Raw genomic sequence first — 144,179 nt, 5'->3', positions numbered from 1 at the left:
GCATGCAGAAAAGCAAGTTAAACAGTAAGAGTAAATAATTATAAAATAGACTCCCAGGGTTATTTTGTCAAAGAAATTGAAGGAAGAGGGCAGTGAAAATTGCCAGATTTGTAGAAGCAGGATATGAGGCTATTATGCAATGTTGTATCCACTTGCATGTCAAAGTTACCTAACAGATTTATAGAACCTGAAGTGTAGATTGTGAAAGAGGGGAAACTCTTTAATGAAAAAAGAAAAATAACCATGCATTAAATAGGTGATAGTAATAAAGATGTAAGCTTTATTCAGGAATCTTCCATAAGCCTGTTATCTGTATCCATCAGAGGGCAGACAGAATGAAAACCACGATCACAGAAAACTAACCAAACTAATCACATGGACACAGACTTGTGTAACTCAATGAAACTATGAGCGATGCCCTATAGGGTCACCCAAGATGGATGGGTCATGGTAGGAGTTTTGACAAAACATAACCCACTGGAGAAGGGACTGGTAAGCCACTTCAGTATTCTTGCCTTGAGAGCCCCGTGAACAGTATGAAAAGGCAAAAAGATAGGACACTGAAAGATGAACTCCCCAGGTTGGTAGGTGCCTAATATGCTACTGGGGATCAGAGGAGAAATAACTCCAGAAAGAATGAAGAAATGAAGATAAAGCAAAAACAACACCCAGTTGTAGGTGTGACTGCAAATGGAAGTAAAGACCAATGCTGTCAAGAACAATATTACATAGGAACCTGGAATGTTAGGTCCATGAACCAAGGCAAATGGGAAGTGGTCAAACGGAGATGGCAAGAGTAAATATCGATATTTTAGGAATCAGTGAACTAAAATGGACTGAAATGGGTGAATTTAACTCAGATGACTATTACATCTACCAGTGTGGACAAGAATCCCTTAGAAGTAGGAGTAACCATCATAGTCAACAAAAGAGTCTGAGTTGCAGTACTTGGATGCAGTCTCAAAAACGACAGAATAATCTCTGTTAGTTTCCAAGGAATACTATTCAATGTCACAGTAATCCAAGTTTATGTCCTGACCAGTAATACTGAAGGACCTGAAGTTTAACAGTTATATGAACACCTACAAGACCTTCTTGAACTAACACCCAAAAAAGATATCCTTTTCCTTTTAGGGGACTGGAATGCAAAAGTAGGAAGTAAAGAGACACCTGGAGTAACAGGCAAATTTGGCTTTGGTATACAAATAGATGCAGGTCAAAGGCTAACAGAGTTTTGCCAAGAGAATGCACTGGTCATAGAAAACACCCTCTTCCAACAATACAACAGAAGACTCTACACATGGACATCATCAAATGGTCAAACCAAAATCAGATTGATTATATACTTTGTGGCCAAAGATGGAGAATCTCTATACAGTCAGCAAAAACAAGACTGGGAGCTGACTGTGGCTCAGATCATGAACTCCCTATTGCCAAATTTAGACTTAAACTGAAGAAAGTAGGGAACACTACTAGACCATTCAGGAAGACCTAAATCAAATCCCTTATGATCATACAGTGGAAGTGACTAGTAGATTAAAGGGATTAGATCTGATAGACATAGTACCTGAAGAACTATGGACGGAGGTTCATGACTTGTACAGGAGGCAGTGATTAAGACCATCCCCAAGAAAAAGAAATGGAAAAAGGCAAAATGGTTGTTTGAGGAGGCCTTAAAAATAGCTGAGAAAAGAAGACAAGCTAAAGGCAAAGAAGAAAAGGAACGTATATCCATTTGACTGCAGAATTCCAAAGAATAGCAAGGAGAGATAAGAAAGTGTTCCGCAGTGATGAATGCAAAGAAATAGAGGAAAACAATAGAATGGGAAAGACTAGAGATCTCTTCAAGGAAATTAGAGCTACCAAGGGAACATTTCATGCAAAGATGGACACAGTAAAGGACAGAAATGGTATCGACCAAACAGAAGCAGAATATATTAAGAAGAGGTGGCAAGAATACACAGAAGAATTATACAAAAATATCTTCATGACTCAGATAACCACAATGGTGTCATCACACACCTAGAGCCAGACATTCTGAAATGTGAAGTCAATTGGGCCTTAGGAAGCATCACTAGAGCAAAGCTAGTGGAGGTGATGGAATTTCAGTTAAGCTATTTCAAATCCTAAAAGATGATGCTCTTAAAAAGCTGCACTCAATACACCAGCAAATTTGGAAAATTCAGCAGTGGCCACAGGACTGGAAAAGGTCAGTTTTAATTCCAATTCCAAAGAAAGGCAATACCAAAGGATGTTCAACCTACTGTGCACTTGCACTCTTCTCACACGCTAGTAATGCTCAAAATTCTTCAAGCCAGGCATCAACAGTACATGACCCATGAACTTCCAGATGTTAAAGCTGGTTTTAGAAAAGGCAAACGAACCAGAGATCAAATTGCCAACATCCACTGGATCATCAAAAATGCAAGAGAGTTCCAGAAAAAACATCTACTTCTGCTTTATTGACTATGCCAAAACCTTTGACTGTGTGGATCACAGCAAACTATGGAAACCTCTTAAAGTGATAGGAATGCCAGACCACCTTATCTGCCTCCTGAGAAATCTGTATGCAGGTCAAAAAGCAAGAGTTATACCTGAACATGGAAGAACAGACTGGTTCCAAATTGGGAAAGGAGTACTTCAAGGCTGTATATTGTCACCCTGCTTATTTAACTTATATGCCATGTACATCATGTGAAAGGCCAGGCTGGATGAATCACAAGCTGGAATCAAGACTGCTGGGAGAATATCAATAACCTCAGAAATGCAGATGATACAATCCTTATGGCAGAAAGCAAAGAGGAACTAAAGGCCTTCTTGAGGATTGTGAAAGAGGAGAGTGAAAAAAGCGGGCTTAAAACTCAACATTCAAAAAACTAAGATCATGGCATCTGGTCCCATCGCTTCATGACTAATAGATGGAGAGTCAATGGAAACAGTGACAGACTTTATTTTCTTGGGCTCCAAAATAACTGCAGATGGTGACTGCAGCCATGAAATTAAAAGACACTTGCTCCTTGCATGAAAAGCTATGATAGACCTGGACAGCATGTTGAAAAGCAGAGACATTACTTTGCCAACAAGGGTCCGTCTAGTCAAAACTATGGTTTTTCCAGTAGTCATGTATGGATGGTTGGGAGAGTTGGGCTGTAAAATAAAGCTGAGCACTGAAGAGTTGATGCTTTTGAACTGTGGTGTTGGAGAAGACTCTTGAGAATCCCTTGGACAGCAGGATTTCCAACCAGCCCATCCTAAGGGAAATCAGTCCTGAATATTCACTGCAAGGACTTATGCTGAAGCTGAAACTCTAACACCAACTTGATGGACATGAGTTTGAGTAAGCTCTGGGATTTGGTGATGGACATGGAAGCCTGGCATGCTGCAGTCCATGAGGTCACAAAGAGTTGGACACAGCTGAGCAACTGAACTGAACTGAATAAAGATGGTTAAAGAAATATTTGGACAAAATTATAAACAGAGAATCAAGGGCAGTGAATACAGGCAAGAAGCTACCACTCCTTGATTGTTTGTTGTGTTTACATTTTTCTTGTCCTCCCCCTTTATTTTTTCTCTCTACTTTGCCACTTCTCCTTTTATCCCCTTTAAAAAAAAAGGATTTGTCTACATGAAATTATTGACAGACTCGTTATAATTTGCTATGAAATATAATCAGCTCTGCCTCAGATAACCCCAATTAACTTACTCAGGCCTAAAATTCTTAATCTCATGACTTTTTAGTGTGACTTCTAAAGATTAAAATGTTTATTAGCCCAATCAGATGTAACTTAAAAAATGCAATTAATATGATATATAGCTATTTAAAGAAAGTAGTTTTATTAATATCCAATTATAATGTAAGATGAGATATTACACACCCAAATACACATATTGATGTTGTTAGTACAAAATATGAAGTCATAATTATAGCTTAAGTTCATAAAGACAGGTAGATTTGTGTGTGTATGTGTTTCACATTTTTATAGGCTTGCATGTAGAAACTTTTTATCATTTGTAAGGCAGAAAGGGAATCTATTATATATACATTAGGGTAACTTAGGCTCTATCTCCAGTAAATAGTGCCTATTGAATAGCAAATAAAGCATGATTCATATTTAAATATCTGTTCTTGCTCTCATGGCTAGGGAATATCCATCTGTTGTTTTTTTTCAAATTGTTCATAATGAAAAGCAACATTTTATTCAATTTAAATAGTATTCATCATGTAGTTTCCAAACATGAAACTTTTAGGAGGTTGGCTTGAGAAAGCAATTACTCTGTTGATGTATAAATTATTTTTATACTCATATTTTGGATGTTCCAACAAAACTTGTTAGTAGCGGTCTGATGATATATTTTCTTGTTTTATTTTCCCTTTTAGAGGTAGATGGAGGTATTAGATAACAAGGTTTCATTGTGCTGAGAAAATTCACAGATTTTTTTTTTTTATTTTTAAGAAAGCAGTAACTTATCCTAAGGAGAAATTCTTATAGATAGATATACTGTGAAAAACACGCTCACCAGCCCAAAACCAAAGGATGGACTCTGAGACACAAAGCACAGTGAAAGTGAAACTTTTAATGACAGTCTTGCAAGATCAGGTGTCTGATGGGCAGGTAAACCCAGGGCAGTTACAACAGCAATTTGTTCCCTAACACTCAGGTCCTTCCCCCTGGTTCCTCATTGCTGAGTACTATGGGGTGTGCAATCTTCCTGGAGGTCACCTAAGTTTCATTATTTTCTTATAGAGTATCCTTTTTTCTCCCTTCCTAACTTGCATCCACATTTTTCAAAAAAGACTTTCTTGCTAATGTATCCCTTCCCCCAACATCTTGTTTGCCTAAGGAACCTCCAGGTCCATGAACTATGTCAGGTCTGCAAGTCCTTAGCAAGTTTAGAACCAGGGAACAGGCAAAGGATGGAGTCCTATCTCTTTAGGATCCAGTCTAATCTCTCTCTCCAATCCTAACTTTATCTAAAGAGTCCAGGCTTCAACTTTGTCTTGAAAACCAGCCACATCAAGTTTCTATTTCTTACATATACAAAATAAATATTATATAAAAAAGATAATTTTGAAATAATTTGAGCTTTTACTTGAGTTTTTCAGTTTTCTTATTAATTTGCTAGCAAGATTATGCTCAAAATCCTTCCAGCTAGGCTTCAGCATTATGTGAACCAAGAAATTCGAGATGTACAAGCTGGATTGAGGAAAGGAAGAGGAAACCAGAGATCAAATTGCCAAAATCTGCTGCATCATAGTGAAAGCATGGGAATTCCAAAAAATATATACTTCTGCTTCACTTGTCACACTAAAGTCTTTGATTGTGTGGATCACAACAAACTGCAGAAAATTCTTACAGAGATGGGATTACCAGACCACCTTACCTGTCTCCTAAGAAACCTGTATGCAGGTCGAATAGCAACAGTTAAAATGACATGGAATAACAGACTGCCTCAAAATTTGTAAAGGAGTACAACAAGGTTTTATATCATCACCCTGCTTATTCAACTCATATGCAGAGTACATCATGTGAAATGCTGGGCTGGATGAATCACAAGCTGGAATCAAATTGTCAGAAGAAATATTAACAACCTCATATATGCATATCATATACCATTATAATGGCATAAAATGGAGAGGAACTAAAGAGCCTCTCAATGAGGGTGAAGGAGAAGAGTATAAAAGCTGGTTTGAAACTCAACATTCAAAAAACTAAGATCATGGCATCCAGTTCCATTACTTCATGGCAAATAGAAGGGAAAAAAAATGCAAACTGACAGATTTCATTTTGTTGGGCTCCAAAATCACTGCAGATGGTGACTGTAGCCATGAAATTCAAAGATGCTTGCTCCTTGAAGGAAAGCTATGACAAACTAGACAGCATATTAAAAATCAGAGACATCACTTTGCTAATGAAGGCCCATATAGTCAAAGCTATGGTTTTTCCAGTGGTCATGTATGGATGTGAGAGTTGGACTATGGAGGCTGAGCACTAAAGAATTGATGGTTTTGAATTGTGGAGAAAATGCTTGAGAATCCTTTGGGCTGCAAGGAAATCAAATCAATCAATCCTTAAATGAAATCAACCCTGAACATTCATTGGAAGGATTGATGCTGAAGCTGAAACTCCCAATTCTTTGGCCACCTGATGTGAAGAGCCTACTCATTAGAAAAGACCCTGATGCTGGGAAAGAATGAAGGCACAAGGAAGAGGGGGTGGCAGAGGATGAGATAGATAGCATTACCAACTCAATGAGCATGAATTTGACCAAACTCTGGGAAAGAGTGAAGGACAATAAAGCCTGGCATGCTGCAGTCCATGGGGTTGCAAAGAGTCAAACACGACTTACCAACTGAACAGCAAAAATTAGTTTGTGTTACACTGAGTGATTTACTACTAATAATTTGTTGTTCAAAGCCAGATTATTAAACTCTGAATTTTATAACTATAGACATAAATTATTCAGTGTCAAACCATGATTTAAATCTTAGCTTCTAAAGAATGGAATTTATAAAAACTGTACCAAAAGTTAGCTTTAGCTACCCTATTTTGTTTAACACATCAGCATGTGACTCTGGGAGTACTGATAGGTAAAATATTTCACTGTGAAACATGTACAAAGAGAATAATTCAAAGTGCTTACAAGTATAATAGCTGAAAACTCAATAAAATTAACAGATAAAACATAGAAACCAAATAACAAAAATAACATAAATTATTATACTTGAATTATATTTTGTCAGATTATTTATAGCATTTTTTTGTTTATTTGACCATCAGTTTATTAAACAGTACTTGTTTAATAAAATCCATCAAGTAAAATGAGAAAATAACAGACTTGGGAATTAGATAAAATCTCACTGAAAATCTGTATACTGGTCTAAAAGATAGGATTAATCCTTACACATTATAACAGTTTCTAGGAGTCAGCACTCTCTGAGTTCCTCTTTTCCTGGCTCCATACCTAGAACCCACGATGACAGTGTGTTCTTCCTCCTTTTGATGGCAAACAGTCTGTATCTCACTGCTTTGGAAAGAAGGTGATTTAGCATATGACATTCAGAGCTCAATAGGAATTGCAGAAATCATTCAGACTACCTCAGTTATTTGAGAAAACCATAAGCCACAGTTTTGAAGGGACTTTTCTCAAAGTCACATAGCACAGACTTGAAAGAAATATAAAAACATATAGTACATATAATTATTGTATCTTCTAAGAAACTTATATCATCATCCCAGTCGGTATTGACCTCTTACTTTTTTTAATTCCTTTTTCACTCTTCTACGTTTCTTGTGAAATATGCAATTTGCCACTTCCTTTTGTAATTTTGTCTACATATAAAGCTTGTTGCTATTTAGTCTAAGCTGTGTCTAACTCTTTTGTGACCCCTTGGACTGTAACCCACCAGGCTCCTCTTTGGATGGGATTTCTCCAGGCAAGAACACTGGAGTGGGTTGCCATTTCCTTCCCCAGGGAATCTTTCTGACCCACGGATCAAATCTGCATCTCCTTCATTGCAGGAGAACTCGTTACCACTGAGCCACTGGGGAAGCCCTCATAGTGTGTAAGATCCTTGAGAAAAGTGAGTGTGGTTAATCTTTATGTACTTACATAGGATGGAACTCATCCCTCCTTACAGAGGTGGAAGTTCTATGAGAATTTAATGGATGAATACACTTCCAAAACATTTATAGTCTGATCTACCTAAGTATGAACTACTGGTACATAAGTCAGCTCTAATTTATACACTGACTTGTCCTGTTTTATAATAATTGCATTTGTATAGAATGCATCCCAGTTACCTGTCTTGTATGTCCCAGTCATGTATCATAACAGCTCTTGGACTAGATGTTCAATTAAATGGAGTATATGTTCATTTTTCAGGAAACCATATTAATAATTTCCAAAAAAGTAATCAGCAGTCAACCTTAGTCAATTTGATTTCTTCCCTTTGTTATCTCCAATAAGAAATCAAATTATTTTACTTCCAAATTTATTTCATGCAAAAAGTAGTTTAAAGGATTTTTACTTTTGTTTTAATTTGACACAATTAGATTTATTAATAATTAAATTTATCTTTATGACTTTTTCTTAATTATATGAATAGAGTAAAGATTTTCCAGTATGAATTCAGGCCTTTCTTTCAGCTAATGTTCAATTTGAACTTCAAATTCAAGAACAGTAACTGACTATTTGATCTTGTACTAAGAAAAAAAACAGAATCATACAGCAAAAAGTTATCTCCATATAATATTCATCCTCTACTGCTTTCCACCATCATGCATTATAATGTATCTATTTCTTTGGATGTGTCTAAATAATGCCAAAATGGAATAGCCCGGAATTAAGTTTAGACAAATTATTCTTTTTTTTTTTTTCTAATTTTATTTTATTTTTAAACTTTACATAACTGTATTAGTTTTGCCAAATATCAAAATGAATCCGCCACAGGTATACATGTGTTCCCCATCCTGAACCCTCCTCCCTCCTCCCTCCCCAATCCATCCCTCTGGGTTGTCCCAGTGCACCAGCCCCAAGCATCCAGTATCGTGCTTCGAACCTGGACTGGCAACTCGTTTCATACATGATATTTTACATGTTTCAATGCCATTCTCCCAAATCTTCCCACCCTCTCCCTCTCTCACAGAGTCCATAAGACTGTTCTATACATCAGTGTCTCTTTTGCTGTCTCGTACACAGGGTTATTGTTACCATCTTTCTAAATTCCATATATATGTGTTAGTATACTGTATTGGTGTTTTTCTTTCTGGCTTACTTCACTCTGTATAATAGGCTCCAGTTTCATCCACCTCATTAGAACTGATTCAAATGTATTCTTTTTAATGGCTGAATAATACTCCATTGTGTATATGTACCACAGCTTTCTTATCCATTCATCTGCTGATGGACATCTAGGTTGCTTCCATGTCCTGGCTATTATAAACAGTGCTGCGATGAACACTGGGGTACACGTGTCTCTTTCCCTTCTGGTTTCCTCAGTGTGTATGCCCAGCAGAGGGATTGCTGGATCATAAGGCAGGTCTATTTCCAGTTTTTTAAGGAATCTCCACACTGTTCTCCATAGTGGCTGTACTAGTTTGCATTCTTATAGTTTGATTGAATGGCTTAAGATTTGTTTATGAATTGTTCTCTAAAATCTCTTTCAAGACATATAATTCTATGTTTTGAGTAGATTTTGCTTTTATTTTTTTAAGTGAATTTGGATAAAGCAGTTGTTATCATAGACACCATACAATAATGTTTTTACTTACAGTAAGAGAAAAATTAATTTTCTATGTCACCTCAGACTTCCTATAAGAAATCATATATTCCATCTTTATTATTCACAAGGGCCCTATACCAGTATGACATTACTTTCCTTAAAGTACAACATAATAGGTGATGCATTAGTACTGAACCAATTTTCCAGTCAAATAAGTATGCTTAAAAGAGAGCTAATAAAAGTCTCAGTAATAATAATAATACAGACAATTCATACTATAGAGGGCCAATTAGTCTGTAGCATTGTAGTTTTGATATATTTAACTACTAACCTTCAAATTAATTTGTGGTTCTGCTTACATTAATGTATTCTAAATTAGGCTAGATTCATTGACGCTAAAACAGTATTATGATATAATACAAAACAATGTAATAATCAACACTGTATTTTCACTTGCATTCATATAGAGTGAGATTAAAATCATAATTAATATTCATGAAATAAACAAGTTCTCATAAAATTATAAATATATGGCATTAGAGTATTTCTGCAAAATATATCAGCTTTCACTGAAAGTTCATAGTCATAAATACTAATGATTTTTTAGAAAATATGCATATATATGTAGGTATATATATATTAAACAAAATGAAGGAAATAATTTTGTTTTTCTATGACTATTCACATCCATTTATCCTTGTTTTCTTTCCCCTCTTGGTGAAACTGAGTTCTTTTATTCAATAGCTTCATTGTATTTTCCCATTTTAAAATATATTTAGCCCAAATTAATTCCATTTCTGTAGTGTGCAAAACAATAGGCTATAGCTTCAAAGAAATATAAATTTATAAGACACAGTACCTGCCACTTCTAATTCTTACATCTAGTAGGGAAGAAGGCATTCATTTCCATAATGCAGCATGGTGAACCACATCTGAGAAGAGGAAGTGAAACTGGAAAGCATCTGTTCTAGTTTGCTAGTCACTGCAGATGGTAACTGCAGCCATGAAATTAAAAGACGCTTACTCCTTGGAAGGAAAGTTATGAGCAACCTAGATAGCATGTTCAAAAGCAGAGACATTACTTTGCCAACAAAGGTTCATCTAGTCAAGGCTATGGTTTTTCCTGTGGTCATGTATGGATGTGAGAGTTGGATTGTGAAGAAGGTTGAGCGCCGAAGAATTGATGCTTTTGAACTGTGGTGTTGGAGAAGACTCTTGAGAGTCCCTTGGACTGCAAGCAGATCCAACCAGTCCATTCTGAAGGAGATCAGCCCTGGGATTTCTTTGGAAGAAGTGATGCTAAAGCTGAAACTCCAGTACTTTGGCCACCTCATGCGAAGAGTTGACTCATTGGAAAAGACTCTGATGCTGGGAGGGATTGGCGGCAGGAGGAGAAGGGGACGACAGAGGATGAGATGGCTGGATGGCATCACTGACTCGATGGATGTGAATCTGAGTGAACTCCGGGAGTTGGTGATGGACAGGGAGGCCTGGCGTGCTGCGATTCATGGGGTCGCAAAGAGTCGGACACGACTGAGTGATTGAATTGAACTGAGGCTGCCATGACCCAGTGGCATAAACTAGATGGCTATGAAAAACAGAAATTTACTGGCTCACAGTTTTGGAGGCTAGACATTCCAGATCACAGTGTTGGTAGGGTGATGAATTCTGAGTGCTGGGAGAGATAATCAGTTTCATGCCTCCCTTCTAACTTCTGATAGCTTGCTGACAATCTTTGGTAGTAGATGCAGCATCACTCTAATCTATCTTGATCTTTACATGGTTTTTTCCTTGTATCTTTTCATATCATCCTCCCTTTGCACATGTCTATCTCTGTACAAATTTTCTCTTTTCATAAAGACACGAGTCATAGTTTAGGACCCACCTTAATGACCTCATTTTAAATTGATTACCTCTAAGAACATCCTATTTCCAAATAGAGTCACATTCTGAAGCCCTGGCAACTTGGATTGCAACATAACTTTTTGGAGAGATACAATGCAACTCATAACATCTACATATCTTTTACTCACTTGACATTGATATGGCTGGGGTTATATCTTTACCACAGTCAATGCTGGAAGTTTGTTTTAATTTTACAATTAGAACCCAGACAAAATGCTTCCTTTGGCTGGCATCCTCTACTCAGTCTTCAAGACTCAAATCAAATGTTGGCTTCTTTATAAAATCACCCCTGCCTCATTTCTGAATTACAGAGTTATGAGCAGCCTGTTTGATATACTTATGGTGCTCTATTTACTGTTTTCATATTTATCTCTCCCAGAAGAATATGATCTTCCTGAAGACCATGACTGAGCAACTGAACTGAACTGAACTAACTGAATAAATGTTTTCTATGTATAATGAGTAAGACTTCGATATGATGAATGAAAATATGAATGAATAAAATTTGTCCAAAATAGCATGAATAATGATAGAATGTAAAAACTGGAATATAGTTACATATATTTTTTTCTTTCCTTTTTTAACTATTAGTAGCTGTAAGATAAATAATAGCATGCATGCATGCTAAGTTGCTTCAATCATGTCCAAGTCTTTGCAACTCTATGGACTGTAGCCCTCCAGGCTCCTCCATTCATGGGACTCTCCAGGAATCTTCCTCCAGGGTATCTTCCTGACCCAGGGGTCAAACCCACATCTCTTATGTATCCTGCATTGGCAGGCGGGTTTTTGACCACTAGCTCCACTTGGGAAGCCCAATTGATAGCACATGGTCTAAATTAAAGCCTTGTGACACTAATATATATTAAATATGCACAGATATATGATTACACATGTGTGTACGTATGTATGTTTGTATTTATAAAGTCTCAAAACCTGTTAGTAATTGTTCAAATGATGTCCACATCATTCAGAATTTATAGCATATCATCATTGTTTAGGTCAGCCATATAGTGTATATAAAGGAATTAAGAAACAACAGATAAATATTTATATCCTTGGGAGCTCAGATGGTAAAGAATCTGCCTGCAATGCAGGAGGCACAGGTTCCATCCATGGTCAGGAAGATCCCCTGGAGAAGGGAATGGCAACCCACTCCAGTATTCTTGCCTGGAGAATTCCACAGACAGAGGAGCCTAGCAGGCTATAGTCCATGAGGTAGCAAAAGGTGGACATGATTGAGCTACTCATACTTTCATTTTCACTTAGATTATTCTATGGGTGTACTATTATGGGATTCTGAATTTGATACATTTTAAAAAGAGGCAATAATAATGTTAATTCACATGAAAACATTAAATATTCTTAAATGACTATTAATGCTCTTATTAGCAGGTATAATGACCTTTCCATTACTAGACAGTGATGCACAAAGTATCATGTGATGCCTCATCTTTTATCCAAGAGGAGGTGAATATTATGTTACCTGTTAACATTTTGCATGTGAAGGGAGGCTATGCCTTTGATTATGTGATGGATACACATCCTAGCATGAGCACTTTGGAATAAGTAGTACTCTCCTTTCAGCCTTACAGATGTGATCATAAATCCAGGAGAGATTTCTTCAAGGCCTGTCATCCCCATGCACTGTTAAACATGAATCCATTTCAGTGACAGAAGGTGTGAATCCCACAGAACCAGTTCGTCATTAACATTTCTAAAATGCTTGGAGCTTCTCTTGAAATAAATGTTATAAAAATTGCTATGATTATCTTTTTTGTTTTTTCTTTGAGAGAGACAGGAAAATTGTTATTCACAGAGTATACCCTTTTTTCCCCCCTCTCCTGGAAAATATTTGTCATGTTGATGCATTCTCAAGCCACTGCCAATGAAGAAAAATGTTTGCATCTCTTTCTCCACACACTGTGGGTGGGGAGAGATTCCAAATTGAATTAAGAACACATCAGTGAGCTCCAAATAAATGATTCAGCCTGAAGGCTGAAGTGTTACCTTTTATTCTGCAGTCTATAATTGACACAAAATATGTGTACAGTAATTCATAAGACACAGATATGCAATAGAAGAATATTTTATTATAATGAAAAATCATTATTTTTATGCTAATAGAGAAGTACAAACACCCTCATCATTAAGCAATATTACATATTCTAAATTGGAGAGTAAGATTATGAGCTGAGAGCTCGTTTTAATAGATTTTGAACACATTATTTACTATTTTCTGAAGTCTAAGAGACTGAAAGTTCCTCATAAAGGAGGCTATATTATTTTTATTCTTTATTAGGCTTATCAGTAAGAAATCCTGGCACCAATCTTTAAGGAAATGATAAGATGTATAGAGTTATAGAGAACAGTAAAAATGATCTAATCCAACAAAAATTTAAATGGTAATAATAGTTTACAAGCTTTCTATTAAGTACAGGACTTAGTTTGCTAAACTCCTAAATATTCTGATGAAATAACTGAATGAGTCTCACAGAATGTATAAGCTTTGCCCAAGGTCAGCAGAAATAGACAGTCCTAAGCCTGCCCTAGAATTCAGGTGAAGCAAGTCTTTGTAAAGGTCTGTACTTCACTACACTGCAACAGTGAAATCAAGCCTGTCAGCCTGCCAGAATAGTATTGTTATAATGATTCAAGATACTTCTCATTATTAGATATTTTAATGCTCTTACCCCCCACCAAAAAAAAAAAAACTTATTTAAGATAGCAATGTCAAAATTCTTAAAGCATGAAAATAGATAGACAGAAGCTAGTAATTGATAGTGAATATAAAGGCAGCTGGCATGATTTTCCTTCTATTGATTCCTTATTGGTTTAGGTTTCATTGGGAAAGTTTCATAGTGGGAGAGAGAATTTAGTTTGGGTACTTTTTGTTGTTTTAATCCTTATGTTAGTAAATAAAATAAATGTGATCAATATTATTAACCTGTATAGGTTTCATTTGCCATAGAGGCAATTAATTACCACTCTAAAGGCACCTATGGAAATTCTGGATAGAGTAAGGGTTATCTTTGTGTTGCCATAAATAAAATTCAGAACACCATAAAAAGAGGGAAAATGCATCTATGATTTTTTTTACTCTATGACTTTTTTACTTCATTACGTTTCTCTTTCTCTTGTAATTTCTTCTACAACTTATATTTTTCACTACCCAAGTTATGATTCTTTGGTTAAAACTCAAATGTATTTATATTGACATTATTTGTCTAATGTTTGAGAATTTGGGTGAGCTATACTTTCAAATTCCTGATTATGCTTTTGTCAAGTATTTGCATCTCTGAGTTCCTTTCAGATCTAAAATTCCATAAGATCCAGTGATATTAGGCCACAGAAAGAGTATTATTGAATTAGGGTTTAATGAACCTAGTTTAAGGAGAAAATCATGACAACAGTATGATAATGATAAGCAGATATTTGCATATATAGTAACAGGGTATGTACTAAGGCTTCAACATATATATTTTGGGGGTAACAAAATTTAGTCCATAAGAGACTTTTAGCAAACAAAATGTAATTCTCCCACTTTAATACAAAATAAAAATTTTTAAGAATTTAAGTCATAATGGCACCCCACTCCAGTACTCTTGCCTGGAAAATCCCATGGACAGAGGGGCCTGGTGGGCTGCAGTCCATGGGGTCACTAAGAGTCGGACATGACTGAGCGACTTCACTTTCACTTTTCACTTTCACTTTTCACTTTCATGCATTGGAGAAGGAAATGGCGACCCACTCCACTGTTATTGCCTGGAGAATCCCAGGGAGGGGGGAGCCTGGTGGGGCTGCTGTCTATGGGATCACACAGAGTCGGACACAACTGAAGTGACTTAGCATAGCATAGCATGGTCAAAACTTAGAAAATATTTTTGTTTTTCCACCAACAGAATTTTGGCTCTGAAAACAGAAAACCACAAAGACATAAAATTGATAATAATAGTGACAATAATTCAAAGAGAATAGAAAAATAAAATAAATATACAATCTCATACATTGTATAGAAGAGAAGAGAGAGGAATGAGATAAAACACTATTTGCACATTGGAGAGTAAATGAATATTTTCTATGGTTGATGAATCAATAAATAAAATATAGTACTTTATATCGGAGAAGGCGATGGCACCCCACTCCAGTACTCTTGCCTGGAAAACCCCATGGACGGAGGAGCCTAGTAGGCTGCAGTCCATGGGGTCACAAAGAGTCAGACACGACTGAGCGACTTCACTTTCACTTTTCACTTTCATGCATTGGAGAAGGAAATGGCAACCCACTCCAGTGTTCTTGCCTGGAGAATCCCAGGGACGGGGGAGCTGTGGGGCTGCCGTCTATGGGGGTCACACAGAGTCGGACACGACTGAAGTGACTTAGCATCATCAGCAGCAGCAGCAGCAGTACTTTATATGTAATTTTGAATTTTTTGAAAAAAAATGTGATAGTCTGGAGTGAGGTTGAGAATAGGAAAATGTGGAATGGGATATCTGTTTACACCAAAAACAGTTCTAAACATTTTGATTCATTACTGTGTAACTGTGATAAATACAGAGAGCAGTACTTACATTGTTAGTACTCCATTATTATGTAACCAGTGGCTAGGGTTTACTATCAGCACATATTTTTATCATCTATCAATTTTGACTTAAAATAGTTTAGGCTCAATAGGCATGAAGTTAGTCCTCCTATAAGTGAGCAAAAGTTTCAAAAAAGGAAAGGAAGCATAAGAAAGCAAACACATAAAATGCTATTCAGTGTGCTTTAGAACACTTGAAAACTTGACTGACAGTAAGTTGATTATAACCTAGAAAAATGTATAGAAAATAGCATGACAAATATTTCACAGCATAATTAAACATACTTTATTATAGTGCTCATAATTTTTGTTAAAAATGTGATTAGATTGTTATCAAAAAAAATCTTTAATTTTTTTTTAATATTTTCTCTTGCTGTATTTAATTTTTACTACTATTTTTTCTCAACCCCCTTAATCATTTACATTTTATTTCTCTTCATTAGCTTAATGTGAAATTCTTAATGGCTAAAAAATTAATAAATTGTCTTGAAGCCCTCTACATATTGATTTTACCTTCTATAAAGTCCCCAACACATTCATAGGTTAGCATATTCTTGTTATATAACATTTGAGGTAAAATCAATTTAATAAATGAAGAATTATAGAATAAAAATAAAAAGCATAAAGCATTTACAGGTGAGATATAATGCATTTGAGATATTCATTGCATTCGATAGTCAGTTATAAATGCTAATTCCTAATTTCTGCACATCAAGTTGTATAAGCTCAGTTTTTTCTACCTACCCAGAGTTACCTCAAAGTGTTCTAGTTTTACTCTGTAGCCATTTTCAGAGTTATGAAACCTCTGTTGAAAATGACTTTTCAGATTCTTTTTTTATTTATTCATGTATTTATATAAACACTACTGAAGACTCTTTAATGGTTCTTGTGTCTCTCTATTATAACAAATATAGAAACTATCAAAACTTAAGCTAAAGAGTAGGTTAATTAGAATACCAATACATTATTGATGGAAGCACTACACCCTTGGTATAAGTGCTGCTCTTTCCTCAACAAAGTAACAGATGCAATCTCTGTTTTAACATACAAATGTATAGAATACTTCAAATCCATGAAGTTCTTAACAATTTAAACCAATATTCATTAGAGATTTTGTCAAACCCCTTGCACCATTTCGATGATTTAATTTCACCTTTGTTCATATCTTTGCCCTGCTTCCTTACCACAAGCATGCCTTTTGCTTTGTTATCCTTTTTCTTTCATTTATATGTCACTGTTACTATTGATTCTTTTTCCTTAGTGAACCTTAAGTCATATCTCTCACCATAGTGTTTCAAAATCACTTACTACAGAAATGAAGATAAACATTAAATAAGTTGAGATTTTAAAAAAGACATAAAGAGAGGAGAAAAAAGAAGAAAAATAAAAAAGGACAAAAACAGAGGAAATTATAAGAGAGAGGCAGAGACTGTAGGAGGCAGAGACATAAAGTCATCAACTGTTGAACAGCAATTTCTTTGCACTTAAACCACTCTATAGATTCACCATTAACAAAACTATCATGGTGAGAAAAGATTGAGTTTTATATGTTATGGTCAAAAACGTAGCCCTAATGATGGCTTTAAAAGGTAACAGTTTCCATAAAACAAGCAGCATCCATTTTTTATTTTATGACCTATTAAATATTAGTAGTGAGTCAAATTTTAAGTAGACTGCTTATTCTGTATTATTTTCAAGTTTAGAAAGAAAACTTCAGATTGCAACATGTAGAAGACTGCAATGGGAGCAATTGAACCCAGGCCAAGTATTAATCAAATGATACTTACAGGGGTATGAAAAAGTCACCTCATAATGTGAAACCATTTGCATTGGGATACATTTGTTCACACCTATTGAATTACTCATCCCATTATATTACTTTTAGTAATTTAGGTTCACTGGAGCAGAGAAAGAATTAGATTGACAATGATAGCCACCCAAAAGAGAAGATTGTTTCTGTTTCTGATTTTCAGGCTTAACTTCTGATAAGGAGAATGAATTATAACAAGAAGTTAACAGTCATGATGGCAATGCCTTAGTGTCTCAATCTCTCATCTAAAATATTCTCTTTTGGTCCAAAAAGGAAAAAAAAAAAAAAGGATACTGAATGACAGGCATTTTTATGTTGACAGTTTGTTTGACTCAATTCTTATTTCTTTCACTTTTAAAAAAACAGATTTTTGTATTTGCCAATGCTTTCACAATTTCTACTATGGATTACAGAAACATTAGGAAGCAAACTGTGTTATCTTAGTTCATCTTGATCTTTAGCATTATAGTACTTTATAGTCCTACAAAATTAAAAAATGAAAACATCTTGACCATTTTTCTTAAAGGACCTTTATGCTTCCATCTACAAATTATATGATAAATATATCTGAAAGGAAATTCTAAGGGAAAGTTTTAGGTCTCAAGACAAAGACTTTATAATTATACATTTTTAGACAAATGCTAATGACAAGGACAGCCCAAGCTGTGTCTCTTTTTATTAATGGTAAAATTGATATTGATATTTGAAATTAGTATATTCATCTTGAGTATAAAAGAAGTAGATAATTTTACTATGGTGATTAGAATCAAGACATTCTTTGAAAGTGAAGCTAAGTAAATTACTTAGTAATTTACTTACTGAAATGTAAAATTAGGAAGTCAAGAAATACATGGAGTAACAGGCAAGTTTGGTGTTGGGGTACAAAATGAAGCAGGGCAAAAGCTACCAGAGTTTTGTCAAGAGAATGCAGTGGTCATAGCAAACACCCTCTTCCAACAACACAAGAGACAACTCTACACATGGACATCACCAGAGTGTCAATAATGAAATCAGATGGATTATGTTTTTGCAACCAAAGATGGAGAAGCTCTATACAGTTAGCAAAAACAAGACTGGGCACTAAGGGATGCTCAGATCACAAATTCTTTATTGCAAATTTCAGACTTAAATTGAAGAAAGTGGGGAAAGCCACTATTTAGATATGACATAAATCAAATCCCTTTGATTATACAGTAAGTGACAAATACATTCAAGGGATTAGATCTGATAGAGCACCTGAAGAACTATGGACAGAGGCTGGTAACATTGTACAGGAGGCAGTGATCAAAACCATCCCCAAGAAAAATAAATCCAAAAAGGCAAAATGGTGATCTGAGGAAGACTTACAAATACCTAAGAAAAGAAGATAATGGAAAAGAAAAGGAGAAAAGGAAAGTAGTACTTATCCAAATGCAGAATTCCAAAGAATAGCAAGGAGAGATAAGAAAGCCTTCCTAACAGAACAATGTCAAGAAATGGAGGAAAACAATAGAATAGGAAAGATTAGAGAGATCTTCAAGAAAATTAGAGATAACAAAAGAATATTTCATGAAAAGATGGGTACAATAAAGGAGAGAAGGGATATGGACCTAACAGAAGCAGAAGATATTAAGAAGTGGCAAGGATACATTAAAGAATTATACAAAAAAGGTATTAATCACTCAGATAACCATAATGATGTAATCACTCACCTAAAGTCAGATATCCTGGAGTGCGAACTCAAGGGGGCCTTAGGAAGCATCACTACGAACAAAGCTAGTGGAGGTGATGGAATTCTAGCTGAGCTATTTCAATACTAAAATGTGATGCTGTTAAAGTGCTGTGCTCAATATGTCAGCAAATTTGGAAAATTCAGCAGTGACCACAGGACCAAAAAAGGTCAGTTTTCATTCCAATAACAAAGAAAGGCAATGACAAGGAATGTTCAAACTACTGCATAAATGCACTTATTTCACATACTAGCAAAGTTATGCTAAAAATCCTCCAGGCTAGGCTTCAACAGTACATGAACCATGAACTTCCAGATGTACAAGCTGGATTTATAAAAGGCAGAGGAACCATACATCAAATTTCTAACATTTGTTGTATCATAGAAAAAGCAAGAGAATTCCAGAAAAATATCCACATCTGCTTCACTGACTACACTAAAGCCTTTGACAGCATGGATCACAGCAAAATATGGAAAATTCTTTAAGAGATGGGAATACCAGTCCGCCTTACCTGCCTCCTGAGAAACCTGTATGCAGGTCAAATAGCAGCAGTTAGAACCAGACATGGAACAGCTGACTGGTTCCAAATTGGGATACGATACCTCGAGGATGTGATTTGTCACCCTGCTTATTTAGCTTCTATGCAGATTACATCATGTGAAATGCTGGGCTGGATGAGGCACAATCTGGAATCAAGACAGTGGTGAAAAATATCAGTTACCTTAGAAACTCAGATGACACCACCCTTATGGCAGAAAGTGAAGAGGAACTGAAGAACCTCTTGATGAGGGTGAAAAGAAGAGAGTGAAAAAGCTGGTTTAACAATGAACATTCAAAAAGCACAGATCATGGCATCCGGTCCCATCACTTCACGACAAATAGATGGGGAAACAATGTAAACAGTGACAGACTATTTTTGGAGGCTCCAGAATCACTGCAGATGGTGACTGCAGCCATGAAATTAAAAGACACTTGCTCTTGAAAGAAAAGCTATGGCAAACCTAGACATTGTATTCTAAAGCAGAGGCATTACTTTGATGATAAAGGTCCATCTAAGTCAAAGCTATGGTTTTTTCAGTAGTCATGTATGGGTGTGAGAGTTGGACCCTAACAAAGCTTGAGCACCAGAGAATTGATGTTTTTGAACTGTGGTGTTAGAGAAGATTCTTGAGAGTCCCTGGGACCACAAGGAGTTCAAACCAGTCAATACTAAAGGAAACCAACCATGAATGTTCATTAGAAGGACCGATGCTGGTTGAAGTTCCATTACTTTGGCCATCTGATGCAAAGAACTGACTCAATGGAAAAGACCCTGATGCTGGAAAAGACAGAAGGCACGAGTAGAAGGGGATGACAGAGGATGAGATTGTAGGATGGTATCACTGACTCAATGGACAGACGTTTGCACAAGTTTCGGGAGATGGTGAAAGACAGGGAGGCCTGGCGTGCTGCCGTCCATGAGGTCACAGAGAGTCAGATACTACTGAGCAACTGAACAAGGACAATGTCAAAGTAAAGTAGTAAAACTGCAATCTTAATTTTCATTTGGAAAGCAGAGTACTAAACTTCCAAATTGTCTCTAAATTTAGTACATGGTATTCTGTACTTATTTTTATTAAAGTATATATGTAGGAGCAAACTCCACCTGATATGGATGACTTGCTTCTCTCCCTGTTCAGAGGCACAGTGGAGCAGTGCCTTGCCCTAGAGGCCATCCCAGAGGCTGCCTACTTGCAGCAATGTAGGCTTCTGGAGCTGAACCTGGGGCCCCAATAAGACATCTGTCAAGGGCATTTTCCTGATTTGTTCACACTTCAAATCAGTCAGTGCAAAAGTATCTTGAACCTCAGTTCTAAGTTGTTTCTGGGGGAAAAAAAAGACATTTGGAGGCTTTCATCGGAAACTGTCAGATAGCTTCATCCACCAGAGGGCAGATAGCAGAAGCATGAAGAAATACAATCCTGCCACCCACAGAACAGAAACCACAGTCACAGAAAGTTAGACAAAATGAAACAGCGGAGAAATGTCTTGCCCCAGAAAAACAACTAAGTGAAGTAAGTCAGAGCAAGAAAGACAATATATAATATCACTTATATGTGGACTCTAAAAAAAATGATACGAATGAAGTTATTTATGAAACAGACTCACAGACTTAGAGAACAAACTTAAGATTACCTCAGAGGAAGGGTGATTAGAAGGGATAAATTGGAGTTTGGAATTGACATGTACATAGTGCTTTATTTAAATAGATAAGCAATAAAGACCTAGTGTAATGCACAAGGAACACTGTTGAGTATTCTGTAATAAGCTGAATGGGGAAAGAATTTGAAAGAGAATCAGTTCAGTTCAGTTGCTTAGTCATGTCCGACTCTTTGCCACCCCATGAACCACAGCATGCCAGGCCTCCCTGTCCATCACCAACTCCCGGAGTTTACTCAAACTCATGTCCATCGAGTTGGTGATGCCATCCAGCCATCTCATCCTCTGTCGTCCCCTTCTCCTCCTGCCCCCAATCCCTCCCAGCATCAGGGTCTTTTCCAATGAGTCAACTCTTCACATGAGGTGGCCTAAGTATTGAAAGAGAATAGATGCATGTATATGTATAACTAAATCACTTTACTGTACAACTGAAACTAACACAACATTGTTCATCAACTATACCCCAGTATAAAATAAAGATTTAAAAATATGTATGTGCATATGTTATATACGTCTATGTGTTAGTTGCTCAGTCGTGTCTGACTCTGTGTGACCCCATGGACTGTGGCCTGCCAGTCTCCTTTGTCCATGGAAGTCTCCAGGCAAGAATACTGGAGTGGGTAGCCATTTTCTGTTCTAGGGGATCTTCCCAACCCAGGGATCGAACCTGGGTCTCCTACATTGCAGGCAGGTTCTTTATTGTCTCAGCCACCAGGGAAGACCTTTATACATCTAACGTCACCATTAATAAAAATACTAAAGAATGTATTTAATAAATAGTTTATTAACTATTTCCCCCTCTCCATATTTCTCTTTCTCCATATTTCTGTGGAAGATTCTCTTTCAGATTTTTCTTTCAAAATCATCACACCCTGATGGTCTTTCCCCTTCATTCTTTTTTTTTTTTTTTTCCATTCTTCATTTCCCAAGAGTCTATGGACTTTCCAACAGAATGCCAGAAGGATGCCCTTTAATTCCTTCCGTTCACTGAGTTGAAGAGGAACTCATTATCTCCCCTGCTGCCCACATACCCTACCTTTCAATGGTACCCATCTTAGATAATGTTTGACTGACAGGATGGTGATGCAGTTAACTTTTATTTTCCCTTGCCCTTAAATTAAATTGGTTTAAAATCCTCTCATTCTTTTTCCATAAAATGTATTGCATTCATATCTTCTCCACTTTCATAGCCACTTGAATCAATCTGTTTCCTTCATTACTGTATCAATGTTTCTTTCTTTTTTTCTTTTTTTAATATCCCAGCTCTCCTCCTGCCACCAGTTATAATTCATTATACCCCTCTGGCTGTTTTACTGTTTTCAAAATACCATTCAACTTTTGTTATTCCATTCTCAAAAAACTAGTATTTAATAATACATCCTAACTCCATTTCTTGGTGTTTCATGAAGCCATAGTATAGCTCTGAATATCCTGGGAGAGGACAGTGTTTATGTCCTGTCATACCACCTTCCTGACAAAACTCTGTTTTTTCTCTAGTGCCTAACTTTTTCCTGTCTTGAGAGCATGGTGCATTTTAGACTAAGCAAATCACTGTGGTAATAGCTCAACAGCATTTACTATCCTTGGAAAGTCAAGAGATGTAAAGTAAATCAAGAGGACTAGAGGGGAAAGGTTTGTATTTCATGGTTAAGTGTGACGTTTTCTACCCTACTTCTTTCAGAGGTAAATAACAAACATATTTAATGTCCCAGTGGATTATAGCCACCACTTTGTAGCCATAAAGGAGTCTCAGCATCTGGAAAAAAAAAAAAAAGAGCTGAAAAACTTGCATAGAAATTTAACTGAAACTTGAAATTGCTCTGGCTGGAGCCTGCTTACCAGTGGACAGTTTAATACGTGAAACAGCAAATCCCCTTATGGTTTAGTCAGCTTGAATATAGTTTTCTGTTACCACAGCTTGAAGCATCCTCATAGATACCTCTTATTCATATATGCAGGTAAACTCTTTGCTGTGATTGGTATTACTACTTTTACTCCCAAGGTCCCTGCCTTCTAAATTGTTCCCTCACTACCTCTGATGTTTCAGTCCTGTTAATTCAAAGCTTGTCAGTTCACTGATTTTCTTGATATTCCCAGGCAGAATCATTTCCCACTCTAGACTATATAACATTTATAGAGTCAAGAGTATTAATTATTATGTGCAACATTTTCTTCCAATACATTATATATTTCTTAAAGCACGATCTGTATCCAATTCATTTTGTTCTTTTCTCAAGAAATTCTGACAAAATGACTAGTTTAGGTAGGTTCTCAAGACCTACTTACTCAATTAATTCTCCTAAATAAATACATACTTCAGCCAGTTATCCATCTTATTTGTGTGTAAGGAAACTTTAGGGTAGAGTTATTTGTCTATCTATCCACCTACCTATTGTAAAACCATTTATCATGTCTGTATTCTATGGTGTTCTCTTGTATTCTATTTCTTTCCTTGTTGCAAAGAGTTTACCCCACTCTTCCTCCCTTTAAAAGATCCTCCATCTACTCTAACATTTTGCAGTGTTCTTCTAAAATACTTGCTGGAGGTTGACAGTCCCCTCTTTTACATTATTGAATAGTATATCAAAGATGATGAAGTTTGAACTTCTCTTCAAATACTGTTGCCTGGACAATATGTAATGATGTTTTGTTTTAAAAAAAATAACATGATGTCTGTTTATCTGCATTGGAAGATCCATTTTTCTCCATTAGACTCAGCAATAAGGGCCTTTCCTTCAAATTAACTTCTTAAAAACAGCTTTTTTCTGCACCACAATGTGCAGAAAACAGTAGTCTAGTGGGGAAAAAAAAGATAGTTATCAAAAAAGACAGAATTGGATTGTGAATGTTCGGTTTAGAACAAGAGATACAGCATCAGAGGGCTACTGTACAAAGAAAACAAAATAGAGAAGCATGTTTGAGAAAAGACTGAAAAGCCTTCCAATGAATTCAGTTATGTATTCTTAAGAGCCATACTCTGATGCAAAAGATGGGACAAATTTCAATATGCAACAAAGAGAGGAAAGAATTTCCTAATGAGGAACTACTATTTTTACCACTTCAGGAAAGGATTTTCACCATTGCTTTGACTAACAATTAGACCCAGTTCATTGTGTAATGAGATAAATATAGATAAATACATTATCATGATAATAGCTGCAAAAATCTCCTCTCCACTAGTCTCCCTCACTGGTCCAAAGAGAACACAGCTACCAGCAATTTACCTGACCAATTCAATCTTTTCTCCCACTTCCACCTTTCGTGTGTGGATGTGTGCAAGCTAAGTTGCTTCAGTCGTGTCTGACTCTTTGCAACCCTATGGATTGTAGCCTGCCAGAAAACTCTGTCCATGGAATTTTCCAGGCAAGAATATTTGAAAAGGTTGCCATTTCTTACTCTGGGTATCTCCTCAACCCAGGGATTGAACCTGGGTCATCTGCATTGGCAGGCAGATTCTTCACCACTGTGCCACCTGGGAAGTCCCTGTCTTGATTGTATATATTAGACAAAAAAAGAATAGAATATGAGATAAAGAACACATGACCTTGTAAAAAGAGTTAATCTATGAAGGCAAGAGTAAAATCTAACAGGCTGGGCAGGGAAGGAGTTTGTTTTGTTTCAAGGGCTGAAATGGTGAACAAGAATTTATGCAGTGTAGGAGGCATGCAAGTTAAAAGAGTATATAGAAAGAAGGATAGAAGAGGTTATTAGGGAGCCAGGAATATTTAACTGTATTTTCTTTAATAAGTGATAAAAGATGGAATCAAACAGTGATTACTTTTTCTTTTTGAATAGGTTTTATTTTTTTGAGTGATTTTAGGTACACAGCAAAACTGAGTGAAAAATACAGAGTTACCTTGTATCCACTGCTCTCATACATGCATAGCTTCCTCCACTATCAAGGTCCCAAACCAAAGTGCATTTGTTAGAACATTGAACCAATGTAGTTTACATTAGGGGTTACTTTGGATGTTGTGAATTCTGTAGGTTTTGAGAAATATATAATGATGGGTATCCACCATATTCTTTATAATGAAATTGTTTCTTCCCACTTCTAACTGGAAATAAAACAGAAGGGGTGCCATCAATTTGAATAAGCAAAATGTACTGTTCTTAACATACTGTAAACAAAAGGAGAGATTTTAGTGTGTCTCTGTGTGTATGAAAGAGTATGTGTGTTTTAAGGTCTGAATAGGGTTTTTTTTTCAAAATGGTCAGTAGAAAATGGGCATCAAGTTTGAACAGATAGAGCCTTATTGTGATTGAAATGCTTGTAGGTTCTGTGCCAGTTTTCCACCTCTGTGTACTTTGTTGCTATTAAAACTATCAACTCTAACAAAAGAATAAATTATTTGTGATTTAATCATCAGAATACTTTCACTGACCTAAAAATCCTCTATCCCTGCCTATTCATCCCTTCCTACCCCCAAATACCTGGCAATCACTAATCATTTTAGTGTCAGAAATGAAATTTTAATTGGTCCATTTTGCATATTTTTATTCATTTTTAAATGTGACATTAAAAAGTTGTACTATATAACCACCTGGTCTATGGCTTTCACAGGGTTAGAGAAATATTTATGTAGCATCTAGTAAGTTGAATATTCCTTTATTATAAAGTGTAAGATTTTCAACACAGCTTTTTACTTTAGGAATAAAATTTTTTGCTAAATACTCTAAAATATCACTACACAAACATTCTGGGATTTGATGTATTCTACTGTGGTAGAAAGAATAATTGCCATCCAGAGACATTCATGTCCTATTCCTCCAGAACCTGTGAGTTATTTTACATGATAAAAGAAGCTTTTGCAGATGCCAATTTGGTTAAGAAATTTGAAATAGGCGTATTATCCTGGAATTTTCATGATGGGCCTAATCTAATTATGTGAGTCCTAACCAGCCTTTCCATTTAGAACTTGTGATGCTACTGTGTTTAATGATAGAGGAAGGTCGCCAAGAACCAAGGAATGTGGGCAGCCTCTAAAATATTTGAAAAGCATAGAAAGAGATTCTTATTTAGAGCCTCCAAAGGAGTGTTGATTTTAGCCCAGTGAGTCCTGGGTTGGATATCTGACCTACAGAACAGTGAGATAGGTTTTCTCTTTGTTTGTTTTAAGTCACTAAATTTGTGATAATTTGTTAGATTGCAAAAGGTTATTCTGTGTATGGACAAGAATACACAAAACCAGGTGTATAGTGGCATTTTATGGAGTTCTCTGTGGGATTAGAACAGGATTAGTTCTTAACTTTTTTTCTGCCCTGGTATTTTATGGTATTATCATATTCTGATTGAGAACAGTTGTGAAGATAATTCAAAATGGCAGTCAGAGATGAACTATTTTGATTGAATTAAATTCCATTGCTTAGGTCCTGATATTGAAAACTGATTTGGATTAAATTTATGTTTTGTATATGAAAATATACAAGCAAATGAAAAAATAAAGACAAAACCAATGGAAGTGTATGGTTATGATCTTGAAAACTATATTGATAAAATTTAAGCTCAGTTTGAAGCAATTTATGGAAGCAGTTTACAGTGACTTCTCCATCAAGAAAGAAATGTACTGGAAATATTTCCACTGACTGATTATTTGTTATTTTTGTTGGTATAGAAAAAGCAAATTCACTTCAGACCTTTTTAAGCCAAATAATTTTTAAAAAATGAGATTAATTTTTATGGGAGATGATAGAAAAGGAGTTATTTTTCAAAATATCATATTCTAGAAGAGATGTAATAAAGAGAACGTTTTATTTGCCCTCTTATGTTCAAGACATATATTCTCACAAGACAGATCATCCATTTTCAATAGATTTACCAGAATTTACAGTCATAGCTGGACTTCCCTGGTGGCTCAGATGGTAAAGTGTCTGTCTACAATGCAAGAGACCTGGGTTCGATCCCTGAGTCAGGAAGATTCCCTGGAGAAGGAAATGGCAACCCACTCCAGTACTCTTGCCTAGAAAATCCCATGGACGGAGGAGCCTGGTGCAGGCTACTGTCTATGGGGTCGCAAAGAGTCAGAAACGACTGAGAGACTTCACTTTCACAGTCATAGTTGAGTAAAAGCACCCAAGAGATGGCTCAGATGGTAAAGAATCTGCCTGCAAAGTGGGAGACCTGGGTTTGATCCCTGGGTTGAGAAGATACCTTGAAGGAGGACATGGCTACCCACTCCAGTATTCTTGTCTGAAGAATCCCCATGGACAGAGGAGCCTGGTGGGCTACAGTCCATGGGGTCTCATAGAGCTGGAAGAGACTGAGCAACTAAACACACAGCACACGCCAGCATTAGTCTTCCATGTTGAGAAGGCCCCCTGTAAAACCTCCATGAGTCTCTATTAAAAGTACTACAAGCTACAGAAAGTCACTTATTTCACTTTGTAATAGCTGAGCTTTGTCCCAGAAAGAACAAAATTTGCAAAGTACAAAAATTTCAGATAAAAATTGGAAGAGGAAGAAAAATGTTATTTTTTAATCAGGTAGCATATATTGACAGTAAGTTAATGATGATTTAAAAGAAGCAGGTCAGAAAGGAACTGACCTGCTAAACGTCTTGGGTCTAAGATATTTCTTAGGCCCAAGATAACTCTCCAAGAAACATCACCTGACCTCTCTGTGTCCGTTCTTTCTTCTTTTTTTCTGTGATCCAACCTGATGCCTACATGAAATCGCCTATATAGCTGTTCTCTTTTGAAATCATTTCTTTACAATTCATTATCCATTTTTATCACTGGCAAAGTCATGCTGTTTATGTTGGTGCACATTTGTGATTTATAATTTTTCCTATCATTCTTCTTTCTGTTTAGGTCATGTTCTTTCCAAAGCATTAAAGTATCTTCACCTTATACATTCAGTTCAGTTCAGTTCAGTCACTCAGTTGTGTCCGACTCTTTGCGAGCCCATGAACTGATGCATGCCAGGCCTCCCTGTCCATCACCAACTCCCATAGTTTACCCAAACTCATGTCCATTGAGTCGGTGATGCCATGCAACCATCTTATCCTCTGTCGTCCACTTCTCCTCCTGCCCTCAATCTTTCCCAGCATCAGAGTCTTTTCGAATGAGTCAGCTCTTCACATCAGATGGCCAAAGTACTGGAGTCTCAGCTTCAACATCAGTCCTTCCACTGAAACACGCAGGACTGATTTCCTTTAGGATGGACTGGTTGGATCTCCTTGCGGTCCAAGGGACTCTCAAGAGTCTTCTCCAATACCACAGTTCTAAAGCATCAATTCTTTGGCCCTCAGCTTTCTTTATAGTCCAACTCTCACATCCATACATGACTACTGGAAAAACTATAGCCTTGACTAGACAGACCTTTGTTGACAAAGTAATATCTCTGCCTTTTAATATGCTGTTTAGGTTGGTCATAATTTTCCTTCCAAGGAGTAAGAGGTTTTTTATTTCATGGCTACATTCACCATCTGCAGTGATTTTGGAGCCCCCCAAAATAATGTCAGCCACGGTTTCCACTGTTTCCACATCTATTTGCCATGAAGTGATGGGACCAGATGCCATGATCTTAGTTTTTTGAATGTTGAGATTTAAGCCAACTTTTTCACTCTCTTCTTTCATCAAGATGCTCTTCAGTTCTTCTTTACTTTCTGCCATAAGGGTGGTGTCATCTGCATATCTGAGGTTATTGATATTTCTCCTGGCAATCTTGATTCCAGCTTGTGTTTCACCCACATATTGCTGAAGCGTCGCTTGGAGAATTTTGATCATCACTTTGCTAGCATATGAGATGAGTGCAATTGTGCAGTAGTTTGAACATTCTTTGGCATTGCCTTTCTTTGGGATTGGAATGAAAACTGACCTTTTCTAGTCCTGTGGCCACTGCTGAGTTTCCAAATTTGCTGCCATATTGAGTGCAGCGCTTTCACAGCATTATCTTTTAGGATTTGAAATAGCTCAACTGCAATTCCATCACCTTCACTAGCTTTGTTCATAGTGATGCTTCCTAAGGCCCACTTGACTTCACATTCTAGGATGTTTGGCTCTAGGTGAATGATCACACCATCATGATTAACTGGGTCGTGAAGATCTTTTTTGTACAGTTCGTCTGTGTATTCTTGCCACCTCTTCTTAATATCATCTGTTTCTGTTTGGTCCATACAATTTGTGTGCTTTATTGAGCCCATCTTTGCATGAAATATTCCCTTGGTATCTCTAATTTTCTTGCAGAGATCTCTAGTCTTTCCCATTCTATTGTTTTCCTCTATTTCTTTGCATTGATCACTGAGGTAGGCTTTCTCATCTCTCCTTGCTATTCTTTGGAACTCTGCATTCATATGCTTATATCTTTCCTTTTCTCCTTTGCTTTTCACTTCTCTTGTTTTCACAGCTATCATATGTTAACTTCATATAACACATTTCTAACAAGAAAAATTTGTAGTGATATTATCACTAATTCTATGATGAAGAATTTGCTCATTGGCAAAGGGAAAACTGGGAGACTGCAAAAACCCCAGTAAATTTTTTATATGAAAGTAGTAGTGTTACCAGTTTGGCATGCATTTTGTCAGGGAACTGAAACTTAGGAGGTCAGTGGCAGACCCTGAGGAGCAATTTAGGCCATTGCAGAATAGCAAGCAAAAAAATTGCAAACTTCAGGCTTATACACAAAGCAACGTTTATTAAAGCATAGATACATTCACAGAGGGAGAGTGGGCTGATTCTGTGAAATGAAACTGACTTTCCCATACAGACTTAAGGGTGTTTTTAAGGAGTTGTTCTGCAAGGAGGCAAAGTAGGATCCTGGATGAGCGACAGGGGGTGGAGGCAGGGTGCCATCACGGGGGAGTGACAAGAGATTGCTATTTGATTGACTGCCCAGAGTTATGTAACAAGTTATTATTACTGTGCATGCCCTCACCCTTGAGTTGCTGAGAAACACCCACCTGGGGGAGGACAAAACCACCTGTAGCTTTTACTATAATGTTGCTATGAGTTTGAGTTTCCTAGAGGTTTCACACCTGTCTAGTCTGGGCATGCACAGCCCAGGCAAGTTCTCTCATGTCCCTGTGTTGCCTCTTTATCAGGATAAATTGCTCAGCACCTGATCTTAGTTTCGCTGGTTCTGGGTAAGGTCAGGGGAGGGTCCTCAGATAGTTGGAGCCTAGCTGGACTGTTCCCTCTTGTTTTTAGCCCACATCACTTCTTTGCTGCTACTGTAAGGGAGAATCCCCAGAAAGTTGGAGCTTAGCTTGATTATTCCTCTCTTGTTGTTGTTGTTTTGCTTCCATCACCTCCTTGTTGTTAATGTCTAACTACCTACTTAAGTAGTATTATATGAGAGTAATAAAAAATGAAAGCAATCCAATAAAAAAAAAAAGACCTTGATATATCTTTCCACAAAAGTTACATATATACTTTTTAAATTGGAAAACTGGGAGAGTTATATGAATTGTCTAAACAGGTTTATCAATGTATTTTAGATTGAATTTGATAGATGTATTAGAATATCATTTCTGTTTCTGGATGTAGAATTGATTTTCAAGTTAAATACTATATTTTGTAGCATTTAAATGAATAAACAATTCTTAATTTGTCTTAGTTCGCTTGATTTTGAAGACAATTAATACCTACATGTATCTTTTTTCACAGTTGTTATTTCTAATATAACTTATTAAAATGTAGTCCATTACAGACTTTACTTTTTATTAAGAGAATCAAAGATAGAAATCAGTCAATGTTGTGAAACATGGCTAGAAGAATGTTCTAAACTGCTTTTAAGAAATAAATTATTCACATTTAATTTTACTTTGCTAAGTAGTCATGCTACCTGTGTAAATGGAATTTCTTCCAAACTATAATTCAAGCCTGACATTTTAAATATTTTGTATGGATTTTTTAAATTCCACTATATATCTTTTTGTGTTACACACAGAGCATACCTTGTAAAACTGCTATGGATGCTAATCACACAGAAGAAAAGAACTATGATTTGCCAAGTTGTAACATTTTCTGTGATTTAGAGATTGAAAATTTTATAACAATACTTAAAATTTTAAGTTATTTTATGATTATTTAAAATAAAACCATAAAGTACTTGCAAATTATGAAGATTCACAGATAATATTATTCAATATTAAAGGTCTTTATATTTGAAAAAACACATAGAAATTGTTTTAGAATCCCATAGAAAATTTTAAAAATAGCACAATGATCTGTGTATAATAGAAATGACTGTTAGAGATAAGCTCAGGTATTTATATTTAAAACTGCCTTGGCATATCACCTTATGCTTAGCATTAGAGGGAAAGTTAAATGATAGGATTTGTGAATTTTAAATGTTATCAGGAGAAGGAAAAGTTCTATCCACAACATGTTCTTTTTATCTTATTCCACTGGCCTATAAGGTGCATTCATTATTGTCCACACTCCTTTCTGCTTTCTAGCACACATATTCTAGTCCTGTACACTGAGCATTTCTTCCCAAATTGACTGCATTTTCCCTTTAAAATGACACTGTGTATTAGGCCTGCCATTTTTTAAAGAATATTCTGCCACAAAAGAACATGCAAATTTCACTAGTGGTGAAAATTATACATTCCTTATTTGTCAGATTTTTTTTAACAGAGGGACTGAAGAGCAGGAAAATGTATAAGAAAATAAGGTTTAGTACCAAATAGTGCTTTTTAAAATGATGATTTGACAGGTTCATGGAAGATTTAAGAAGCATCCATAAATTAGCAATTTTATTTATGAATTAGCATTGATTCAGTATCACTTAATTACATAAATCACCTTTACATTTTAGGTACAGCGCAAGTCACAGAATACACATCTTAATGCCAACTTCTTTAAGTGTCATAAAATGGAAGGTTGTTCTGAGTATCTTAATTTTTCCATGCAGTAATCCCACTGGTATGACTGCTGATGAGAAAAATACAAATTTCATGCCTCCAGAATTTTAAGGAAAGCAGTTGTTTAGTTTAACACTTCATTAGTCACCTCATACATCACAGGTTTATTATCACTTTCTTTCCATATCTAGAAAGATTTCCATAGCAAGTGAAAACGGATATAAAAGAATATCAGGGATCTGTGGCACACATGAAAGGAAAATGCACATAAGAGAGAAAGCAGAAGACATAAACAGGATGGAAGCAACACTTCAGATGACACAGTGATAATGACTATTAACATTGTGAGAAGGTACCAGTCATCCAGCCATCTGCTCCAGACAGGCAGCATAACAAACAAGGTTAGAGGAAATAAAATGCTTAGGAATGAATATTTTGCTTGATTTTCATTAAATGCCTCTTTAATTCGCATAGTCTTCATTCAAAGGAAAAGGGATCTTTAAAAGTTAAATTGATGTGTGAGAGGGGTTCAAGATCCCTCCAAGATCTTCTCTGATAGTCCGACAGGTATCGTTATCCTTGGAAGCACAAATGAGTTATGACAAGGCAGCCTTTCCCTAAATCCATGTAGGGAAGGAGCTGAGATCTGGGGGCTATCCCTTGACTCTTTCAAGTCTGAAGGAATAAGATATTGTCTGTTTGTAGTCAGAGCGTCTTAAAAATAGCAGTCGTGGCTAAACAAGACAGGAGCAAGTGTGAGAACCTTCTTAACTTTTCTCTTCAGGCATTCTTCTAGAGCTTGGTAGCATTTCCCTGAAATAATTTCTGACTTAAAGACTATTCTCTCTTCTCAGGCTCTTATCTTTTTACTCAAATATGATTCTAAAAATGTTTGTCTTTTATGCCCTGTATTTATCTGATGTACAAGTCACTTTCTTGTTCAGACTGGGGCAAAGCACACTCTTTACTAATGAAAAAACCAGGCATTTTTAAGTGTCATTTACCTTTCATCTCTTCATAGACTTTCACGGTCACTGTACCCAGAAGACCAGTTCAGTTGTCCATCTTCCTAACATATATTTTTATTATTTTTATGTTTTTATTTTATGTTTTTCTTGTATTCACAGAAAGTTCCAAAAAATACTGGAGAGGTACTCTTTACCCTTCACCCAGATTCCCCAAATGGTTACCCTTCAGTAATTATAGATTGATATCAGAATATGAAGTTACAGTACTGCAATGAGTTTGCTTATTTCTGCACCACTATATTAAAATGCATGTATAGATTCATGCAGTCACCATTGAAATCAAGACACAGAACTGTTTCAACAACAAAACTATTTTCTTTCACTACAACTTTATGCCACTCCAGCTACCCTGTTAGTTCAGTTCAGTCCAGTTCAGTTGCTCAGTCGTGTCCAAATCTGCGACCCCCTGGACTGTAGAACACCAGGCCTTCCTGTCTTTCACCATCTCCCAGAGCTTACTCAAACTCATGTCCTTTGAGTCGGTGATGCCATTTAACCATTTCAACCTCTGTCATCCCTTTCTCCTCCTGCCTTCAGTCTTACCCAGCATCAGGATCCTTTCCAATGAGTCAGTTCTTCACATCAGGTGGCCAAAGTATTGAAGTTTCAGCTCAGCATCAGTTCTTCCAATGATTATTCAGCATTGATTTCATTTATGAAAGACTGGTTTGATCTCCTTGAACTCCAAAGGACTCTAAAGAGTCTTCTCCAACACCAAAGTTCAAAAGCATCACTCCTTCACACTCAGCCTTTTTTATGATCAACTCTCATGGCATCATAAGATGCCATAATCTTAGTTTTCTGAATGTTGAGTTTTAAGCCAACTTTTTCACTCTCCTCTTTCACTTTCATCAAGAGGCTTTTTAGTTCCTCTTCACTTTCTGCCATAAGGGTGCTGTCATCTGCATATCTGAGGTTATTAATAATTTTCCTGGAAATCTTGATTCTAGCTTGTGCTTCATCCAGCCCAGCATTTCTCATGATGTACGCTTACTCCTTGGAAGAAAAGTTATGACCAACCTAGAAGCATTACTTTGCCAACAAAGGTCCGTCTAGTCAAGGCTATGGTTTTTTCCAGTGGTCATGTATGGATGTGAGAGTTGGACTGTGAAGAAAGCTGAACGCCGAAGAATTGATGCTTTTGAACCGTGGTGCTGGAGAAGACTCTTGAGAGTCCCTTAGGGGGGACTGCAAGAAGATCCAACTACTCCATTCTGAAGATCAGCCCTGGGATTTCTTTGGAAAGAATGATGCTAAAGCTGAAACTCCAGTACTTTGGCCACCTCATGCGAAAAGTTGACTCATTGGAAAAGACAACCAGTCCATTCTGAAGATTAGCCCTGGGATTTCTTTGGAGGGAATGATGCTGAAGCTGAAACTGCAGTACTTTGGCCACCTCATGCGAAGAGTTGACTCATTGGAAAAGACTGATGCTGGGAGGGATTGGGGGCAGGAGGAGAAGGGGACGACAGAAGATGAGATGGCTGGATGGCATCACTGACTCGAGGGACGTGAGTCTGAGTGAACTCCAGGAGTTGGTGATGGACAGGGAAGCCTGGCATGCTGAGATACATGGGGTCACAAAGAGTCGGACACGACTGAGTGACTGAACTGAACTGAACTTAACTGAACTCTTCATATAAGTTAAATAAGCAGGGTGACAATACACAGCCTTGACATACTCCTTTCCTGATTTGTAACCAGTCTGTTGTTCCATGTCCAGTTCTAACTGTTGCTTTTTGACCTGCATACAGATTTATCAGGAGGCAGGTGGTCTGGTTCCAGATGTGCAAGCTGGCTTTAGAAAAGGCAGTGGAACCAGAGATTAAATTGCCAACATCTGCTGGATCATCAAAAAATCAAGAGAGTTCCAGAAAAATATCTACTTCTGCTTTATTGACTATGTCAAAGCCTTTGACTGTGTGGATCACAATAAACTGTGGAAAATTCTCTAAAAAATGGGAATACCAGACCACCTAGTCTGCCTCTTGAGAAATCTGTATGCAGGTCAGGAAGCAACAGTTAGAACTAGACATGGAACAACAGACTGATTTCTAAATAGGAAAAGGAGTACGTCAAGGCTGTATATTGTATTGTGCTTATTTAACTTATACACAGAGTACATCATGAGAAATGCTGGGCTGGATGAAACACAAACTGGAATCAAGATTGCTGGGACAAATATCAATAACCTCAGATATGCAGATGACACCACCATTATGGCAGAAAGTGAAGAGGAACTCAAAAGCCTCTTGATGAAAGTGAAAGAGGAGAGTGAAAAAGTTGGCTTAAAGCTGAGCATTCAGAAAACTAAGATCATGGCATCCGGTCCCATCACTTCATGGCAATTAGATGGGGAAACAGTGGAAAGAGTGTCAGACTTTAATTTTGGGGGCTCCAAAATCACTGCAGGTGGTGACTGCAGCCATGAAATTAAAAGACACTTACTCCTTGGAAAGAAAGTTATGACCAACCTAGACAGCATATTAAAAAGCAGAGACATTACTTTCCCAACAAAGGTCTGGCTACTGAAGGCTATGGTTTTTCCAGTAGTCATGTATGGATGTGAGAGTTGGACTATTAAGAAAGCTGAGTGCAGAAGAATTGATGCTTTTGAACTGTGGTGTTGGAGAAGACTCTTGAGAGTCCCTTGGACTGCAAGGAGATCCAACCAGTCCATCCTAAATGAGATCAGTCCTGAGTATTCATTGGAAAGACTGATGTTGAAGCTGAAACTCCAGTAATTTGGCCACATGATGCAAAGAACTGACACATTGGAAAAGACCCTGATGCTGGGAAAGATCAAAGGCAGGAGGAGAAGAGGACAACAGAAGATGAGATGGTTGGATGACATCACCGACTCAATAGATATGAGTTTGAGTAAGCTCCGGGAGTTGGTGATGCGCAGGGAAACCTGGTGTGCTGCAGTCATGGGGTCACAAAGAGTCAGACATGACTGAGTGGCTGAACTGAACTGATAAATGGTACAGTATTTTAATTTTTTTTCCCCCACATATTCATTACTAATATATAGATACACAATTGGTTTAATTTTTACTTTACATCTGTGATCTTGTTGAACTCAATTAGTTCTGTGACTTTTTTTTTCATAGATTCTTTGGATTTTGTACATACAGCAGCATTTCATTTGCAAATACAGAGAATTTCATTTCTATACTTGCAAATATATAAAGTGTCATTTCTTCATTTTGGAGATGTATACATTTTACTTATTCTTCTTGCTTTACTCTCTGTTTAGAACATCACTACTATATTTAATAAGATTGGTAAATGTTGGCATGCTTGCTTGTTTCCAATCTTATAAGGAAAACATTCAATCTTATACCATTAAGTACAAGTTTAGAAGTAAGTTTTTTCTTTAAAAATGCATTATCAAATTGAAGAAGTTCTCTCTGTTCCTAGAGTTTTTAATAGTTTTTATTATGACTGGTAAAATTTATTCAGTACTTTTTGTGTCAGTTAATATTATCATGTGATTTTTAGCCTGTGTTAATATGATGAGTTGCATGGAGTTTCAAACTGTGAAAAAGTAAGGAAGGGATAAAAGTCCTAGCTCCCTACCTGATCTTCTGTGACTTTACTGTGATGAAGAAGAGGAGTGACTTACAATAGCCAAGACAGTGTGAAAGTCTAGGTTACCCTTCTCCTTTTGTTTATAAATTGAAAGTATGAAGTCCATGATTTTTTCTATGGTGTTTTTTTAGATCTGAATGGTTATTGGTTAGGATGTACTTTTCCTTGTCTTTGGCTTTTGAGAATAGGCAATTCTTAAGAATGTGTTTTGGTCTACATTCACTGCTATTACCAGTTTGCCTGCTTCTCCAGCACCCAATGAAATATAAAGAAAAATATCCAGGACCCAGGGAATTAGCTGTTATGCCTTCTTATCTTTCTTTTTTATAGCCATCTTAAGTTAGTTTTGTATATGATGTCAAGGGTTTTTAGCTGTACTTATTGGCAGGACTAAGGAGCGGTGTGTCTACTCCATTTTGTTTATTACTGGAAGTCAGCACGCACTTAAAAAAAAAAAAAAACAAGTCACACAAACTTTTATGCATTGTTTTTCTAGTAAATCTAGCACATTTTTCTAAGTCATCAGATTTTTTAATCCTTTAAGAAATAACTTGAGAAGCAAGTGTTGGAATCATTTATACAGAAAATAGAGATAAGAACATCACTTTAAAAATTTATCTTAGACAAATATCTCCCCTAGATTTGACAGAAAATCTACTAGTCACTATGGAATATATAAATTACAGAATACGTGATTATTTCCCTTAAAAAAAAAAGGTATTACTCAGCCATTAAAAAAGAATGCATTTAAATCAGTTCTAATGAGGTGGATGAAACTGGAGCCTATTATACAGAGTGAAGTAAGCCAGAAAGAAAAACACCAATATGGTATACTAATGCATATATATGGAATTTAGAAAGATGGTAACGATAACCCTGTATGCGAGACAGCAAAAGAGACACAGATGTATAGAACAGTCTTTTGGACTCTGTGGGAGAGGGAGAGGGTGGGACAATTTGGGGGAATGGCACTGAAACATGTATAATATCATATAAGAAACGAATTGCCAGTCCAGGTTTGATACAGGATGCTTGGGGTTGGTGCACTGGGATGACCCGGAGGGATGCTACGAGGAGGGAGGTGGGGAGGGGTTCCGGATGGGGAACATGTGTACACCCATGGCGGATTCATGTTGATGTGTGGCAGAACCAATACAATATTGTAAAGTAATTAGCCTCCAATTAAAATAAATAAATTTAAATTTTAAAAAAAAATTTAAAAAAGGTACAGGAGGATTGATTAGTAAATTTAGATGAAAGAAACAGCTAGTATAAATGAATTATATTAAATATGATAAGTGAAATAGACACATGAAAATACTAGAGCATAAAGGAGTTAAAATACATAATTTACGTCACTGGTTCCCAAACTGCATCAGGATTATTAATACATAGAGTTTTTGTTGTTGTTTTTTTAACTCCAGCTACTAACCCAGAGTTTCTGCTTCAGTAAACTAAAACACAAAATTTCATTTTTAACAACTTTCCAGGTATTGCAAAGTTGCTGGTCCAGAGACCATACTTTGGGAATTACTATGGTAAGGAGTCTGGAGAGAGTGTTCTTTGGGGAGAACCATTCTTTTATAGTTCTTAGAACCAAATAAGAATTCACTGCAGAACTCAGAGTAAATAAATGCTAAGCTATCAAAGATGTTCTAAGATGGAACAAGTGTAGTAACTAAACGTTTTGCTTAAAGTACTTATTTTCAGTTTTGCAGTGCAGAAACTTTGGTTGAGAGATAAATATTGCTATCCATGTACAAAGAAATAGAACCTTTTAGTTTAGGACTCTTGGGTGGAAGGGACAAAGGTCAGATTTCATCAAATGGCATCAGGGATTCAAAAAAAGAGTAATCGGTTTCCCACATGGCTCAGTGATAAATAATCTGCCTGTCCATCCAGGAGACTCAGGAGATGCTGGTTCAATCCCTGGGTCCCAAAGATCCCGTAGAGAAGGAAATGGCAACCCATTCCAGAATTCTTGCCTGGAGAATCCCATGGACAGAAGAGCATGGCGGGGTTGCAGAGTTGGACACAACTGAAGAGACTCAGCATGCATGCATGCACCACTAAAGCATACATCAAAAAGTGATTTTGTTCTACTTTCATAAATCTCAAGTTCTTATACTATTTTCTAGCTTAGAAATACAATTTGACTCCAATTCTCTAATTTACCTCTTCAATGTGTATTAATAGCTATATACAAAATTATATTTTACTAATTTACATGTTTAATGTTTCTTCAATTGTTTTACTTAAACATTAAAAAAGACAAAGTTATCGTTGTCTTATATTATCATTCTGATTATTGTTTGTATAGGACATTTATTTGTATAGATTATTGGCCAGAAATATAGGCCACTAATGAAACATAAATCAAGCAATAAACAGGTATTTGTAAAGTAAATGACTTAATTATTTTTATCTGGTAATTTCATATGCATTCCCCACTTTTAACGTACCTGAGATAAGTTTACCCAGAAGTCAAGGTCTCCATAAACAAATTAAGGAGAAGGATTATAGTGAAGAAATTAAGAGCGTAGAATGAGGAGTCAGACTTCTTGTTCTGTAATTCAAGTTACTCATCTTAACAGTTTTGTGAAATTGAGCACATTTCTTTATTTTCTGTCTCAAAATACTTAAAATAAGGATGATGATGATAATAGAACTTTTGTCCATAGGTACATTGTGAGATAATATTACATCAATAAATATAAAGCAAATACATAATATCCTTTATAAATGTTCACTAATGCTATTTATTACCATAAGAGCTTTTCCAAACTGTGTCCCATAGTGTGCTGTGCTAACCCACATGGAGAACTTATCTGACATGTGTCATTAGCAACACAAAGAATTTACAAACTAAAAGTAGGTCAGATAGCTTCCTTATCACCCTTCCCTTCTAGCCCTCACCTGAATTTCAGACTAACTTTCTGACTGTGTAAAGGAAGAGTTTGAGGGTGCTTAGAGACACAGACCTTAAAGCCACAGAAGGAGCAGCTAGGAAAAAAAAAAAAAAAAACAACTATAAGTTTTGGAGTCGTGGTGGTGGTTTAGTCGCTAAGTCATGTCTGACTCTTGCGACCCCATGGATTGTAGCCTACCAGGCTCCTCTGTCCAGAGTGGCCCCAGTATTTCCCCCTGGGACTTTCAAGGCATAGAGGATTCTAAATAGGCACCATCTTTTTTGAATCTAGTGTTTCAGCCTTGTTGATAAATCCATTCATCCGAGTAGGTCAACTCACACAGCGAATAAAATCTTTAATCTCAACCCTCAGCACGCTGATAGATCCAACCAGTAGACCCCATCGATGTCCTTAGTTTTACCTGCTCACTAATGTTTTTCTCCTTCTTTGAGTAAAGGGAGAAAAGGGGTTCAAGGTGGGTTGAAAGGAGACAAAATCTGAGTTCCAGATTTTTTCTAAGTTCTGAGTTCTATATTTTTTCTAAGACTACAGTTATGTACTATAGAATTCCCTGATCTTCATATTTTGCTGTTTCTAAAATAGTTTTTTTCCTCAGCTTTAATTCTAATGGAATGTACATACTCTGGCTCCCATGGCATAATGGTAAAAGAACCACTTACAGACTAAAGATTATGTCACCAAAATTAATAGCATTATTCCAGAAGAATAATGTTACACTTCCAGCTGAATAATTCATTCCTCTGTTTATTTATTTAGTCACATAGCAAATATTTACTGCCCACTATTTTTGTGCTAGCGATTCTAGGCAACAGAAATAAATAGACATATAACACAAAGACTTTCTTTCTGTTAAAAATTCTCTCCCAGCAAGAAAAGCCTCTAGGGTACTGAGCCTGGCTGGAAAAATGGGAGGCTGAGTTGGTTTTTAGCAGAGTGGAGTGACCTATGCCTTGGGAACCTAAGAAAAATGGGGCCATCTATACAGCATTCAAAGTGAAGATTGCTTTTAGAACCAAATTTTAACAGAAGCACTAATGCAAAATGTTCAAGGCTGTGGCAGTGGGGGAGGAGTGGTGATCAGGTTTCAGAGAACCTGTTCTCTCCAACCTGGGAGAACACATTTGCAAAGGTGAGTAAGAAGGAACTCCTAAAAGAATTCTTTTCATAAGGAAGAGTGCAAGATGTTCTGTAGAAAATTTGTTATGTTTGTGCTTTCACAGATATAATTTTTGATTATATCAAAATTGGCAGATGCTTTAAAAATTTGTCCCACATCCAACTCCAAGTTTTACTCATTCTCATGGCTAACATCCCCAAACACCAGTCAGCCCCTAAAGAAGGAAACAAGATATTAGACAAACCATGACTGGTAATAGGAATCCATCTGCTCATTCTTTGACCATGCCAATATGAGCATTATTTTTTTTTTTTCATGGTTTCTTCTGGAATTTGAGCAGCATCACAAGCACAGTACACATGTGGACAATTCAGCACATTGAGTTATCTCAAGATTGCTTATTGAGTTCAGAGTATTGTATACTGATTATACTCCCCCAAGTTATTACTGATTGACATAAGCATCCTGTCACTTATCTGTTATTCAGCTATAGACAAGTTTAGGGTGACCTGACCAATATAGCATGATAGTCCACAAGGCAACATCAGCAACCTATAAATGTTTTCCAAAATGGATTTTTTAAAGGAAAGATGGGCGTGAAAAGAGAAATATACAAAGGAGCTGAGTCAGTCATATTTGGACCAATTAAAAACCAAGCAAAAAACTTTGATTGTACTTTTGACACACATCAAAGGAGGGGGTTAAGGCCATTACTTGCTATACTACTCAGAAAAGAGAGACTTGGTATATAGGTCTTTCAGTTCAGTTCAGTTCAGTCGCTCAGTAGTGTCCAACTCTTTGCAACCCCATGAATAGCAGCACACCAGGCCCCCCTGTCTATAAGTTCCCACAAACCCAATCTAAATTTATACACAAGGTTCTAAAACTTAGGTATAGGTGTCTTTTCAGAGAGCAGCCTGTAGGTGGTCATTGACCTGAGAAATAACAATCTGCACACTTTTTGCCCACTACTACTCTACAGATTCCCAAGCTTATTTGCCTTCAATCTTCCATTGTTCCTCCATCCAAATTCTTGATACATCAGCTAAGCTCTTTTAACTGCCCAGAAGTTCAGTTAATTCAGGGCACTTCTCCTTTCATACCAAGTTATGACCCCATAAATTACTCAAAGACAATGCTATCGTTTAGGACCATTTTTTTGTGAGGCTGTGGTACAGCAACAGTCCATTTTCAGTTGTCACCAATATATCAAGCCATCTAAAACATGAAGCAGGTTCAGATTTTTATCCCAAATTCATCAACCTACAGTTTGGTTGTACACTACACTCCATATGCTATAAGGTGTATATTGAACAAGAGGCTCAAACAGTGGTAGGTAGTTTGGAGTTCTGTGGCCATTTCTCTTTTAATTTACCTAAGTCCTCTGAGTCAGCTCAGAGCCAATCCTGAATAAACCACTCTACCATACTATGGTTTACCTTTATCCTCACCTGGCTTTATGACTTGGCAGACCATTTCTGACCACATAATTATTTGATGTCTCATGTCAGGTGTTCAGCATGTGCTTAGGGACTAGGGCCATAAAAGAAGCTGCTTTTCAGATAGTAAATCTTTATCTGGTGAAGGTGTTATAGCATTTTTCCAGAACCTTTAGCCTTTTGTGCTTCAAATACTCCAAATAGGACTTTAAAAATTCAGAGAAAGTCCTCATATACAATAGATATGTATAACACATGTGATCTGTTGGGTCACATGTCCCTAGAATCAGAGTCCACTTGTATTGTAGACCAGCTTTTTACAAAGCCTCATCTTATACTCTGAGCCCCTTTCAAAGCTATGGTCCTTCTAAGATACCTAACAAGTAATTTTTACTGTATTCTTAAGTCTGGTGCATACTATCTCCAAAGTCTAAAGAGGCTTGAAAATGATGTGTCTGTTTCTTAGTGTTCAGAGACTGGCTGCACAACAATGGAATATACTTAACACCACTGCATAATATCCTTAGAACTAGCTAAAATGATGATTTTTTAATATTTTTCCACAATTACAAATAAATTAAAAAATTTAACTCATAAATATACTGAAAGAATACATGGGTGAATTCCTATGGAACCTCAAAACATGGAAGTTTTTTCTATGACTCAGAATTAGAATTCCTAAAATGAAATATTAATAATTGTGACATTAAAGAAAACAAACTTTGATATAAGAAAAAAAGCACAAAGTTCAAAGACAAAAAATTAATGGGGAAAAGTTTTTTCAGTTTATGTCACAGATAAAATTTTCAACCCCTCCCTAAATATGTACATTACTTCTAGAAATTAAGAAAAATAATGACCAAGAATTCCATAGGAAAGGAGACTGAAAGATAAAAACACCTAACTCTCAGAAAGAGATATGAATAACCTTCAAATACATGAACATTTTCAACCTCACTCGTAGTTATAGAAGTGCCCATGGGGTTGCAAAGAGTCAGATGCAACTTAGGCACTGAACAACAAAAATTAAAATTATAATGTGAGTGAAATCAATCAGATTATTTTTTCTAGATTCAACAGAGGGCTTATATTTAGGGGAATCACTGAGAAAATGAATAGTTATTATGACCTCTGTGACTCTGAAATAAACTTTACGTGATTCCTATCTCACTATACCGAAGCCCTATTAAGTGACTAAATAGTGTGAAAGTGTTAATGGCTCAGTCATTTCCGACTCTTTACAACCCCATGGGCTGTAGTCCATGAGGCTCCTCTGTTCATAGAATTTTCCAGGCAAGAATACTGGAGTGGGTTGCCATTCCCTTCTCCAAGCGATCTTTCTGACCCAGGGATCCAACGTGCATCCCCTGTAATGGAGGCAGATCCTTTACTGCTGAAGTGACTACATAGCCTCTAACAATTTGATTTGTGCTTTAATGATAATGACCAATATGACAAGCTGAATATTCCACTAATGATAAAACTTTCAGTAAAAGCCAGGCAAAAATATATTTTGGGAGAAAAATAATTTACTTCAACAAAATATTATCTATAACACATAAATGAATATCTACATATCAGTCCACTAATGTATTCGATCATAATATCATGCATGGGTTTGTATATGAGTGTGTGTTAGATTTTTAGTTAGCACTTCCTTCATTTTTCAAAGCTAGAAAAAAATAAAATACAGTAACACATGCTTGCTACTTTCAGTTACCACAATAACAAACTATATGGTAATAGACTATTTTTAAAAACCTGGTATGAAATGTGTATGTAACTAAAAACTACCAAAAATGAAGCAATTTAAAAAACAGTCTGCTTAAATGCTTTCTAGATCAGGACATGAAACAACAGACGGGTTCCAAATAGGAAAAGGAGTACGTCAAGGCTGTATATCATCACCCTGCTTATTTAACTTATATGCAGAGTACATCATGAGAAATGCTGGGCTGGATGAAACACAATCTGGAATCAAGATTGCTGGGAGAAATATCAATAACCTCAGATATGCAGATGACACCACCCTTATGGCAGAAAGTGAAGAAGAACTAAAGAGCCTCTTGATGAAAGTGAAAGAGGAGAGTGAAAAAATTGATAAAACTCAACATTCAGAAAACTAAGATCATGGCATCTATCCCATCACTTCATGGCAAATAGATGGGGAAACAGTGAAAACAGTGTCAGACTTTATTTTTGTGGGGGCTCCAAACTCACTGCAGATGGTGACTGCAGCCATGAAATTAAAAGACTCTTACTCCTTGTAAGGAAAGTTATGACCAACCTAGATGGCATATTAAAAAGCAGAGACATTACTTTGTCAGCAAAGGTCTGTCTTGTCAAGGCTATGGTTTTTCCAGTAGTCATGTATGGATGTGAGAGTTGGACAATTAAGAAAGCTGAGTGCAGAAGAATTGATGTTTTTGAACTGTGGTGTTAGAGAAGACTCTTGAGAGTCCCCTGGACTGCAAGGAGATCCAACCAGCCCATCCTAAAGGAAATCAATCCTGAATATTCATTGGAAGGACTGATTTTGAGGCTGAAACATCAATACTTTGGCCACCTGATGTGAAGAGCTGTATCATTTGAAAAGACCCTGATGCTGGGAAAAATTGAGGGCAGGAGGAGAAGGGGACAACAGAGGATAAGATGGTTGTATGGCATCACCAACTCAATGGACATGCATTTGGGTAAACTCTGGGTGTTGGTGATGGACAGGGAGGCCTGGCATGCTGCAATTCATGGGGTCGCAAAGAGTCGGACACGAAGGAGCAACTGAACTAAACTGAACTGAACTAGGTCCTAAAATAAACTCAAAATGCAGCATGTTATCTTCAGAAACAGTTATTTCTATGTAATTAAAAATCATTGGTATCAATTTTATATTTTTTTTAGTTTTATCATTTTTTTTTCTTTCAGAGTGTTCAGTGACATGGAATATGATATCAACTTTACCTTCATTTATGAATCAAGATAGTGACTATCTGTAAACCAGAGCCAAAGAAATGCTCCTAAATACATTTTGATACAGTAAAACTTCTTTATGCTGCTGCTAAGTCACTTCAGTCGTGTCCGACTCTGTGCGACCCCAGAGATGGCAGCCCACCAGGCTCCCCCGTCCCTGGGATTCTCCAGGCGAGAACACTGGAGTGGGTTGCCATTTCCTTCTCCAATGCATGAAAGTGAAAAGTGAAAGTGAAGTCGCTCAGTTGTGTCCAACCCTCAGCGACCCCATGGACTGCAGCCTTCCAGGCTCCTCTGTCCATGGGATTTTCCAGGCAAGAATACTGAAGTGGGGTGCCATTAGGATGGGGAACACATGTATACCAATGGCTGATTCATGTCAGTGCATGGTAGAAGCCACTACAATATTGTAAAGTAATTAGCCTCTAGTTAAATAAATTTTTTAAAAAGGGAATATTTGTTAGTAAAGCTTTTTGTAATCCTCTTCTCTCTCCAGCCTATTTTATCTTGCCTAAGTTAAATATATTGTTAAGCGATTAGTCAGATAACTTTGTGAAAGAATACCAGTTATATATGACTCTGGCTTTGACTCCAGAGGTCACAGAATGAAAGGCACTGTAAAAGCAATTATTTCTTTCTCTCTGATCAAGACAACAAGGGCCTCAAAATGCTAAGTTTTTTTCTGTTTTAAGAGGCTGGAATGAGACTAGAAGTTAAGGTGTTGTGTGTGTGTGTGTGTGACGACTTGGAAATTGATCTTAAACTTTCAATATCCCCCAATTTTATCTAATGCTACTTAAGTATTTCTAGCATTGTTCATGATTCTTCTAATTCAGTTTTCTTTTAATGTCACAGTTAGAAGCAGACAGCTGGGTGACAGTCCCAGAAAAATTTCTACTCTAAATATGAGATTATTCTCTTCAATGGTGCATGTTGCTGTGCTTAATACAGCAAATGACATTCATGATGACCTTTTATGCTTGGTAACAAATAGGATTCTAGGAAGGCTTTGAATTATCCAATATAGCAAATAAAATGCCTTCCACATCACAATAAAATAGTTAAAAAAAAAAAAAAAACAGAAAATTAAAACCAATAACAATATTTCCAGGTGTTAGCTTGACAAAATAGATGAATTCTGAGATTGTTTTCACACAGGCATACAAAACTTTTAAATATTTATATATCTAGATAGGGAAAATTATTAAGAGTATATAATTTTCTCTTTTTATTCTACTATTTTACATTGTTTTATATTATTTTTTAATTCAGTCATGCCTAAGTATTATACAAAAGGCCAAAAGTTGATCTTGTCTTATTTTTTAATTGCATAAGCCTATATCTTCCTGTATATCAGGTAATTAATCACTAAATGAAAACTTAAGTCATATTAATATAATTTTAATAATGAGGATTTCCCCTTTTAAGATAAGATTTATAAACCATTATATGCTGAACAAAAAAAATTCATGTTTCAAATATAATAGATCTAATAGTTACTTCTCAGTCTTTATCTTATTTGACCTCTTATCAACATTTGGCATTGGTCAATGTTTTCTCCATAAAACACTCTCCTCTTTTGATTTCTCCAGACCTCTAATAATTGAGTTGCCCCAACTGTTGATCCTTGGACCCTTTCTCTCTATCAAGTTCATGTCTTTAAACACCTCCTACATGATATTAATAATAATCCCCACCTTTACATCATTCCTTATTTCCAGCACCAAGAATCCAACTATTTACTCAACATTTCCCATTTGGATACCCAATACAGATTTCAAAATTTTTATGTACCAAACTGACTTTTTTTTTTTTAATTTATCCCATCTCAGTTAATAATAACTCTATTCTAGTTGTGGGGGCCAACATATTGGTGCCAAATTCAAGTTCTCTTTAAAGCTCTAAATTCACTCTGATCAGTCAGAAATCCTGTCTATTTTAGCTTTAATATATTCAGAATTTTTTCACTTCTAATTAGACCTCTGTCACCAGCTTGGTCAAAACCACTAGCATCCCCCACTTTCTAGTTTCTAGCAGATAATCTTTAGTATAGTAACCAGAATAATCTTTTTCAGATGTAAATCTGACATCACTCTTTTGGTCTAAATCTCCTAATGACTTCTCATATCACTGAAAAAAAAACCAAAATTCTTATTATGACTTAAAAGGCCATACATGATCTGGTGACTAGTAACTCCTCTGACTTTTCTCTCCCATTACATTACTTTTCTTTTTGTTCACCCTGATTAGCTATTTTGCTTTTTGGCTGTTATTATTTTTTTTCCTTTCCTATATATGGAGAAATACCTTCCTAGGCTCTTCTACTGTAATCTCACTTAAGATTCATGTTTGAGAGAATTATCCTTGTATTGCTGTTTGCTTTACTAAATCTTGAAGAATTCTTTAAGTTGAATGACAGAGCTTAATAAAGTACCTCCTCCACCTAGGCAGATGCCACCAATGCTTCCAGTGAGCAACATCAGTGCCAGTAATACAAAGAAGGTGTTAGGAAAACATCTTAAAATTTTGCTTTTTCCCTTAAGGAATGTCAAATAAATTTTTGATATGTCTTTCTTTACTTCTAGGTAAATATTTTGGAGAATACAGTAGAATTAGAAGGATACATAAATTGGAAGAAAATAATACCACTGAAATATGTAGGTGGCAAGGAATTAGAGCTTTTGAGTTTATTTCTTTGATTTTTATTTTAATGTCATTCTTTATGAAACAAACAGAGAAATTCAGACTGCATCTAGAGCACTTATTATCATCCTCATTCTATTTTAATGTTCCTCTTTCTTTCATGAGCTTCTTTATACTAAATCTAAAGATTAGCAATTAAAAGATTACTACACTCTTCATGAAAAGTATGCTAAGAATTAAACATTGAGTTATGAAGCTAGGAAATTCAGCTTGCTGCATTTATGCATCTCTGATAACCAAATAACATACTTTCATTTTCCCCACGAATGGTCAATTCAAAATTTTTAATCCTTGCTACTAAATTCTTAAACAATCATTTAAAAATGAGGTCATGAGAAAAATAGGCCTATAATAAATGAGTTCACAAACTCTTCAAGCTCTAAGTTAATCTAAGAATTTTACAATTTACTGTAAATGTTGCAAAAATCTCTAGTGTAAGTAGAGGATAAACTAGACATCTGTAACAGAATAATAATTATGGAAAATATTTAAAAAGTAATTACATTCCAAAATCTATGTGTTTGATGAATGGCTGCTTTTTCCTGTCCCATTTTAGCATTTGCATCTGCATAAAATCAAAGGTTTGTAGGAGAATATATTTATGGAGAAAAGAAACATTGATAGCAAATGGAAGCCTATTTCTAATGTTCACAGCACTAACAATGATAATGTCCTACCTGGGGTTAACAGTGTTTCTTTTTTAAGCTTTCTCTACTCTTGAACTGTTTATACAAGAACTAGCACTTAGCTTAAAAAAATCTATGCTTAACCTCAGATATTGAGAATAAAACAAATCTTTGGAAGATTACATTGCATTCCATATAAAAATTTTGTGTTAGTATTGTCCCTATTCATATTTCTACAAGCACCCACCATGGCATACTGTGTGTGTGTGTGTATATATATATATATATATATATATATATGATACTCCTTAGTGTGCCAAGGTGGTTAGCTTACAAGTGAATATCTCCATTGCTGCTGCTACTGTTGCTGCTAAGTCACTTCAGTCGTGCCCGACTCTGTGCGACCCCATAGACGGCAGCCCACCAGGCTCCTCTGTCCCTGGGATTCTCCAGGCAAGAACACTGGAGTGGGTTGCCATTTCCTTCTCCAATGCATGAAAGTGAAAAGTGAAAGTGAAGTCGCTCAGTCGTGTCTGACTCTTAGCGAGCCCATGGACTGCAGCCTACCAGGCTTCTCCATCTATGGGATTTTCCAGGCAAGAGTACTGGAGTGGGTTGCCGTTGCCTTCTCCATATCTCCATTACACAACTAAAAAAGTTTAAACTAAGGAATATCAAAGTTCCTCTGCTCTCCCAGGTAGGTATGCATAAGTATGACATTGTTATACACAATCATTGTAAAGGCCCTACTGTCATGTTCTAAGTTTCAAACAACCTGTCTTCAGAAATTCAAAGCAATCACCTATTCACCTTTATTTGACAAACATGTCTCATGTTCCACCTGAGGAAGAGAAGTCATCCATTGCTTGTGTTAATCCAGTCCTTCAAGAAGAAGATCCCAAGATCAGCAGAAGGACTAAAACATGTATTCAGTTCAGTTCAGTTCAGTCATTCAGTCGTGTCCGACTCTTTGTACCCCATGGACCACAGCACGCCAAGCCTCCCTGTCTATCACCAACTCCTGGAATATACCCAAACTCATGTCCATTGAGTCTGTGATACCATCCAATCACCTCAACCTCTGTCGTCCCATTCTCTTTCTGCCCTCAATCTTTCCCAGCATCAGGGCCTTTTCAAATGAGTCAGCTGTTTGCATCAGGTGGCCAAAGTATTGATGTTTCAGCTTCAACATCAGTCTTTCCAATGAACACTCAGGACTGATCTCCTTTAGGATGGACTAGTTGGATCTCCTTGAGGTCCAAGGGACTCTCAAGAGTCTTCTCCAACACTACAGTTCAAAAGCATCAATACTTCGGTGCTCAGCTTTCTTTATAGTCCAACTCTTACATCCATACATGACTACTGGAAAAACCATAGCCTTGATTAGATGGATCTTTGTTAGCAAAGTAATGTCTCTGCTTTTTAATATGCTGTCTAGTTTGGTCATAACTTTGCTTCCAAGGAGAAAGTGTCTTTTAATTTCATGGCTGAGTCACCATCTGCAGTGATTTTGGAGCCCACCAAAATAGTCTGTGACTGTTTCCACTGTTTCCCCATCTATTTGCCATGAAGTGATGGGACCAGATGCCATGATTTTAGTTTTCTGAATGTTGAGCTTTAAGCCAACTTTTTCACTCTCCTCTTTCACTTTCATCAAGAGGCTCTTTTGTTCTTCTTCACTTTCTGCCATAAGGGTGGTGTCATCTGCATAACTGAGGTTAATGATAATTCTCCCAACAATCTTGATTCCAGCTTGTGCTTCATCAAACCCAGCATTTTTCATGATGTACTCTGCATATAAGTTAATAATCATGGTGACAATATACAGCCTTGATGTACTCCTTTCTGGACTTGGAACCAGTCTGTTGTTCCTATGTCCAGTTCTAACTTTGCTTCCTGACCTGTATACAGGTTTCTCAAGAGGAAGGTCAGGTGGTCTGATATTCGCATCACTTTCAGAATTTTCCACAGTTTAAGTGATCCACACAGTCAAATTCTTTGGCATAGTCGATAAAGCATAAATAGATGTTTTTCTGGAACTCTCTTGATTTTTTGATGATCCTGTGGATGTTGGCAATTTGATCTCTGGTTCCTCTGCCTTTTCTAAATCCTGCTTGAACATCTGGAAGTTCACGGTTCACGTATTGCTGAAGCCTGGCTTGGAGAATTTTGAGCATTACTTTACTAGGGTGTGAGTTGAGTGCAATTGTCTGGTAGTTTGAGCATTCTTTGACATTGCCTTTCTTTGGGATTGGAGTGAAAACTGACCTTTTCTAGTCCTGTGGTGACTGCTTAGTTTTCCAAATTTGCTGGCATATTCAGCGCAGCACTTTCACAGCATTGTCTTTTAGAATTTGAAATAGCTCAACTGGAATTCCATCACCTCCACTGGCTTTTTTTGTAGTGATGCTTCCAAAAGCCCACTTGACTTCACATTCCAGGATGTCTGGTCTAGGTGAAAGATTATTGTGATTATCTGGGTCGTGAAGATGTTTTTTGTACAGTTCTTCTGTCTATTCTTGCCACCTCTTAATATCTTCTGCTTGTGTTAGGTCCATATCATTTCTGTCCTTTATTGTGCCCATCTTTGCATGAAATGTTCCCTTGGTATTTCTAATTTTCTTGAAGAGATCTGTAGTCTTTTCCATTCTATTGTTTTCTGCTATTTCTTTGCATTGATCGCTAAGCAAGGCTTTCTTATCTCTCCTTGCTAGTCTTTGGAACACTGCTTTCAAATGTGTATATCTCTCCTTTTCTCTTTTGCTTTCTTACTTCTCTTCTTTTCATAGCTATTTGTAAGGTCTCCCCAGACAGCCATTTTCCTTTTTTGCATTTCTTTTCCATGGGGATGGTCTTGATCCCTGTCTCCTGTACAATGTCACAAACATCCGTCCATAGTTCATCAGGCGCTCTGTCTATCAGATCTAGTCCCTTAAATCTCTTTCTCACTTCCAATGTATAATCATAAGAGATTTGATATAGGTAATACCTGAATAATCTAGTGGTTTTCCCCACTTTCTTCAATTTAAGTTTGAATTTGACAATAAGGATTTCATGATCTGAGCCACAGTCAGCTCCTGGTCTTGTTTTAGCTGACGGTATAGTGCTTCTCCATCTTTGGCTGCAAAGAATATAATCAAATCAATTTGATGAAGCATGTCAGAAAAAAATTGGTGATAGAGCCAGGAGCCATCTGTCTGCCATACAGGTCTGAAAGTGAGAGTGAAAGTCGCTGAGTGGTGTCCGACTCTTTGCGACGCCATGACCTATACAGTCCGTGGAATTCTCCACGCCAAAATACTGGAGTGGGTTGCCTTTCCCTTCTCTAGTGGATCTTCCCAACCTAGGGATCAAACCCTGTTCTCCTGCACTGCAGGCGGATTCTTTACATGTCTGTCCCTCATGAAAAAGAACGTCCTCTTCTTCTCCTGACTTCTTAGACTGCATCTTAGAACTATGCATATTTAGCAAGGCTGACTGAACCTTCTACACTCAAAGTCTGTCATCAAAACTGTCTCTCATTTTTCAGGAATGTGTCCATTCCTTGGCCATGCTCAGTTACTACTTGACAAGGGCCAGTGGGAAGCATGTCCTCAACCTAAACACAATGCTGGATTTTAGGGCACAGTATTTGAGTTAATCAATTAGGCTTCCCACACTCAGAGATATGAGGTCCATTTTTTCCATAGCACATGCCAATACCACAGAGAGAGTTAGCCAATTTTTTTTTCTACTCAGTAAATCTATCTGGATAGACAGATGATAGATTACAGCTATCTATCTGGATAGACAGATGATAGATTACAAAGATAGATGGCAGGTAGGTAGGTAGGTAGATGGATTTAATGTGTTATTCTTGCCAGAATCCCCCATCAATAGCAAAATGGAGAGAACCCATTTGTCACTAACAGAGCTGACAACAGCCTATTAGAACTAATTCATGTGGGTAATCTCTTTTTCAATAACCCAGGACAGGACACCCCTAACCTTTTAAATTACAAGTTGAGGTAGTTTACATTTTCCTGAACAATGTTCTTGTATAAGAGAAATCACAAGACCCTAAGCTAATCCACGGAGAAGGCATTGGCGACCACTTTCATGCATTGGAGAAGGAAATGGCAACCCACTCCAGTGTTCTTGCCTGGAGAATCCCAGGGATGGAGGAGCCTGGTGGGCTGCCGTCTATGGGGTCGCACAGAGTCTGAAACGGCTGACGTGACTTAGCAGCAGCAGCAAGCTAATCCAAGTAACTCAAAATTCCCCTCCCTGCTCAGTCTCCTCCAGGCTTTTCCTGTCAGCCAATATTTTAAGTTATAGTGCTGTGCCAGTTTAGTTTTCAAGAGAATCCATTTTACAGCTTATAAAATAATAATGCTTATTATTTTTGTATGTTTAGTGGAAATATTTTAAAAAATATTTCACAAAAGATATCTGTCATTGATTTAGTGATTATGTACAATTGTTTAGATGTGTATTTTGACTATTATTTGTTAGTAATATTACTAATATCAAATGTTTTACAAAGTCTGTTTGTTTTGTTACAAGGCATATTTTCTATAATTATTAATAGTTAAGTATCAAACTCACAGATAGAAAATGCCAGTTACTTTATTATCCTAGGCTAAAAAGTAGTTGCAGTCAATGCCTATCATTTCTTAGGTGGCACATCCTGAATTCCATACCTATTCTCTACAGTCTACCATTGTAAATTCTCTATCCATTGTAACCCCATGAACTGTAGCCTGCCAGACTCCTGGAAGAATAATCAAGTAGGTTGTCATTTCCTCCTTTAGGTGATCTTCCCAACCCAGGGATCAAATCTTCATCTTGTGTCTCCTGCCTTGACAGGTGGGTTGTTTACCACTGAGTCACCTGGGTCTACCATTCAGTTCAGTTCAGTTGCTCAGTCGTGTCTGACTCTGCAACGCCATGGACTGCAGCACGTCAGGCCTCTCTGTACATCACCAACCCCCAGAGTTTACTCAAACCCATGTCCATTGAGTCGGTGATGCCATCCAACCATTTCATCCTCTGTCATCCCCTTCTTCTCCCACCTTCAATCTTTCTCAGCATCAGGGTCTTTTCAATTGAGTCAGTTCTTTGCATCAGGTGGCCAAAATACTGGAGTTTCAGCTTCAGCATCAGTCCTTCCAGTGGATATTCAGGACTGATTTCCTTTAGGATGTACTGGTTGGATCTCCTTGCAGTCCCAGGGACTCTCAAGAATCTCCTCCAACACCACAGTTTAAAAGTATCAATTCTTTGGCACTCAGCTTTCTTTATTGTCCAACTCTCACATCCATGCATGACTACTGGAAAAACCATAGCTTTGACTAGATGGACCTTTGCTGGCAAAGTAATGTCTCTCTGCTTTTTAATATGCTATCTAGGTTGGTCATAACATTAGGTTAATGTATAACTTCTGCTTATTACTTTAAAAAATATATTGAAATATACTTTTTTTACAGTGTTGTGTAAGTTTCTGTTGTACAGCAAAATGAATCAGCTATATGTATACACATATCCTCTCTTTTGACTTTCCTTCCCATTTAGGCCATGACAGAGTATTGAGTAGAATTCCCTGTGTTATAATATAATAGGTACTCATTAGTTATCTATTTTATACAAAGTATTGATAGTATATTATGTCAAACTCAATCTCTCAATTCATCCCATCTCCTTTCCCCCTTCCTTGCTGTCCATATGTTTGTTTTCATATTTGTGTCTCTATTCCTGTTTTGCAAATATATTCATCTGTGTCTCTATTTCTGTTTTGCAAATACATTCATATGTACCATTTTTTCTAGATTCTACATATATGCATTTATATATGATATATATTTTTTTCTCTTCCTGACTTATTTCACTTCGTATGACAGATTTTAGGTCCATCCACATCTCTGCAAAATGGCACATTTTTGTTCCTTTTTATGACTATTATTCCATTGTATATATGTGTCACATCTTCTCTATCCATTTTTCTGTTGATGGACATTTAGGTTGTTTCCATGTCTTGGCTATTGCAAACAGTGCTACAGCAAACATTGGGGCTTCCCAGGTGGCACTAGTGATAGAGAACCCACCTGCCTACGTATAAGACATGAGATAAGAGATGCAGGTTCCATCCCTGAGTCAGGAAGATCCCCTGTAGAAGGAAAGGGCAGCCCACTCCAGTATTCTTGCCTGGAGAATCCCATGGACAGAGGAGCCTGGCGGGCTATAGTCCATAGGGTTGCAAAGAGTTTGACATGGGTGAAGCAATTTAGCATACATTAAAATATTGGGGTGCATTTATCGTTTGGAATTATGGTTTTCTTCATGTGTATGCCAGGAGTGGCATTGCTGGGTCCTAGAGTAGTTCTAGTGTTTTAATGAACCACCATAGTGTTCTTCATAGTGGCTATTCCAATTTACTTTCCCACTGGTGGTGCAGGAGGATTCCTTTTTCTCCACACTCTCTCCAGTATTTATTGATTGTAGATTTTTTTGATGATGGCCATTTTGACTGGTGTGAGGTGATACCTCATTGCAGTTTTGATGTGCATTTCTCTAATAATTAGTGGTGTTGAGCATCTTTTCATGTGTTAATTGGCCATCTGTACATCTTTGGAGAAATATCTCTTTATGTCTTCTGCTCATTTTTTGATTGGATTTTTTTTTTTTTTTTTTTTTTGCTACTAGCTTTATGAGTTGTGTATTTTGAAGATTAGTTACTTTTTGATGAGTTAAATCTCTCCACATCATAAGTGGAGATCACATGCTATTTTCTTATGTCCTGTCTCTAAAAGGTCAACTAGGATTGGAGAATATTGGTATTGAACATACCTTATTATCCTAATAATCTGCTGTTGGTGTTCATTCTCTCTATACATTCTCCACATCTTACCCTCTGGTGGTAGGATTAGGAAGAAGTATTGTTCATTTTCTGCTGTATATCTTTAGTGATAAGGAGTTCCTTACCAAATTTGCATTTCTATCTTCTCATATTGTGCTTTATTTCATCTGTAATACTTTCATTCATATGACTTAAACCCATTTTCTGTTATTAGAGAAAAAGTAGTTGTTTCCATATTGTAGCCTATAAGGCACCTGAAAAGAGTCTTTATATCTCATAATAACATAAAAAGCAATTTTAGATTTTTACCACCATTCCTTATGTGGCAATTTCCAGATTGTTTATTATTCCTATCAAAATTTTATAAATGAATTCTGATTTTCCAATTTGAAAGTGTTTCATCTAGATGAGTACTACAAATTCAGAAATGTAGAAATTGAATTTGAGAAAGAAAATGTATTCTAAGTTCTCACCACTATGGGGCTGTCCATATTTGAATAAGTTTGTGAGTGGTCAGACTATGTTGAGTATAGGTAATCCTGGACTGGACAAAAAATAAGTTTGACCAAAACTATCAAAAATTGCACAATTAGAAGGAGAGTAATAATCATAACTATGGAGGGCGGCCAATGAGTCAAACCTGTTTTAAGCATTAGAATAATATCCTGCCATACAGCCATCACAATATTGTAAAGTAATTATTCTCCAATTAAAATAATAAATTTTAAAAAGAATGATATACTGCAGGAAAAAACGACTTATAAAATCATAAATCAGAAAGGCCCTGAACAAATTATAGGAATCAGAATGTTGTTATTCAGTCACTCAGTCATGTTCAATGTTTTGCGACCTCATAAACTGCAGCACACCAGGCTTTCCTGTCCTTCACCGTCTCCCAGAGTTTGCTCAAACTCATGTTCTTTGAGTTGGTGATGCCATTGAGCCACCTCATTCTCTGTCATCCCCTTCTCCTCCTGCCTTCAGTCTTTCATTTTTTGAGATTTCTTTTTTCTTCAGATCTTCATTTTTTGAATGTTGAGTTTTAACCCAGATTTTTCACTCTCCTGTTTCACTTTCATCAAGAGGCACTTTAGTTCCTATTCTTTAGTACCACCATCTTCATTAGTACCATGCATCAGAATAGAGAATTCCTATTGAAAGTTTTGTGTGATATCTGCTCTAGGTACTGTTTGTGAATGTACCTCATTTGGGAGGCTTTGTGTTATGAGTTTTTACGTATATTAACTTATTTAATCTTTACACTTAAAAGGTAGGTATTTGTTATTTCCATTCACATTTGAAATCACAGAAACAACAGTTTATACACCCAGCCCAAAGTCACAGATTTAGTGAGTACTCTGCTCCAAATTCCACAAGGACATTGAGAAACAATCATAGCTGAAGAAGAGTCACAGATCAAGTTTGATCAACAATCATTAAAGTGTTATTATGGGAAAATCTAAGTTAATTTTTCCAAATCCATTGAGAATAAAATATATACACAGGATTTAAACAATAATAGAGAAAATTTGAAACTGTCAAATCATAAAAAGTTAATTGAAAAGGAACTAAAAAGCCTCTTGATGAAAGTGAAAGAGGAGAGTGAAAAAGTTGGATTAAAGCTCAACATTCAGAAAACGAAGATCATGGCATCTGGTCCCATCACTTCATGGGAAATAGATGGGGAAACAGTGGAAACAGGGTCAGACTTTATTTTGGGGGGCTCCAAAATCACTGCAGATGGTGATTGCAGCCATGAAATTAAAAGATGCTTACTCCTTGGAAGGAAAGTTATGACCAACCTAGATAGCATATTGAAAAGCAGAGACATTACTTTGCCAACAAAGGTCTGTCTAGTCAAGGCTATGGTTTTTCCAGTAGTCATGTATGGATGTGAGAGTTGGACTGTGAAGAAAGCTGAGTGCCAAAGAATTGATGCTTTTGAACTGTGGTGTAGGAGAAGACTCTTGAGAGTCCCTTGGACTACAACCAGTCCATTCTGAAGGAGATCAGCCCTGGGATTTCTTTGGAGGGTATCATGCTGAAGCTGAAATTCCAGTACTTTGGCCATCTCACGTGAAGAGCTGACTCATTGGAAAAGACTCTGATGCTGGCAGGGATTGGGGGCAGGAGGAGAAGGGGATGACAGAGGATGAGATGGCTGGATGACATCACTGACTCGATGGACATGAGTCTGAGTGAACTCCGGGAGTTGGTGATGGACACGGAGGCCTGGCATGCTGCAATTCATGGGGTCGCAAAGAGTCAGACACGACTGAGCGACTGAACTGAACTGAATTATTAAACCACCACCATTTACACAGTCTTTTGCTAGGTATTTGTACACAACATCTCATTCTCTAAAATAAATATTACCATCATTTTATGGAAGAAGAAATGGGCCCTCAGAGAATTGATTCAACTTCTCAAGATTACACACTTCTAAGTGAAGGAGGTAAGACCGAAATTAAAATCTATATAGCCAAATACTTGTGATACGGTTACTATCAGAGACAAAGTTTCTGAAAACACTCCCTGTTAAATTTTAAATACATTCCCAGAAAATGCACATGTCAATATATTGATAATGATATATGAAATTAGAAATTTTATGTATTAAAACTTCCAGGGACCTCTTAAATTTCATTATTTTCCTTATCTTAGAATCTACTCTTGATTGGCGATTGTGTTCCAAAAAAAAAAAATCACAGACATTGAAAGCTATAAATTAGAATTTGGAAGTTACAAATTATGTATGAATAATGAATTAGACTAAGCTTTGTTTAATACATGCTACATTTTAAAAAGGGATGATGTTAGCCTTAATCATAATAAAATCTGATAAATACATAAAATAATGCTAAAGGAAAATTTACATGGCTCAGAGTAATTTTCACACATAAATTAATGCCAGGCAGTCATTGAGCCACTGTAACAGATGAGACCTCTGGAAGCTAGAAGATAAAATATCAACTTTATATCACAAATGAGGAAAAGTCCAAGTATGAAGTGATATCAAGTAAAATATACTTAAATTAAAAAGAGAATACAGTAAAAATACAAATTAAAAATTAATATCTCACTTTTTTAAGGTTTGATATTCAATAAACTTAACTCTCTGGAGTATGACTGTAAACCAGAATAAAACAGAAATTTTCCTTTTAGCAGTAAAATAATGCACAAAGTTCTGTGGTTAGCTCTTCGATGAGATTTTCAAAGAGAATTTTGCTTACAGCTCTATAAACACAGGTATCTTTTTTTCCCAGAGCAGAGCACGTTTCATGGGGCAAATTATTGGGTGTAGAAAGAAACACTTGTAAAGCAGTTGCAAGAAGTACAAAACCTACCACCTGAAACTGAAGTGAGAAAATATCTATTTAAACACAAAAGAACTTTGTGAAGCACATTTGTTTATTTTAAGGCAAATAGTTTTGATTCCTCAGTAGCCTCTGAGGATACATAGGTATGATAGTTTACTAAAGGAAATGTGCTCATATTAATATCTCTGTGTCATTAAAAAAAGCAAATTACACTCAGTGGTTTCTATTATAAAAACAGTAAAACACGCAATATAATACTTTTAAGAGACATTACTTTGTCAACAAAGGTCCTTCTAATCAAGGCTATGATGTTTCCAGTAGTCATGTATGGATGTGACAGCTGGACTATAAAGAAAGCTGAGCACAGAAGAACTGATGCTTTTGAACTGTGGTGTTGGGGAAGACTCTTGAGAGTCCCTGGGACTGCAAGGAGATCCAGCCAGTCTATCCTAAAGGAAATCAGTCCTGAATATTCATTGAAAGGACTGATGCTGAAACTGAAACTGCAATACTTTGGCCACCTGATGCGAAGAGCTGACTTATTTGAAAAGACCCTGATGCTTGGGAGGATTGAGGGCAGGAGGAGAAGGGGACGACAGAGGATGAGATGGTTGGTTAGCATCACCAACTCAATGGACATGGGTTTGGGTAGACTCTGGGAGTTGGTGATGGACAGGGTGGCCTGGCGTGCTGCGGTTCATGGGGTTGCAAAGAGTTGGACATGACTGAGTGACTGAACTGAACTGAACTGAAGAGAGCACATTTTTTTTTTTCCCCATTAAGAATAACTCACCATGAAAGTTAGCAAATAAACACCCTTCAGTGCCCAAATTTGACCTTTAAGATGACAAGCCTCAGTCAGCAAGAAATGTGCTTGGAAAATGAGACATCTTTACAGGAAGACACAGTGTGAACACACATATCAATAAGTAGGAACAAGAGGAAAAGGTTAATGAGATCCTATGACATAATAGGTCATTTTGAGTAATAAATCAGGATCAATCACATTGAGCACTTGACTGTTAAGTTTTTCCTACTTTTTTTTTTTAGATAAAAAAATGATCACTTTTTTCCTACCTAGATTCTTTCCCATCATTTTATTTTACTCATTAAAAAAAAATCACTTTCCTTTGCAATTGCTCACTCACTCTGCCTTCCCTCCTCCAGTCCTTCTATAGTGATAACAGAGAATGAAGATCTCCATGAAACAGACAAATCTATCTTTTCAGTGATCAGCTCTCTGTCAAGCACACCGATGCAGTAAATCTTTCAAAAGACAAATTTGTCTGTTGTTACTGAAACAGCATGTAAGTTCTACACTGGATGACTCGACAAGAACACAAAGAGCTTGGGGAAAAGTTAAAATGTAAAGTCACCAATATGGCAAATACATTAGAAAGAATCAGGTCAGAGAGGCAAAAACTCAATTATTATCCCCCAATTTGAGATGGCAAAAACTTCAACTGACACAATTTTTTTGGCTTTTACCACTAGCCACATTGTATCTGAAATGAGTTGAAACTCAAGCTCTGCTGGCAGCCTAACACCTGCTCCCTCTTTTCCCCTTGGGTGCCTGCAGCAATTATCCGCCTCTACCTGCACCAGTTTAGGATCTGTGAAATGTTGGTCATGTAGAGTCAATCATTCCCATGTTCTAAGGTGCCAAATGATCATCTGCTAGTCAGAATTGCAGCATTGCTGGCAGGTGGACCTATTAGTTCATTTCATTTTTGAGTCTAGACGTCCCCCAATTTTTGCTATCCAATTTGCATGTTTTCTACAGTATGCACCCTATGGAAAGAATTATAGTTTATCTGCACTCTACTTTCTAAATATGTGTTTTTAAAACAATTTTTACACATGATTACATTTTAGATATATTTTCAATTTAGACTTTGAATATAGTTTCCACAGAACAAACACACACAGTGGAGAATATTGCTTCTCTTATAAGCACATGATTGTGCCAACTCTGTGGCACATTTATTAGATTAACCATGGCAGACTTTAATTTATAGTTCAGATCCCTGCCATAAATCTGTCCTACCTAGGTAAAATCATGAACAAAGGGAGAAGCCAAGTTATAACATCACTCTATATCACTGTGTGGGAAATATCTAAGCAAAAAAAAAAAAAAAATTATTGAAACTTTGTTTTCAGTTATACACTAAAAATCTTTGCTTTTTCCTGTTCTCTCAGCATCTTGACTGGTGGATAGAGTTGTTATTTCTCATCACAGGATATTTTCTATCCTTATACTAACATTGCAAGCCATTTTATTTTTTTGAATCTGGAAAAAAGAAATGGGCCTAATACCCTAGAATATAGCTGTGCATAAATAAGGATAAACTGATAGAAAAACTCAAGTTGAAGAGTAGAAAGTTTACAGAGTTCATATGTCACCTGAAAATTTTTTTTGTAAAAGACATAGTAATTGTGTCTATTGAGGAAGCAAAAAGAATTGCAGTTGAATTTAGCTACTTGAGAAAATAGCAATTCATACAGGCATTTGACAAAAGGAGATACACATGAAGTTTATCACGAGTTGATAGTTTACAGGCATAACTATGGTTTGAAGCTCAAGCCTTTAGCCAAAGAACCTATATTATACCAGTTAATTATTCATGATTAGGTTTATTCAAGTAACCAGTACACTATTGCATCCATCCCTGGAGCCTGATTATGGATAGACAGAGAACTGCTAAAGAGATGTAGGGGAAAGAACTCACCCATTGAGGAATCTCCAATATGTGTCCAATACTGTGCTTGCTGCTGCTGCTGCTGCTAAGTTGCTTCAGTAGCGTCCAACTCTGTGTGACCCCATAGATGGCAGCCCACCAGGCTCCCCCCCATCCCTGGGATTCTCCAGGCAAGAACACTGGAGTGGGTTGCCACTTCCTTCTCCAATGCATGAAAGTGAAAAGTCAAAGTGAAGTCGCTCAGCCCTATCCGACTCTGTGGGACCCCATGGACTGCAGCCCACCAGGCTCCTCCATCCGTGGGATTCTCCAGGCAAGAGTACTGGAGGCAAGGTGCCATTGCCTGTGCTAGGGACTTTATATTGTCAGTTTAACAACTAGGTAAAATTGATAGAACTTTCTACAATAAACTGAGGTCCAGAGCAAGAAATTAGCCCAAGTATGCTCTTCCAATTTAGTAAGACACTTTTTAAGCAATTAAAAAATGTGAAAATGTGTGAAATTACACAGGTAGACATATAGGAGAAAGAAATAGTAGAGAATTGGGCCTTTAAATACATGTTTATTAAACTGGACATTGCACCTGTCTCTCAAATATCTATTGAGAGATATCCAATGGATATCCAATATCTTTAAAATAATGTACTTTAAAAAGTTATTAGAAAAATATTTTATAAGCAATTCCTCCCATTAAAGAAAAAAAAAAAAAAGAAAACAGCTGCTTAGGTGTCATGTGAAATTAACCCACCTAGGGTTGAATGTCTTAATTTATAGAAGAGGAAGAACAAGCCTCATTTACTGAGGCCTTTTGTGCATGTGCGTGTTTAGTTGCTCAGTCATGTCTGATTCTGTGCAACCCCATGGGCTGTAGCCAGCCAGTCTCCTCTGACCATGGGTTCATCCAGGCAAGAATACTGATGTGAGTTGCCGTTTCCTCCTCCAGGGGATCTTCATTATCCACGGATCAAACTTGCGTTTCTTAAGTCTCCTGCACTGGCAGGTGGGTTCTTTACCACAAGCATCACCTGGGAAGCCCGAGGCATTTTATGAGGAATAGCTAATTAATAAATTGTACTTTAAGAATTTAAAGTGTTTACTGATTCAGTTCAGTTCAGTTCAGTCGCTCAGTCGTGTCCAACTCTTCGCAACCCCATGAATCGCAGCACGCCAGGCCTCCCTGTCCATCACCAACTCCTGGAGTTCACTCAGACTCACGTCCATCGAGTCAGTGATGCCATCCAGCCATCTCATCCTCTGTCGTCCCCTTCTCCTCCTGCCCCCAATCCCTCCCAGCATCAGAGTCTTTTCCAATGAGTCAACTCTTCGCATGAGGTGGCCAAAGTACTGGCCTCAAATATAAGCAGCTAAATAAAAGTTTCAAATATTTGATTAAATTTTAAAACTTTTACTAAAAACTAAATATATTAGTACTTTCAGACTGTTTATATAAATTATTTTTATATTTTAATACCTCTATTCTCTCACATTATTAATCTCAATACTGTGTATAGATGAAGACTGTAATTACTAAAAATGTAAGTAAAACCTTAAATATTATGTTTTACTATCACATATACATAATAAGATATTATAGATCATAATAGCATGTATATAGTTTTGGTATGGATTGAATGTTTGCATCCCTCCTGCTTGCCTATCCCAATCTATAATTGAAACCCTATCCATGAATGTGATGGTATTAGAAGGTCAGACTTTTGGAACTAAATTAAAATCTGTGTGTGTGCTTAGTCATCCAGTCATGTCTGACTCTTTGCAACCCCATGGACTACAGCCTGCCAGGCTCTTCCGTCCATGGGGATTCTAGAGGCCAGAATACTGGAGTAGGTCACCATGTACTCTGCCAGTGTATCTTCCCAATTCAGGGAATGAACCCAGGTCTCCCACATTGCAGGGGGATACTTAACCAGCTAAGCCACCAGAAAAGCCCAAATTAGGATCAGATGAGGTCATAAGGGTGGAGCTCTAGTAATGGGGTAAGTGTTCTTAGAGTTACAGGATAGCATGTGACTTTCTGCTCTCAGTGAAATTACAATGAGAAGTTGGCAACCTACATTTGGAAAGTGAACGCTGATCTTGGACTCCCAGCCTTCAGAACTGTGAGGAATAAATTTCTATTCTTCTTAAGCTATGATTCTGTTATAGCCGTCCAAATTGACTGACACATTTCATATTCTTATCTATTAATATAAGAAATAAATGCACTATGTATTAACTTTGTGAAACAGCTGTTACTTTAAACAAATATTTTAAGTTTCATTAATTGAAAAAGTTATTGAGTAATTTTTGTATTACAAATGCTGTCAAACAAAGATTGATAATTATAACACCTGTTTTTAAGGTGCTCACTCTTTAGCTTCTACTAAGACAAACACAAAAATAACATGTGGGGTAAGCTGAGAAATAAGTGACTAATAGAACTTTTGGAATATCTTATTCCAAAAGCAAAAGCAAAATAATTTACTTAAAGCATCCTGAATCAATGAGATGTAGGGAACAATGGGAATAGATCTGAATGAGAGTATATAAAGAGCTTCCCAGATGGCATAGTGGTAAAGAATCTGCCTGCCTGTGCAGGAGACACAGGAGAGGTGGGTTCCATCCCTGGGTCAGAAAAGTCCCCTGGAGTAGGAAATGCAACCCACTCCAGTATTGTTGCTTAGGAAATTCCATGGACAGAGGAACCTAGCAGGCTACAGTCCATGGGGTCACAAAGAGTTGGACACAACTGACCAAGAAAGCAAAAAAAAAGCAGTGGAAAAAGGTGTCAAAGTCCATATTCTGATTCATTCTTCCATTTTTAATTCAGCAAACACATTTAAAATACAAACTGTGCATCAGGCATTACGTTCAGTATTTTAACAAATTTTTCCTCAGGTTCCATTATGGGGTTTTATTAATAAATATGATTACATCAAAGGAAAAGGAGTCAGGGTGAACAATATCAAACAAAACAGGCAGACTGATAATCGTCTCCACCTCCAAACTGCCTCACCTGTTCCCTATGCTAGTTATGTGAACTTTGATAAGTCAGTGATTTACATTCTATGCATCTCAAGATGTTCATACTTTAAATAGGTTTGTTATTTTCCTTACCATGACAGTTAATTAATTAAGGCTAAAAACCATTTTTAAAACTAAAGTCTTTAAAACTTTGGAAAAAGGATTAAAGGCTTATACACTACACTAAAATTTTATAAAACTGATTTTTGATATGTGCAGTTATAAAAGGAAACAACATGATATGACTAAATTTTTTTTTAATTCTTAACCTGAGTTATTTTCATTTTTGGTAGCACTACTGGTATTATTCTCCCACAGCATCTCAAATCTTTATGTTTTCTTGTTTGTTTCTTTTACGAAAGGAACTTGGTAGGGAAAATAATATCTTCTTGAATGAAATATTAAAATAATTTTCAATTTTGAATGATGTTAATCTGTAAGGAAGTTTCTTATGAGATACTGTTCTACTCATTCTTGATATATTCAATTTGGGTAATTAATTGATTTACATAAGAAACTTTTTGTTGTTGTTCTTTCGCTAAGTCATACCTGATTCTTTGCAACCCCATGAACTGCAACACACCATGATTCCCTGTCCTTCACTATCTCCAGAGTTTGCCCAAACTCATATGCATTGAGCCCATGATGCCATCCAACCATCTCATCCTCTGTCACCCATTTCTCCTCTTGCCCTCAATATTTCCCAGCATCAGGGTCTTTTCCAGGGAGTCAGCTCAAACTAGATGGTACATTTAAGAACTGTGTGGTCAAAAAAAAAAAGATGAACCTAGGAACTATTTTGTGTAAAAGATTCAGATTCCAAAAGAGATACTAAAACTTGAGGAGTATAGTATAAGGTGTCAAAAAGACCAAAAACAAACTGTAATATCAGGGATTACATATTTATTCTTTATTTGTGTATACTTAATTGATGTTTTTAGACTAATAATAGGTAAATTGCATTTTTATTTGTGATGCATTGTGTGCTTTTCCTATATTAGTCTGACATTTAATTCTTATAAAAACTCTATGATGCCTTTTATATACATGTTACAGATAAGAAAGTTCATACAGTGAGTTTAAAAAAAAACTTGCCCAAGGGCATATAATAAGATATTTCAGATCCTGATTTAATCCAAAGCAGTCTAGATCCTAAATCACACAATTAAAAATATTAGGGAACAATATATACAGGAAATGTAGAGTAATCAACCTGAAATCTTCTCCATTAAAGCAGTGAGAACACTGGCAAAATTGTCAATATCAACATTTTCAGAATTCTGGAAATTAAAGAATTTTAGCAATCAGGAAAAAAAGCAATACGCAGAGACAGTGACACAAGGGGAGAACACCGTTGTTCAACGGCAAAGACTGAAGTGCTCTCAGTGTAGCTAAAAACCAAGAAAGGCCAGTCATTGGCACCAGAAGTGAGGAAGAAGCAAGGATGCATTTTCCCTATATAGCTTTTATGGAGGTGGGCCCTGCCAATACCTTGATTTCAGATTTCGAGCCTCCAGAACTTGAGTCAACATGTTCATGTTTTATCCACTCATTTTGTGATAACTTTATTATGGCATCTCTGTGTAAGTATCATAGCACCTGTTAAAACAGTCCTAAAATACATGAAACAAAAACTGTCAGAGGACTTCCAGTTTCCTGACCTGCATGTAAGAAGCTTGGAAGTCACCACTCCATCATAATTACAAAGAAAAAGCTTAAAAGACTGAAAAAAGCTTCTTGTATCTACTAGAAAGGGAAAGACAGGGTAAACCATCACCCTCAATGGAGAGACTGACAGGCAAATACAGCAATTATCAATAATATACTGAAACATACTCACAGGTGGAAACCATACGAAACCAGTACTGGGACAGGAAAACCTCAACTGTAACCGACAAGTTGCTGGAAGCTCAACAGGGACAACTTCAAGACTTAAAAATGGCAAAAGAATCCAGTTATAGGAGGGCCCTTGCATTACTGTGAAATTTGCCTTAAGAAATTTGACCGGATTCTCAGAGTAAGTTCCCTTTCTAAGCTCTCAGCAAGGGGAGGGGAAATGTATCATGTAGACATATACCAGAACGCTTGTTCTTAATAAGGCCTGCTCTCAAAGAAAACTAAGTAAGCAGATCCTAACCAGCTGGGATTATTGGAGCCTGACTAAAGAAAGAGAAATACCCCAATTCACCATATTCTAGCCACCCATCCCAGCTAAGGAGGTAGGGGGAAAAAAAAGCTGAGAAACTTGTGGAATTCATGGTCCTGAAACATAGGTTCAATAAAAAAACTGTATGAAAGACTATATAAAGATGATAACAAACTACATAAAGACCATAGAGTCTGCATGTGCCTGTTGACCATCTGTATGTCTTAAGGAAATGCATATTTAGGTCTTCTGCCTATTTTTTGATTGGGTTGTTTGTTTTTGGTATAGAGCTGTATAAGCTGTCTGTATATTTTAGAAATTAATCCCTTGTTGGTTGCTTTGTTTGCACACATTTCTTAGTCTGTAGGTTGTCATTTCATTTTATGTATGGTTTTCTTTGCTGAGCAAAAACTTATAAATTTGATTAGGTCCCTTTTGTTTATTTTTGCTTTATTTCTATTGCCCTGGGAGACTGACCTACATGTCTACAATTTATAGGAAACATGGCTACAATTTATGTCACGGAATGTTTTGCCTGTGTTCTCTTCAAGGAGTTTTATGTTGTCATATCTTCATAATTAAGTCTTTAAACCATTTTGACTTTATTTTTCTGTATGGTAAGAGGGTGACTTCTAACTTCATTGATTTACATGCAGCTGTTTGTTTCAACACCATTGGCTGATGAGATTGTCTTTCCCCAATTGTATATTCTCGACTTCTCTGTTGAAGTTTAATTGACAAGAGGTGTGTGGGCTAATTATCAAAATATTTGATATGGATCATACAGTCAACATATACTGGAAATCCTGGTCACAGCAATTAGACAAAAAGAAAGAAAAAAGGTACACAAATTGGATTGCAAGAGATAAAATAGTCATTGTATGCAGATGACATGCTATCTATAGAAAACACTAAGACACCATACAAAAACTACTAGAACTGATAAACTAATTCAACAAGGTAACAGGATGCAAACTTAACATACAGAAATCAGTTACATTTCTCTACACTAACAATGAAATATCAGAAAGGGAAGGTTAAAAAAAAAGTACCTTTTAAAAATCACATCAAAAGAAATTAAATACTTCAGAATAAACCTGACCAAATAGGTGAAAGGCATATGCTAGGAACTATAAAACACTGAAGCATGGAAACTGAAGATGATTTAAAGAAACTGAAAAGTACCCCATGCTCTAGGATTGGAAGAATTAAATATTAATTTATTTTAGAAAAAATGTTAAATTGATATTTTTATTAAAAAGTAAGCTTAAGGTAAAAAACAGTTTATCAGTTTTTTTCCTTCATCAGTTTACTACCACAGAGCATTTTGTAATTATGATTATAATTTATTCAGGCATTTATTACTTATGGTGTTGAAACTAGTGGGACCAAGTTGACAAGGAATATAATATTTGCATAGTTTCAAAGTACTTTTATAAATGATATATTAATTAGAGAGGAAACAGTAACATCTTAGTAAAGAAATTTGGCAGACAGAACCTTATATAAGTGATCAATTTAACATCATAAATAATGGAGCAGCCAACAGTCTGCATCTCCTCATATGAGATACTAAGAAGGACAAAGCATCACTCTCTAATTCCCTGTCAAAGCTACAGAATCTGAATATAGTCATGAGAAAATGTCACATAGACCTAAATAAAGTTAAATTCTACTAAACTACTGGCCTGTACTCTAAAACTATCAATGTCATGAAAAACGAAGAATGTCAGAAACTGTTCCAGAAAAAAAGAATTTAGAGACAAGCCAGATAAATTCAATGTGAGATTCCAAATACAATCCTGGAACTTAATAAATAAAACATCAGCTGCAAGTGATTCTTTAATTTAAAAAAAAAAAATTTTTTTTCAAATTCATAAACATTTTCCAAGATACTTTTATCTCATTATTTATAGTTGCCCTCCCCTCAACAAACCTAATTTTTGTTGATAGCCATTTATCATGATTAACATTTGCTACTACCAACTAAAATAGAGCATGATCGATATTTATGATAAGCTAGTAGTTATCTCTACCTTGATATGGGCATTACAGAGATATATACTTTTAAAGTTACATCCATTATTACATTTAAGATGTGTAAACTTCATATGTTATCATTCAATAGCAAGTTAAAATAATAGATATCAATTATTTTGAGTTCTATATCTGACAACATCAATAATTGCATTGTGTGTGGGTTTATTTCTATTGAATTATTTTTTCCTTGTGATTTCATTCATCTGGTCATGTTGTCTGAAATGTTGATTAATTTTATATTGAGTGCTAAGAATGTGTATGAACACGTTTAAATAGAATAAAAGTTTCTTCAAGCAGAGAGATAAAATACAAATTAATGACCTGATACAGAATGAAATTAAGACGTTTCAATGATAGGCTTCAGATTTTTATGAGAAAAAGCTTTGTTTGGATATTTAGCCTTTTAGCAGATTTGTTATTCAGTTTTATTTCATCTATTGTTATCATCTTCCTCCTCAACATCATTTTCTTTCTTTCTTGTTTCTGACATGCACAGCTTAGAAATCAGAAAATGTGTTGAAGAAAAAGCTGCAGGCAGAAAGTTAGCTAATTTCTCTGGCTTCCCTTTTGGTCTGGGAAAGAAAAGAGAGTGGGGAAAAAAAAATACTGTTTTCTGTATAGGATTACAAAATCCGTCACTTTGACACCAAATGGGAGGGCCTCTGTTGGGGCAGTTACACAACAAACTGTTTTCTAATTCTTTGACATCTACTGGTTGTCCTACAATTCAATTCTGACATTATTTACCTGGGCTTAGCACAGATGCTGAAGGTTAATGGTTCAGTCCCAAAAGACTGTCCCCACTGCACATGCTAATCCCATGTTCTGGGCGTCACTGCTACTTCTTACCAATGGAGAGGTTCTCTTGACACCCTCCTTGAGTTCAATAATTTGCTAGAAAACTCAGGAAAATATTTTACCTACTTGATCCCTGGCTTATTATAAAAGAATACAATTCAGAAACAGCTAGGTGGAAGAGATGCTTAGTGTAAGGTGTGTGGGAAGGGATGCAGAGCTCCAGGCCCTGTCTAGGCATGGAACCCTCCCATGTACACCTCCAAGTGCTCACCAACCTGGAAGTTCTCCAGACTTCTTATCTAGGATTTTGATGGAGGCTGCATTACATAGGAAGTATTAATTGAATCTTCAGTTTCTGTCTTCAGTTCAGTTCAGTCATTCAGTCAAGTCCAACTCTTTGTGACCCTGTGGATTGTAGCATGCCAGGCTTTCCTGTTGATCACCAACTCCTGGAGCTTATGCAAACTCATGCCTATCGAGTCAGTGATGCCATCCAACCATCTCATCCTCTGTAGTCCCCTTCTCCTCCTGGCCTCAATCTCTCAGCATCAGATCTTTTCAAATGAGTCAGTTATTTGCATCAGGTTGCCAAAATATTGGAGTTTCAGCTTAAGCGTTAGTCCTTCCAATGAATATTAGGACTGATTTCCTTTAGGATGGACTGGTTGGATCTCCTTGCTGTCCAAGGGACTCTCAAGAGTCTTCTCCAACACCAAAGCATCAATTCTTCAGCACTCAGCTTTCTTTATAATCCAACTTTAATATCCATACATGACTACTGGAAAAAATATAGCATTGACAAGAGGACCCTTGTAGGGAAAGTAATATCTCTGCTTATTAATATGTTGTCTAGGTTGGTCATAGCTTTTCTTCTAAGGACCAAGCATCTTTCAATTTCATGGCTGCAGTCACCATCTAAGGTGATTTTGGAGCCCCCCAAAATAAAGTCTCTTGCTGTTTCCAGTTTTTCCCCATCAATTTGCCAAGAAGTGATGGGACTGGATGTCATGATCTTAGCTTTATGAATCTTGAGTTTTAAGCCAATGTTTCACTCTCCTCTTTCACTTTCATCAGGAGGATCTTTAGTTCTTCTTCACTTTCTGCAATAAGGGTGGTGTCATTTGAATATCTGAGGTTATTGCTATTTCTCCCAGAAATCTTGATTCCAGCTTGTGCTTCATCCAGCCCGACATTTCTCATGATGTACTCTGCATATAAGTTAAATAAGCAGGGTGACAATATGCAACCTTGATGTACTCCTTTCCCTATTTGGAACCAGTCTGTTGTTCCACGGAGAAGGCAATGGCACCCCACTCCAGTACTCTTGCCTGGAAAATCCCCTGGATAGAGGAGCCTGGTAGGCTACAGTCCATGGAGTCATGAAGGGTCAGCCATGACTGAGCGACTTCACTTTCACTTTTCACTTTCATGCATTGGAGAAGGAAATGGCAACCCACTCCAGTGTTCTTGCCTGGGGAATCCCAGGGACCACAGGGCCTGGTGAGCTGCCATCTATGGGGTCGCACAGAGTCAGACACGACTGAAGAGACTTAGCAGCAGCAGTAGCAGTTGTTCCATGTCCAATTCTAACTGTTGCTTTTTGACCTGCATACAGATTTATCAGGACATAGGTCAGGTGGTCTGGTATTCCCATCTATTTAAGAATTGTCCACAGTTTTTTTTGATCAACACAATCAAAGAAGATTCTACACATGGACATCACCAGATGGTCAATACCAAAATCAGATTGATTATATTCTTTGCAGCCAAAGATGGAGAAGCTCTATACAGTCAGCAAAAATAAGACTGGGAGCTGACTGTGGCTCAGATCATGACGTCCTTATTGCCAAATTCAGATCTAAATTGAAGAAAGTAGGGAAAATGACTAGACCATTCAGGTATGACCCAAATCAAATCCCTTATGATTATACAGTTAAAGTGAGAAATAGATTTGAGGGATTAGATCTGATAGAGAGAATGCCTGAAGAACTATAGATGGAGGTTAGTGACATTATACAGGAGGCAGTGATCAAGACCATCCCCAAGAAAAAGAAATGCAAAAAGGCAAAATGCTTGTCTGAGGAGGCCTTAAAAATAGCTGAGAAAAGAAGAGAAGCTAAAGGCAAAGGAGAAAAAGAAAGATACACCTGTTTAAATGCAGAGTTCCAAAAATAGCATGGAGCAATAAGAAAGCCTTCCTTAGTGACCAATGCAAAGAAATTGAGGAAAACTATAGAATCGGAGAAGGCGATGGCACCCCACTCTAGTACTCTTGCCTGGAAAACCTCATGGACGGAGGAGCCTGGTGGGCTGCAGTCCATGGGGTCGCACAGAGTCGGACACGACTGAGCGACTTCACTTCACTTTTCAGTTTCATGCATTGGAGAAGGAAATGGCAACCCACTACAGTGATCTTGCCTAGAGAATCCCAGGGACGGCGGAGCTTGGTGGGCTGCCGTCTATGGGGTCGCACAGAGTCGGACACGACTGAAGCGACTTAGCAGCAGTAGCAACAGCATAGAATGGGAAAAACTAGAGATCTCTTCAAGGAAATTAGAGATACAAAGGAACATTTAATGCAAACATGAGAACAATAAAGGACGGAAACAGTATGGACCTACAGAAGCAGTAGATATTAAGAAGAGGTGGCAAGAATACACAGAAGAGCTATACAAAAAATTATCTTCATCACCCAGGTAACCACATGGGTGTGATCACTCAACTAGAGTCACACATCCTGGAATGCAAAGTCAAGTGGGCCTTAGGAAGCATCACTATGAGCAAAGGTAGCGGAGGTGATGGAATTCCAATCGAGCTATTTCAAATCCTAAAAGATGATGCTGTGAAAGTGGCACACTCAATATGCCAGCAAATTTGGAAAACTCAGCAGAGGCCACAGGAAAATGTCAGTTTTCATTTCAATCCCAAAGAAAGGCAATGCCAAAGAATGTTCAAACTACCACACAATTGCATTCATCTCACTTGCTTGCAAAATAATACTCAAAATTCTCCAAGCCAGGCTTCAACATTACATGCATCGTTCCTTCCAAATGTTCAAGCTTGATTTAGAAAAGGTTAAGGAACCAGAGATCAAATTACCAACTTCTGTTGGATCATAGAAAAAGCAAAAGAGTTCCAGAAAAACATCTACTTCCACTTTATTGACCATGCCAAAGCCTTTGACTGTGTGGGTGGATCACAACAGTTTCTCTCCACAGTCCCTCTAAAACTGAGGTCCGTGGCGGGGCTGAAATCTTCAATCCCCTAACCACATGGATGGTTTCCCTGGAAACCTGTCTCCATCTTGTGGTTATTTAAGGACTTTATAAAAAATAGACGTATTAGCATAAATGGTTGAAAGGAGCTTGTTATGAATATCGAAGGACAATTCATTAACCCTTATTGCTATGGTGCAATTTCAGGCACTGAGGACAAAATATAAAATGTTTTAACAAAGATGCCCCTATGGTTCTTACCATTTAGGAAATTACAAGGGTTAGGAAATGCTCCCAGGAAGGGGGATGAAGATGAAATACATATATATTTTAAATTTTAAATAATAATATCAGTCTGGAAATCTGCTTTCTCAAATCTTGACTGTTTGTAGAACCAGAATCTAGTCTTTTTCTTCTCAGTCAAGAGAGTCTTCCACAAGCTTTATTTACACAGTATTCTATTCTTTTTTATGCCTCCTGATTTGAAATAGCAAATGCCCTGAGGGGCAAAAAGTGTAGTAAATATAGGGTTCACCTCTATTTACGGTCATCACTTGGTATCTGCAGGCATTTGTCCCAGGACCCCCTGCAGATACCAAAATTTGAGGATATTGAAATCTCTATGTAAAATAACATAGTGCTTGCATGCTAAGTCACTTCAGCCATGTCCAACTCTGTGAGACCTTATGAACTGCAACTTACTAGGCTCCTCTGTCCATGGGATTCTCCAGGCAAGAATACTGGAGTGGGTTACCATGCCCTTCTCCAAGGGATCTTCCAGACCCAGGGATCTAATCCCATGCCCTACACCTCCTGCATTGGCAGATGGATTCTTTACCACTACTGCCACCTGGGAAGCCCAAGATAGCCTAGTAGTATTTGCATATAACCTAAAGCTGAAACTCCAGTACTTTGGCCACCTCATGAGAAGAGTTGACTCATTGGAAAAGACTGATGCTGGGAGGGATTGGGGGCAGGAGGAAAAGAGGACGACAGAGGCTGAGATGGCTGGATGGCATCACCGACTCGATGGACGTGAGTCTGAGTGAACTCCGGGAGTTGGTGATGGACAGGGAGGCCTGGCATGCTGCAATTCATGGGGTCGCAAAGAGTCAGACACAACTGAGCAACTGAACTGAACTGAAGTAAACTATGCACATCCTCCCTTATAAATTTTCTCTCTGTTACTTACAATACCTAATGCAATGTAAATAGTTCCCTGAAAGCAGCAAATTCAGGTTTTGATTTTGGAACTTTCTGGAATTTTTTTTTTTTTTCAAATAATTTCAGGCATCCATTAAATGCATAGGTGCAGAGCCAGTTCACAGAGAAGAACTAATGTATTTCACCTCTTAACCCTTTAAGACTAATCACCTTAATTAGTCTCCAAATCACTTCTTTTTACTTTTTTCAAATATATGTCATTATTTTAAGTGAAATTACAAACTACTTCCTCGCATCAGAATACAGACTTTCCAAAAATACATATATGGCAAAATTTTATTTTTTTCCTGATAAAACAAAAAGCTTTTAGTCATGCTAAACAGTGCATGTTTCATTGACAAGTAAATTACAACCATGCATATCATATTTGTCTTTGAAATGAATTGCATATTAAAATGTAAGTTGGATGTATTATTTCAGTCAACAATAGATAAAACTTTTTGACATGATGTTTTGATATCTAAAATTTTAATTAATAACAGTATAAAAGTTTTGAAAATTAGGACAAAAGACAAATTATATTTAATATGACTGTTAATATGACTGAGTTTAAAACTTGCATTTCCTTTTGTTTTCTATTTGCCCTATATGTTCTCTAGTTGCCTTGTTATTTATAGTATACATTCATAGCTTCACCTAGTCTATGTTCGAGGGATATTCTACTTCAGTGTTAGTACTAACAGCTTAGAACACTGTACTTCCATTTCTCTTCTCCTGACATTTGTATTATTATTTGTTTTACTTTTGATATATTATGAATCCCACAATACATTGTCATTTTTATTTAAATAGTTGGAGTTTTTAAAAGATTTAAGTATTTATTTTTTAAAAAGTCTTTTATGTTTAACAGTATGATAATCAATATCAGTGGCCTTAAATCTGAAACTGGTCAGGACCCTTCTGGGATAGACATTCTCTCCATGACCCCCTAGCCAAAAACTCCCCACCTTTTGTTTGTAGAAAAGTTTTAGCCTCCTTGTTGTGGTTCAGTCACTCTGCTGTGTCTGACTCTTTGTGACCTCATGGACTGCAGCACACCAGGCTTCCCTGTCATTTACTATCTCCCAGAGATTCCTCAAACTCATATCCATTGAGTTGGTGATGCCATCTAACTATCTATCCTCTGTTGCCCCCTTCTCCTGCTGCCCTCAATCTTTTCCAGCAGTAGGTCTTTTCCAGTGAATCAGCTCTTTGCATCAGGTAGCCAAAGTATTGGAGCTTCAACTTCAGCATCAGTGGTGGTGGTTTAGTTGCTCAGTTGTGTCCAACTCTTTGCGACCCCATGGACTGTAACTCATCAGGCTCCTCTGTCCATGGGATTTTCCAAGCAAAAATACTGGCGTGGATTGTCATTTCCTTCTCTGGAAGATCTTCCTGGCCCAGGGATCAAACCCACATCTCTTGTGTCTGCTGCATTGGCAAGCATGTTCTTTACTGGATTGAGCCAGGAGAGAAGGCTTGAGCATCAGTTCTTCCAGTGAATATTCAGGATTGATTCCCTTTAGGATTGGCTGGTTCGATCTCCTTGCTGTCCAAGGGGCTCTCAAGAATCTTCTCCAGTACCACAGTACAAAATCAATTCTTTGGTGATCAACCTTCTTTATGGCCCAACCCTTACATCTATGCATGACTACTGGAAAAATTATAGATTTGATTATACAGACCTTTGTCAGCAAAGTGATGCCTTTGCTTTTTTAATAAGCTGTCTAGGCTTCTCAAATATTTTCTTACAAGAAGCAAGTGTCTTTTAATTTCATGGCTGCAGTCACTATCTCCAGTGATTTTGGAGCCCAGGAAAATAAAGTCTGTCAGTATTTCCATTTTTTCCCAATCTATTTGCCATGAAGTGATGGGACTAGATGCAATAATCTTCATTTTTTGAATGTCAAGTTCTAAACCAGCTTTTCTCACTCTCCTCTTTCACCTTCATCAAGAGACTCCTCCGTTCCTCTTCACTTTCTGCCATAAGGGTGGTGTCATCTGCATATCTGAGGTTATTGGTATTTCTCCTGGAAATCATGATTCCAGCTTGTTCCTCATCCAGCCCAGCATTTCTCATGATGTACTCTGCATATAAGTTAAATGAGCAGGGTGACAATATACAGCCTTGACGTACTCCTTTCCCTATTTTGAACCAGTCTGTTTTTTCATGTCAGGTTCTAACTATTGCTTCTTGACCTACATTCAGATTTCTCAGGCGGTAGGTAAGGTGATCTAATATTCCCATCTCTTTAAGGATTTTCCACAGTATGTTGTGATCCATAGTCAAAAGCTTTAGCATAGTCAATGAAGCAGAAGTAGATTTTTTTTTTTTTTCTGGAATTCCTTTGCTTTTTCTATGAGCCAAGGGATGTTGGCAATTCGACATCTGATTCCTCTGCCCTTTCTAAATCCAGCTTGTACATCTGGAAGTTCTCAGTTCGTGTTTTGTTGAAGCCTAGCTTGAAGGTCTTTGAGCATTACCTTGCTACCATGTGAAATGAGTGCAATTGTGCAATAGTTTGGACATACTTTGGCATTGCCTTCTTTGGGATTGGAATGAAAACTGACCTTTTCCAGTCTTATGGCCAGTTCTGAGTTTTCCAAATTTGTTAGCATATTTCACCTTTTTTGATTTGTAATAACTTTTTTGATTTGTAATAACTCATCTGGAATTCCATCACCTTCACTAGCTTTGTTTGAAGTGATGCTTCCTAAGGCCCACTTAACTTTACACTCCAGGATGTTCGGCTCTAGGTGAGTGATCATACCATCATGGTTGTCCAGGTCATTAAGATCTTTTTTGTATAGTTCTTCTATGTATTCTTAACACCTCTTCTTAATATCTTCAGCTTCTGTTAGTTCCATACCATTTCTGTCCTTTATCGAGCCCATCTTTGCATGAATTGTTCCCTTGAAATCTCTAATTTACTTGAAGACATCTCTAGGCTTCCTAAGGCCTTCCCCAAATCCCAAAGAAAAAATTTTATCAGAAAAATGAAAAAAATGCACAAGCAAAGAAAAACAGTCAAGTAAGATAAAATAAAAATAATTTACTCATAAAACAATGTCAAGGACCTTTATCCTCTTCAAAGCATATCCTTGGGTTCTTTTGTCGATAAATTAAAACTTTCACCATTTGGAAGAAGTTAACCACATGCTGATTATAAGCACATAGACCCTAGACCAGTTAGAATCAGAAAGTTGGTAATATTAACTCTCAAAATACCACCTGTTACCTCACCACCAAACAATCAGAAGAATGTTTATGAGCTGGTCAGGCAACCCACGACGTTCACCCCTAATGTTGCCTTAAAAATCCCTTCCCTGAAAGCCATTGGGGAGTTTGGCCCTTTTGAGCATGAAGTGCCCACTCCCCATGTTTGACCCCGCATTATGTCCCTTGTAATAAGCTCTGTACTTTCCTTCACTACAACCCCGTGTCAGTAGATTGGTTTTACTGCACACTAGGCAAGCGAACCCGAGATAGCTTCAGTAACATTTTCTTTTGTAAGAAAACTTTTTTTTTGTAATATTTTACTTCTTTGACATTTCTTACAATGTGATTAATCTTTTCAGCCCTTACATATCTTAAAATATCAAATAATAAGTTGATTTTGTTTTGCTTTTTCCTCTAGTACTTTATTTATTTTTTTAATTTTATTTTATTTTTAAACTTTACATAATTGTATTAGTTTTGCCAAATATCACAATTAATCTGCCACAGGTATACATGTGTTCCCCATCCTGAACCCTCCTCCCTCCTCCCTCCCCATTCCATCCCTCTGGGTCGTCCCAGTGCCCCAGCCCCAAGCATCCAGTATCGTGTACTTTAAAGATGTTGCTCCACTGCCTTCTTGCTTTCACTGTTTTTGATAATGGAATTATAACTTTCTATTTAAAGCTAAATTTATATAATGTAAATTATACCTAACGTTCTAGTACCTTTGTCAATGGCTTGTATTTTATTTGTCAAACTTTAGACAAACATTGCATGAAAATCAAGTCTATATTTGGATACCAATATTTATTCAGTAATAATTAGTCAAACACATTTAAAAATAATATTCTCTATGAACAGAAAGAATCAAGATACTGCAAATGCTCCAAATGTCAAATAAATAATAGCAAGGTCTAGTACGACTTTCACAGAATCAAGTCTACATTAAGTAAAGTTATTCTATAAAAATAGTGTCTGTAAAATCAGAGTCTTAAGATTTTTCTTGTTTTCTCTATAAATTGAGAATGGCTATTGACAAATAGCCTGGGAGGGAAAAGTTAAGGAATCGATCCTCTTAATTGTAGCTGACCTTCATCACAGACAAAGCAAAAATTTTCAAAATTAGGAAATTTTGGATCTCCTTTAGATAGTCAAATTCTTCTCATTTGTGTTAAGTGAAAGATAAGTTGAAACTTGCTAAAATGGTTACTATTAAAAGAAAACTAATGAATCAGAAGTGACCATTTTCCTATATTTTGTCTCTAATTCAGTTCAGTCGCTCAGTCGTGTCCGACTCTTTGCGAACCCATGAATCGCAGCATGCCAGGCCTCCCTGTCCATCACCAACTCCCGGAGTTCACTCAGACTCATGTCCATCGAATCAGTGATGCCATCCAGCCATCTCATCCTCTGTCATCCCCTTCTCCTCCTGCCCCCAATCCCTCCCAGCATCAGAGTCTTTTCCAATGAGTCAACTCTTCGCATGAGATGGCCAAAGTACTGGAGTTTCACCTTCACATCATTCCCCCCAAATAAATCCCAGGGCTGATCTCCTTCAGAATGGACTGGTTGGATCTCCTTGCAGTCCAAGGGACTCTCAAGAGTCTTCTCCAACACCACAGTTCAAAAGCATCAATTCTTCGGCACTCAGCTTTCTTCACAGTCCAACTCTCACATCCATACATGACCACAGGAAAAACCATAGCCTTGACTAGATGGACCTTTGTTGGCCAAGTAATGTCTCTGCTTTTCAATATGCTATCTAGGTTGGTTATAATTATAAACCTTAAATATTTTTTCCTGATATCAAGTTAAAATCTGCTTTTTCCTTTCCTTTCCAGTAACTTCTTTCTATTAACCTCATTACAATCTTTTGCTACACAGATTTCACTACTTGACTGGTCTCTATATGAGCTGGCAGTTGCTCCCTTTCTCAAAATAATGTTCTCTGGTCTTTCCACAAAAGCTAAAATATCATTTTAGATGATAGATAGATAGATGGATGGATTCTTAAAGAGGGCACTATTGAAATTTGGGGAGAGACAGTTCTTAATTGTATGGAATTCACCAATGTAATGCCAGATACTTAGCATTCTTGCTCCTTTTCTTAAATTCCAAGTGGCATTTATAACTCATTGTGACAACAAAATAGCCCTCATGCATTTCTAAACATCCCCTGGGTTTGATATATTTATGATTGAAACCACAAACATCCTTAGCCTATTAACACTTTTCTGAATGAATTCCAGCTTTTCACAAAACTAATGTCTTTCTAGAACTTAGTGAAATATAAATTATAGAACATAGGGGAATTATCCTTTTATTTTTTCTTCTGGATACTATATCTATGTCATTGAATCAATCTTTTTATATTCTATTTTAAAACATATTGATATCATAGTCAATTTAATTTCCAAGGTCATTTCTATATGTGCTACTGTTAAGCCTTATAGCTCCAACTTTTGGTATAGGTGATTGCACCAAAGAGCAAGGGTTTTATATTTCAAGGGTTTTATATTTAGTCCCACTACATGTTTTTTGGACAAATTGTTCAACTTTTTCAAACATTTGGGGACATCATGTTGTCACACAGATTACTATTTAGTGTTTATCACAAGTCTACCACTATTCCAATACAGAGGTTTTTAATTTGATGTTTCCCATCAAAATTTTCATGGAAATTATCTGATAACCCTAGCCTACTTAACTAGGGATACTCTATTTTCTTCTTAGCAGTATAAGCTATAATATTTTGTTTGTTTTGTTTATGCCCCTCACATGTTGATGTTCACTCTCTGAAGGCAGACATTTTTCCTTAATCACTGTTTGACCCTTAGCATGCAGCAAGTGTTGCCTAGAGAGGTTTTTCATCCAATATATAACATTTTTCTTACAAGTTTATTCATGTAAGAAAAAAATTGTCCCAATAATTCGTGGAAACCAAAGGCAGATCACTGTAGTTGTTTGAAATTTTCAGGCAAAACTAACTTGTTAGCATAATTTGGGTATGGTTGTTCATCAATTTGGAATTCAACTGTCTACAATATTAGTGCTAAACATTTGATATTTTCCTGGCTGTCAACTTTTTAAGTAAATCATAGAAAAATATTTAAAGAAGCAATTTGCTTTTGCTAACAAAATAAAGGTCGAAGTGGCATGTGTTCCTTCTGAGTAGAAATTTAAAGTGCCAGTATTTGCTGCATTCTCTTCCTCTTTAATGATACTTTACCAAACAAATAACTAGATGGAACTCTGTCAGTCTTAGTCTCTGACCACACTAGACAGTGAACCTTTCCAACCCAAGATAGATATGTAGCTTAAGTAAGAAACACATTATTGGGAAGCAACTGTCTTGTAGTTGTTTTGTCCTAGAGTATCTTTTTATGGGATTTATATGGGAACACTCCAGGATAACGTAAGTAGTATCTTTCTCTAGAGCAGAAAGCAGCTTTGTTTCCTGACCAGGAAAATAATGTCCCTCTACAGAGAAACTGGGCAGATTTGCTTGCAATTGCTTTTATAATAATGGGGTTTTTCTAAGTTCAGGTTTCCCCATTTGGCATAGACCCATTGTGTATGCTGAGTATACCTGAGACACTTGTCATCGTCTTCTTAGGACTTGCAGAGAAAGAGTAACTGATACAAACATAGCTCATGCAGGCTCTTGTGCTTTGAGTAGTAAATACTTTGCCTCTAACCCAGGAATCTTGTGTGTTCTGCCAGCATATATGAAACCGTTATAGTTTACTTCATTAGCTTAATAAAAAGGTAAAATCTCAGGCCCTTCATGGTTCTCTATTATTGTCTTATTTTAAGATATTGTGATTTGGGAGGAGTAATTTGTTACTGTAAAATAACCTAAAGTATTCTAATGCACTAACCATTGATATCTCCTTTAGCATTTATGTTCATCTTTATAACATTAGTTGAGGCTTTGTTAGCAATATTACAGGTTAAGGATAGATGAGACAAATGATCGGAGAAATGTTCCAGGATGCATTAGAAGGTGGAAATTGGGATAAATTGTTCTTCTGACAATGATACTCATGATCTTCTTCTGTTCTGCATTAACTATGTGTTACAATTAATATGTAAATAAACTAACACATGGTTCTTTTTAATATAAAGCACTATATGAATTACTTTCTCTATGAAACTCAAGGAAGTCTAAACAATGTTGTATTCTCATAATTAGGGTAAATAGAAGACTGTAAGTTTACATAAACAACCTCTAACTAGAAAGTCCCTTAAGAATTAGTTTATGGTCTAATCAATTACATGGCATTACTGTAAAGGTTTTTGGACCCCATCTATAGAAATATGTCTCCAATTTATAGACGAATGACTGAAACTTCATAATGATGGAATTGTGTCTTTGATACTGTGTCTAATATACTATTTGGCCCATAGAATATACTCAACAAGAGAACACTCATTGAATGGGCAAATGAGGGAACTATGTGAAGGAATAAAGACAGTAGTATACTAAGGGAAATCAACCATGATGAGTAACTGGGTAACTTGGCTACTAGATCTGAATCATTTACTAACTACCTGATTACTGTCAAAGTTATTTAATATCAGAGCTTCCATTTTCTTATATTTAAAATCTTAAGTCTGTAATATCTCTTATTACATATCATATATCTAAAATCCAACTCAAATATTTTCTAATTATCTGGATTGCTCAAGAAGTTACTGGTATCTTTGGTCCCTTCAATTACAAAATGTAAGTTTATACATAACAGACCACTCAGCTTTCTTCACAGTCCAACTCTCACATCCATACATGACCACTGGAAAAACCATAGCCTTGACTAGATGGACCTTTGTTGGCCAAGTAATGTCTCTGCTTTTCAATATGCTATCTAGGTTGGTTATAATTATAAACCTTAAATATTTTCATTCTCTGAAACCTTCTTCTCCTTTTGTGCTCCATCTTTCTCAGCATCAGGGACTTTTCCAATGAGTCAGCTGTTTGCATCAAGTGACCAAAATACTGGAGTTTCAGTTTCCAGTGAATATTGAGGGTTGATTTTTGTTAAGATTGACTGTTATGATTTCTTTGCTGTCCAAGGGGCTCTCAGGAATCTTCTCGAACATCACAATTCAAAGGCCTCAATTCTTTGGTGCTCTGCCTTCTTTACTGTACAGCTCTCATAACTGTACCTGACCACTGGAAGAGCATAGCCTTGACTATACTGACCTTTGTTGACAGAGTAGTGTCTCTACTTTTCAACACACTGTCTAGATTTATCATAGCTTTCCTGCCAAGAAGCATATATCTTCTGATTTCATGGCTGCAGTCACCATCTGCAGTGATTTTAGAGTCCAAGAAGAGGAAATCTGTCACTACTTCCACTTTTTTCTCCCTCTATTTGCCATGAAGTAATGGGGCTATATGTCATGATCTTCGATTTTTTTTTTTAAATATTTACTTTTAAGCCAGCTCTTCCACTGTCTTCCTTCACCCTCATCAAGAGGTTCTTCAGTTCCTCTTCACTTTCTGCCATCCAGTTCAGTTCAGTTCAGTCACTTAGTCATGTCTGACTCTTTGCGACCCCATGAATCACAGCACACCAGGCCTCCCTGTCCATCACCATCTCCCAGAATTTACCAAAACTCATGTCCATTGACTTGGTGATGCCATCCAGCCATCTCATCCTCTGTCGTCCCATTCTCCTCCTGCCCGCAATCCCTCCCAGCATCAGGGTCTTTTCCAATGAATCAACTCTTCACATGAGGTGGCCAAAGTATTGGAGTTTCAGCATCAGTCCTTCCAATGAACACCCAGGACTGATTTCCTTTAGGATTGACTAGTTGGATCTTCTTGCAGTCCAAGGAACTCTCAAGAGCTTTTTCCAACACCACAGTTCTAAACCATCAATTCTTCGGCACTCAGCTTTATTCACAGTCCAACTCTCACATCCATACATGACCACAGGAAAAACCATAGCCTTGACTAGACAGACCTTTGTTGTCAAAGTAATGTCTCTGTTTTTTAATATGCTATCTAGGATGGTCATAACTTTCTTTCCAAGGAGTAAGTGTCTTTTAATTTCATGGCTGCAATCACCATCTGCAGTAATTTTGGAGTCCAAAAATTAAAGTCTGACACTTTCCACTGTTTCGCCATCTATTTCCCATGAAGTTATGGGACCAGATGCCATGATCTTAGTTTTCTGAATGTTGAGTTTTAAGCCAACTTTTTCCCTCTCCTCTTTCACTTTCATCAAGAGGCTTTTTAGTTGCTCTTCTGCCATTAGAATGTTATTATCTACATATCTGAGTGTACAAAGAGTATAATACAGAAAGGAATTTTGAGGAAGTGATGACATAAGGAACTTCCTGGGAAACCTATAAATTGATATAAAATTAGTTTTTAAAAATACATGGAAATTATATGTGCACATATTTGTATTGTGTAGATATTATAAACAGGTAAATAAGTACATCTTAGTTCTTAGTTCTTTATAAGCATGGTGATGCTGAAATATTACTGGGTATCCTGAAGTTAGCTACACTCTTGGAATTAGTTTGGGAAGATTGTCTAAAAGGGATGAAGTGTGGGTACAGGTATTTCAATCATCTTTAGAAATTCCAGTATGAATTTGGCTTAAGTGATTTGATTGATTTCTTAAAAATGTCCTTGCCAATGTCAAGCTAGTTGGAGAGATTGTACTATATTTGTACCATCTTTGCATTTCCTAACTAGAGCAGGAAAAAGACAAGCAGATTATTTTGTCATTAAATTTCAGATTAGGAAATTACGATGAAAGTCAGTATTCTTTAAATAAAAATATTAGTTGATGAGAAAGGGCAAACCTATGAATCTACCCAGCTGTAGAATCCTTCAGGGATGAAAGACCAAAAGAATGTGGTTCTGATAGTAAATTTACCACTGATGTGAATGCTAATCTCTTTATCCCTGGAGACTACTTTCATTGCAGATATTATTATTGAAAAAGGGCTTTAATTCAGACATGTCTAATTACACTATAGGTTAATTCTATTAACTAGAAAATCTCCAAAGGACTTTAACATCTCTGACTATTAAATGTTTGAGTGGTCTAACCACATTGCTAATGATTGCCTTTCATTGCAAAGCAGAAACTGTTTGATAAATTTGCTCTTCCTTCTATAACCCTGGGAGGAAGACTTGATTTTGAGGGCAAAGACAATTTATTGCAATTATCCTTAATGCATGATAAAGATGCTAGTATTATGTATAGTCTGTGTTTTTCCCAGTGATTGCTTCTTTTGCTATTGTCATTCTCCTGTGTAGGCATAAAGAGCCTGTTATTAGTAATAAAACAAATAATGATAAAATAAATGCTCTTCCTTACTCATAAGTATAGGAAAGGCTCATTTGCAGTACTGATGGAGTCAGAAAGTTTTCTTTCATTTAGGCCATCCTGCTATAATAGACAATTACTAATGTGCCTGAATGTGGTTATTTTTCTTTTTCAACATTTCAGCATTGGTCTAGACACATTAGAACAATTAGAACAGTTAAGATTCATTATAGTTGTTTGTTCTGGCTCTGCCTGAGCACTTAACGAAACTTTATTTTCATGTCGAAGAATGTTATATCCCATTTCTATTCCTCTTCTCACAACTTTGGAAATATCCCATTCATCATTTAATTCAGTGTTTTCATTCAGTACTAAATTAGAGTTCAGGACAGTGCAAACCACTGGAGAGAAAAATACCAATAAATATAGTGTCTTATATTCAGGGATTTACAACTTTTTGAATGAGGTAGACTTGAACACAGATAATTCTGATGTCGAAGCCTGGAATATTCTCAGTTGCAGCTGACTATCTGAGGTTGCCCTGAAATTGGAACTTAAGTATCTGTAGCTAGTGTCAGGGAAAAAAATCAGTTCAAAATAAGGAAGAATTAGAAACACTCGTTGTATGGGGTTACATGACCACAGTATCTGAGATGCAGATTGGGCAAAAATTTGAAAGATATCATGTAAAGTCATGACTTTGTCCTGATGTACAAGAGGGGATCTATAGAAATGAGAAGCAATTGCAAGTTGGAAATAGGAAAGTATAATATTTAAGACTGAAGGGTCAAATGACAAGTTTAACAAGGTAGAAATAGGATGTAATATAGGATATAGGCTGGTAATTGCAGAGAAACCACAAGGGAATCTTTAAAGGTGATTAATGGTAGCTGCATTAAAGAGAAGAAAGACAATGAGAAAAAAAGAAAAAGAAAAGAAGGGAGGTAATAAAAAGGCTTTCCACTGAAGAAACATGGAATTATTGGAATCCATTTAAATAATCTTATTCAGAAGTATGGCCAACCCACTACCTATTCATAATTCCCTAGTACATCTATCTTACAAAAATGATAGTGGGCAAAAGTCTTTCATACAGTGAATGTGAAATTCAATCCTATGTCTCATTCGACCTTTTCTTGCCCATCTCTCCTCATTATCGTACTTACAGTGTTATGAGGGTCACCGTGCACAGCTCTGCCCTCAGAAATGGATAGGGAAATTGTAAAAATACTGATAGATAGAAGAAAACAAGTGCAATGCCTCAAGTCTGCTAAGTGGGAGGAAAAATGACCTCTTAGGTCATCTGGTTCTACTATCAGAACCAGAGTTGTGTGTTGGTCAACATGTAGGAAGGAACAAGATGAAAATGCAAGTATTAGGTAAGTATGGGGGAAAATGTGTTAGAGGGGAGAGAAAAAAGAATGAATTAAAAGCCTAAAGTGTATAAACAAATAATCATGTGTTGGAAACTATTAGGGTTCTTGCCTCAGGATTAACATGCATGTCCTAATGACAACCATTGTATGTAAAGTCTCTTTATGCATAGGCGTGATACCTAATATATACTGTCTTCTGGAATCCTCTTGATAATGCATCTATAAAATCTCCATGTTTCTAGTTAACCCTTTTCTTCAGACTATGTGGGTCTATGTCCTATTTTATGCCATTCCTTATGCAAGAATAAGAGTCACAATTGCCATTTAAGAGAATATTTATTAAAGTCAACTCAAAGCTACTTGTTACAAAGAAATGTATATGTCAAGCAAATCAAGTTTTTTAATTTTAGTAGTCTCTGTATTGCTGCTGCTGCTGCATCACTTCAGTCATGTCCGACTCTGTGTGACCCCATAAACAGCAGCCCACCAGGCTCCGCCATTCCTGGGATTCTCCAGGCAAGAACACTGGAGTGGATTGCCATTTCCTTCTCCTCTGTATTGCTAGTGTCTCTAAAATAATTCACCTTTAATCACAACCTTTCCATAATCACCAAGAACCAAGTATCTTCTCTCTGATAAGATGCCAGGAAAGAGCCCTATAGATGTGCATTCCCGAATGCAGTTTTTCAGTTCTGGAGAAATGAAAGGCTAACATTTAAAATGGCCCCAGACATTGCTAATTAGCCATCAGAAATAGATGATTTCACAATTCTTCTAACTTTTGCTAAGAATTCAAACATTGGTAAAGCTAGTTTTCAGCTCAGCCACAAGCAGCCAGCAAAAATGTCCAAGACTGGCTATCACCGTAAGCTTAGTTTGCATTATACAAGGGGATATAGGAGAAAAATGAGGAATTAAGATCATGTATTATTCAAAAAACAAGTGAAATTTAGAAAATCTCCATTTTTTTTTCTTCAGTTAAGATATCTTAACCTTACAGTTAGAAACCCAATTCTCTGACATACAGCAATTTATTAAGATTATAGATAATATTAATAGTCATCAGTATTCTCAGTGGCACATGGTGTGCCTTTACATTATGATAGTGTGTACTTGTGCACAGGGAGGTGTGTAAAGATATAATACCTCTAAGGCATGCCTTGTGGACTGCTACAGTGGTAAAGAGAAGGTGAGAAAAGAGAAAAATAAACTTCCTTTGTTTTCCTCTGCCCCCCATCTTTCATTACCAATACTTTTCTCTAGGTCTGAGGCCATTCACATTAACAACCCCTGAAACTTTTTCCCCCCAGGTCTTTTCATGCAAGTTATTTAGTGTCACATTGGGTCAGTTCAGTTCATTCAGCCGCTCAGTCATGTCCAGCTGTTTGCAACCTCATGGACTGCAGCCATAACCCCCTGCCCATTGCCAACTCCCAGAGTCTACTCAAACTCATGTCCATCGAGTCAGTGATGCCATCCAACCATCTCATCCTCTATCATCCCCTTCTCCTCCTGCCTTCAATCTTTCCCGGCATCACGGTCTTTTCAAATGAGTCAGAGCTTCCCATAAGGTAGCCAAAGTATTGGAATTTCAGCTTCAGCATCAGTCCCTCCAATGAATACTCAGAACTGATTTCCTTTAAGATGGACTAGTTGGATCTCCTTTCAGTCCAAGGGAATCTCAAGAGTCTTCTCTAACACCACAGTTCAAAAGCATCAATTCTTTGGTGTTCAGCTTTCTTAATAGTCCAACTCTCACATCCATACATGACTACTGGAAAACCATAGCTTTGACTAGATGGACCTTTGTTGGCAAAAAATGTCTCTGCTTTTGAATATGCTGTCTAGGTTGGTCATAACTTTTCTTCCAAGAAGCAAGCATCTTTTAATTTCATGGCTGAAGTCACCATCTGCAGTGATTTTGGAGCCAAAAAAAATAAAGTCTGTCACTGTTTTCAGTGCTTCCTCATCTATTTGCCATGAAGTGATGGGACCACATGCCATGATCTTAGTTTTCTGAATGTTGAGCTTTAAGCCAACTTTTTCACTCTCCTCTTTCACTTTCATCAAGAGGCTCTTTAGTTCTTCTTCACTTTCTGCCATAAGGGTGGAGTCATCTGCATATCTGAGGTTATTGATATTTTTCCCAGCAATCTTGATTCCAGCTTGTGCTTCTTCCAGTCCAGTGTTTCTCACGATGTACTCTGCATATAAGGTAAATTAGCAGGGTGACAATATACAGCCTTGACGTACTCCTTTTCCTATTTGGAACCAGTCTGTTGTTCCATGTCCAGTTCTAACTGTTGCTTCCTGACCTGCATATAGGTTTCTCAAGAGGCAGGTCAGGTGGTCTGACATTCCCATCTCTTTCAGAATTTTCTACAGTTTCTTGTGATCCACACAGTCAAAGGCTTTGGCATAGTCAATAAAGCAGAAATAGATGTTTTTCTGGAACTCTCTTGCTTTTTCGATGATCCAGCAGATGTTGGCAATTTGATCTCTGGTTCCTCTGCCTTTTCTAAAATCAGCTTGAACATCTGGAAGTTCATGGTTCACATATTGCTGAAGCCTGGCTTGGAGAATTTTGAGCGTTACTTTACTAGTGTGTGAGATGAGTGCAATCGTGTGGTAGTTTGAGCATTCTTTGGCATTGTTTTTCTTTGAGATTGGAATGAAAACTGACCTTTTCCAGTCCTGTGACCACTGCTGAGTTTTCCAAATTTTATTATCTTCTTTACCTCCACCATAATTTGGCCCCCCAGGTAAATAAGAGGGAGAGAACCCAGTCCCACAGATCAATGGAAAATTGGATTAAAGATTTACTGAACATGGCCCCGCCCATCAGAAGACTCAGTTTCCCCTTCAGTCAGTCTCTCTAGTCAGGAAGCTTCTATAAGCCTCCTATCCTTTTCCATCAGAGGGAAGACAGACTGAAAACCACAATCACAGAAAACTAACCAATGATCACATGGACCACAGCCTTGTCTAACAGTGAAACTATGAGCCATGCCGTATAGGGCCACCCAAGACAGCAGGTCATGGTAGAGAGTTCTGACAAAACATGGTCCACTGGAGAAGGGAATGGCAAACCACTTCAGTATTTGCCTTGAGAACCCCATGAAGAGTATAAAAAGGCAAAAAGATAAGACACTAAAAGCTTAACCCGCTAGGTCAGTAGGTACCCAATATGCTACGGAGATCAGGGAAGAAATAACTCTAGAAAGAATGAAAAGACGGAGCCAAAGCAAAAATAACACCAAGTTGTGGATGTGACAGGTGATAGAAATCAAGTCCTATGCTGTAAAGAGCAATATTGCATAGGAACCTGGAAAATTAGGTCCATGAATCAAGGCAAATTGGAAGTGGTCAAACAGGAGATGGCAAGAGTGAACATTGACATTTTAGGAATCAATGGACTGGAATGGGCGAATTTAATTCAGATGACCATTACATTTACTACTGTGAGTAACCCCTTTAGAAGAAATGGAGTAGCCATCATAATCAACAAAGAGTCTGTAATGCAGTTGCTGCTGCTAAGTCGCTTCAGTCATGTCCAACTCTGTGGGACCCCATAGACGGCAGCCCAATGGGCTCCCAGGTTCCTGGGATTCTCCAGGCAAGAATACTGGAGTGGGTTGCCATTTCTTTCTCCAATGCATGAAAGTGAAAAGTGAAAGTGAAGTCATTCAGTCATGTCCGACTCTTAGCGACCCCATGGACTGCAGCCTACCAGGCTCCTCCATCCATGGGATTTTCCAGGCAAGAGTACTTGAGTGGGGTGCCATTGCCTTCTCCACTGTAATGCAGTACTTGGATGCAATTTCAAAAACGACAGAATGATCTCTGTTTCCAAGGCAAATCATTCAATATCACAGTCACATTTTATAATATATGACTAAATTGTCAGAAATCTAATCTCTACCATGTATCTTTTCTGTGCAACTAAGTCATTGAAGATTAAAAGTATATTTAAAGGAGACATTTATTAGGGAAATAGTTTTATTTTCTGATGTCTATTGTCATGAAAATTTGTTACAAGAAAATAAATCCTCAAAGGAATTTGCATTGCATTAAAAACAGGAGGATAGAACAATGAAATATTGATAGACAGCAAAAGGAGGGGGAAAACTGTTCTGAAGCAAACTATTTGAAACATAATTGGGAAGAGTTGGGTCAAACCTTGAACAAATGCCACATACCCAGAGTGGAATAGAATCCAGAGAATCCACAAAAGTCATTTGATCATGAACCCCAAGCAAATGATTACTGACATGTGAAGACTCTTATCCCTGAGTCTCAACTTTTGGCTCTGTAATTCAATTTTATGTCTTTATTCTACTACAGAGGTTGTAGGCTCAGTGGTTAAAGAATCCACTTGCAATGCAGGAGACTCAGGTTTAATCCCTGAGTCAGGAAGATCCCCTATAGAAGGAAATAGCAACCCACTCCAGTATTCTTGTCTGGAAAATCCCATGGACAGAGAAGCCTGATGGGCTATAGTCCATGGGGTTGCGAAAGACTCAAACAAACATGACCTAGCCACAAAACAACAACATTCTACTACCTGAGCCTCACCAGTCCTTAGCTTTTCAGTCCCAAGCTATATTATTACAACCAGTGTCCCAACAGTGTCAAGAACTACCAGCAGTGGCTCATAGCCAAGAAGCTGATAATTATTTTCCCAGTGCCCCATTAGTGAAGAAGAAAGCAAGAAGCTCTATTCCCAATGACGACACCCATATCTGAAATCAGTCCTACTTCTCCTAGGATCCACTTGCCATGGGCCATTAGAATCTATAGAAATATGACTTTGATTTCTGGCCTAAATATCTGCTTTTTCTAAAGAAACCATATTTTGAGTTTTAATTAAAAATCTCATTTTTCTCCCCCTCCAGGCTTCCTAGTGTAGACTGTCATCCATGGCATGGCTTCAGTTTTTCTCTGTATCCTAGTGACCACCTTCTTACCACCACCACCATTTTGTTTAAATTTAGTTCAGATCACTTGTCTACTTGTCTAAGCTCCCAACCAGTATATCCAAATGCTTCCTCAATATTGCACTTGGATGTCTGTCTCAAAGAGAGCTAGACTAACCACATACATAATTAAACTCATTAATTTCTCCTCAAACCTAGAGTCTTTTAGTTTTCTCTAATTTAGTGATTAAATCCAAACAATTATACAAGACTGAAACCTGGACACCCTTGAAACCACATGTAATTGCCTGTATAATACAGGATTTGAAGTTTACTACCTAACATTTATATAGTGCTTAACAAACACCAGATACTTTTGAAAATGAATTACATATATTAACGTATTTAATCCTTAACAATACAAAAGCAAGTACTATTGCTCCTTTTAACAGATAGGAAGATTTTAATAACCTGCCCAAGATTACATGGCTGCTAAGTGTTAGAGCTGGGGTTCCCACCTGTGTAGTCTGGCTCCAAGCTCCATGCCCTTATTCAGTATACTCTACTAGCTTTTGGGCCATTGATTAGTGACTAACATTTATTAATTGTTTGCTCTGTACCAGGCATAGAGGGTATGATAACATAATAGGTATGCTATTCCTATTTTACAGATGAGGACATTGAGGTACACAGTGGTTAGGTAATTTTTAACCACAGTCCTTAACTAGTCAATTGTGGCTCCACAATTCATTATCTGCATATTGTCATTTCTGATTCCACATTCTTAACAGCCAAACTTCCTGGCACTTTACAACTTTTCAAAAAAAAAACAAAAAAGCCTAATTTTGTTCAGAGGAAAATAACTTTTAAAGGATAGAAAAGCTTTCATTTATAAGTAAATGTTCCATCTCTTTAAGTTCACTATTAAATATGACAAACAAATTTAAATTAAACCTTTAGTTCTATTCTGAAACTATTCTCCTAACCTACCTAATGTCCAAGTGTTTTTAGCCATGTGCATGCACAAATTCCAAAAAACCTGGAGTTTCTAGGGACTTCCCTGGTAGCCCAGTGGTTAATATTTCACCTTCCAATGCAGGGAGTGTGGGTTCAGTCCCTGGTCAGGAACTAAGATTCTACATGCCTCATGGCCAAAAAAAACCAAAGCAAAAAAAAAAAAATATATATATATATAGATGCAATTGTAACAAATTCAGCTATGACTTAAAATGGCCCACATCAAAAATAAATCTTAAAAAAAAAAAATGGAGTTCCTATTGGTGGGCCTTATTTTTTTGTCCATATTTAAATTTTCAACATTGTTTTATTTACACTCAGCAACTTTGATATCTGAAGGATTTGGCTATTGTGGAGTCAACTATTTATCCGAATTTTGGAACATAAATAGGCTTTTAGGTTTTCCTCTATTTTTTTTTTTTTCTTTAAGTAAAAGAGAATGCTAAAATCCCCTCCCCACTGCAAACTTTGAAAAGTAAATTACAGTGCTTATGTCACCTAGGGAGCATATTTTATTTGAATAATAATCATTCTCTTTTGACAATATGTTCCATCCTATTAAAAAAAGGATGATTTCCAGCAGCTCATAAGAAGGCTCCAAATATATAATAGACATCATCAAAGATTTTTCCATCACTGTTTTATTTTTATGAATAGAGATCAACAAATATACATATTTAAATTTCTTTTACGAGTGCTTCAACAATAGGACCTGGACTTATTTACTTCAAAATATATAAATTTTATGTGTGAGGAATATAAATCAAAGTTGTGTTTTTAAATTAGCTATTTTCTAGTTAAGATTTTTTTATTGAAATAACATTAATTTTTAATATTCTGTTTAACTCTCCTGAAATAGAGTTAAAACACAGGCCATTCTAAAACAGAAGTATTAATTTTACTTTTAGAATCATAGTAATATCTTGAGGCTTCTAAGATGACTTCTCTGGATTTTGATCACATTGAAAATCAACTGATGATCCTTGTATGAATCTGCTCACTTGCATAGTTTAACAAAAAATAGATGGAATTCTACATTATAGTAATAGTCATGTTTTTTTTTTTTTTCCTGTTTGTTCATTTTTTTTTTTTTTTTTTTGAAAGAATGACTAAAACAAAAGCAGTTCAGGTGACAATGTTCAAAATCCTAATTAACGCATTTGTTATTTAATTAGCTATCTCAGATACAAAGACTGCCACTAGGAGACCACATCAAAGGGAACGATTCTTTCTCTGCCTCACACACTCTCTTCCTTCCACTACAAAAGTCTTATCTGATAGAAGGAGATGAAAAAACTTACCCCAGGTCTAACCTGGAAAGGAAAAAAGAGGGCTGATAAGTGCCCTCTCCTCTAATTTATTTATCTTCTTTACTATTTGTAATATTCTTTCCTCTTTCCATTTGTGCTTCCTTGATGGCTCAGATGGTAAAGTGTCTGACTGCAATGTAGGAGGCCTGGGTTCAATCCCTGGGTCAGGAAGATCCCGTGAAGAAGGAAGTGGCAACCCACTCCAGTATTCTTGCCTGGAAAATCCCATGGACAGAGGAGCTTGGTAGGTTACAGTCCATTGGATTGCAAAGAGTCTGGTCAGGACTGAGCGACTTCACTTCCTCTTTCCAAAGAGGTTCCTTTGAAAAAAAAAAAGAAAGACTTTCAAAGAGGTTCCCTTGTAATTAGTAAAGTAAAAAGAAAGGGAAGTTCTTTAATTTTGAAGAAGCTCATATGCCAGAATATGGGAAGGGTCAGTTCATGCTGCCCTGGAGAAGTTCTAGAAGGCCATTTCTCCTGTCTTCATCTGGGAAGTTGGACAGTTGGCAAGCTCTCAAACTCTTTTAGAGATTCGAGTCTATTAAACATTTCTAGCATTCATATCATTCCTTTCATCCTCAAAGTGCTTTGCAAACATTAATTAATTAAGTGAAAGCAATTTGTGAATTAACACATACTTATAACTGTCTGTCATTCTCAAGATATACTTGTCCTTGTTTGTCTACTATTTCATGACTAGGCTTATGGGCAGATATTTTATTTTAACATCATTCTCCAAGACACTAAGGCCACAGGAACAGAAATGCCTTGGTAAAGTCACCCACTCACTATGCTATAAAAAGACTCAAATCCACCCCAACGCCTCCTCCACACTCAACCTAATTCATTTGAGAAGAACAATTAGAAGAGGTTTAGCTATAGAAACTAGAAAGTCCTTTAAAAATATAAAAATCTTCTTAAACTTATCTCTTTTTATTCTCAGTATTTTATTTAAACACAGTAAACTTGGATTCTATAGGCAGACTATCATATTAATATATTCAGAAAAATCTAAAACTTCAAGACTCGATAAAATGCTAAGTAGGTTAATAGGAAAAGTAGGTTAGTATAAAATTTCATAAGGAAACTTCACATGCATATGCAAAACTTTTCAAGAACTCCAATGTCTTCTTGAAAAATTAAAATATCACAACTCCAAATATTACTCCTAATTTATCAAATTTCAAAGTTCAATATGTATTAATTCACATGTATCATTGCCCAGCCAGGAAGAGATAGGGGGAAGAAAAGCTGAGATTAAATAGTTATCTTTTTAAGTTGCACTCTGAAAAATCTCTTTAAGAGAGAAAGCGTCTTATTAATAAATTTAGAAAGATTCAGAAACATACCTCTTTTTTCCCAAGTAGCATGCAAAATTTTCAGTTGATCAAAGTAACTGCCCTGCCAATTTGTACTAGATAAAAGACTAAAATTCTTCAGGGATAATCCATGTGCTGATTCTGGGGAGAAATCTGCATGAGCAGCTAATAAATAGGTAGAAGATCTTAAGACACATCTACCCAGTTTTTGCAAGATGTGACTATGGTTAATATCTAATTAATGCTGATAGTGAAAAGATGAGTAGTATTAACATTTGCAATTGCAGAAGGATCAGTACAATAAAATCCTATTACTTTTAGTGGGAATAAAAGCAAAATTGTTTTAACCATGAGATTATTGACACTTGAAGTAGAATTTAAGATCTGAAAGAGCTAAAATGTCCAGTTTCCTCAGTATATAACTGAAGATAAAAGTTCTGAAAGTTTAGATACTAGCAAAGTCAAATAGCAGCTTTGTAAGAGAAGTTAGAATACAATTATGGTAGGTGATCTTTCTAACCCAGCAGGCTATTCTACATCTAATTTAAGAAGGCTGCAAAACAGGCACTGTTTCAACATATTTTTCTATGTTGATAAGTTGCTACGTGAAGAGATGCTATCTAGCATAATGTCATCTACCTTTAGTTACCCTAAGTTTTAAAAGAGGGGATTGTTTGTCATTACAAAAATTTCTCTTTGTTAGTTTCTGAGAGGTGATGATATTTTATTAATATTGAAGTTTTGTTTGACCATGACTTTCTTAGCTTCTGAAGTCACAGTACTGCTAACTATTATGATTCATTGCCCATATTAATAGTCAAAAGAAATGATAAATTGTACTTAAAGACTGCTAAAAAGAAAAATGCATTTTTCCCACCAAAATCATGTACCCTCCACTCTCTAACCTCACAGATCTCAAAGGTTCCCACAGGTTCAAAACTATTATTTCTGTTGCCTTATATTTTAGAAAACCTCATTTGTTACAGTTTAATCCCTTTTCTTCAGGGTCTAATCTCTTTCCTTATGACCCAAGATATTTTTGAAAATCTTATAACTAAACACATTCATTTTTAGTTCAGGTCCTGAACAATCACTAAAGGTAACATCTTTGAACAATTGATCTTGCTTAACAACAATGGAGTAATTTTCTGCCAGCCTTGGTTAATATCTCAAGTTGCTAGAAACACTTTATAGGAATAGCAGTATTGCTAACTAAAGCTCTTTTGAAATACAAAATCATGATAATGACAGCAGCCAATAGCACTACTAAACCATAACAAGTTACAATGCTAAATCAGAGTTGTCTGAATATTTTAATCTCTGTGTGAATCTTCACATGCATGCCTATTATAATCTATGTTTCCTAATCATGACAGAGAGGTTTAAGACAACTACAATTACAAGCTCTACTCAAGGCAAATGGATCCCACATTATCAGACACTCATGCCAGGAAATAGATCGGTAGAGCATTAGAATTGAATTAAAAGAGTGCTTCCTGCTCCCAGACTTCCTTGTTCTTGTGTTTATTATCTCCAATATGGATTTTTATGATATTTTAACTATTGTTTATTGTTATTATCTCATTTTAATTGTGTATTTGATGCCCCCAGCACCTTGATCAGGGGAATGTAACACAATAAAATTACCTTGACACACAAAGACTACAGGTGGTGTTTAAATTAGTTTGTCTTGTCTCTCCATGAAATCATAAAAGTATTTAATTTATTTCTCCTCTCTTGCTCAATTTTGTTGTCCCCTGTGACACTCAATCTATTAAAAACCCTGCAATTAACATATTTTTCAAGAAACTTGTGCCTCTCTACTTCAAATATATCTTTTGAAGGTAACACAATTTGCAGTGATCTCAAATTTGCATGAAAGATTTTGGCCAGATTTATTTCTCAACTATTTCTGTCTTCCCCAGAGACAAAAATCTCTCACAAAATATACATTATATAATTACATTAGCAATACCAACAATATCATTTTATAATACTTTATGAATGAGAATGTGCATGTATATCCAGCAGGTAGTCTTGACAGTCACCATGGAAACAACAAGACTCTTGTAGTACTTTCACAATTTACATTGCCTACTCTTTGCCAAGGGCGGTGGATACAGAGATTAAAAACAGTAGCTTTCACTGTGATGTCAGATTCAGACTTAGGCAACCTAAAATGTTGGAAAGAACGAACCTTGTATCAACTCTATGTTGAGGGTTTTACATGTATTATTTCTATTAGTTATATTTTCTCAGTCATCCTAGTAATGGCATTATTCTCTTCCATTTTACTGATAAGACAAACGGGTTTCACAGCAGTTAAATAAATTGTCTGAGATTAAAGAGCAGTGTGTGCTAGAGCCAGGATTCTAACTCATCACTCAGAAGCCATGTTCTCTACACTAGGCTGAACATCCCCTCTGGAAGTCATGGGAAAGCTTCACCACATTAGAATTTTGCAGTTTGTAGTTTGGTATGAAGGAACTGGGAAATTATGACTTGAACTTAGATATCCTTCTCACAGGGTACTATTGATTGCTTTGGGGGAGGCATATCGTCTAAGGAAAGTTGCATTCTAGATAAGGAAAATCTACGCATAACAGGTATTTTATTTGTATTTTCTATAGTTTCAACACAACTGTCCTAACCAGTTTCTTAAGAACTATGCTCTATAAGAATGACAGCAGTGTAATCATGTAGTCAGAACTGCATTAATCTCAGGAATGCTATAATTATCTAAAATTCAAGATAAATGGATATTTCACCACATACCTTCAGAAATTCTGACATATGAACTTTTCCATAGAGTTAGTAACCTGAAGCTTATTATGAAAACCTCTGCATCTCCACAAAATGCATAAATTAGCAGTTCGCCTCAACTTACAGATATTTCAAAATGAGTCTTTCTGAAATTCTGCATAGACTCCAAAATGTGTCTTAAGTGGATTCTATAACACAATTGAGATTTCCTGAGACACGTCTGTTACAAGTTTTTAATGATTTCTCTCAAGACATTTACACAAAACAAGGAGGAGCATAAAAGTAATTTTTCAAAGTGGTGCTAGTGATTAATGGGGTTATTTACTAATATTTTCAGTTATTGCAATTTAAGCCATCCTTCAGCCAAATTATAAATTACTTCCTAATATGGATCTTTGAGGTCATCCAAGAGTAGATAAACCCTTAGTATTAAATTCATTAAATCTGAATCTTTTGTTTTGAAATTTCATTGATTCCATGAAAATGATAAGAAATCCCAACATTGAGATTGATTTTGATGATAATATAGGTGTAATCTGGCTTCCCTGGTGGCTTAGTGGTAAAGAGTCTGCCTGCAATTCAGGAGATGTGGGTTCGATTGCTGGATCAGAAAGTTCCCCTGGAGAAGCAAACAGCAACCCACTCTAGTATTTTTGCCTGGGAAATCCCATGGACAGAGGAGCCTGGAGGGCTACAGTCATGGGGTAGCAAAAGAGCCAGACACAGCTTAGCGACTAAACAACAACAAAACAACAGGAATAATCTAGGAGACAAAAATTATATTCAGTGGATCATGAATAGTGATTCCACAAAGCATCAGAAATCAACACTTTTCTTGCTAGACATAGGAAGCTGCCTATAATTCTCTGCCTTCACAATCACTTTGACATGTCCTAGGAGATGGCCAAAATGCTGCTACTGATGTTTTCTAAGCAACATCAGTAGCAGTAACAGCATGTGCACATTGTATTAATGTTTGCCTTTAGGATAATATGATTTTTATACATTCTACTGTTTTAATAAAGGTGTTAGAAAGTATAGATTTATTCAACATTAGGTCATGCACGTAGTAATCAAACTAATGGATCCAGACTTCAAGTATGATAATTACAGATAGCAAATGATTAGAAAGGTAGTTAAACCTGGCACTGAGCCAAGATCTCAGAAAATGAAAACTAAGTAGACATTTTAAGTAGAATATATGAGATATGTAGGTGAAATGAAACAAAGGAAAAGCAATCAAAATAAGCTCAAAAGTTTTATATTTGCCATGCAGTACATAAAACCAAGATTCAGTCTTTGTAGCTTGGCTTTGACTGTGATATTTATAGAGTGCAACACTAGAAAGTTTAAAGCAGGTGTGTAAAGGTGCAGAGGAAACCTCATGAGGTAGAGGAGTGGAATAGTTGAGGCAGATTGATTCTGACATTTGTAGATGTCAAAGGCTAGGAGAAATCACTACGGAACCAAGATTTTTAATCTGAGGACACTGAGACAAAAAAATTAAAACCTATAGAAATAAATATATATCTCATAAATAGATGCATTTTTACTTCTCTGTCTTGTGAAATGATATTTTCTGCATTAATATAACTGCATTTCAGGGAAGTAGCTAAATTTTTTTATATGTTAGAAATGAGTGGTAGAAAACATGTTACTACAGCATATAGGGCATCACGAGTAAATGGTACTTTAAAAGATTCTTTTGTAAAATTTAAAAAAAATAAATGTTGAGCATCTCTCCTGGTAGAGAGGGAATGTGTCCAAAATTCATTCCAAACTTTTGAAAAGTAGAGAAGAAAACGGTGTCACATTTTATAGCTAGTTGAAAAGACTGCTGGAGTTGGGTTAAGAGAGCTCTCACTTTTGACTTTGTCCCTTTTGCTGCTGCTACTGCTGCTAAGTTGCTTCAGTCATACCAGACTCTGTGCGACCCCATAGACAGCAGCCTACCAGGCTCCTCCGCCCATGGGATTTTCCAGGCAAGAGTACTGGAGTGGGTTGCCATTGCCTTCTCTGGTCTCTTTTGCAGTCTTCAAGCATCTGTCACAGACACATTTGGCACAACTGGTCTTTTGCTTCTTTCCTTTATATTTTCGTCATTTCAAGAAATCCTATTTTCCCTGCCTTCATTTAATGAGAATCAAGTTCACTTTTTAAGTTTATCCAGTGTTTCAATAACAAGACATTTATGGGAAAACTCATGATGTATCTCTTATTATGTAAGGTATATAAGGGGTTTGAAGAGATTAAAGCTTACATATAGGACAAATCACTAGGGAACAATTAAATTTTGAATTATGGCATGACTATAATCATAAAAACAGTACGATAGAAGAGATTATTTGTGAATTGATATAATCAAAGAAATCAGTGCTGAAGCATAACTAAAACCTTGGACTATGGGAGGTATAATATTTGCTCTATGAACACATATATTGTTAAGTCAAACAGGGAGGATATCACATAAGTATAAGGCAGATCCAGGATAAAATAAAAAGTATACTCCAAGGATAAAGAGGGTTCTTAATTTTAGGAGGATTTATTCCAGAATAGAGCAAGAATAGGGAGACAGAAGAAATAGAGTTGCTTTATGAAGTGAAGAGATAGAAAGTCCTGACAAACCACAATGAAGTTGAACTCCAGGAATTGCAGTAAAAAATATAACTACTAAGTAAATGTCAGGGAGTGTCTTTTACCCACTGTAGCAGGCAGTGCTTCCTCTAGCCCAGAAGTTCCAGCCTCTGGGACCTAATGCCTGATGATCTGCGGTGGAGCTGATGTAATAATAATAGAAATGAAGTGTACAACAAAGTGTAATACACTTGAATCATTCTGAAACTACCCCCACCCCTACCCTGCTCCATGGAAAAATTGTCTTCCACGAAACCAGTCCATGTTGCTGAAAAGGTTGGGGACCACTGATTTAGGCCATCTCCTTTCTCTGATTCAGAACCATACAGAAGTCACATAGGTTATGAAGGAGAATCAGGATCATAGCTTTTCATTAAGAAAAAGGAAGGAGGGAGCAAAGCAAGCAATGGAAACAGGAACCTGCTTCTCCTTCCACTGCTGATAAAGATGACATCCTCCTGCCTAGACAAGCTGCCAGCATAGGAACAGCACGTTAGGAGTTTTTGTGCTAACGGAGGGGTTTGTCTTTAAAGAGTCAGCTGTCAACCTATTGAAATGACACCACTGCTAAGTGTCTAGCCCACTCTGGCCTTACAGCATTACTTGATGTCCAAATTCCTGACAGTTGAGACTAACTTTAGACAAAACCAGAATGTAAGCAAATTTTATTTTTCATTTCCAGGAAAAGTCTCTTCACAATAAGCACTGTGGAATTGATATACCAGTGCTTCCAGGGGCCGGTTCTCAAGGACCTCAAGGAAGCAAGAAAGTGTGGTGGGAGATGGTGAAATGATTATCATCTCAAGGTTGCATTCACTTGAAAGAACCACCTATAATAAAACAGGTAAGAAGGTAAGCTCGTGCCAAGTCCTGGCTGCTCTGCTAATAGTGTGACCTTGGCCAGGTCTTTCTGTTTCTTTGTGCCTCTGTTTCCTTTTCTGTGAAATGGGGATGACAATGGTACTTTCCACTTGGTGTTGTTATAAGGATAAATGATGTAATGTGCTTAGTGTGAGGGGCTTTGTAAGCACTACATATATTTAGTTGAAAATTATATTGAAACTCAGTTTGCCAAATACTGTACAAATATATCTTCATAGTATCCTGAAAGCTGTTTCCATTACAATCCTCATTTCATGGGTGAAACTGAGGCTTGACAATTTTTTGTAACTCTCTCAAGATCATAGAGTGTGTAAAGGCTCAAAATAATTTCATCTAATCCTGAAACTTTGCCTCATTTTTACCCATTCTGTCTCTGAAACGTGGCCCTTAAATCCAAACACATCCTTTTGTATCTTGGACTGTATAAACGTAAAGAAAGTGGAAGACGAGGGACAAAGTAGTTGACATTTTGCAACTTTCTATATATTTTAGGCTATACTCTAGACTCCAGTACTTTGGCTACCTCATGCAAAGAGTTGACTCATTGGAAAAGACTCTCATGCTGGGAGGGATTGGGGGCAGGAGGAGAAGGGGATGGCAGAGGATGAGATGGCTGGATGGTATCACTGACTCGATGGATGTGAGTCTGGGTGAACTCCGGGAGTTGGTGATGGACAGGGAGGCCAGGCGTGCTGCGATTCACGGTGTCTCAAAGAGTCGGACACGACTGAGCGACTGAACTGAATTGAACTCTTTGCACTATTAATTAGCAGTACTTATCCCCACCTTTCTCTACTTTTACTAGCATTATCTAAACATATGGTACCAAAAAGTTGTGCTAGTTATGCCATTGATATTTCCCAAAAAAGGTATACTAAAATCTAAGTCTCTCTCTTTTTTTTTTACTATGCCTGCATTAACCTAAATTTCTTTCCATTAGTGTTGTCCTCACATTTAAACAACAATGCAGTGACATTCATAATTCAGAAAGCATGAAAGGTGAAGGAGTCTAATTGGAAAAATATGCATAGGAAGACTCAGAGCAGACATGCTACAGCCAAGTTCAAAGTGTACATAGTTTCTTTCTAGCTATTCCAGAGTAATAGCACAAAAAAGCAACATATTGCATTAACACCTAAGCATAAAAATGTCATAGCCTATTCACGAGAGAACAGGTGTTACATTTTAGGAGTGTGTATTGTTCATATAATATTTATGTCTTTCAAGTTTGTTTGACATTCCAGAAAAGATGTGACTGGGACTCGTGAATAAAATCGGAAGCATTTTCTTTTATTTTCATTTTGTTATATATACATTTTTCTCATTATTTGTATTGAGATGAAATATAAAGGTAAACTCTATGTATCTTATGAACACACACACTAATTATGCATAGGAAAATCAATTAACTAGGTAGAATGCTTTTTACTTTTATATTCTTGATTATTTTTCCTCTGATTCCTGTTGCTTCAAGTGGCTAGAATTTGTTCAGTTACTTTGAAATAGAATTATAATATTACTAACAGTAAACAGAGAATAATGAAAGCATATAGGGATTTAAGAAGAGTAAGACCAAAAATATGAAAAATAAAAAAAAAATGACCTCCTTTAGAAACACCCCAGACATTCTAATGTGATAAATCACAATACTACTCATTTGAGTTTTACCTACTGAATAATTCCAGAAGAAATTATGGCTTTTGATGATAAATAAAATATATTCTTGTATACATATATAATGAGGAAAATATTAATAACTCTTATTAGTAAATGATAATTTCCCCTCTGTGGTGACATAATTATATTTTTCATTTAATCTAGTTTTCATTATAAACTGGATGAGTTATGCCTGGAATTTGGGCTGGAAGAATTTTAATTAGTTAATTCTTAGGGAGAGAAATATATTGTACAGAAAGCTAACTTAGTACAGTATGGTGTTCTGAGGTTGTAAAGTTTAAATATATTCTTTAATTTATATTATATATAATTTATATAATTTAATAGATATATTATTTATATATATAATATGTATATACATATATATATTTTGTTCCCTTGCTAAAGTCATGTTCAACTCTGCAACCCCATGAACTGCAACATGCCAGGCTTCCCTGTTTCACTATCTCCCTGAGTTTTGCTCAAACTCATATCCATTGAGTCAGTGATGCCATCTAATCATCTCAGCCTCTGTCGCCCCCCTATCCTCTTGCCCTCAATCTTTCCCAGCATCCAGGTCTTTTCCAATGAGTCGGCTCTTGGCATCAGATGGCCAGAGTATTGAATTGAAATATATTTTTCTCAAAATATATTTGAATTTGTTGCCTAGAAAACTTTTATGTCTTTTAAAAAATGTGTTCTTTTAGATTTAATGTTTTGGTGATATTCTATTAGCTAAATGTTGAGGTGAGTATATATAAATTAAAATTGAGCTTTAATATTAACTTTGTATCCTATGACCTAGAAAATTAAATTCTTATTTTTTCTTACTTATTCATAGATTTCTTCAGATTTTTATATAAAATAAACATACCACTGGTAAATAGAAAACTGTTAATATTTATTTCTTTATTACAGAAAAAATACATATATATATATATATAATATACAGACATATATGTATATATTTTATTTGCCCTGTTGCAATGACTGGAACTTCCAGTATTATATTTAATATATATGATTTGAGTAGGAACTCATGCTTTTTTCCAAACATAGCAACAGAAATTTGATGTTTTACCATTAAGTATAAAGGAAGAGGTAAATGATTAAATGATACCTTGCTAGCTTAAAGAAACATAGAAACTTATACAAATGAATCTACTGTCATTTAAAAGTATGTTTGAATCCATGCATCAGATACTTTTTTTAAAAATAAAATTTGGCTTTTTCTCTCTTTTTTTTTTTTTTTTAATTTTTTTTTTTAAATTTTATTTTTAAATTTTATTTTATTTTTATATTTTAAACTTTACATAACTGTATTAGTTTAAAATGAAAAAAAATAAATAAATATATTAAGTTAAATAAGCCCCTGGGATATCTGATAATTATACTAATAGACAGTACAATTTTACTAAATTTAATCTCAATGTCTAGTTTTCAAACATACTTTTATTTATTTTTTTTCATTTTAAAAGGAAATTGATAAATTATTTGTAAAATATTCATGAAACAACTAAAACAGTGAAAGAAAAAAAATAATAAATAGGAAAGAAAAACAAATTTGGAAGATTTACTCTACCTGATTTCAAGACTTACTAAAAGCTACTGTAATCAGGAGAGTGTATTGTTACCAGAAAGATAGAGATACCGATTAAGGAGACAAATAGAGAGTCTATAAATATATATGTATGTATTTGTTTTTGACAAATATTTCAAAGCAGTTTTCTGGGATAAGAAAATGGTTCTAGGGCACCTGGATATCCACATGGGAAATAAATGAACAAATACACTGAATCTTAGTTTGAAATAGACCACAGAGTAATAATAAAAGCTAAAAGTTTTACCATATCAAGTCAAAGGTACAGAATTTGTATCTAACTGGTGGAAATACTTTTGCTTTCATCTCAAGGAAACCTAATATTTACAATAATTGGTACCAAGAGAGTCAATTCACTGTAGATTATATCCTCTGCTCTTACTGGAATTAAAATTTTAAATTAATGAATTAAAATTTGTTTTATTTTTTTAAATTAAATTCTAAACATTTTACAAAATTTTAAGTATACATCATCCAAAAATTGAAAATCATTCAATTTTTAAATTTAAAATTCATTTTTAAATACTAAAATATTCACAAATAAATGAAAGCAAAAATTATATACATCAAAACTTGTAGCATGGAGCTACTTCAGTGTTTATAGGACCTTTAAATCCTTAGCTTTGAATTGCTGCTGCTGCTAAGTCACTTCAGTCGTGTCTGACTCTGTGTGACCCCATAGATGGCAGCCCACCAGGCTCCCCCGTCCCTGGGATTCTCCAGGCAAAAACACTGGAGTGGGTTGCCATTTCCTTCTCCAAGCTTTGAATTAGAAAATAATAAAAACCAACTTCTCATCCCTTACACATATGAACTGAGTATTTAGAAAAGGAAAAAAATATACACCCAAAAATACAGCATGAAAGTATCATAAAAAAATATAATCAGAATATAATGCTATAGGAAATATACAATAGTGAAAATCAGCACAGTCAGGGACAATATAGTTGATAGTGGGCATGCTGTGCTGTGCTTAAGTAACTTCAGTCGTGTCCGACTCTTTGGAACCCCATGGACTGTAGCCCACCAGGCTCCTCTGTCCATGGGATCCTCCAGGCAACAATACTAGAGTGGGTTGCTGTGCCCTCCTCCAAATATAACGGGTATTCAACTATGAAGTTGAATGTATCTTCTGACCCTGTACATTCATTCCATATATGTAATGTAAGGACTCTTGTTCACATGCATGAGAATATCTGTAGAATAATTATTTTAGCAGCATTTTTAATACTGGAGAAAAACCTCCTTTTGTATACAGGCAGTAGAATGGATAAGTAAAATGCACTTTCTTCTTTCAAAGAAACACAGTGAAAAAAATAAATAAAGATTGTTACATGTTGCAAAAGAGACAAGTCACAAAGTCAACATCAAATGGGAAAAAAAGTTACATAAACTTATATAGAGAATGAATTATGATATATTAAATTTTAAAATGCAACTCTAAATACTATGCTAATTATGAATATACCCATATGTAAGTTTACAGGAAGAAAAGCACAAGAATTCTCTGAAAACAAAATTCAAGTCAGGGTTGCCTGTGTTTCACTATCTGGAGAAAATGTACAGCCCAAATAATCATTTCTTACTTTTTTCTTTAAACAGTTCTTATAATGAGTTTATAAAATAAACTATTTATTGTAAGGCTTTTGGATTGTATTGAAATAACATTATTATTTTTCATGGAGGGCAGCAATAGAGACACAGACATAGAGAACAGACCTGTGGACACAGCAGGTGAAGGAGAGGGTGGGGCAAGTTGAGAGAGTAGCATTGAAACATGCATTACATTTAGGTAGATAACCAGCAAGAATTTGCTGTATGATGCAGGGAGCCCAATCCAGTACTCTGTGACAACTTAGATGGGTGGGATGGGGTGAGAGCGAGGCTCAAGAGAGAGGGGACATATGTATACTTATGGCTGATTCATGTTGATGGATGACAGAAACCAGTACAACATTCTAAAGCAATTATCCTCCAATTAAAAATAAATATTTTTAAATTTTTTAAAATAACTTCATTTAGTTTCTAATTATATAAAAATTGCATACTAAATGTGAAATAATTTTAACTACATAAAGGTGTAACGGAGCAAGAAAAAGCAAATTGAAACCCCGATGCTTTGAGACAACAGCCATAAGTGTTTTGGGACTAAACATCAGTGCCTGTCCTTGTGCATGTGAACATGTTCCTTTTCATGTGCTAGCTAGTGTGATCTAGTGTGATCTCTTTCTACTACGTTTCCCTGTTGGACACTTACTGAGGGACAGACGCTTGGAAATGCAGCCTCGGTCCCTGCTGTCTCGTTCACTTGTCCCTGAGAAAGTCTCTTAGTTCTAACATCCAGAATGTCGAATAAATACTTATTTAATGCATATATATTTTGAAAACACCCACAAGTCTTCTGTTTAAAGGAATAAAATCAGATTTACATATTGGCCTGAAGCTTTAAACATGAACCCTCTGAAAGCACAAGCGGCAGGAAGTTCTAACATTGGAGACATTTCATCAAAAGTGCCCTGCCCTTGGGTATATAAATTGAAATTCATGAACTATCAACAGGAGCTTATCTCCCTTGCTCCATGGGAGGAAAATGAAGGGAAAGTAATGGAAGAGTAATGAGCAAAGCAGAGCTTTAGTAGCATAAAAAGGAAAACAAAATTTACCTCATTTCCTTTCCCACAACCTAATTAAGGGTATTTGTGTATACACATGTGCATCTGAGTACAGTCACTCTACTTTCTCTCCCTTAAAATGGATAAAATATAAATTTATATAAAAGCCTATAAAAGCAAAGTAATAACAATAACTATATTTGCATTTGTAGACTGCTGTAAAGATTTTAATTCATTTATGTTTTCTCATTTAATCCACCCATGAGGCATCTAAAGTGTCAGGGGATGTATTATTCATTCAAAGAATTAGGAATCTGAGACAAAAAAGTTTTTGTGACTTTTTCAAGGTTACAAAGCTGCTTCATGTCAGAACTAGAACTAAAATGATCACCTCAAGATGTTTGATATGTTTCACAATTCTTTTATGCTGAGAAACAAACATTTTCTTCAAATTTGCAAAGAAGATAACATGTTATGTAAAAAAATACATTTAAATACAGGGCCATTTCAAAATTTACTCAAGTATTTAAAATTTTAGGATATAAACTGAATTAAATAGGTATTGTATTTCAAATATTTTGCAAACAGCTTATATAAACAGTATGATTTGCAAACATAGGCTTTGAGTATGAGAAGAACTTTAGAGATGTCAATCTAAATCTCTTCTTTTAAAAATAAGAAGCAAAATTTAGAGAGTTTGTTAACCAAGGTCATGTAAATTTTCTGGGCTAGAGTTTAAACAATATGCAGTACAATTTGGATTATAAGATGAAGTGTGTGTGTGTGTGTGTGTGTGTGTGCACTTATATAGCTGTGTGAGTTATATAATATTAGGAAGCTCAATGATACATTGAAAGTGATATCTATTTCTAATTATTTTTATGATTGTATTACATAATGATGGCATTTTTGAGTGGGTTGCCATTTCCTTCTCCAGGGGTTCTTCCCAACCCAGGGAATGAAGCCGGGTCTCCCACACCGCAGGCAGACTCTTTACCATCTGAGCTACCAGGGAAGCCCTATAATGAAACAGTTTTCCTTAAAGTGTAACATATATACAAAAAGATACCCATATGTGTGAATATAGCTTGATGAATTTTTCCAAATAAATCACATCAAATAAGTATAACCATACTCAGAATAAAGTCATATCAGTATCAGAACATCAGAAACCCTTTCGGCTCTTCTGACATCACTGCTGCTTCTGCGGCTGCTGCTAAGTCGCTTCAGTCATGTCCAACTCTGTGAGACCCCATAGACGGCAGCCCACCAGGCTCCCCCGTTCCTGGGATTCTCCAGGCAAGAACACTGGAGTGGGTTGCCATTTCCTTCTCCAATGCATGAAAGTGAAAAGTGAAAGTGAAGTTGCTCAGTTGTGTCCGACTCCTAGGGAACCCCATGGACTACAGCCTACAAGGCTCCTCCATCCATGGGATTCTCCAGGCAAGAGTACTGGAGTGGGGTGCCATCGCCTTCTCCATCTGACATCACTAAGCACCCCCTATTCTAAGTTATAATAACATGAGTTTTGTCCTTTTTTGAATTTCATATGTATGAAATATACAATACATACTTTTTTGGCTCTGGATATTGTATTTTTATAGCCACACCTACTTTTCTTCTTGTTTCCATCCTTTACTCCTGGCAACAAATAATCTATTCTGCATTAATACAATTTTGTCACTTTAAGAATGTCATATAAATGAAATCATACAGTACATATTCTTTTGTTATTGATAGCTAATTAGCATAACTCCCTGTGGGTTCATCAAATCATCTAATGTATTAATAATGTTTCTTTCTGTTGCTTAAGTAGTATGACATAGTATGGATGTACTATAGTTGTCTAGCCATTAGCATCTGGGTTGTTTCCAGTTTGGAGTTATTTAGAGGAGCCTTTGAAGTATTCATTTTCAATATCCTATTTTCCATTTCTTACTATTTACAGGACTATTCAGGTGTTCTACTTCTTCTTAGTTGAGTTTTCATGGTTCTTAGTTTTTTAAAAACCTGGTCCAAATTCTAAGTTGTCAAATTTATGAGCATAAACTGGTTAATATTATTCCTTTATTCTTTTTTTTTCTTATTGTGATTTTTTTTTAAATTTTATTTTATTTTTTAACTTTACAATATTGTATTGGTTTTGCCATATATCAACATGAATCCGCCACAGGTATACACGTGTTCCCCATCCTGAACCCTCCTCCTTCCTCCCTCCCTGTACCTTCCCTCTGGGTTGTCCCAGTGCACCAGCCCCAAGCATCCAGTATCGTGCATCGAACCTGGACTGGCGACTCGTTTCATATATGATATTATACATGTTTCATGGCTGCAAGATATTTAGTAGTATTTCCTGTTTCATTTCTGATGTTGTGGATTTGTCTTTGTTCTTACATTTTTCAGAATGCTAGAATTTATAAATTTATTACTTTTTTAGACTCACTCTCTGTTTCATTGTATTTTTGTTTTCCTCTTTCGATTTTATTGGTTTTGGCTCTTATTTTTGTAATTTTTCTTTTACTCTTTGAGATTACTTCATTGACCTATTCATTACTTAGAGATATCTCATATAATTTCCAAGGGTCTTGAGATTTCTCTGTTGTTTTCTGTTATTAAGTTCTAATTTGACTTCATTATATTATATTAAGATAATAATCTGTATAAGATCAATTTTAAAAATTATTGGTTTGCTTTTGGCCCAGGACATAGAATATCGTTATATATGTTACTCTGGTGCCTAAAAATAATTCCTATTCTGTGTTTTGGGGCATAGCATTCTATATGTTTTGTTTTGATTAGATTTTACTGCTTGATTGTGTTATTCAGTTCTATATCATTTTCAATTTTCTGTCTATAAGTTCTATCAGATGCCGAAAGATGGTTACTGAAATCTCTAACATAATTTTGGCAACCCACTCCAGTATTCTTGCCTGGAGAATTCCATGGGCAGAGGAGCCTGCAGGCTACAGTCCATGGGGTCACAAAGAGTTGGACATGACTGTGTACACACATACACACTTCTCCTTTCAGCTTTATCAGTTTTCCTACATGCATTTTCAGGTTTTGCTGTTTTGATTTTGCATTTATGATTGTTATACCTTACTGGTAAATTGGTACTTTTATCTTTATGTAATGTTCCTCCTTGTCTCTATTAATTTTCTTTCCTTTGAAATTTACTTTTTTCTTATGTTACTGTAACCACTCTGTTTTTATTTATTCATGTGTACATGGAATATATATTTGTATCCTTTTATCTTAAAATTAACTATTTCAGTATATTTGAAGTTTCTTATAGACAGAATATTATTGAATAGTATTTTTTATTGACCACCAATCTTTCCTTGATTTGCTGTATTTAGACCATTTAGATATAATATACTAACTGTTGTGTTAGTGCTTAAGTCTGCTATTTATTTATTTTATATTTCTCAGTTTTCATCCTTTGTCTCATTTTTCTGTTTAGCTTTTTTAAAAATTTTGTGGTTACTTGAAAAATATTTTTAGAATCTATCTTGATTTTTTTTTTACAGTATTGCTTTTTTTTTTTTTTACATTATGTGCTTAGTATGGCTTCCTATTGTGTAGTTACGACAATATACATGCATAGCTTGTTATGGTGTACTGTTAACGATGTTTGATCACTTCAAGTGAAGTGTACAAACTTATTTCCTCTAAGGTCCTTTACCTTAATTTCCTTACCTTTACCTTTATCATTTTTATAAATTTGTTTACTTCTTTTTACTTCTATGCTTTTGTTGATACTTTCTCTTTAAAAAAAACATAGTTGTTTCAAGAGAATTTGTAATTTCTTGTTGGGTCCTTCTTATTATAGATGTTTCCTTTCCAGATAATTCCAATATTTGATTCAACTCAATATAGTCAGTTTTGATCGTCTTTTCTCATTTAAGATATACTTTTCCTGGTTCTTGCTATCAGGAGTTATTTTCAATTGGATCCTGAAATTTTGGATACTATATTCTAGACTCTTGAGTCTTATTTAATCCTCTTCTTTAGGCATGCAGTTCTGCTGTGCTGTAGCATTAAGGCTGGGTAAGTGTGTATGCTCTGGTTTCCACTGGGCCCTACTGGCACCAAGTGGGAGGAGCAGAGGGCTGGCTGACTGCCAGGTTGCTGCAGGCCCAGGCAGAGGCTCAGCTCCCCACCACCACCGAGAGGGAAGGTAGAAGTAGAGAGCTCAGCCATTCCTCTTTACAGCGCTTTTGCTGCCTCATTGCTGCTGGTAGACCTGGTGATCCAGGTCACCACTGGATACTCCTGCTTTTGCCAGAGAAGGAATAGAGGATCAGCTCCCTGCTCAGCCCTGCTGAGTCTACTCTGGAAGGAGAGTTAAGGGTATCTGCTGCTTCTGCCTGGTGGAAGATAGATAAACAAGCTCCCAGTTCAGCCCTCCTAATATACCATCCCAGCAGGGCAATTGTGCAATTGACGGAAAATAACCTGCCTCCTCAGTGCAGCCAACACTAACTCTGCAGCTGACTGCCAGCTAGAAAGTTAATTTCTGCTCATTCAGAGGCTCAACCCTCAGGTGTATAGGGAGGATCTGAGCGCTATTACAGGTTTAGCTCCTTCTATAACCTGCCACTGCCACCTAGTAGGGGCCTGGGGGCACTAGAACATCCTTCCACCTGCAGATGGAAGAAGGGTGGGAAATCAATCAGATCAGAAACTGGAAGCACAGGAGGAAGGCATGTTTTTTCTCCTTTATTGGTCAGTTGGAGGAGGGTAGGATTTGTAAGAAATGCTTTCCGGGCTCAGGTAATCATTTTTCTGACATTTTGGCTTGAAAGAAATAGCTTTTCTTGGGGCTCTTGCTCCCCACTTTGTGCCTGCCTGCATATCCATGTTTGAGGAATCTGCAAGGGTTTTCCCAGGTGTGCAGACAGGAAAGGAGAAACAGAGAACTCACCTGCTTTTCCTCTTTAGTGCTGTCTCAGGTGATTAGGCTATTGGCCTTCTTCTCTGCACCTTCCTAAGTTTGTTAGTTGTGTTATGTCCAGGTTTTATTTTGTTTTATTTTTGCTGTTGTGAGAAGGAAGAGCTGGACAAATGGGGTTACTCTATCTGAATGGACAGGAAAATCTAAAACTTTTTGTATATTGACTTATATATAAAAACCTTGATAAATTTAATTATTTATTCTAAAAGTTTATATATTGTTTTGAATTTTCTGTGTATTCAGCTATGAATTCTGCAAATAAAGAGTTTTATGTCTTCCTTCCAATCTATAATCTTTTATTTCTTTTCCTTAACTTTTTGGTCTCTAGTGTAATAAAAATGATTAAAGGTGGTAATAATGATCATTGTTGTTTTTTCCCAAGCTGAGCCTAATGACAGTATTTCACCATTAAATATGGTATTTGCTGTAATTTTTGTTCATCCTTATTTTGCTGTACTTATAATTCTCTTCCATTTTTAATTGGTAAATCTATCTATCAGGTAACGCTGTTTTTCCCATCCTTTCTGGATTAATGTTGTAAAATAAATTGATCTTTTGGGCTTTTGTCCTTCTTTTGTTTATTAAATTACTATTTACATACAATATAATATATCCATAATAGTCAGTGCTCTGTACAAAGCAAAGATGGGCACAATAAAGGACAGAAATGATATGGAGCTAACAGAAGCAGAAGATATTAAGAAGAGGTGACAAGAATACACAGAAGAACTGTACAGAAAAGATCATGATAACACAGATAACCACAATGGTGTGATCACTCACCTAGAGCCAGACGTCCTGGAATGCCAAGTCAAGTGGCCTTAGAAAGCATCACTATGAACAAAGCTAGTGGAGGTAATGGAATGCCACTTGCGTTAATTCAAATCCTAAAAGATGATGCTGTGAAAGTGCTGCACTCAATATGTGAGAACATTTGGAAAACTCAGCAGTAGCCACAGGACTGGAAAAGGTAAGTTTTCACTCAAATCCCAAAGAAAGGCAATGCCAAAGAATGTTTAAACTACTGCACAATTGTACACATCTCACACAGCAGCAAAGTAATGCTCTAAACTCTCTAAGCAGGCTTCAACAGTATGTGAACTGTGAACTTCCCGATGTTCAAGTTGCATTTGGAAAAGACAAAGGAACTATAGATCAAATTGCCAACATCTGTTGGATCATCAAAAAAGCAAGAGAGTTACAGAAAGACATCTATTTTTGCTTTATTGACTATGCCAAAGCCTTTGACTTTGTGGATCACTGCAAACTATGGAAAATTCTTAAAAAGATGGGAATACTAGACCACCTGACCTGCTTCCTGAGAAATATGTATGCAGGTCAAGAAGCAACAGTTAGAACTGGACATGGAACAACAAACTGCTTCCAAATAGGAAAAGGAGTACGTCAAGGCTGTATATTGTCACCCTGATTATTTAATTTATATGCAGATTACATCATACAAAATGCCAGGCTGGATGAAGCACAAGCTAGAATCAAGATTGCCAGGAGAAATATCAATAACCTCAGATACACAGATGACACCACCTTTATGGCAGAAAGCAAAGAACTAAATATCCTCTATGAAAGTGCAAGAGGAGAGTGAAAAAACTGGCTTGAAACTCAATATTCATCAAACAAATTTTATGGCATCTGGTCCCATCACTTCATGGCAAATAGATGGGGAAAAAATGGAAACAATGACAGACTTTTTGGGGGGCTCCAAAATCACTGCAGATGGTGAAAGCAGTCATGAAATTAAAAGACACTTGGTCCTCAGAAGAAAAGCTATGACCAACCTAGACAGCATATTAAAAAGCAGAGACATTACTTTGCCAACAAAAGTCTATCTAGTCAAAACTATGGTTTTTCCAGTAGTCATGTATGGATGTGAGAGTTGGACTATAAAGAAAGCTGACGGCTGAAGAATTGATGCTTTTGAACTGTGGTGTTAGAGAAGACTCTTGAGAGTCCCTTGGACTGCAAGGAGATCCAACCAGTCCATCCTAAAGGAAATCAGTCCTGAATGTTCATTGAAAGGACTAATGCTGAAGCTGAAACACCAATACTTTGGCCACCTGATGTGAAGAACCGACTCACTGGAAAAGCCCCTGGTGCTGGGAAAGATTGAAGGAAGGAGAAGAGGATGAAATGGTTGGATGGCATCACCAACTCAATGGACATGGGTGTGAGCAAACTCCAGGAATTGGTGATGGACAGGGAAGGCTGGTGTGCTGCAGTCCATGGGGTCACAAAGAGTCAGGAACAGCTGAGTGACTGAACTGAACTGAACTGTGGTGACCTTAATGGGAAGGAAATCCTAAAAAGAGAGGATATATGTATATTTGTAGCTGATTCACTTTGGTATACAGCAGAAACTAACACAACTTTATAAAGCAATTATATTCCAATAAAATTAAAGATTTTACCCATATTACATGTAAAGTTTGTTGAATTTTGGTAATTGTATGAAACTGAGTAAACAGCATTACATTAGAGAATAGCTCTCATGATATGAAACATTTTAAATTCTTGCTTTGAAATGAGTTTTTTTTTTCTGAATCCCAACTCCAAGCAATCATTGATCTGTTCTTTGTCACTGTGGTTTGTTTTTCTTAGAATTTCTTAATGTACATACTCTTTTTTGATTTTTTCATTTCGTATAATATTTTCAAGATTCATCCAGGCTGATTTCATTAGTATTTTGTTCCCCTTTAAACCATAAATAAAGGAAAAAAGACAATCTATGAACTAGAAGAAATATTAAAAATGGGCTTAAGACCTAAAGTGACATTTCTTCAAAGAAGACATCAGTTCAGTTAAGTTCAGTTGCTCATTCGGGTCCGACTCTTTGCAATCCCATGAATCGCAGCACGCCAGGCCTCCCTGTCTATCACCATCTCCCGGAGTTCACTCAAACTCGCGTCCATCGAGTCAGTGATGCCATCCAGCCATCTCATCCTCTGTCATGCCCTTCTCCTCCTGCCTCCAATTCCTCCCAGCCTCAGAGTCTTTTCCAATGAGTCAACTCTTCACATGAGGTGGCCAAAGTACTGGAGTTTCAGCTTTAGCATCATTCCTTCCAAAGAACACCCAGGGCTAATCTCCTTTAGAATGGACTGGTTGGATCTCCTTTCAGGCCAAGGGACTCTTAAGAGTCTTCTCCAACACCACAGTTCAAAAGCATCAATTCTTCAGTGCTCAGCTTTCTTCACAGTCCAACTGTCACATCCATACATGACCACAGGAAAAACCATAGCCTTGACTAGATGGACCTTTGTTGGCAAAGTAATGTCTCTGCTTTTGAATATGCTATCTAGGTTGGTCATAACTTTTCTTCCAAGGAGTAAGCGTCTTTTAATTTCATGGCTGCAATCACCATCTGCAGTGATTTTGGAGCCCCAAAAAAATAATGTCTGACACTGTTTCCCCATCTATTTCCCATGAAGTGATGGGACCAGATGCCATGATCTTCGTTTTCTGAATGTTGAGCTTTAAGCCAACTTTTTCACTCTCCTCTTTCACTTCATCAAGAGGCTTTTTAGTTCCTCTTCACTTTGTGCCATAAGGGTGGTGTCATCTGCATGTCTGAGGTTATTGATATTTCTCTCAACAATCTTGATTCCAGCTTGTGCTTCTTCCAGCCCAATGTTTCTCATGATGTACTCTGCATATGAGCTAAATAAGCAGGGTGACAATATACAGCCTTGACGTACTCCTTTTCCTGTTTGGAACCAGTCTGTTATTCCATGTCCAGTTCTAACTGTTGCTTCCTGACCTGCATATAGGTTTCTCAAGAGGCAGGTCAGGTGGTCTGGTATTCCCATCTCTTTCAGAATTTTCCACAGTTTATTGTGATCCACACAGTCAAAGGCTTTGGCATAGTCAATAAAGCAGAAAAAAGAAGACATACAGATGAAAAATAAATGCATGAAAAGATGCTCAACAGCTCTCATTACTAGAGGAATGCAATCAAAACTACAATGAGGCATCACATTACACTTGTCAGAATGGCCACCATTAAAAAGTTTACAAATAAATGTTGCAAGTGTGTGGAGAAAAAAGAACTCTCCTACTCTGTAGGAATGTAAATTGGTATGGCTACTTTTGAACAATATGGAAGTTCCTTTAAAAAAAAAAAAAGCTACCATAAGACACAGCATTCCCATTCTGGGGAATATATCCTTAAAAATGAAAACTCTAAATCGAAAAGATAGTCCATGAAAAGAACATGCACTCCAATGTTCATAGTGGCTATTTTACAATAGCCAAGACACTGAAGCAACCTGTTTATCAACAGATGAATGAACAAAGAAGATGCAGTATGTATATACAACCCAATATTACTTAGCCATTAAAAAAACAAAATATTGCTCTTTGCAACAATATGGATGGGCCTAGAGATTACCATACTAAGTGAAGTAAGTCAGACAGAGAAAAACAAATATCATATAACTTACTTATATGAGGGATCTAAAAACATAATACAAATGAACTTATTTACAAAACAGAATTACAGGCATAGAAAACAAATTTATGGTAATAAGGATTTTCTATATTTCAGAGGGGAATCATAGTAATATTTTATAATAACCTATAATGAAAAGTATATATTTTTTCTATCATTTGGCTGTATACCTGAAACTAACACGATATTGTAAATCAACTGTACTTTAATAAAAATTGTTGCTTTTTATTGCTAAACAAATTGCTTACAAATTCCATTGTAAGCATAGACAATAATGAAATTATACAGTCACCATTTAATGGAGATTTGGGGTTGCTTTGTTGAGGCTGTCGTAACTATTCTGAGTATTAATATACATGTTTTTGAGTATACATAACTTTTCATTTTTCTTAGATAAGTATCTAGAAGTGGAATGGTTGTGTTTTACAGTAAATGTATGCCATACTTTTTTTCAAAGTGGCTCTAGAATTTTGAATCACCATGAGCCAAGAATGAGGGATGTGATGGCCCCACATCCTTGCCAGAACTACACTGAGTTAATCTTTTTACTTTTGCTGTTTGTTCTTGTGCATGGGTATATACTTGTGTGTGTTTGTGTGTATACGTGTGCACATGTGTGTGTAGGTCTCTTGTAGTTTCAATTCATATTTCTATGAAAACCAGTGATGATGAGAGTTTCTTTGGGGGATATTACACATTTGCATATCTTATTTTTTGAGATGTCTATTTTGTTTGCTATTAGTTTTGTTGGATAATATTTTCTTGTTCTAGAAGTCCTGTATACATTTTGGATATAAGGTCTCTGGTAGACATTGTTTTATAAATTATTTTCATATTTATAACATGCAATTTTCTTATATTAAGTATCCTGTATGGTTTTCAGATTCTTTTTCCTTATGAGTTATTATGAAATATTGAGTAGAGTTCCCTAAGCTATATAGTAGGTACTTGTTTATTTTATATATAGTAGTGTGTATATGTCAGTCCCAATCTCACAATTTATCCCTCTCCCCATTTATCCCCTGGTAACCATAAGTTTATTTTTTACATCTGTGACTCTTTCTATTTTGTAAATAAGTTTGTACCCTCTTTTTTTAAGATTCCACATATAAGTGATATCATATGATATTTGTCTTTCTGTGTCTGACTTACTTCACTCAATGTGACAACCTCTAGGTCCATCCATGTTGCTGCAAATGGCATTGTTTTGTTCTTTTTATTGGTGACTAATATTCTATGTGTACACACACACACACCACTTCTTCTTTTTCCATTCTTCTGTTGGTAAACTTTTATGTTGCTTCCATGTCTTGGCTATTGTAAATAGTGGTACAGTGAACATAGGGTGAGAGTTCCAGGAAACAGCTGATCCCAGAATAGTTTCTGAATTGTGTTAGCAGACCCATGTCTATAGACTGTGAAATTGTAGTTCTCTTGCTTCAGGTGCCTGTCCCTAATGGGTGAGGCTGGTCTAGAGGAGTGCAGGCTTCTTGGTGGGATGCACTGGAGCCTGCCCACTGTTGGTTGGAGCTGGGTCTTAATCCTTAGGTGGGCAAGGATGTGTCTAGAGACAGCTGTGGACTCAATCTTTAGACAGTCTATCTGCTACTAAATGGAACTGTATTCTCATCTTGTTGGTTATTAAGCCTGAGGTGTCCTGGCACTGGAGCCTGCAGGTTGTTGGGTGGGACCAGGTCTTGGTGCTAAAATATCAGTCACCAGGAGAGCTTATGCCAGTGAGTACTCCCTGATACCTCGACCATCAGGTCCTTGTGCCCAGAGTGAGCCACATCCAGCCCCTACCTGCTCAGGTGTCCCTCTAAGACAAGCAGGTAGGTCTGGCTCTGGGTCATATGAAATCACTGACTTTGCCCTGGCTTCCAGTGTGCATGAGACCTTGTGTGTGTCCTGCAAGAGTGGAGTCTCTGTTCGCCCCAGTCCCATGGAGCTATTGCAGTCAAGCCTCATTGGCCTTCAAAACCAAATGCTCTGGGGACTCCATCCAATTTCAGACCTCCAGGTTGGGGAGCCTGATATCAGGCTCAGAACTCTGACTCTTATTAGAGAATGTCTGCAGTATATTCTTCAGTTTGCATGTTAACCACCTGAGAGGTATAGAATTTTATTATATCATGAATGTGTTCCTCCTATCATCTTATTTGGTTTTCACTTTATGTCTTTGGAAGCAGAATATCTTATAGTAGGTTCTAGTCTTTTTTATTGATGGCCATTCAACATTTAGTTGTGACTTTGGTATATTCCTAAAAGGAGGTGAGTTCAAGGTCCTTCTACTTTGCCATTTTTTTCAGAAAACCAAAATGCTTTAATTTTATGATGTTCATTTTATCAACTAATTTAAGATATAACTTTTGCTTTTGATGTAGTTTTTGGGAAAGCAATCTAATATGACAAAAATATCTCATGCTTTTCTCTGAAATTCAGTGGTTTGTTTCTATATTAAGAACCATGATTCATTTTAAACTAACATGTGTATAATAAAAGTAAACCTTGAGGTTACTTTTTTTCTTCCTACACATCTTCTTGTTTCAGCAATATTTGTTGAAAAAACTATCTTTTCTCTATTTAGTTGCTTTGGCACATCTGTGAAAAATCAATTAACCATATAAGTGTAGATCTATTTATGGACCATCTATTCTGTTCCACTGATTTGTATTTCAGTCATTACGCAGCTATCACATTGGATTCAAGTAGCTTTAGTTCTTGAAATCTGGTTTGGTAAGTATTCCAGCTTTTGTCTTCACTTTCAAACCAGTTTACCTATCCTAAATCCTTTGGCATTCTATATTAATTGTAATTCATCCAAAAAAAGAAGGGGTACACAAAATTTAATAGAGACAGAGAAGATTTAAACAATATAAGCCAACTTCACCTATAATTTATAAATCGAAACTTCTGAAACTGTAGAAAACACATTATTTTCAAATTCACATATAACATGCATGATATAAGTCATGTACTGGTCCATCAGTTATGTAATATAGTTGAAAATATTTAAATCATATGCAAACTTTTAAATATTAAAGGTCAGGGCAAAGCAATATTTACCAAATATTTGTAAATTAAGAAAATACTACTTTCAGATTACCTATAGGCCAGAAAAGATATCACAGTGAAATTTTTAAATGAATGATTTAAGGAGATAATATATCAAACTTTGTGGGGTATAACTAAAGCTGTGCTAATAGGGAAGTACCTAGATTTAAAGCTAATTTAAAAAAAAAGAAAGGTATAAAAAGAATAGTTTAAATATAAAATTTAAGATGTTACAATGAAAGAATCAATTAGGTTTTTTTTTTTTTTAATGACACAACAGAAGGAATAATTGATGAAATTTTAAAAATAGACTATGGATTAATACAACAAATATTCAACAACTTTAAAGTTTGTTCCTTGACCATGAAAAAGTTGATCACAATTGATAAACCCTAGGAAATGATCAAATGTAATCAAAGAGAGAAAACACAAAGTATCATTATTAAGACTGAAGAGGAAAAGATCCAACAGATAGTAAAAAGAAAATAAGGAATAAACAAATATTGTGAATAACTTTGAGTCTAAGGTTGGGAACCTGTTTTTACCAGAATCCTCTAGAGTCCAGATTAAGCAAATAATTACAGAAACGTATACATATTTCAGAAGGAGTAAGGGAAGAGAGGTCATCTTTCTCATGAGGTTTCTCTACAAAGGTCATAAATAACTATGGACAATGAAGTGTTTTGTCATGAGATCCAGCTTGTTTTTATTCCCTTTCTCCCTTAAATCCCACCTTAATTTCTGGTTGCTGGCCTTGCTGGCCAACAGCAGTCCCAAACTCACCACCAGGTGCATGACTGGGGTCCTATGGAAGCAGCAATTCCCATTGAATTAGATGTTGCCTTGGGTGACAGTTCACACATCCCTCTATGAGCAAACTATGGCTCAAAATTGCAGTGTCTAGATCTGAATGTTGTTTTGATTTTTCCTTCTGGCTCTGTTTTGTCTCCCCACATCAGTGTTTTGCATGGCTTTACCAGTGACTGTTTTTTCTGATGCAGTGATTCCCACTTCTAGATATCCATTGCCCCATCTTTATTCATATTCAAGGAAATTCTAGTTCCTTGATGAAATCTTTTTCTGTAACACTTGTAGTGACTATTTTCCTGGCTGAAGTCTTGACTGATATGTAAAGTTTGGGGGAAATAGTATTAACAATATATTCTGTATTTCAGGAAAAAAATATATATATTATCAAGTTTATTAGCCATTTTGCTATTTCAACTTATAAGCATAAGCTGATTATGAGAATAGTCATTTGATGTGTCTCTCTCTTAGGGTGTTACATTTTGATTAGATTAATAGCTCAATATACTTGTGAATTGTACCATTAGACCATTTTTTATATTCAGATAGTATAGGCATACCTTGGAGGTAATGTGGATTTAGTTCCAGACAACTGAAATAAAATGAAGATTGTAACAAAGTATGTCACACAAATTTTGTGGTTCTTCCATTGCATATAAAAGTTATGTTCACATTATACTGTAGTCTATTAAGTGTGCAATAACATTAATTCTAAAAAACAATGTACATAACTCAATGAAAATATTTTATTGATAAAAATGCTCACCATTATCTAACAATATAAGGTTCCAAAAACCTTGAATTTGTGAGAAATTCAGTATCTGTAAAGTGCAGTAATGTGAAGAGCAATGAAATGAGGTGTGCCTGTATGTAATGAGGTGTTTCTGATTGATGGTAGGGGTGGAGATGGCCAATATTAGCAATCATTCAAGGTTACAGGTTGACACAGGCCTTATTACTTCACTACATGAATCCCAGGTTGCACTCAACATTGACAGTTGGAAGCTTGACTATTAAAAAAAGAGAGGACAGAGAAAGCACACAAGCTTCTAATTGGTATTAACCCCAAAATGATACCCAATACTTCTACTCCTTTGTCATCAGTGACAAGTATTGTTCTGTATACTTTCATGATTGAGGGTAAGGATAGCGGAAGTTTGAAAATACAGTTCTTGACTGTAGCATCTTCCCAGAAGAAACTGTAGACCATGAAAAAAGGCATAAATCTGGTCACAGCTAGCCACATGTTGAATATTGCTACCAAACACTCATGAACAGCGCTTCTCTCCCAGAACATAAGCCCATCCACACACTGGGGAGATGATCTGAAGTTACATCTACTTAAGGCATTCTGTTCAATTTTCTTGTAAATGAGTTTCTTCCATCAGATCTAGATGAGATTTCTTTAATTTTTGTATGAAAAATTTTTAAAAAGCTAATTTTCAGTACCCCTCTCCTCATATACAATGGTATAATTCAGACAAAATAGGAACTAAAAACTTCCATTAGAAAAAATGATGAATAAAAGACATCTATTACTGATTCATAGTGACAATGGAATTTTATAGAGAAGAAATTAGAATGAGGAATGTTCCTTTAGAAGTACTTGATTGATACCTGCTCTCAACCTCTGGGAGAATCATCTGGTTTGTCTCTTATCCTCCATCAGTTCAGTCAGTTCAGTTCAGTCACTCAGTCGTGTCCGACTCTTTGCGACCCCATGAATTGCAGCACGCCAGGCCTCCCTGTTCACTCCCAGAGTTCACTCAACCTCACGTCCATTGAGTCAGTAATGCCATCCAGCCGTCTCATCCTCTGTAGTCCCTTTCTTCTCCTGCCCCCAATTATCCTCTATGACTTCATCTAAAGTGGATGTTTTGGGGATGCCTAGCTTTTGATTGGAGAAGGCAATGGCTCGCCACTCCAGTACTCTTGCCTGGAAAATCCCATGGGCAGAGGAGCCTGGTGGGCCACAGTTCATGGGGTCGCTAAGAGTCGGACACGACTGAGTGACTTCACTTTCACTTTTCACTTTCATGCATTGGAGGAGGAAATGGCAACCCACTCCAGTATTCTTGCTTGGAGAATCCCAGGGACGGGGGAGCCTCATGGGCTGCCCTCTATGGGGTCTCACAGAGTTGGACGTGACTGAATCGACTTAGCAGCAGCAGCAGCTTTTGATACTGGCTTCCTTCTCTGAAGTTTGTAGGGCAGAATATTGTTTTAAGACTCAATCATTCAAATAATTGTTAGGACAGGCACTTAATTTGGGGTCAATGTTATCCCTTCAGAATCACAGTAGGCTTCTGATTTACTTCATATAGGCAAGCTTCCTTGACATAAATACACCCTAAGTTCTCTCATTGTCATATTTCTTAAATCTGTTTTGTTCCTTGGCTTCTTTGGAACTATGTCTTCCTCTCAGAACTTGTAACTAGTGTTACAGGTATCTCTGGAAACATGATGCTGACATTATTTCTGATTCTTGCAGGATCACAACCTAATCCCAGGGAAGAGAAAATATATCTAGCATTTTCAGCTTCAGTCATGCCAGACAGGTTTTGCTTCCCATCAAGATATCGAGTGTTAAGGAATTACCTAACAAAACATTGTTCATAGGCTTAGAAGCCCAGAAAATGAAAAAATCTCCTACATTTGTATGTGTCATCTTTGAAATTTATGCACAATAGTCAATCTCAACCAGTCTTTCCATTATCCATTTAAAGCTACTAATTCTTTCTCTTCAGCCACTCCACACACACTTTTATATGCATTATAGCCCTGGTTTAATTTATAGAGGCATGAATCATCACGTATTCTTCAGGAGGAAAAATGAGTTGACTAAATACAAAGACATCACTTTTATATAATTCAGTGTACCAAATTTTCCATGGGAAGCAGTATGTTCTACTGATGTTTTGATGCTTCTTCTAAAGTATTTTCTTTCCTGACTGCTCTGGAAAGTAAAATAATGAAATTTTAAAATCCTGAGCACCTTGCTAGTTTTCACACATCTTAGTTGCTTTTCCAAGGCCAAATAATATACATTTAAAAGTAAAAACTTGACATATAGTAAAGAATTTGGTACTTGTAATGAGAAAGCTAAGTATAGACCAATTAGGTTTGCTTGGTCATCTTCTCTTTGATTTAAGTATCCCAAGGGCAGCTTTATGAACCTTTAAAGAGTATCATATTACTCTTGCTGTAATTGTAACCTGAATAATTTGACCACTAACCTCTCTATCTAAATATTTCTTTAGAAGCACATAACTGTTTCACATTTCGCTGACTGCTTGCTTGCCTAATTGTGCCTGTGCCAATTGTTATTGAATATTTAATAGCATGCATTTTGTCCCCATGCACTTCTTCTTTGCTTTTCTAAATGAATTGTCCTCAGGCACTAGAAACATAAAAGTGTCAGTGACGTGTTTTTTATAGCATATAAAACAGAATAGTGTTTGACAAATATTAGGTTAATTTATTTTGTACTGATATGACAACAATTTGTTTTAAATGCAGTATAAAATAGAATAAGCTCCAAAAACTTCACATTGAGTGAAATTATGCTTATTACCAAAGTATCCTCTCCTTAATAAAAAGTTTCAACAAATTATTTTTTATAAACAACACGTTGGGTCTACTTGTCTAGGGAAACAGAGTGAGAGGATCTGGACTATATAACTGTAAACACCCGCCTTCATCACTGGTTACAGTTAACCCTTCAGAGAAAGACTTGTCAGAAGAAGCAGGGCAAATTCTAATTATTTCAAGAGAAGTAGTACCCTGAATTTTTAGCTGCCTACAGAAAACTGCAATGCTTGTACTATATTCTAAGTATAGAAAGCCTGAAAAGTCCTTTTAGCTCTGATTTTAAGGGCATGTGTCTATGACCCCATCAAAAAATAAATGGGGCAGAAAAAGAAAAATATATACAGAAATAATTTGCATAATTTCAAGACATTCATATGTATTTAGAAATCTTCAGACATTCAAACTGGAAACATCAAGACACAAAGTAAATATACCTGTGACATTTTCTCATGTTTAGTATAAACAGGTACTTCTTAGGTATCTCCAAATAAACGCTCTGTTCTTCACAGAAACCATCTCACATTTAGAAGCCTTGTCCCTTAGCTCTAGAGAGGTTTACTGTGTAATATGAGAGGTATGATATTGGGATGTCTACAAAGCAATGATGTAAAGTTGTAAGAAAGTTGTAATGTTCTACTGCCTACTCTCAAAACCAAATATTCAATTCACAAAATGCAGTTTTATTGTTAAATTAATTCTATTTAATGTTTTAATAAAATACTAGTGAAAAATAAGAATGACTTCTACATTATATGGCATTTAATGGCTTTATTTGTCAAGGGTTAATCACTAATTTTTAATTTAATCTAATTTATTTGTTTTATTGAAGTATAATTGATTTACAATGTTTTAGGTATACAGAAAAGTGATTCAGTGTCATATATACATATATATTTTTAAAAAATTATTTTCCATTGAAGGTTATTACAAGATATCGAATATAGTTCCCTGTGCTATATACTACGTCCTTGTTGTTTATCTATTATATATATATATATAAATAGTATGTATCTGTTTTTCTCAAATTCCCAGTTTGTCCCTCCACCCTACCTTTCCCATTTGGTAACCATTAGTTTTCTATCTTTATGAGTCTTTTTCTATTTTATAAATATATTCATTTGTATCATTTTATCAGATTCTGCATATGTTATAAATAGCTATATAGGATACATCAATATACAGAAATCTGTTGTATTTCTATACACTAACAACAAAATATCAGAAGGAGAAATTGAGGAAACAATGCCATTTACTATTATATCAAAAAGAATAAAATACCCAGGAATAAACCTACCTATGGAGACATAGCATTGCCAACAAAGGTCTGTCTAGTCAAGGCTATGGTTTTTCCAGTAGTCACATATGGATGTGAGAGTTGGACTATAAAGAAAGCTGAGCCCTGAAGAACTGATGCTTTTGAACTGTGGTGTTGGAGAAGACTCTTGAGAGTCCCTTGGACTTCAAGGAGATCCAACCAGCCCATCCTAAAGGAAATCAGTCCTGAGTATTCATTGGAGGGACTGATGCTGAAGCTGAAACTCCAATACTTTGGCCACCTGATGCTAAGAGCTGACTCATTTCAAAAGACCCTGATGCTGGGAAAGATTGAAGGTGGGAGAAGAAGGGGACCACAGAGGATGAGGTAGTTGGATGGCATCACCGAGTCAATGGACATGAGTTTGAGTGAACTCTGGCAGTTGGTGATGGGAGTTGGGAGGCCTGGAGTGCTGCCATCCATGGCATCATAAAGAGTCGGACATGACTGAGGGACTGAACTGAACTGATGGAGACAAAATACTTGAACTCTGAAAACTATAAAACAATGATGAAATAAATGGAAGATGACACAAACAGATGGAAAGATATAACATGTTCTTGGATTAGAAGATAAATACTGTTAAAATGCCTATACTACCCAAAGCAATCTACAGATTCAGTGCAATCTCTATCAAGTTATCAATAGCATTTTTCACAGAACTGGAACAATTAAAAAAAAATATGTATGGAAATACAAAAGACCTGAATAGCCAAAATAATCTTGAGAAAGAAGAACAGAACTGGAAGTATCATGCTGTCTTCAGATTTACTGCAAAGCCACAGTCATCAAAAGAGTATGATACTAGCACAAAAATAGACACATAGATCAATGGAACAAGATGGAAAGCCCAGAAATAAACCTATGCATTTATGGTCAATCAATCTACACAAAAGATGCAAAAATATACAATGGAGAAAAGACAGCCTTCAATAAGTTGTGCTGGGAAAACTGGACAGCTACCTGTAAAATAATGAAATTAAAACATTCTGTAATACCATATACAAAAAGTCAAAATGAGTTAAAGACCTAAATGTAAAACTGCATACTACAAAACTCTGAGATGAAAACATAGGCAGAACACTCTTTGACATAAAGTTGCAGCAATGCTTTTTTCGATCCATCACCTGACATGGGTTTGGGTAGACTCCAGAAGTTGGTGATGGACAGGGAGGCCTGGCATGCTGCGGTTCATGGGGTCACAAAGAGTCAGACACAACTGAGCAGCTGAACTGAACTGAACTGAATGTAGACAAAGCAAAACAAACAAACAAAAAACAAATGGGACCTAATTAAGCTTAATAGCTTTTGCACAGCAAAGGAAAAAAATGATATTTTATTTAAAATTATGTTTTTAGATGAGTTCTAGGATTTTCTCCTAGGTTCTTCCCTTATAGATTTCAGCATATGGATGGAAAATCTTCATGGAGATTAATGTGCTATAATATAAACTACAGATGAATTGCTTATGAAAAGTATTTGGAGATTTCACATTTTTATACTCATATTGTCTCAATTAATAAAATTCATTCAATCTATTTCTTCATATAATACCCTGGTATCTGTCTATAAACCAGCAAGATAGTTTAATTTTATGGTGCAAACTATTTTCTCCCAAATCAAAATTTATATACTTGCTACTATTTAAGATGTTGGATCTTAATTCACTTACAATCCCAAGACAAGTGGGATGACAGGGGTGGAGAACAGGTCAACAGTTATCTACATGCAAGGTATTTGCCTGAGGTGAGGTCATTGCAAATCATTACACAAGGCAGCACTTCTACTAATAGACAGAAGGAGGGGCACTTTTTCTGCTCTTTAGGATATTTTTATTGTTTGTTTTTGTAGGTTAAAGTCCTTAGATTCATCATCATTCATCTGAATGGAATTAGTATCATTCAACTTTTCAGAGATCTAGTCAATCCTTTAAATTTTATAAGATGTTGCTGCTGCTAAGTTGCTTCAGTCATGTCCGACTCTGTGTGACCCCATAGATGGTAGCCCACCAGGCTCCCCCGTCCCTGGGATTCTCCAGGCAAGAACACTGGAGTGGGTTGCCATTTCCTTCTCCAATGCATGAAAGTGAATATGAAAGTGAAGTCGCTCAGTCATGTCCAACTCTTTGTGACCCCATGGACTGGAGCCTATCAGGCTCCTCTGTCCATGGGATTTTCCAGGCAAGAGTACTGGCCTGGGGTGCCATTGCCTTCTGCGTTTATGATATGGGGGACTGATAAATCTTTTTATGTTATAATTATCAAACTGAAAGAAAACTTTCTGCAATGCTTTTTAAGTTCAGCAACCCAACTTTGCATATAACTCAACTCATATATCTACAAGATAAATGAGATTATTTAAGGGTAAACATTGTTTTTTACCTTTTTTTTTAATTAAAAATGTCTACTGTGTCAGAATAGCCAATCACATAAGTTGTATCACTCAGTCTTGTCATAACAACCAACCACAACAGCCAGCTTGTCTGCCAGAGGTTGCCTTCAATGAGTATTTAATTCCAGGGAATTACAGGATAATAACTTTTAACTCTTTCAGCACACATCTGTGGTCTAATAGTATTACATTTTCAAACTTCTAAAACAATGAAGTTGGATAAGCCAATTTTGTGAAAATCAGTTTCCTGCAACCTCTCTGGTTACCAAATACTTTCTTAGGCAAAGTGCTAGGTATTTTTTAACATAGAGAGGTTGAATTCAGGGAATTTAGTGGTCAACTGTCACTAGAATTGGTTGGTTAAGAACAGTTAAAAAATCATTAACGTATGATTTATAAACCAAATTGTTTTTATTTAAAGATCAAATAATTTAATCTTGAAGTCAGGAAGCCGATGCTGCTGCTATCAGTGTTCTTATCTTCACTTGCACCTTCATTTATGGTACTGTAGATACTGGAATCGGAGAAGGCAATGGCACCCCACTCCAGTACTCTTGCCTGGAAAATCCCATGGATGGAGGGGCCTGGTGGGCTGCAGTCCATGGAGTCGCTAGGAGTTGGACAGGACTGAGCGACTTCACTTTCACTTTTCATTTTCATGCATTGGAGAAGGAAATGGCAACCCACTCCAGTGTTCTTGCCTGGAGAATCCCAGGGATGGGGGAGCCTGGCAGGCTGCCGTCTATGAGGTTGCACAGAGTTGGACACGACTGAAGTGACTTAGCAGCAGCAGCAGGAGATACTGGAATGTGAGGTCTACCTCCCACACACACTCATGTCTTTTAGAACTCATTTAAGAACTGTAGAAGAATGACTTCTGTTTTATTCCTACCTTTCAAATCTTGCATGAATGCATCTCAATGGAAGAAACTAAATTTTATCTAGAACTTCAACCAAAAAAAAAAAAAAAAGGAATCTGAGGAACGGCCTTTTAGCCCTTGCAACACAATATGGACCATGGGAAGGATCTGTTTTACTCAATCTTTTCAGCATAACTTGACATTGTTGATGGTTGTCTTTCTTAAAGCACTTTCTGCTCTTGCTCTGCATATAACCATTTTGCTGTGTTCTCTCCTCATACGTTGCCTGAAGCTTCTGAAGATACTTTTCTGCATGAAGTGTTAAGAAAATGGGGAAAAAAAGAATAGGTCCATCATCTTTAATATGATGGCAGGGAAGACTTCTGTGAATAGGTACTATTTAAATGGAAGTCTAGAAGTCTGTGTGTGCATTGTGTGTGTGTGTGTGTGTATGCACACATACAACTGTGAGGTGGGTTTTAGGAATAATATCAACCTTTTTCTTTCTTCCTTTCCCCCTTCTTTCTCTTCCTTTGTAACTGTAAAGACAAAGTGCTGAAGGTAGTAGCATCGCAAGGTGGAATTCCTTAGCATCCTTGTGTAACTTCTTGAAGGGAGTCCTCACAAGAGAGAGCTACCTATGGTAAAGAACAACATGGACTATTGTATTAAAGATAATTTGTTTTAAGCCACATAAAACAAAATGGAACATTTAGCCTATCCATTTCATGAAGGTTTGAGGTTTGTCAGAAAATAATGCTAGAAGGAGGTCAGAAAAATGTTGGTTATAAGCAATACAGTGATTGTCACAGTAGACAATGAAATTTACATCAAATAAGAATGGGTGGTATTGATGGATAGTTAGAAAGTGATAGTGTCAAATATGTTTATAACACTGACAGGTAATAGGATTATGAGGGTATTCGACCAAGTGAGAAGAAGAATGTGGAATGCTGTTTTAAGGTATGTATTTGCTGTCAAGAGTTGATGCAATGTTCATTTTCTTGTGATATCAAGGTCAAGGGCGTAATCATAGAAGTGAATGCCAGGAGATGAAAAGGAGAAATGAAAACACCAGCCATGAGGAGATGAACAAGCTAAGACCAGAGGTTTATGGAGGAATATTTGGAAGACATTCATCTATTTCAATATTGTTTAAATTTTCTAATTTTATTAGTAGATGAAGCCACAATAGCAGAAAACTTGTATTAGTACTTTCTTTCCCCTTACTCTTTTTATTCTACAGACTTTCTGGCAAGGCAAAAATAATGTTGCGTATAAAAACATGGACTTTGCTGTCATACTGCACAGCTTCTGATTCTGGTTAAATCATTTACTAGTTTAGTGGTACTTGGCAATTGCCTTACTATTGAAACATTTTTTTTTTTTCTAATGTTAAAGTAATTTTGAAGATTAAAGACAATGATTTCTAATATCTTGGTCATTAAATTACTATCATCATTGTGCAATATTCGGGCTTCCTACTTTGCTTGATGCTTTGGGATTAAAATTCGCCAGTAAATTTACTGTAGGGGAATTTGTGAAGACAGTATCTGCCAGAGTCCAACTCCAGCAACCAGGGATTCAACCTGAAGAGATGGACAGTGTCAGCCAATGAGACAGCCTTTCAATTTTATATGGACTGCCTGTTTATTCCAAGTTTAAGATTCTCTTTTATACTTTTACAAAAACATTAGGTCAGAGGTTTGACATTTTCGGTTCCCCCTCTCCCAGATTTATTATCTCCATAAATCATTGTTGCTCTTCAAACAGAGTTCCTGCTTCAGTGATTCTCTCTGGATCAGCCTTATCATCTATTATCTACCTCCTCTAACATGTCCTATAGTTAACTTGTGATTACATAGTAACTCAGGCTACATTCCTCAGTTTACTACCTATCTTCCTAAATCCTGTTTTCCCCTAACATCCTGAGCTCACTATCTCTTAAAAAGGCTTCTAGCTATAGTGTCTCTAAAAATTCCTAACTTCTATAAGCTATAGTAAAATATGCTAACTTTACAACATTCCTTAAATCTTTAACTTCTAACTATTTTAATTATTTCTAGGCCCTAAATTCAGTAAACTCCTTTGCCATAAACATTCTCCTCACAAATAGGCTTCAGATATCAATCCCTCCCATGGCCTCAAGCTATGGCCTATGTGCTCATCCTGGAACACTCTTTTGTAAAAGTCCTTGAACAAATGTCAGTGATTAACTTTATGAATTATTTTCTGAGCACAGCTGCAGAAGGCTTTGTGCCTTCTCATGCTCCTCTCAAGAACAATAAGCACCTTAATATTCCTTTTCAGTCAACTCAGCCTAGGAGAGGAAAAGACAAGTCAGAATTACAAGGCCTAACTCCTTCATCCCGGGATCCATGCCTGAGGAATGAGGAGAGGGGGCTGGGGACCGTGCCTCCATTTTGTCAGTAATGCCTAACGCGGCTCCTGACAAGTATCCACTATATCATTAATGTTATCTATATAATTCCTACTACATACACACAGACACACTTAAAACAAAACAGAATAGCTTTCCAGATTGAAATCTCAAAAGAAATTTGTTTCCACTGAAAAATTGTTGTGTATTCTCAAATTCTCCACAAATCATGCTAACAAATATCCAATCCCTTTTAGTTTTGGAGACTATGTAATTAGAGTCAAAACATTGACTTAACTTTAACATAGGAAAGGACTCAGAATATCATATAAACATTCCCATCCTTCTATTAATTATAACCTTTCTCTTGTATTTTAGATTGAATATTTATTTTTTATTGAATTTCTGAGCTATCTCACTTTTTCTCCATATGAGTATGTGTGTATGAAGAACCTCAATATCCTAGATTTTGAAACCACAAACTGTTGAAGAAAAATAGATGTTCAGAAGAGGAATATTTATACTGCTATAGAAGGATATTTTTTTAATACATTTTTTTTTCATTTAAAAACTAGAATGAAGCTGTTTTTTTGTGAGGGGCAAGTTGAACCTGTGTTCCAATATGGTTTTCCCTACATGTCACAGTTTTATCTAAAAGGTTAGTTGTGTATCATCTCCTGACTTTGTTTCTTAATTCGTTACGACCTATGTTATAGTTATTTTTTTACATTGTGATTCTTAGAGCCTAGTAAGGATTCTGGAGCATATTTTTAACTATATTTATATACTATTTTAACAGTAAAGAGAGATGAAAAAAAGATAAGGTGCTATTTCCTACTCTACTGTTGAATTAGGCAGATTATCATTTTAATGAAGTCCTACTTCCATCCCTACAAGTAAAACTTGCTGCACTGTGGCTGAGACAGAAGGTTAAGTAGGACAACTTTGGTATCTTAATCTCTGAGAAACTGCTCAATCTCTGAGAAACTGCTCAGAGATTAAGTGTCTTTTCATACCACCAAATGATTTCATCTTTGACCCATAACTTGAGATTCTAATTATAAAAGGTTCTGTGTTTTATATCAGAGAAGGCAATGGCACCCCACTCCAGTACTCTTGCCTGGAAAATCCCATGGACGGAGGAGCCTGGTAGGCTGCAGTCCACGGGGTCCCTGAGAGTTGGACACAACTGAGCGACTTCACTTTCACTTTTCACTTTCATGCATTGGAAAAGGAAATGGCAACCCACTCCAGTGCTCTTGCTTGGAGAATCCCAGGGACGGGGGAGACTGGTGAGCTGCCGTCTATGGGGTCACACAGAGTCAGACACAACTGAAGCGACTTAGCAGCAGCAGCAGTGTTTTATATATATGTTTCAATGCTACTCTCTCAATTGTTCTGTATTTTAGTATCAAGAATGACTTGATACTAAACATTAAGTAAGTCCAGTGGATTTCATCCAATTTCTAATTTTTGACACTGGGAAGGCTGAAGATACAGCATGGAAATTTAAGCCTGTGTAAGTTTCAAGGAAGCCAAATAAAGAAGCAAATAAAGTGCAATTCCTATCAGTCCTGACAATAGATCTGTGAAGTCTCATGCATGATAAACCAATTAAGGGTATTCATAAACTGTCCTCTTCTGGACAGATTTATATTTAGTTTTTACACCTACTGTGTGGAGAACAGTTCTTAAAAGACAAAGGAAATGAAAACAAAATAATCCAGGCTTCAAGGAGTACCCCTTGTACACACAGTATTTCTCAAGTTTAGAGAAAAAAAAAAATGTGTTCTTTATAATGCGAACCTGAAGAAGTAATTTTTACAAATTTCTAAGTAATACAAAACTATGAGTTACACACCACTTGGCTGTGAGGTAACTTTAGAAAATAGGGGATCATGGGCTTAAGAAACGTAACTCAAGTTTAAATTCACCATTCATTTGCCTGTTTTGTGAGTTCTCTAAAATCTGTCCCTTTGTATATTATTCAATCTGATTTTCTACTGAATTTATACCTATCTTCTGATTCATTTAGGCCTATACCCTTCATTCCATTCATTAAAAATGTGTTGAAATAGAACTAAATGAGTGGAAAGGTATTTTCATGTTCATGGACAGGACAACTCAATATTTTTACAGAGTCCATTCTTCCAGCTTGATCTGTAGATTCATTTCAATTTCAATCAAAATTCCAGCAAGTTATTTTTTTACTGACAAACTAATTCTAAAGTTTCTAAGGAGAGGTAGAGGACCCAGAATAACCAACTCAGTATTGAAAGTGAGGACCAAAGTTGAGTTACTGACATTATTTGTCTTCAAGACATTCTACAAAGTTACAGTAATCAAGGCAGTCTGTTATTAGAAAAAGAATATAAAAAATAGATCAATGGAACAGAATAGAGATGTCAAAAATAAGCCCTCTTAGATAGTCAACTAACTTTTGATAAAGGAACAAAAGCAATTCAATAGTGAAAAGTCTTTTCAACACAAGATTCTGGAACAATTAGATATCCAAATTAAAAAAGAAAAGGAATCTAGACACAGAGCTTACACTCTGTTCATAGAAACAAACTGAAATTTGTTCATAGAAATGAACTTAAAATTATTCACATACCTAAATGTAAAATGCAAAAATGTCAAACTAGAAGGTAATAAAGAAGAAAATCGAGATGACCTTGGGTTTGGTGATGACTTTTGATTTACAGTACCAAGTGCACACACTACTACATATAAACTAGATAACCAATGAGGAATTACTGTGTAGCAAAAGGAAATATATTCAATATTTTTCAATAACTTACAATGGAAAAAAATCTGAAATAAGTATATATATAGGTAACTGAATCACTTTGCTATACACCTGATAGTAACACAACACTTTAAATCAACTAACACCAAAAGCATAACCCATGAGGGAGGATCAGATAAACTGGACTTCATTAAAAATTTCTGCTCCGTGAAAGACATTGTAAAAAGAATGAAAAGACTCATCACAGTTTGGGAGAAAATATTTACAAAAGACTTATTTCATGAAGACTGTTATTCTAAATATAGAAAGAACTTTGAAATTTAACAGTAAGAAAACTCAATTAAAAGTTAAGTCAAAGACTTTACCAAACATCTCACTGATAAAGGTGTGGTATTGTTCAGTTGCTAGGTTGTGTCCAACTCTTGAAATCCCATGTATAGTAACCTACTAGGCTCTCCTGTCTTTGGGATTTTCCAGGTAAGAATACTGAAGTGGGTTGCAGAAGATTGAACCCATATCTCCTGCAGTGTAGGCGGATTCTCTACCACTGAGTGACCAGGGAAATCCTGAAAAAGGTATATAGATGCTAAAAAAGCATATGAAAAGATGTTCCACATCATATGTCATCTGGAAAGTGTAAATGAAAGCAACAGTGAGATACCACAATACGCCTATCAGAATGTCCAGAAAGCAGAACATTGAAAACAAAATGTTGGTGAAGATGTGGAACAGGAAACTCACCTTCACTGTTGGTGGGAGCACAAATGGTACAGCCACTTAGGAGGATAGTTTGGCAGTTTCTTCTCAAAGTAATCATTTTGTTACTATATGATGTAGCAGTCTTGTTCCTTGGTATTTTCCTAAAGGAGTTGAAAACTTATGTCCTTAAAAAAACTGCAGCTTTTTCATCATTGCAAAATCTTGGAGGCAACGAGATGCCCTTCAGAAAGTAAAAGGATAAATAAATAAACTGTGGTACATACAGACAATGCAGTATAATTTTGTGATAAATATAAATGAGTATTCAGGTCATCAGAAAAAAATGGAAGAAACTTAAATGCATATTACTAAGTGAAATAAGTCAATTTGAAAAAGGTATATACTGTATGATTCCAACTATTTGACATCCTGGAAAAGACAAAACTATGGAGAAGGTAAAAAGATCACTGCTTGCTCTAGATAAAGGATGAGGGTGAGATTAAAAGGCAAAGCCCAGAATATTATTGGAGCATAAATGTCATTATACATTTATACAAAGCCACTCTTGGTTCAGTCATCAAGAGTGAACCCAGATGATGTAAACTGTAGTTTTTGGGTGATAAAGATTTGTCAGTGTAGATTCATCATTTGTAATATGTGCACCACTCTGGTGAGACATATCGATAGTGGTAGAAGAGGTGGGTATGTGGGGCTCTCTGTATTTTATGTGCAGTCTCACTGTGAACTTATAATTGCTCTAAAAATGTCTAGCTGAAAAGAAAAATGATACAAAATTAAATCTGAAGTGGTGAAAGAAAGAAAATAATAAATATGAAGAAAAATTAATGAGTCAGAAAACAAGTATTTAATAGAGAAAGGAAAGCCAAAAATGTGTTCTTTAAAAAAAAATTAACCCAAGGTATGACTCACTAAAATATAGCAGAAATACAAAATTTAAGTTTAATGAATGTAAAGAAGACTGCTATATTGTCAAAGAGTAGGTGTACATATAAGAATGTTATGAGCCATTTTACATGGATAAACTGAAAAAAATTAGCTGTAATGGATAATCCCTGGAGAAACAGTTTAGAAGATTTATATCATAATGAAGAGATAATTTAAAAATCCTATTCTTTGAAGGAAATTTAGTCCATAATTAAAGCTTTTCTTCAAAGAAATTTCTAGCCCCTATACTTCTCTATCAAGATAATATTGCTCAAAATTTTCCAGAGAATGGAAAAGAAATAACTATATTCTATTTGTTTTGTGAGACTAATATAACAATGATATAAAAACCTGATCAAAGGTATCTCCATAAAAGAAAAAATCATGAGATAATCTTCTTGTAATCTTGAATATAGTTGTAAAATATTGTAAAACAAACTTGTAGAACATGTAGGTCTACAAGTTTTACATTGTAAAACATGTAGGTCTAACTACATGTCCTATGGATGAGTCTTTTAGCCATGTAAAGAAATCCAGTCAGTCCTTTAACAGGGGAGCTTTCAGTTCAGCTCAGTCACTCAGTCGTGTTAAACTCTTTGCGACCCCATGGACTGGAGCATATCAGGCTTCCCTGTCCATCACTAACTTCTGAGGCTACTCAAACTCACATCCATTGAGTCAGTGATGCCATCCAACAATCTCATTCTCTGTAATCCCCTTCGCCTCTGGCCTTCAATTTTTCCCAGCATCAGGGTCTTTTCCAAAGATTCAGTTCTTTGCATCAGGCAGTCAAAGTATTGGAGTTTTAGCTTCAGCATCAGTCCTTTCAATAACATTCAGATTGATTTCCTTTAGGATGGACTGGTTGGATCTCCGTGCAGTCCAAGGGACTCTCAAGAGTCTTCTCCAACACCATAGTTCAAAAGCATCATTCTTTACAGCTCAGGTTTCTTTATAGTCTAACTCATATCCATATACGACTACTGGAAAAACCATAGTTTAACTTGTTGTTGACAAAGTAATGTCTCTGCTTTTTAACATGCTGTTTCATCCAAGGAAAAAGTGACTTTTAAAAAAAATATATAAATTTACTTATTTTAATTGGAGGTTAATTACTTTACAATATTGTATTGGTTTTGCCATACATCAACATGAATCTGCCACAGGTATACACGTGTCCCCATCCCGAGCCCCCCTCCCTTCTCCCTCCCCGTACAGAGAATGGCATTGAAACATGTATAATATCATATATGAAATGAGTTGCCAGTCCAGGTTCGATGCATGAAAAAGTGACTTTTAATTTCATGGCTGCAGTCATCATCTGCAGTGACTTTGGAGCACAAAAAATAAAGTCTCACTGTTTCCACTGTTTCCCCATCTATTTGCCATGAAGTGATGGGACAGGCAGCCCTGGTCTTAGTTTCCTGAGCATTGAGTTTTAAGCCAACTTTTTCATTCTCCTCTTTTCTTTCATCAAGAGGATATTGAATTTTTCTTTGCTTTCTAACGTAAGGGTGGTGTCATCTGCGTATTTGAGGTTATTGATATTTCTCTTGGCAATCTCAGCCCAGCATTTTGCATGATGTACTCTGCATATAGGTTAAATAAGCAGGGGGGAAATATACAGACTTGACATACTCCTTTTCTATTTGGAATCAGTCTGTTTTTCCATGTCCAGTTTTAACTTTTGCTTCTTGACCTGCATACAGATTTCTCATGAGCCAGGTCAAGTGGTCTGGTATTCCCATCTCTTTAAGAACTTTCCACAGTTAGTGGTGATCCACACACTAGAAGGCTTTGGCATAGTCAATAAAGCAGAAGTAGACATTTTTCTGGAACTCTCTCACTTTTTTCATTATCCAGTGGATGGCAATTTGATCTCTGTTCCTCTGCCTTTTCTAAATGCAGCTTGAACACCTGGAAATTCATGGCTCATGTACTGTTGAAGATTGGCTTGGAGAATTTTGAGCATTACTTTGCTAGCATGTGAGAGGACTGCAGTTGTGTGGTAGTTTCAGCATTCTTTGGCATTGGAATGAAAACTGACATTTTCCAATCCTGTGACCACTGCTGAGTTTTCCAAATTTGCTGGCATATTGAGTGCATCACTTTCACAGCATCATCTTTTAGGATTTGAAATAGCTCAACTGTAATTCCATCACCTCCACTGGCTTTGTTCATAATGATTCCTCCCAAGGCCCACTTGACTATGCATTCCAGTATGCCTTCCTCTAGGTGAGTGATCACACCATTGTGAATATCTGGGTAATGAAGATCTTTTTTGTATATTTCTTCTTTGTATTCTTGCTACCTCTTCTTATTATCTTCTTCTTCTGTTAGGTCCATACTTTTTCTGTCCTTTATTGTGCCTATCTTTGCATGAAGTGTTCCCTTAGTAGCTTTAATTTTCTTTTTTTATTAATATAAATTTAGTTATTTTAATTGGAGGCTAATAATTTTACAATATTGTATTCACATTGCCATTAATTGAATGAATCAGCCATGGGTGTACATGTGTTCCCCATTCTGAACCCCCTTCCCACCTCCCTCCCCAACCCATCCCTCTGAGTCATCCTGGTGCACCAGCCCTGAGCACCATGTATCATGCATCGAACCTGGACTGCCGATTCATTTCTAATTTTCTTGAAGAGATCTATTCTCTTGTTTTCCTCTATTTCTTTGCACTGATCACTGAGGAAGTCTTTCTTATCTCTCCTTGCAGTTCTTTGGAACTCTGCATTCAATGGATATATCTGTCCTTTTCTCCTTTGCATTTATCTTCTCTTCTTTTCTCACTATTTGTGAGGTCTCCTCAGACAACCATTTTGCCTTTTTGCATTTCTTTTTCTTGGGTTGGTTTTGATCACTGCCTCCTGTACAATGACAGGAATCTCCATCCATAGTACATCAAGCACTTTGTCTATCATATCTAATCCCTTGAATCTATTTGTCACTTCCACTGTATAATCATAAGGGGTTTGATTTAGGTCATACCTGAGTAGTCTAGTGGTTTTCCCTACTTTCTTCAATATAAATCTGAATTTTGCAATAAGGAGTTCATGACTGAGCCACAGTCAGCTCCTGGTCTAGTTTTTGCTGATGATATAGAGACTCTCCATCTTTGGCTGCAAAGAATATAATAAATCTGATTTTAGTATTGACCATCTGGTGATGTCCATGTGTAGAGTCTTATTTTGTGTTGTTGGAGGAGGGTGTTTGCTATGACCAGTGCATTCTTTTGGCAAAACTCTGTTAGCCTTTGACTTGTTTTTTTTTTGTACTCCAAGAACAATTTTGCCTGTTACTCCAGGTAGCTCTTGATTTCATACTTTTTCATTCCAGTCCCCTTTAATGGAGAGGACAGCTTTTTGGAATGTTAGTTCTAGAAGGTCTTGTAGGTCTTCATGGAACTGTTCAACTTCAGCTTCTTCAGTATTGCTGGTCAGGGCATAGACTGGGATTACTGTGATATTGAATGGTTTGCCTTGGACATGAACAGAGGATCATTCTATCATTTTTCAAATTGCATCCAAGTACTGCATTTTGGACTCTTTTATTGACTATGATGACTACTCCATTTCTTCTAAGGGATCCTTGCCCACAGCATTAGATATAGTGGTAATTCTACTTAAATTCAACCATTCCAGTCCATTTTAGTTCACTGATTCCTAAAATTATGGATGTTAACTCTTGCCATCTCCTATTTGACCATGTCCAACTTGTCAATTTGAAGCCAAAGTCAAAGGAGAAAAGGAAAGGTATTCCCATTTGAATGCAGAGTTCCAAAAAATAGAAAGGACAGATAAGAAAGTTTCCTTAGTGATCAATGCAAAGAAATAGAGGAAAATAATAGAATGGGAAAGACTAGAGATCTCTTCAAGAAAATTAGAGATACCAAGGGAACATTTCATGCAAAGATGGGCACAATAAAGGACAGCAATGGTATGGACTTAGCAGAAAAAGAAGACATTAAGAAGAGGTGGCAAGAATACCTAGAAGAACTGTACAAAAAAGATCTTCATGACCCAGATAATCACGATGGTGTGATCACTCACCTAGAGGCAGGCATACTGGAATGTGTAGTCAAGTGGGCCTTGGGAGGAATCATTATGAACAAACCTAGTGGAGGTGATAGGATTCCAGTTGAGCTATTACAAATCTGAAAAGATGAAGCTGTGAAAGTGCTGCACTCAATATGCCAGCAAATTTGGAAAAGTCAACAGTGGCCACAGGACTGGAAAAGGTCAGTTTTCATTCCAATCCCAAAGAGAGGCAATGACAAAGATTGCTGAAACTACCACACAACTGCAGTCCTCTCACATGCTAGCAAAGTAATGCTCAAAATTCTCCAAGCCAGTCTTCAACAGTACATGAACCATGAACTTCCAGATGTTCAAGCTGAATTTAGAAAAGGCAGAGGAACAAAGATCAAATTGCCAACATCCATCAGATAATCAAAAAAGTGAAAGAGTTCCATAAAAGCATCTACTTCTGCTCTATTGACTATGCCAAAGCCTTTGACTGTGCGGATCACAACTAACTGTGGAAAGTTCTTAAAGAGATGGGAATACCAGACCACCTGCCCTGCCTCATGAGAAATCTGTATGCCGGTAAGAAGCAAGAGTTAGAACTAAACATGGAAAAACAGACTGATTCCAAATTGGGAAAGGAGTACATCAAGGCTACATATTGTCCCCCTGCTTATTTAACCTATATGCTGAGTACATCATGTGAAATGCCAGGCCAGATGAAGCACAAGCTGGAATCAAGATTGCCAGGAGAAATATCAATAACCTCAGATATGCAGATGACACCACATTTATGGTAGAGACCAAAGAAGAACTAAATATCCTCTTGATGTAAATGAAATACGAGAGTGAAAAAGCTGGCTTAAAACTCAACATTCAGAAAACTAAGATCATGGCATCCAGTCCCATCACTTTATGACAAATAGATGGGAAAACAGTGGAAACAATCAGAGACTGCAGCTATGAAATTAAAAGTCACTTGCTCCTTGGAAGAAAAGTTATGACCAACCTAGACAGCATATTAAAAAGAAGAGACATTACTTTGCCAACAATGGTCCATCTTGTCAAAGCTTTGGTTTCTCCAGTAGTCATGTGTGCATGTAAGAGTTGGACTGTAAAGAAAGCTGAGCACCGAAGAACTGATGCTTTTGAACTTTGGTGTTGGAGAAGACTCGAGAATCCCGTGGACTGCAAGGAGATCCAACCAGTCCATCCTAAAGGAGATCAGTCCTGGGAGATGGTTGGATTGTATTGCCGACTCAATGGACATAAGTTTGAGTAAGCTCTGGGCATTGGTAATGGACAGGGAGGCCTGTCATGCTGTAGTCCATGGGGTTGCAAAGGGTTGGAAATGACTAAGAGACTAAACTAATATGAATTTGCCTTGATTCATGGAACTAACATTCCAAGTTCCTATGTAGTATTGCTCTTTATGGCATTGGACTTGACTTTAATCACTCATCACATCCACAACTGGGTGTTTATTTTTCCCTTGGCTCCATTTCTTCATTCTTTCTGGAGTTATTTCTCCACTGATCTCCAGTAGCCTATTGGTCACCTACCGACTTGGGGAGTTCATCTTTGGTGTCATACCTTTTTGGCTTTTCACACTGTTCATGGGGTTCTCAAGGCAAGTATACACAAGGTGTTTGCCATTCCCTTCTCCAGTGAACCACTTTTTGTCAGAACTCTCCACCATGACCCATCCCTCTTGGGTGGCTGTACATGGCATGGCCCATAGTTTCATTGAGTTAGACAAGACTGTGGTCCATGTGATCAGATTGGTTACCTTTCTGTGTTTGTGGTTTTCATTCTGTCTGTCCTCTGACTGAGAAGGATAAAAGGCTTATGGAAGTTTTCTGATCTGAGAGACTGACTGAGAGGGAAACAGTCTTGTTCTGATGGGCAGGGCCATGTTCAGCAAATCTTTAATCTAATTTTCCATTGATGGGTGGGGCTGTTTTCCCTCCCTGTTGCTTGACCTGAGGCCAAACTATGGTGGAGGTAATGAAGATAATGGTGACCTCCTTCAAAAGGTCCCATGCAAGCACTGCTGCATTCAGTGCCTCCGACTGTACAGCAGGCCAGTGCTGACCTATGTCTCTGCCAGAGACTCCTGGACACTCATGAGCATATCTGGGTCAATTTCTTATGAGGGTCACTGCTCCTTTCTCCAGGGTCCTGGTGCACCCAAGGTTTTGTCTGTGACCCTCAAGAGCCTGTTTCCTCAGTCCTGTTTAAGTTCTGGTGGTTCTATGGTGGAGTTAATGGCAATCTCCTCCAAGAAGGCTTTTGCCATACTAAGGTCTGCTGCACCCAGATCCCCTATGTCAGGCCACTGCTGACCCGTACCTCCACAGGAGCCACTCAGACACACTTCTGGCTCAGTCTCTGTGGGTTAGGCATGCCTTTTGTGCCCTTCCCATGTCTGAGCAGCTCAGGTAACCAGGTGCTTGGCAAGCACACTGTCCCAGGTGGACCATGTGTCTTAATCACCTTCCTAGTCCTGGATGCTTGGTTTCTAGCATCCAGGTGCACCATGGGAGTACCATCTCAGGTGTGCAGTATGTCTCCTCTTGAGAGCTGATTTCAGGCTGTGACCCTCTTGGCAGATGTCAACCATCCAGGATCTCAGGAAGACATGGTTAGCAGCTGGGAGCCTACTCACAGTTTGGTGGAAGATGGTGTTTCTGGGGCTGAGATTGTACCAGCCCCTTGCCTTCCAGCTCTGGCTGTCACAAGCCTGCCTCTCTGTCTCAGAGCAGGCAGGGGCTGGTATGTAGCATGCTAGCTCTCCTTTGGTATTTTTATCTTATTATTATTTTTATTTTTTTATCTCCTTTGTTCTGTGAGAGGGCCAGGTTAAGTTGCTAGGTTAGAGCCTATGTAGTTTTTGTTGTTGTTGTTGTTTTTCTTTTCCTTCTGGTTTTGTTGCCTTCTAAGATTCCAAAACTCCCCACAGACCCACCTATGAGAGGGTTTCCTACTGTGTAGAAACTTTTCCTCCTTCAAGACTCCCTCCCCAGGATAGCTCTCCATCCCTAACTCTTTTGTCTCTGTTTTTGTCTTTTATATTTTGCCCTATCTCCTTTCTAAGACAATGGGCTGCCTTTCTGGGTGCCAGGTGTTCTCCACAAGTGTTCAGAAGTTGTTTTGTGGAAGTTGCTCAGCATTAGCTGGGTAGCTGAAGAGATAAAAAGGGAAATCAAAGGTGTTTCAAAGGTAACAACTACAGGAACTCCTAGGAAGAGAGAAAGCAAATATGAGCTTTAAGGGTTTTAAGAAAAGAAGACGTTTGATTCTGTATAAACTATAGGATAAAATAGTAAAAGCATATTTCTTAATATGATTCCTTCACTCAGTATTTTGGGCTTTCTTGGTGGCTCATATGGTAAAGAATCTGCCTGCCAAGGCAGGAGACCCAAGTTCAGTCCTTGGTTTGGGGAGATCCCCTGCAGAAGGAAATGGCAACCCACTCCAATATTCTTGCCTGGAGAACTACATGAGCAGAGAAGCCTTGCAGACTATAGTCCATGGTTTTACAAAGAGTTGGACATGACTGTGTCTCATGTGTGAGACACACACAAAGAAATAGAAGCTATTGCTCATAAAAGAGAACACTTGAAATAGCATTATAAAGAAATGCAAACTACTACATTATAGGAATTTATTTATTTATTGTATTTTATTTTTAAACTTTACATAATTGTATTAGTTTTGCCAAATTGAATGTTTCATTAATAAATTCCTACATTATAGGAATTTATTAATGAAACATTCAATGTAGTATTTAGAAAATGGAGAATACATGGTGAATGGGAGAAGAGGAAATGAATTTTACTGTACATAACCTTCAGTTCAGTTCAGTCACTCAGTGGTGTCTAACTCTTTACGACCCCATGAACCGCAGAATGCTAGGCCTCCTTGTCCATCACCAACTCCCGGAGTCCACCCAAATCCATGTCCATCCAGTCAGCAATGCCATGCAACAATCTCAACCACTGTCATCCCCTTCTCCTCCTACCCTCAATCTTTCCTAGCATCAGGATCTTTTCAAATGAGTCAGCTATTCGCATCAGGTGGCCAAAATATTGGAGTTTCAGCTACAATATCAGTCCTTCCAATGAACACCCGGAACTGATTCCTTTTGGATGGACTGGTTGGATCTCCTTGCAGTCCAAGGGACTCTCAAGAGTCTTCTCCAACACCACAGTTCAAAAGCATCAATTCTTTGGCGCTCAGCTTTCTTCCCAGTCCTACTTTCACATCCATATATGACCACTGGAAAAATCATAGCCTTGACAAGACGGACCTTTGTGGGCAAAGTAATGTCTCTGCTTTTTATTATGCTGCCTAGGTTGGTCATAACTTTCCTTCCAAGGAGTAAGCATCTTTTAATTTCATGGCTGCAGTCACCATCTGCAGTAATTTTGGAGCCCCCCAAAATAAAGTCAGCCACTGTTTCCACTGTTTTTCTATCTATTTCACATGAAGTGATGGGATAGGATGCCATGATCTTAGTTTTCTGAAAGTTGATCTTTAAGCCAACTTGTTCACTCTCCTCTTTCACTTTCATCAAGAGGCTTTTTAGTTCTTCTTCACTTTCTGCCGGGTTGTGTCATCTGCATATCTGAGATTATTGATATTTCCCCTGGAAATCTTGATTCCAGCTTGTGCTTCTTCCAGCCCAGCATTTCTCATGATGTACTCTGCATATAAGTTAAATAAGCAAGGTGAAAATATACATCCTTGACGTACTCCTTTTCCTATTTGGAACCAGTCTGTTGTTCCATGTCCAGTTCTAATTGTTGCTTCCTGACCTGCATACAGGTTCCTCAAGAGGCAGGTCAGGTGGTTTGTTATGCCCATCTGTTTCAGAATTTTCCACAGTTTATTGTGACCCACACAGTCAAAGGCTTTGGCATAGTCGATAAAGCAGAAATAGATGTTTTTCTGGAACTCTCTTGCTTTTTCAATGATCCAGTGGATGTTGGCAATTTGGTCTCTGGTTCCTCTGCCTTTTCTAAAACCAGTTTGAACATCTGGAAGTTCCAGGTTCACGTATTGCTGAAGCCTGGCTTGGAGAATTTTGAGCGTTACTTTACTAGTGTTTGAGATAAGTGCAATTGTGCAGTAGTTTGAGCATTTTTGGCATTGCCTTTCTTTGGGATTGGAATGAAAACTGACGTTTTCCAGTCCTGTGGCCACTGCTGAATTTTCCAAATTTGCTGGCATATTGAGTGCAGCACTTTCACAGCATCATCTTTCAGGATTTGAAATAGTTCAACTGGAATTCCATCACCTCAATTAGCTTTGTTCGTTTTGATGCTTCTGGATGGATGTAAGAGTTGGACTGTGAAGAAAGCTGAGCACCAAAGAATTGATGTTTTTGAACTGTGGTGTTGGAGAAGACTCTTGAAA

General features: G+C 36.6%; 1 long non-coding RNA gene across 1 annotated transcript; it reads left to right on the top strand.

Annotated features, from left to right (window-relative positions):
• The first annotated feature begins 63,509 nt into the window (after positions 1-63,509).
• On the top strand, positions 63,510-129,318 carry LOC129643479 (uncharacterized). The gene is made up of 3 exons (XR_008710328.1): positions 63,510-63,611; positions 100,450-100,611; positions 128,975-129,318. It is a non-coding gene; the product is annotated as an uncharacterized LOC129643479 (long non-coding RNA).
• The last annotated feature ends 14,861 nt before the right edge of the window (positions 129,319-144,179 follow it).

The sequence above is a fragment of the Bubalus kerabau genome, chromosome 2 (assembly GCF_029407905.1).
Source record: "Bubalus kerabau isolate K-KA32 ecotype Philippines breed swamp buffalo chromosome 2, PCC_UOA_SB_1v2, whole genome shotgun sequence".
Classification (NCBI taxonomy): Eukaryota; Metazoa; Chordata; class Mammalia; order Artiodactyla; family Bovidae; genus Bubalus; species Bubalus kerabau.
Note: the sequence above shows the minus strand (reverse complement) of the source record. Positions and strands in the feature narration are given on the sequence as shown.